At 48.2% G+C, this 140,711-nt stretch overlaps 4 protein-coding genes, 1 long non-coding RNA gene and 1 other non-coding gene across 40 annotated transcripts; 3 read left to right on the plus strand and 3 right to left on the minus strand.

The window, feature by feature from the left end:
• Positions 1-6,591: 6,591 nt before the first annotated feature.
• MVP (major vault protein) lies at positions 6,592-23,572 on the plus strand. Of its 4 annotated transcripts, XM_035570826.2 has the most exons (18): positions 6,898-7,029; positions 7,296-7,346; positions 7,511-7,686; positions 8,231-8,426; positions 9,492-9,615; positions 9,694-9,825; positions 10,848-10,942; positions 12,061-12,297; positions 13,025-13,150; positions 13,624-13,782; positions 14,764-14,984; positions 19,841-20,038; positions 20,584-20,722; positions 21,185-21,396; positions 21,864-21,980; positions 22,276-22,402; positions 22,722-22,910; positions 23,320-23,572. In XM_035570826.2, the coding sequence occupies exons 3-18, from the start codon at positions 7,568-7,570 to the stop codon at positions 23,461-23,463; spliced, it is 2,535 nt and encodes an 844-aa protein (XP_035426719.1). In that variant the 5' UTR covers positions 6,898-7,029; positions 7,296-7,346; positions 7,511-7,567; the 3' UTR covers positions 23,464-23,572. The 4 variants fall into 4 exon arrangements, with proteins under 4 accessions (XP_050572718.1, XP_035426718.1, XP_035426719.1 ...); XM_050716761.1 differs by lacking the exons at positions 6,898-7,029; positions 7,296-7,346 and adding an exon at positions 6,592-6,757; XM_035570825.2 differs by lacking the exon at positions 7,296-7,346 and having other exon boundaries at positions 6,876-7,029.
• Positions 23,573-40,509: 16,937 nt separating this feature from the next.
• LOC118260529 (small nucleolar RNA SNORD45) lies at positions 40,510-40,594 on the minus strand. The gene has a single exon (XR_004782237.1). It is a non-coding gene; the product is annotated as a small nucleolar RNA SNORD45 (small nucleolar RNA).
• A 1,736-nt stretch (positions 40,595-42,330) lies between these two features.
• ACADM (acyl-CoA dehydrogenase medium chain) lies at positions 42,331-59,728 on the minus strand. The gene is made up of 12 exons (XM_035570827.1): positions 59,597-59,728; positions 56,063-56,162; positions 55,711-55,808; positions 55,533-55,602; positions 53,969-54,069; positions 53,802-53,882; positions 51,982-52,112; positions 50,577-50,685; positions 49,607-49,747; positions 49,435-49,530; positions 48,481-48,729; positions 42,331-43,683 (listed from the first exon to the last, which is right to left on the minus strand). Exons 1-12 carry the CDS (start codon positions 59,618-59,620, stop codon positions 43,612-43,614), a joined length of 1,272 nt encoding a protein of 423 aa, XP_035426720.1. The 5' UTR covers positions 59,621-59,728; the 3' UTR covers positions 42,331-43,611.
• Positions 59,729-59,798: 70 nt separating this feature from the next.
• LOC118260512 (uncharacterized) lies at positions 59,799-99,903 on the plus strand. Of its 6 annotated transcripts, XR_007709363.1 has the most exons (7): positions 59,799-60,017; positions 60,623-60,681; positions 65,655-65,844; positions 68,129-68,289; positions 68,551-68,736; positions 86,550-86,607; positions 99,517-99,903. It is a non-coding gene; the product is annotated as an uncharacterized LOC118260512 (long non-coding RNA). The 6 variants fall into 6 exon arrangements; XR_007709362.1 differs by lacking the exon at positions 86,550-86,607; XR_007709364.1 differs by lacking the exons at positions 86,550-86,607; positions 99,517-99,903 and adding an exon at positions 97,783-98,131.
• Positions 73,100-88,452, minus strand: LOC118260515 (NACHT, LRR and PYD domains-containing protein 1-like). 27 transcript variants are annotated; one of them, XM_035570842.2, is made up of 26 exons: positions 88,422-88,447; positions 87,530-87,841; positions 86,707-86,958; positions 86,382-86,414; positions 86,007-86,036; positions 85,633-85,662; positions 85,263-85,292; positions 84,893-84,928; positions 84,503-84,538; positions 83,636-83,671; positions 82,300-82,329; positions 81,928-81,957; positions 81,548-81,583; positions 81,163-81,192; positions 80,793-80,822; positions 80,423-80,458; positions 80,033-80,068; positions 78,614-78,798; positions 76,855-76,919; positions 76,308-76,528; positions 75,924-76,180; positions 75,174-75,305; positions 74,936-75,092; positions 74,694-74,738; positions 74,281-74,334; positions 73,100-73,618 (listed from the first exon to the last, which is right to left on the minus strand). In XM_035570842.2, exons 2-26 carry the CDS (start codon positions 87,804-87,806, stop codon positions 73,362-73,364), a joined length of 2,361 nt encoding a protein of 786 aa, XP_035426735.1. In that variant the 5' UTR covers positions 87,807-87,841; positions 88,422-88,447; the 3' UTR covers positions 73,100-73,361. The 27 variants fall into 27 exon arrangements, with proteins under 27 accessions (XP_035426735.1, XP_050572721.1, XP_050572732.1 ...); XM_050716764.1 differs by lacking the exon at positions 80,793-80,822 and having other exon boundaries at positions 88,422-88,451; XM_050716775.1 differs by lacking the exon at positions 86,707-86,958.
• Positions 99,904-132,826: 32,923 nt separating the features above from the next.
• On the plus strand, positions 132,827-133,691 carry LOC118260510 (olfactory receptor 49-like). Its single transcript, XM_050716754.1, has 2 exons — positions 132,827-133,207; positions 133,254-133,691. Exons 1-2 carry the CDS (start codon positions 132,827-132,829, stop codon positions 133,689-133,691), a joined length of 819 nt encoding a protein of 272 aa, XP_050572711.1.
• The last annotated feature ends 7,020 nt before the right edge of the window (positions 133,692-140,711 follow it).

Raw genomic sequence — 140,711 nt, forward strand, 5'->3', positions numbered from 1 at the left:
AAGGTCAGATCCAAAGCTACAAGGGTTAAACAGGGAGGTTTGCTTGGCTGCACCTAAGGGTGAGTCTTGCCAGAGCCGTCAGCAATAAAGAATAAATGGGCTTGATCAGCAGTCAATCTCAGTCATTTCTGTCTCAGCTGGGCATTCTGCTGTGCTGGCTCAGGGACTGGAATTACAATAATGGGTGTGGGATGGGAATGTGTGATTGTGTAATTCTCCTTCAAATGTGGTAACACAACTATCTACAGAGAGATAGGAAGAGCTATTTGTTCTTGATGCTGTTGCACCAGGTAGGATTTCAAAGGATATGGCTCTTTGGAACTTTTTTTTTTTTTTTTTTCCTCTAGGAGAAGCCATACTTGCCCACAACTCAACAACCCACTGTTAACAGCATTTTTTTTTTTATTATTTTTGATCTCTGGCAGTACTGCTCCAAACTGTCTGTTGGGAGCTGCTTTTTTGTTAACATGTATAAATCTAAAAAGGCTTTGTAAGAATCAGTGTATGTTTTTATATAATTATGGGGTCTGCACATAGCAGGTGTTGAGAGTCAGAGAAGCAGAGGAAGAGAAGAAAGGAAGGGAAGCCAACAGACCGACACTGGAGACCAGACTCCACTCACCACAAAACTTAGGGCATAGTTCTCCCCACTTTAGTCATATTAGAAAGCTTGCTGTCTCTCTTTCTTTCTTTTTTCCTAATACTCTCAGAGACTTCTGTCTTCAGTCAGTCATCTGTGCCATAAGTTCCTCTGTAACTGGACCATAACTGGAAAAATCTTCCAGGTGCTGGCGGACCCCAGAGGAATTCCTGAAGATATAGTCTCTGACGAATTTCTGAATATTATGATTTGTGTGTGTTTCATTGCACACTTGGACCTTTGTCTGTGCAGTTTCTATCCTTGACATTATAGAACCCATATTTGAAGGCACCATTTGACATTATAGAACCCAAATGTGTAGGCACCATTTGAACTAGTTTCTCCAAATCAGTTTCATTTTTGCACTTTCTCTGTGCAGTGGCTCTTTGTCATGCATGACAGGCCTACGTGTAATCATCTGATACAGGCAAGGTACACGTGATACATTTGTAATTTTTTTCTGTACATCTCTCACCTGCATTCAGCGTAGGAGTCCTGGAGTCAAAATTCTCTCTTCTGTGAATTTTCCTATTACTGCTTGCTTGACAGAATAGGTTGTTGGTTTTTTTGGGGGGGGTTGAGCTTATCCAGGTTTGGCAAGATTGCTGAACACATCTAAATAAATATTTATGTGCCAGGAAAAGTGACAATCAGTGTGCCTGTTCTGTGTTTTTGAGTATTTGCCTTAACCCTTCATCATCTGGTGAGACTCATCCCAAACTGCACTGGGTGGCATCTGGAAATAGACTATTCCAGAGCAGAGGTCTGAGTCATTCATAGCTCCTGGATTAATGGCAGTAAATCAGTAGTGTGGAATACTCATGCCCCTATATAGTAAAGGAACTGCACTGTAGGTAGAATGTTGGACTGAAGGCAAGCCCTTGCTGCTGCACACAGACACTCCTCAATTAATGAAATTTTGTTGATTTAATATTTGGTCGGCTGACTTCAGGAATAGCTCCTGACACACGCTTGGTTGGACTCAAACAGTATTTTGTCTGGGAATATGCCCTAAGGAACAGCCACACCCCAAGTTTATCCTGTTGCCCCAAAACTGAGAGACAAAACCTGCAATAAAAGTGAACGGCTTGTAAAGATGGAAAATTAGATGACCAGAAGTGCACCTTGCTGTCTGGCTCTCTGGATGCTCAGAAGCAACTGAACTCTGAAGGAAAGCAAATCTGGAATTAGTTCTTACAAAAAGTACACTTAAAACTCCTTATAAGTTAGCCCACAACAAAACTCTTGATAAGAGTTTGTTTGTGCAAAGGCAGTATGGGAAGTGCAAAAGATAAAACAGACCTTGCAGCTCACACTAAAGAAATATATCAATGAGGAAAAGGATGTTACCAAATTTCACAAGTGGGTGATTTAACAGGGGAAAAAGACCTTGGAGGATCTGCTGTTTCAAAGTAGCAGATGCCACCCCTGCAGACTGTGAAGCTTAGGTTAGGCATTGCAAATGGGTAAAATTCAAATCCAGTAAAAAAGAAGCCATGTGCCATGTGGACACCCTAATATACCTTACGTGACTCACACAGAATCTCCTAACCAAAAAAAAAAAAAAAATGGAGATGAAGTTACAAAAATAAATCAAGAAACTAAAGGAGTAGGAAACTCCTAAATTAGCAGGACAAGAGACCATCGTAATCAGAAGAGAGGAAGATCTTAGAAGCCCACAAAGCCTGTTTACAAGCTACACAACTAGAGATGGAAGTTGGAAAAGTACAAGATTTAGAAACAGAAGTAAGGACTTTAGAAAATGAGCTAGAGAAGCTAGAACAGCAGCTCAGAGCAATGTGAAATAAGTCATGATCAATGGAATGCAATCATTGTAGGTCAAAGAGAAAAACTTTATTTGCATGAAAGGTTAATAGCTGATGTGAAGGCATCACAACAAACAGCATAAACAGCAAAAGAAGGCATTGAGTACTTCAGCCTTTTTCTTGTTGTTTGTCACTCATTCCCCAATCCCATTCAGTCCCAGGCCAATGTTTTCCCAAGTCTTTCTTTTGCTGTTTATGTGCTTGCAGAAGCCTTGCTTTTTGTCCTTCCCTGCTCAACGCCCTCTTTGCCTCAGTCTTTACTGAAGAGACCAGCTTATAGCAACTGGGACAGGTTTCTGAAGATTGGAAGTGAGCAAATGTCAGTCCTATCTTCAAGATAGGAAAGAGGAAAGATCCAGGCAAATAACAGGCCTGCCAGCCCCATCTCTATCCACAGAAAGGTGATGGCGAAAACTCCTGGAAACCATTTCCAAACACATGAAGAAGAAGCTGGTTGGGAGTACTCAGCATGCATTTACCGAGGGGAAATCAGGCTAAACCAAACTGATAGCCCATTACAATGAGGAGACTAGCTTGGTGCTCAAGGGGAGTGTATTACATGTGTACCTCAACATGTAACGCTTTTCATACTGTCTCCCATAACATCCTCATAGAGATGCTGACAATGCATGGCTTAGACAAGGAGAGACTGATGTTGGTAGAAAAATGGATGAACAGAAGGATCATGAGGGTTGTGATCTGCAACTGAAAGTCTAATTGGAAGCTGGTAGCTAGCAGTGTAGCTCAGGGATCAACACTGTCTCCAGTCTTTTTAACATCTTCATTAATGATCTGGATGATTCTGGACAAATTCTGAATGAATTCTTTACTCTGAGGGTGGTGAGGCACTGGCACAGGTTGCCCAGAGAAGTTGTGGATGCCTCATCCCTGGAAGTGTTCAAGGCCAGGTTGGATGGGGCTTTGAGCAACCTGGTCTAGTGGGAAGGGGGTTAGAATTAGATGATCTTTAAGGTCGCCTCCAACCCAAACCATTCTGTGATACTATGATGGGGCATGTCACCTTTGCAACTTTGCAGGTGACACAGAAGTGGGAGGAGTGGCGGATGCACCTGAGTGGGACCACAAAGATGATGAAGAGATTGTAGCATCTCTCCTAAGAGGAAAGGTTGAGATACCTGGGACTGTGATAGCCTAGGGGGGATCTTATCAGTGTATATAAATACTTGAGTGGAGGGTGCAAAGAAGATGGAGCCAGGCTCTTTTCAGTGGTGCCCAGTGCTAGGACAAGAGGCAATGGGATCAAACTGAATCATAAGAGGTTCCCTCTGAGCCTCAGGAAACGCTTTTTCACTATGAGGGTGACAGCACTGGCACAGGCGGCCCAGAGTGGTTGTGGAGTCTCCCACCTTGGAGATATTCAAAAGCTATCTAGACATGGTCCTGGGCAACTGGCTCTAGGTGGCCCTGTTTGAGCAGGAGGCTTGGACCAGGTGAACTTCAGAAGTGCCTTCCAACCTAAACCATTTTCTAAATCTGTGTCTCGTGTCCAATTTACCCTATTTTCTGTTTCTGAGGCACCCAGGTGACCAGGGTGCTAACATGCATGCCTCCACTTATGTCCAAGGAACCTAGGTGTCCAGGTTTGCCCTCTCCTCCAAATCACCACAGCTTCTGTCCAGGGGACCTAAGGCATCTGAGGGATCCAGACATCCAGCTGCCTCCTGCCCTCTAAACAGCCTTGACATGGGTCTGGGGACCTCAGAGTCCAGGGAATCCCTCTCCCTAAAACTCCTCAGTTCATATCTGGAGGATCCAGGCATCCTAGAGATGCAGGCAGGGCATACCCTTTCCCCCATTACCCCTGGACCCAGGGTGTCCAGATGCCCTGCAGCCCCTGCACCCAGGGACACAGGAGCAGGCTGATACCACTAGAGACAGGCTGGAGGGACCTGAGGGTGATAAGGGTGTCCCCCAGGTGCTGGGCAGGTTGGCATGCAGAGAGGAGAGCGGCAGTAGGTGGCATCTGTGTCACCCACTTGTCACCTGCTGACACCCCTTTCACCACTGTGACGCGTATGTCACCCATGCCAGCAATGTATCACCTACACTACCTGTGTATCACCCACTCACATCTAGCACTGCAGCCACCTGCATCACCATGAAGCCCAGCACCCTTGCCAGGTCCTCCACCTGCAGAGACAGTGGGTCACCAGAGCATCCAGGAGTGTCCTGGGGACACCTGCAGGCAGCACTGTGACCCTGGGGGACACTCTGGTACTGCAAAAGGGGTTACAGGCACAGCAAGGAGGGGGACAGTGTCACAGGGATGACTCATGGCGAGGACGTGAGTAAGGCAAGGAACCCTAGGGGCTTGCACTGGGTGACATGGGGAATCTGGAGGGACACCAGCTGACCCACAGGGTGACAGACAACCACTGGAGACGGCATGGGGCACACCAGAGGACCCTAAGCAGGTCAGCATAGGCTGACATGGGACGTGCCAGGGACTCTGGGGGTTGGCATGGGGTGAACCAAGGTTCCCCATGCAGCGCTACAGAATATCATGGAACGCATCAGGGGATCCTGGGGTGACACAGGGGGCACCATGGGGTGGCATGGGGTTACCCAGGAGCTTCTGCAGTGGCACATGGTGGCCTAGGTCACGCCAGGGGACTCAGACCTCAGGGCATAACAGAAGGTGATCCTGAGTGAGACAGAGTGTAAGCTTGGTGTCCCAAAGGGTGACACATGGTAACATGAGTGATGTGACAAGTAACCAAAGAGTGACAAAGGGCACACTGGAAGGTGGCATAGAAGTTTGGAAGGGGGATGGGACACCAGGTGAGAGGGAGCGAAAGAGGACCACAGGGATGATGTGGGGCAAGTCAGTGTAACATGGGATCCCAGAGGGTAACACAAAGTGAACTGGGGGACCCCGGGGCAACCAACAGGCCAGCTGTGGCACCCCAGGGTGATCCTGAAGGTAGCAGGGTGACACAGGGCACCACAGTTGGTGACACAGGCCGAGCAGGGATGCCCTGCACACACTCAGCACTGCACCCAGGGGTCCCTGCTCCTAAGTGTTTGCAGCACTTGACCCTGGGCCCCTGCCAGCAGATTGGGGTGTAGGGCCACATCCCAGGGGGTAAGCCCTGGGGACACGGCAAGGGGCATTGGGGAGGCACCCAAAGGCCCACACTCCCCTCACCCCAACGCTCCACAGCACCCTACCTTCCTTCTCCTCAGCACCTCTGTGGTCTCTGAGGGTCCTTGCCTGCAGGGAGGCAGATGAGGTGGGTGCCCAGATGCCATCGTGGGTGAGGGTGCCACCTCCCACCCTGGGCTCCAGGGTGTCCTTATGCCACCAGGAAAGGGACATGTGCTCCTTGGGGCAGAGGGCCAGAACCTGAAGCAGCTTCCTGTGGACACGAGTTGTGGGGTATCTGTCCCTTGGGCACACCCCAACCCTGGGGACACAGCAGGGGCCCCACCATTTATGGTCCCTGTCCCCAGCTGCCCTCCTGGGTGCCCCCACACTGTGTCCCTACGTTTTTCCCTGTCCCTGAATAACAGCCTGTGCCCCTCCATCACCACATTCTCGGCCCGTGTCACCCTCCTCTGCCCCCCACTGAAGCCAGGATTAGAAGAATGGGGGCTTGTTTAATCACATTAATGATTTCTAAATAAAACAATCGTTATTATTAAAGCCAGGAATGGAAGAATGGGGGCTTGCTTAATCACATTAAAATAGATGTTGCTGAGTGTCTTTGCTTACTGCTGTGCAAATTAACTGAAACAAAGAGTCTCAGGGCCCCTCACAGAAGATGTTTCCTGACAAAAATGGGGAACCTGTCTCAAAAACCAGCTGACACCGACCTTGTGGTTTGGACAAGAGCCAAGGAGCAGCAGAGTCTGTACAAAGGCAGGGGGTCAACTAGTGGTGATGAAGAGGAGTTATCAGCCTTCATCCCCACGACCCCCCGACGACCACCACCAGAAGGCACAGCGCAGGCGCAGATGGGAGGAGTTTAAGGAAGTGACTTCTTGGAGCTAATTTTAACAGAAAGTGGGGATAGGTTATGCATATGTATAGGCGTATTGGGAAACTTCATGCATATGTAACTCTTTACTGCATATAACCAAAGCAAGTTGCCGTGTTAAGGTGCGCATGCCTTTGGGAGCTATCCCCGCATGCGCCCGGCGCCGAAATAAACCACATACCTACTTTATAACTCATTTGCTTTGAGTTATAGAGTTCTTCCACGGATCAGGGACCCGCCCGGGGCAGATCCGCCTCGGGGCGCGGGGGCTGGGACGAGCCCTGCCCTGCGTAAATCCTCCCCCTTACCTAGGGGTAAATCCGGGGGGGGGGGGGCACGCCCTGCCTGGGGTCAGTCCTGCCGCGGGGGGGGGCAGATCCGGGCCCGTGGGGCGGCCCCGGTGGGCTGGGCCCTGCCTGCCTGCAGGGCTGGGCCAGGGCAAAGGCAAAGAGCTGTTCCGGGATCTGCCGCTGCGCCGCCGGGTGTTGTTCCCCGGGGGAGATCTCCTGACCGGCCCCCCCCCCCCCCCCCCCCGGCGAGGTCATCTCCAGCGCCACCCCAGGTGAGGTCTCCTTCTGCCCCGTGGCAAGGTCATCTGCCCGGCAGAAAGCTCTCCTGCCCCGCGGCGAGGCCTCCCATCCATTTTGAGGTGTCGCAGCCCGTGGTGAGCTTACCCGTGGCACGGTGAGGTCGTCTTCCCCGTGGCGAGATTGCCCAGCCCACAGTGAGCTCGTCTTCTCCCTGAAGAAGTCTTTTGCCCTGCAGCGAGCTCATCTGCCTTCTGGCAAGCCCTTCTGTCCCGTGACATAGTCTCTTACCCCACTGCAGAGCCCATGGCGAGGTCTCTTAGTGAGCTGTGACGTGGTCTCCTACCCTACTGTGAGTCCATGGCAAAGCCTTCTGCTCCCCTGGCAATCTCATCCACCCCGTGGCAACTTCATCTGCCCTCCAGGGACTTCACCTGCCCTATGGAGAGCTTTTCTAGCCTGTGACAAGGCCTACCGCTCCCACAGTGAGCCACAACAGGCTGTTCTGTCCCACAGCAAGCTCACCTGTCCCCGTGGCAAAGTCTCCCGTTGCACAGTGAAGTCTCCTACCCGATGGAAGACCCTGTGATCCGCATACCCCCCTACCACTATGTCCATGTGCTGGACCTCAACAGTAATGTCACTCGTGTGGAGGTTGGGCCCCACACCTACATCCGGCAGGACCACGAGAGGTGGGCGCTTTGGGGCAGGGAGACGTGTATGCGTTGGGGAGTCTCCTTCCTACATCTGGCAGGACCGAAAGACGTGGATGCTATGGCAGGGGAGGGCAGCTGTGGGATGGGAGTACCACGCTGTGGTTGGCAGGACTACAAAACATTAGTGCTATGGGATGGGGGGGATTTATGTAGCTACAGAGTGATCTGGATTTACAGGGCTGTGACTGATGTTTGAGGGAGCTCTGTAGGGGCTCTTTACAACTGTGGGAGATGTTGGGGGTCTCTATAGGACTATGTGGACTCCATGGGCCCTGGGGGGGGGATAGGTGTTGTTGGAGTTGTACAGGGCTGCAGGGGCTCTGTGGGGCTGTTGTTTGTTTTTTTTTTTTGAGGGTTCTGTAGGATCGTAGGAGCTCTATGGGATTGAGTTGGTTCCATAAGGCTGTAGAGGGTCATAGGAGGGCTGTGGAGCTCGACTGGGCTGTGGAGGACTTGAGGGGTTCCACAGGGCCTTGCGGGCTCTTTAGAGCTGAGGGGAGCAGTGTGGGGGTACCCACAGGGTGGTGTTTGCGCCCAAACGCATGGTGATGGTGCCCCCCCGCCACTACTGCGTGGTGCTCAACCCTGTGGCCCGGAGCCCTACGGGGGCTGTGCTGGTCGATGGCGCGGGACAGGTCCGTCTACGGCATGCTGACCTCGATGTTCGCCTGGCCCAGGAGCCCTTCCCCCTGTACCCTGGCGAGGAGCTCCAGCAGGTACCTGTAACAACCCCCACCCTGCAGTGCCCCCACAGTCCCCTGTAGCCTTCCTGGTAGTTATAGACAACCACCCAGCTCTTGTAGCATATGACAGTCTTCTATAACTCTTAGCCCCACTGTGGCCTCTTATAGCTTCCATAGTTGCAGTTTGCGGTGGTCCCCTATAGCTTCTTCAGCTATTTTAGCCCTTCATGACCCCTGGAACACCTCTAGCTCACCAATGGCTCTCTTATAGTTCCTGTAGCCCACTGGGTTTTTCTGTAATCTTTCCAGCTACTTCCTCATGTTTTCCTGCAGCTCTTTACATGCTCTACAGCACCCCTGTAGCTCCTACAGTTCATTTGGCACCCCTATACTTCCTCTACTCCCTCCCACTCTCCCACCCCCCAGTCTCCTGTAACTTCTATAGACTCCACAATCCCTCTCTGTAACACATCTCTGTAACCTTCCATGGCTACCCATAGCCCCTGTAGCTCCTCTAATCCCCCTCTTGTTTCTCACAGTTCCTGTAGCCCATATAGCTCCCCGTTCTCTTCCATACCTCCTCTAGCCATCTCATGGCCCAGAGTTTATCCTAGAGACCCCCATCAGTGTGTCATCCTTGTCCTTGTGCTGAGCCTGTGTACCTCTCCCCAAGGTGTCCCTGCAGTGTTTCCAATCCCTTCTGTGTCTTCTGTCTCCATAGTGTCACTCGTGCCCCTGTAGTGTCCCTATCCCCAGCCTCTCGCCCACATCCCCCATGGTGAAAACCTGTGTCCCAGTCCCCAGGGTTCCACTCAGGTCCATCACAATGACCCCCAAGTCCACCATTTCCCTGCAAGGACCCTTGTACCCCCCTTACCCTCACAGCCCTGTCGTGACCCCGTGTCCCCACCTAGTCCACAGTGACACTTCTCATCTACATCTCCTGCAGTGACCACTCTGTGTCCCCATGTCTTCTACTGTGTCCCCAGGACAACCGCTGAAACGATCCCTCTGACCCTCCACATCTGCCACGCCTCCACTATGATGCCCATGTCCCCACACTGTCTCACTCAACTTTTCCAACACCTGTGTCCCCAGGGTGTCACCCCACTGCAGGTGGTGCTGGCTGACACCGCCCTGCGCCTTCGGGCCCTGCTTGACTTTGAGGATGAGGATTCTAACAAGTTCGTAGCAGGCGACGAGTGGCTCTTCGAGGGTCCTGGTGAGCAGGGACACCCTCCTGTGGACCCCCTGGTGAGACCTCAGGGAGCTGGGGGCTGATGGTGCTGCCTACATGCAGGTACCTACATCCCCCGCAAGGAGGTGGAGGTGGCCGAGACACTGCAGGCCACTGTCATTGGGCACAACCAGGCCATCCGCCTGCGAGCACGCAAGGAGTGCCTCGACCGTCAGGGCATCCGCCGTGTCACAGGTAGCACTCTTGGACACCCAGTTGCACCCGGTGACACTCCAGGGCTCCCTGGTAGCCGCGGTGGCTTCCTGGGTTCAGCCCTAGCTCAGTGGCCTCGGTGTTAGCTGGCTCAATGTCACCCTGTGCCTCTGGTGTCCCCCCTCTCAGCACCCATGGGACCTCAGTGTTGCCTGAAGGCAGCCCTGGGACACCCTGGGACGCCATGCCCCATACCCCAGGATCCTCTTCTCACCCTCCAGCCCCTCTGTTACCCCCGTGTTGCCCTTTAGCACCCATGGGAGCTCCGTGTCATCTGAGAGTGCCCATGGAGCCTGCAGCACCCCAACCCATCTCCCAGGACTCCTGGGACCCCAAGCACCCCCACAATCCTTGTGTCTCCTCCCAGCATGCACGCACCTTCTATGTTGTCTGACAGCCCTCCTGGGACTCCTAGCATCCTGAGCACCCATGGGACCCCTCCAGCACCACTGGGAGCCCTGTGTCACCCCCTAACACCCATGGGATTTCTGTGTTATTCAGAAGCACCCCTGGGCACCCCTCCCCACACTGCAGCATGTATGGGACATTTGCCTCATCCCTCAGCTTCCCTGGGGTCTCCAGCATTCCCATTCCACTGTCCAGCACCCCGTCTCACCCCACAGCACCTCCAGCATCCCTGTCTGACCCCACAGTGCCCCTGTCATCCCCAAAACACCCATCCTGCCCCCCCCATAACCTCCCTCCTCTCCCATAGCACCTGTGGGACCCTGTCTTATCCCCTAGCCCCTCAAGATCCCCAGCACCCACAGGGCTCCCATAACTACCAGTACCTCCAGCACCCTTAGGATTCTCCCATCTGCCCCCTAGGACCCTTTGCTCCCAGCACCCCTAGGACACTTAAGATCCATAGGATGCTTAGCACCCTTAGGACCTGCATATTCCCCAGTCCCCTCAAAACCCATCCCATCCCAGTACCCCTGGGACTCCCAGTCCCCACGCTGCCCAGCACTGCAGCATCCTTAGCCCCATCCCTCTGCTCCCAGGGGAGGAGTGGCTGGTGAAGCGGGTGGGTGCCTACCTGCCCGGTGTCTACGAGGAGGTGGTCGACGTTGTGGACGCCTACGTCCTCACTGACAAGGTACCTGGCATCGTGACCCTTGCCCATGGTTTCCCCTGCACCTGCAGATGACAGGGACTCTCCAGGACCTGAGCCCATAGTGTCATCATGCCCGTGGTGCCTATGGTGATGAGGTCCCTGTGGACTGGGTTTGGGGGGTCCATGTACCTATTCTCCTGCAACCATGGGTGTGACAGGGACCCTCCAGGATGGGTGAAGGGTCTTATCACCCTGATCCATCATGGCACTGTCCCCATTGCACCCATGGGTGATGAGAACCCTCTGGGGGACCTATGGATCCTGTCCCCTTCCAACCCACCCTGTTGCCATGCCCCCTGCACCCATGGGTGATGAGGACTGTGTGAGGGGTACTGTCCCCTTCAACTATGATGTGTTTGTTCCCCCTGCCTCAGGGGATGATGTGGACCCTCTGGGTATCCTGTCCCCACCAGCCCACCATGACCCCATTCCTGCTGCACTCATAGGTAACAAAGACCTTCTGGTCTGGGGGCCCTGTTATGTGCTCTGGGCACAGACAGGTGATAAGGACCTTTCAGGATGGGTATGGGGGTTCTGTGTCCCTATTCTCCTGCACCCATGGTGACAAGTGACCTTCCAGGATAGGTGTGGGGTACCATCACCCCCTGTGCCCCCTGCACCCGCAGCTGATGAGGACCCTTCAGAGTCCTGTCTCCCCCTGACCTGCCGTGTCTCTGTCCCCACTGTGCTCATGGGTGACAAGGACTCTCCAGAGAGTCGTGTCCCCTCCACCCACCCCATCCCTGTCCCCCTGCTTGCATAAGTAATGAGGCCACTCTGGGACAGGTCTTGATGTCTTTGCCCCCTGCACCTGCAGGTGATGAGGCTCCTTGGGGATATGTTTGAGGGCCCCATTCTCCCTGCCCCAAGCCCACTGTGTCCCCTTTTTCCGTGCATGTGTGGGTGACAAGGACTCTCTAGAGTGTCCAGCCCTGCTGCAATCCACTGTGTTCCTGTCTTCCCTTCACCCACACATAACAAGGACCCTCTGGGACAAGTTTGAAGTCCCATAACCCTGTCTCCTTGCCCACACAGGTGACAAGGCCTGGTGGGGCCAGCTTTTGGTGTCCCATCACCCACTGTGTCCCTCCCTCCTGTAGAAAGCCCTGCACCTGCGAGCCGTACGGACCTTTGAGGATGCACAGGGCCGGGTGCGCCGCACGGGTGAGGAGTGGCTGGTGACGCAGGAGCAGAGCGAGGCCTATGTCCCAGAGGTGTTCGAGGAGGTGGTGGCTGAGGTGCAGGTGACGACGCTGGGTCCCCGGCAGTACTGCGTGGTGCTTGACCCCGTGGGGCCCAACGGGCAGCCCCAGTTGGGCCAGCAGCGTGTTATCAAGGTGGGCACCCCAGGGAACCAAGGGTGGTCCCCAGGGACTTGCAGGTGACCTATTGTGGCCTTAGCTTCCCCACAGGTATCAAAGGTGGTCCTGAGCAGCTCTAAGACATAATGTGCCCCTAATGTATCAGCGGGGGACAGTAAGGTGCCCCAAGGGTCCCAAGTGTGGACCCCAGGACCTGAGGGTGGCCCCAAGGGCCACACAGATGGCTCTGAGGGAATCTGGTATATGCATAGGTGTCCCCAGAGGTCTCAAAGGTGGCCCCAAGGGACCCTAATGCATCTCTGAGGCATCCCTTAAAGTCCCAAAGTTATCCCTGAGGGATCCTGACATGACCCCTGAGGTGTCTCCAAGGTGCCCTGAGTGCCCCCAAGGAGCCCACAGGTGGCCCTGATGTACACAGAGGCATCCCCAAATGTCTCAAAGGTGGTCTCAAGGGACCCTACAACACCTAAATTAGCCTTAATGTGTTGATGAGGGATGCTAAGCTTCTACAGCAGCCCATGGTTGGTCCCAAGGGACTTGAAGTTGGCCCTGACGTACCTGTAGACATCCCTGAAGGTCTTGAAAGTGGTCCACAGGGACCCAAAGGAATCCTTGAGGGGCCCTAATGCCCCCATCCACATATCCCTGTACTGTGTCTCACCGTATCCTCATGCCCCTGCCCCATGTCCTCACCACGTTGCCACATCCTTGCCCTGCTGGTGACACATTCCCATGTCCCCAGGGGGAGAAGTCCTTCTTTCTGCAACCAGGCGAGCGGCTCCAGGCTGGCATCCAGGATGTCTTTGTGCTGTCTGAGGATGAGGGGCTACTGCTTCAGGCACTCCAGACCATCAAGGACACCAGTGAGGTGACCCAGAGGACACCCAGGCTTGCAGGATCACCTGGAGGCACCTGGGAGAAACTGGGGGTCCAGGGAGCCTGGGATGACTGCAGCAACCAGGAGTGATTGGGGGACAAAGGGGACAACTGGGGGACCCACTGGTGGTTAGATGTCATGGGGGACGGTCGGGTACCTGGGGACAGTTGGGTATGTGAGGGATGTCTGGGGGGTAATGGAGGCCTCAGGGGACACTTGAGGGGACATCTGTCTTTATCATTGGGTCTCCAAGCCAGGTGGGTAGCAGAGGACAATGGGAGGGGATGCTGTCCCCAAGCTAGCAGGCCGTGGGAGTGGTCCCTATCTCCTTGTATTCAGACTGGCTGGTAGCAGAGGGCCATGAGATGTGCGTGTGTCCCCATGTCCCCAGCCAGGGGTTGGGTAGGGGTCCGTGTGTCCCTGCATCCCCAGGCCGGTTGCTGATGCTATCCCCACATCCCCAGGAAGGGACAGAGGTGACACGGCGTGCAGGTGACCGCTGGCTGGCCCGGGGCCCCCTCGAGTATGTGCCGCCTGCCGAGGTGGCTGTGCTGGAACGTCGCCGGGCTGTGGCCCTAGCTGACAACGAGGGCATTTATGTGCGCGACATCCGCACTGGCAAGGTGCCTGCCCTGCTGCTGTAGCTCCCCTGGAGCTCATAGCTCCCTGTAGCTGAGTTTCCTGTGGCCTCCTATAGCCCATAATGTCTCCTATAGCTGCCTTATAGCCTCCTTTAGCTCTCTGTGGCTCCCCATAACCCCATTACTGCCCTCTGTAGCTCCCTGTAGACTTCTAGAGCTCCCCTACAGCACTCTGTAGTTCTCCATAGACCCCTGCAGCTCCTTATAGCCCCCAATAATCCTCTGTAGACCCACATAAACATTTCCCACTCACCCACAGCCCTCTATAGCGTCCTGTGGCCCCCACAGGTGCCTGTAGGTCCCCCCCATTGCCCTCAGTAGCTTCCTATGATGCACATAGCTCCCTGTAGTTCCCCAAAACAGCTAGGACTCCCTATAGCCCAAGTAATCTTGCAAGCTCACTATAGCCCTCCACTCCCACGCCCGGTGCCCCCAGTTCTCCTGCCAGTGTTCCACGTTCCTCCAGTGCCTCCATATCCCATTCCAGTATCCCCAGACCCTCTCCCAGTGCTCCCAAAATCCATCTTAGTGCCTCCAACTCCCTTCCCAGTGCTCCCAATACCCCTATAACCTATCCCAGTGTTCCACACAATGCTTTCCAGTGTTCCCAGTATCCCATGTGGCCCCAGACATGCTTCCAGTGCTCCCTGGCCCCCTTCTCAGTACCCCCCATCACCTCCCACAGTCCATCCCAGGGCTCCCAGTATCCAGTATATCTGCTTCCAGTGCATCCAAACCCCAATCCAGTTCTCCCAAACCTTCCCAATGTCCCCAGACACACGACCCTAGTGCTCCCAGTATCCCTTATACCCATTCTAGTACCCCCAAACTCCCAATGCTCCCAGTCCCCCTTCTAATGCCTTCATACACCCTCCAAGTGCTTCCAGTGCCCTCCAAATCCCTTCCCAGTGTCCCCAGCGGCTGTCCCAACCCAGCAGCACCATGAGGTGGGTGTGAATGCAGGTGCGAGTGGTGACGGGCCAGACCTACATGTTGACGGAGGCCGAGGAGCTGTGGGAGAAGGAGCTGCCCCCTGGGGTGGAGGCACTGCTGGCCGAAGCCCGTGGAGACAGCACTGGCCTGGATGCTGGGGTCCAACACCGTGACCGCACCCGTGCCGTCACCTACCAGGTGCCCCACAATGCTGCTGTGCAGGTCTACGACTACCGGGAGCGGCGGGCACGGTGAGCACCTGTGGTTCTGGACATGGCGGGGAAGGGTCGTCGTGGATATGGTGGGGGGGGATGCAGGAGGAGGATTTGGGCATGGAGGTGACACAGAGGGTGGTGCTGGGTTTAAATGATGTTAGTGGGACCTGCACATCTTTGGTGTGTCCTGGGCATGTGACTAATGTCCTTGGCACATCTGTGGTAGGTGGCCCCACTGATCCATGTGGGGCCCAGTGTTGGTGGTGCCAAGTCCCAGGGAGCAGGTGATGGTGTGGGGACTTGTGTGTCCTTGGCATGTCCTTGTGTTGTGGGTTTAACCCTGTTAGGCTGCTTGGCACTTGGCACCATGCAGCTGCTTGCTCACTCCCCCCAGTGGGATGGGGGAGAGAATTGGAAAGGTAAAGGTGAGAAAAGTCTCATGTTGAGATAAAGTTTAGTTGGTAAAGTAAAAGCTCTGTGTGCAAGCAAGAGAAATCTAATAACGAGTTCATTCACTACTTGCCATCAGCAGGTGATGTTCAGCCATTCCCAGGGCTTACGATGAGCAGGGCTCATCATGTGCAATGGTTACTTGGGAAGACAGATGCCAGCATTCCAAGTGTCCCTCTTCTTCCTCCTTTCTCCCAGCTTTTATAAAATACCAACTTTTATGATGTCATACAGTTTGGAATAGCCTTTTGGCCTGTTGGGGTCAGCTGTCCTGGCTGTGTCCCCTCCCAGCTTATTGCCCACCCCGAGCCTCCTTGCTTGCAGGGCAGTCGGAGAAGCAGAGAAGGCCCTGGTGCTGTGCAGTTAGGCAGTAGCTGAAACCTTGGTGTGTTATAAGCACTGTTTTGGTCCCAAATCCAAACCACAGCACCATACAAGCTGCTATGAAGAAAATTAACTCCATCCCAGCCAGACCCAATATACTTTGGCATTTGACCCTTTGCATGTCCTTGACAGGTTGTGAAGTCGTGCTGTGTTTTGAGCTGGCCATGCAGGGCCCTGGGGACCATGTGACAGTGTAGGGACTCATAACACGTCCTTGGCATGTCTCTGTCACGTAACTCATGTCCTTGGTGTGTGATCCCACAGGCTGGTGATGGGCCGTAAGGAGCAGGTGACAATGCAGGGACCTGCATTTCATTGCGTGTCCTTGGCATGTAACTCATGTCCTTGGTGTGTCATCAGCATGTACTGGCCCAGGATAGTGTTAGGCCCCATTCTGGTGGTCCTGAGCCCTGAGGAGCAGGTGGTGGTGCAGGAACCTACCTGTCGTTGCATGTCCTTGGCATGTGGCCAGTGTCCATAGCCTAAAGTTGGTGTATGTAGGTACAGGGTGGTACTAGGCTCCAAGCTGGTGGTACTGGGGACTAGGGAGCAGGTGATAATGCTGGGACACGTGGCATGGCATGTCCTTCATGTACCTAGACCACTCACCTGTGTCTCTGGCATGTTGCTGGGTGGTTCTAGGCCCTGAGATGGTGGTCTGGGCCCTGAGGACTGGGTGACAGAGTGGGGACCCATGTATCCTAGCATGTGTTTGGTGTGTCTGCAGCATGTCCTTGGGTATGATCCATATCCTTGGCATATCTGTGGCATGTGACCCTGCAGGCTGGTGCTGGGCTCTGAGTTGGTGGTACTGGGCCCTGGGGAGCAGGAGCAGGGACCTCCATGTCGTGGCATGTCCTTGGCATGTGAGCTAGACAGAGCCTGTTCCTAGCAGAGTGGTATGTGCAAACTCTGAGGAAGGCAAAGGCTGGAAGCTGGAGATTTCCGATGCCAAGAGGAGTGGTCCTGCTCCCCATGAAGGCTTGCAGCTGCGTAATAAGTTTGCTGCCCTCAAAGCTGAGGAGACAGAAGCTGGGTGTGTTTTAAATGAAGCATCTGGGCAGACTGACCCTGAGCCACGTAGGAGCAACGGGAGGAATTGGTGAGTGATACTGGTGGGCGTCTGTCTGCTTCAGGGGATGGAGGCACCCATTGGTCAACCTGGCCTCTTTTGCTGCCTGCTGGGGGCCTGGATCCAGGATGTTCTGGAAGGACTGCCAAAGCTAGTCCAACCCTCTGGCTATTACTCCCTTGCTGAGCTTTTATGTGGGCACCAATGATACTGCAAGGAGCTACCTGGAAAGTATCAAATATGACTAGAGAACTCGGGGGGGTGATAATCAGGGGTGTGAGGCCCAGGTGGTGGTCTCCTTGATCCTTCTGGTGAGGAGGAGGTGTGAAGCAGGATCACCATGAGTGTTTGTCCGTAAGCATGTATGTGCCTACAAGACGTGATTATGGGGAAAGAAAACATACACTTTCTGGGAAATGAGCACATTGGGGAGCCTCTTCTGAAGGGTCTGTATCCTAGTGCATGCAGCATGGGGTATCAACAAAAGGAATTAGAGATCTGTGTTCAGTTGCAGGATATGTAGATATGAACGTCAAAGGCAGCCATGGTTGCAGTAACCATGAGATGGTGGAGTTCAGGCTCCTGAGGGGAGGAAGCAAGGCAAAAAGCAAGATCACAAGCCTGGACTTTAGGAGGGCAGAATATGGCTTCTCCAAAGACCAGCTTGGAAGAGTCCTATGGGGTTCTGAAAGCTTACCACCTTCAAGCTCAGGAGCAGTCCATCCCAAGAGCAGGAAGTAAGTCAACAATGTCAGGAGATCTGCATGGATAAACAAGCCTGGCCAAACTCAAACACAAAAAGGAAACATGCAGAAAATGGAAGCAGGGACAGGTAACCTAAGAGGAAAATGGAGACACTGTCCAAGCATGCAGGGTTGCAGATAGGAAAGCCAGTACCCACCTAGAGCTGAATCTGGCAATGGATGTCAAAGGTAACAAGAAGGGCTTCTGCAAGTACAGAAAGGGCAAAAGGAAGACTAAAGAAAATATGGGCCTAGTGCTGCATGAGGCAGGGGACCTAGTGACACAGGATGTAGAAAAGGCTGTGGCAATGAATGCCACCTTCGCCTCGGTCTATATTAGACACACCAGTCTTCAGGTATCCTAGGCTCTGGAGACCAGGGAGAAAGCCTGGAGTAAGGCATGCCCTTGGTGGCAGAGGATCAGATTTGAGGATACTTAAGCAAACTGGGTATATATAGTTTTGTAATTCCTGATGGGATGCAACTACAAGTGGTGAAGTAGCTGGCTGATGTCATTGCAACGCCATTCTTGGTGATCTTTGAACGATCATGACAACTGGGAGAGATGCCCGAGGAATGGAGGAAAGCAAGTGCTACACTTCTCTTCAAGGGCAAAAAGGAGGAGCCAGGGAACTACACGCCCATCAGCCTCACCTCGATCCCTTGGAAGGTGATGGAGCAGCTAATCCTGGCAACCATCTCCAGGCACAGGAAAGACAAGAAAATCATCAGGAGCAGTAGTCAGCGTGGATTTACCAAGGGGAAGTCATGCTTGATGAACATGGTTGATAGCATTCTGTGATGAAATGACTGGCCAGGTAGACAAGGGGAGACTGGTGGATATGGTCTACCTGGGCTTCAGGAAGGCCTTTGACACAGTCCCCCATAAGATCCTCACTGGCAAGCTGCTGCGGCCTGGGCTGGATGAGCACAGAACAGTGTGGACTGAAGAGTGGCTCAGCAGCTGAGCCCAGAGGGTGGTGACCAGTGGCATGGAGTCTAGTTGGAGGCCAGTAACCGGTGGTGTACCCCAGGGATCAGTACTCACTCCAGTCATATTTGACATCTCCAGTAATTATCTGGACAGTGGGGGCAGAGTGGATCCTCAGCCAGTCTGTGATTGATACAAAGCTGGGGGGAGTAGCTGAGATGCCAGAGGGTCCTGCTGCTGTAACACAGGAGGGCCTGGACCTGGATAGGCTGGAGAACTGGACAGGCAGAAACCTCATGGAGTTCAACACAGACAAGTACAAAGTCCTGAACCTGGGGAGGGACAGCCCCACACACCATTTATGCTGGGGCTGCCCAGCTGCAGAGCAACTTTGCAGAAAATGTTCTGCAAAATGTGGTCCTGGTGGTCACTAAGTCCAACATAAGCCAGAAATGTGCCCTTGCCACAGTGACAGCTAGTGGTTGCATTAGGCAAAGTGTTGCCAGCAGGTTGAGGTAATGCACCTCTCTGCTCAGCACTGGTGAAGCCACACCTGGAGCAATGCATCCAGTTCTGGGCTCTCCATTACAAGAGCGACCTGCCCATCCTGCAGGGAGAGTCCAATGAAGGGCCACAGAAATGATAAAGGGCCTGGAGCACATGTCCTGGAGGAAAGGCTGCGGGAGCTGGACTTTTGAGCTTTGAGAAGAGAAGGCTTGGTGGAGGATCTTACCAATGTAGATAAACACCTGAGTGCAGGGGTGGTCAAAGAAGATGGAGCCAAGCTCTTTTCAGTGGTGCCCAGTGCCAGAACAAGAGGCAATGGGATCAAACTGAATCATAAGAGGTTCCCTCTGAGCCTCAGAAAATGCTTTTTCACTATGAGGGTGACTGAGCACTGGCACAGGCTGCCCAGAGAGGTTGTGGAGTCTCCCAACTTGGAGATATTCAAAAGCTATCTGGACATGGTCCTGGGCAACTGGCTCTAGGTGGCCCCGTTTGAGCAGGAGTCTTGAACCAGGTGACCTCCAGAGTTGCCTTCCAACATCAACCAGTCTGGAATTCTGTGGTTCTGTGATAAGTCCTTGGTGTGTTCCCATCTTGTGACCTGTATCCTCAGCATGTGACCCATATCCTTTCCATGTCCTTGTTATAACACAGGGTAGTGTTGGGCTCCAGTGTGACTATGCCTCCACTCATGTGTCACAGCACGTCCTTGATGTGGCAGGGTGGTATCAGTCTCCGTGGTGCATGTGACGGTGCTGGGACCTGTGTCATGGCTTATCTTTGGCGTGTTCTTGCTGTGTTGCAGGGTGGTGCTGGGCCCTGAACTGGTGGTGCTGGGTCCTGGGGAGCAGCTGACGGTCCTGTCCCTCTCAGCAGGCCGCCCCAAGAGGCCCCATGCCCGCCGCAGCCTCTGCCTCCGCCTTGGCCCCGACTTCTGTGCTGACATCGTGACCATCGAGACTGCTGACCATGCCCGCCTCCAGCTCCAGCTGGCCTACAACTGGTGGGTGAGGCTTATGTCGGTGGGCCATGGGGACGGGTGATGAGGGTGGGGGCCTGGAACCGTCTCAGGTAAATGGTGTGGGATGGGATTGGGCGTGAGCCTTGGGGACATGGCTAGGGCTGGGGGCGGGGTTAGATTTGGGATAGTCTTGGATGCTGGGGATAGGGCCTTGAGCCCTGTGGGGTCAGGACTTGGGCTTGTTAGGCCGTGGGTGGCGTCGGGGTTATCGGGCAGTGATGCTGCTTGGGCAGGACTGGGCTAGCAGGACAAGGAGGAGGTGCGGCAGGATCTGGTGGAGGCACTGACAACAATATGGGGACAGACCAGATCCTGGGTCATCACTGGGGACAGGGCCTTTAGTTAAGGAGCACGTGCTAGAGCCAAGAGGTGCAGCTTGGCAGCTGGGTGGAGCCTGATGCTTTGCCTTTGTTTGGTGGTTCTGGGACAGAGGTGGGTTATGGCAGTGGGGGTGTGATCAGGCCAGGGTCAGGACCAGGGTGGGAGCACTCTGGGGTGGGAGAGACCTGAGGACACTTTCCTTGCAGGCACTTTGAGGTACCAGAAGAACCAAAAGATCTGGGGCGCCTCTTCAGTGTCCCCGACTTCGTGGGTGATGCCTGCAAGGCCCTGGCCTCCCGTGTGCGTGGCGCTGTTGCTGCCGTCACCTTTGATGACTTCCACAAGGTCTTGTTGGTCACACGTGTTTCCCCTTGGTCAAGCCCAAGTACCCCCACTTTTACCTGCATCACGAGTGCCTCCGCCCCCTCCTTCTACCATGTTACTCTGGGTCATTGATGCACCATCCTGTGTCACCTGTGCCCCCACGTCTTCATATGTTGCGTGTGTGACCGTGATCCACTCAGATTCAACATCCCCCCCCCAACATTGCATGTGTCCCTTCTGTGTCACTCGGCATAACCTTGTGGCTCCTACATATTACCCTGGGTCTCCGTTGTCCCCCTGAGCCTCTGATGTGCCCAAGAGTCTTTGGGGACATCAGGAATTTCCCAATGCCCCAAGAACTCAAACAGGCTGTTCTGCTTGGCTCTGTTTGGCATTGATGAAGCCCTGTATGTTCCCCAGTGTCCCCACTGCCCCAACAGCCTCAACATCCCCAAGTGACGCTGATGTCCCCGATGTCCCCAGAACTCAAATCGTCTCATCTGCTCAGCTGTGTTTGGCTTCGATGAGAATGGGCGTTTGCGGGAGCAGCTCCGCTTTGCCCCCAATGGGCTGGTGGTGACAAGCGTCGACATCCAGAGTGTGGAGCCTGTGGACCAGCGCACCCGCGATGCCCTGCAGCGTAGTGTCCAGCTGGCTATTGAGATTGCCACCAACTCCCAGGAGGCTGCTGCTAGGTCCCCATGTTTCCCCATGTCACCTCATGTCCCACCAAGTCCTCCTTATGTCCCCTGTGTTTCTCCAGTGCACCTCCCAATTTGCTGTTAGGATCACCACTAACTCCCAGGAGGCCAATGACAGGTCTCCCTTGATTCTCCAAAAGCTCCTCCATGTCCCCAAATGTTTACTTTTGGCTCTCCATATGCCCTGTGTTGCCATGTCCTGTGTCTGTCTCCCCCCACATCCCTCATGTCCTCAAATGTCCTCCATATTCCCCATGTCCCAAAACTTCCTTCCGTGTCTTTCCACATCCCCTACATGCCACATACCCTCAGCATGCCCTGTTTCCCCATGTTCCCAACATCCCCCATAGCCTCATTGTCTCCCCACACCCCCAGTTTCCCCCAATATCTCCAGCATAGCCTGTGTCCCACCCTGTCCCCAGTGTCCCATGCATCTCGCATCCCTTGGTCTCTGTCAACAGGCATGAGGCAGAGCGCCTAGCGCAGGAGGCCAGAGGACGCCTGGAACGACAGCGCCTCCTTGACCAGGCTGAGGCTGAGCGGGCACGCAGAGAACTGCTGGAGCTCGAGGCTCTCAGGTCAACCATCTCCTCATTATGCACTGCCCTGGGGGCTCTGAGGGCTTCTGCTTGCTCACAGGCACTGGGGTCTTCCATCTTCCCAACATGCATTGAGGTCTTCCTCAGTGGGTTTGGGTGTACCGGGGCCCTCCATCTCCCCAAGGTGCACTGGGGCTCTGCCGCTTCCCCAGTGTGAATTGTGGTCCTCCATCTTCCCCGAGGGCACTGGGGTGGAGGTGCGGGGCTGGGGGTGGAAGGCGTGGTGGGAGGGGGTGCTGCCTGTGGCGGTGTGGTGTGTGACACAGCCCCACAGCGCAGCAGTGGAGAGCGCGGGTGTGGCCCGGGCGGAGGCTCAGGCCCGGGCGGAGGCTGCCCGCATCGAGGGCGAAGCTGCCATCCTCCAGGCCAAGCTCAAGGCTGAGGCTGTCGCCATAGAGACGGTGCGTTGGGGCGGGGCCTGGTGGAGGGGGCGGGGCCTGATGGAGGGGGCGGGGCCTGAAGCGAGGGGCGGGGACGAGTGAGGGGCAGGGACTGATGGGAGGGGTGGGGCTAATGGTGCCTCAGGTTGCCTGGGGTTGGGGAGGAGCTGGGATGAGGGGGTGGGGCTGTCCTAGGGGGCATGTCCCGTTCTAGCCCCGCCCCTATGAGGGGGCATATAACCTATGAGCAGCACGCCTGTGGGCTCAGTGGGAGGGGCCTGTGGTGGGTGGGTGTGTCTGCCAGCAAAAGGGGCGGGCCCGATGCATTCTCCACCCCCAGGAGGCAGAGCTGAAGCGGCTGGAGCGGGTGCAGGCGCAGGAGGTGCAGGCGCAGCGGGCCCGGGCGGAGGTAGAGGCGACACGGGCCCAGGCGCTGGCAGATGTGGAGGCCTCGCGGGTACGGGAGGTGGCCAGGGCCCTGGGCCCTGACACCATTCGGGACATCGCCCGGGCTGGGCCTGAGCTGCAGGTGGGTGGGGTGTGGCCTAGGAGGGGGGCGGGGCCCAAGAGGGGCGTGGCTTAATATGGGGAGTGGCTTAAGAGGGGGCGGGGCCTGCCGTGGTGGCCATTTTGTGGGAGGTGTGGCATCAGGTGTGGCCTCTTGGAGGGGTGGAGGCTGCAGAGGCTGGGCTCTGGCTTGGGGGGGTTGGATCTCTGGGGAGCGGGTGGGGCTTTGTGGGTGTTGAGCCTGTGGGGGCAGGCTGTTGGTAGGGGTCTCCATGGGGAGGGGTCTCCACGGGGCAGGTCTGAGTGGGGAAGCGGCTCAAGGAGGACAGGGCTTCTAGGAGGCAGTGCCCGCTTGGACTCGCTGGAGGGGGTGTGGTCTGCCAGGGTTGTGGTGTGCTGGGAGGGATGACCAGCACTGTACCCACCTCCAGGTGAAGCTGCTGCAGGGCCTGGGACTCCAGTCGACCCTCATCACCGATGGTGCTGCACCCCTCAACCTCTTTGCCACCGCCCGGGGGCTGCTGGGCCTGGCAGCTCCTCCAGAAAACTCCACTTCCCCAGCCTCTGCCCTCTGAGGACCCAGGCATCTGGGCCTCCCCCAGAAACCTGGGTGTCCTGACCAGCTGGAACCTCCCCTCCCTCTTCATGTGTTTCCTTTTCCCAGAATAAAGCAAACAGATTGCAGCTGTAAAGTCAAAGTGATGGTGGGGCTGGGGACAGTGACATCAGAGTGTGTTTTGCGGGGGACGACCACCTGTCATCATGCTTCTGTGTTCCTTTGTGGCTGGGCAGATGAGCTTTTATCACATAACCTGACATTCTCCCGCTTAAAGAACCAAAAAGAATTACATCACCTTCTCTTTTGCACAACACTTTTCAGCCATTTGTTTCATCTCTTGGGAGGGATGCGCTGATGGAGCAGACTTAGTACTGCTGCTAAGTACCTTTTAAGGGTCTTATAGGTCTATATTGCCCTGGTATGCTAAGTCTTACAGTCCCACTTCTCTGGAAGGGAGTTGCAGGATCAGAGTTGCTGCAGTTGCCAGTGTAACCCTGTGTAGTCTTGGCTGGACCTGCAAGGATTACCCTTCTGTTGCCTTGCTTTGGTATCTCTGGTGCTACTGAACTGTTCTGCAGGCTCGGGTAGAGCCCTTCGTTGCTCTAGTCTGTGGGTAGATGAGTTTCCATCACAGTTACTGAGGGCCAGGACAGCCAGCCCAAACTGCACCTTAAAGTTTTGGAGAGTGTCCAGAGAAGGACTACAAGGATGGTGAAGGGCCTAGAGGGGAAGACGTATGAGGAGTGGCTGAGGTCACTAGGCCTGTTCAGCCTGGAAAAGAGGAGGCTGAGAGGAGACCTCATCACAGTCTACAGCTTCCTCATGAGGGGGAGTGGAGAGGCAGGCGCCGATCTATTCTCTTCAGTCACCAGTGATAGGACCCGCAGGAATGGTGTCAAGCTGAGGCAGGGGAGATTCAGGGTGGATATCAGGAAGAGGTTCTTCAGTGAGAGGGTTGTCGTGCACTGCAACAGGCTCCTCAGAGACGTAGTTATGGCACCAAGCCTGTCGGAGTTTAAGCAGCATTTGGATTGTGCTCTTAGTCATATGGTCTGAATTTTTGGGTAGACCTGTGTGGAACCAGGGGTTGGACTTGATGATCCTTATAGGTCCCTTCCAACTCAGGATATTCTATGATTCTATTAAGGTACTAAACGTGAATAGCAAGTGGACCACTGTTCCTGCTCTTGCTGAATTATCATTATCTCGTAAGACTCCACCTAGAGTACTGCATTCAGCTCTGGGTCCCCAGTACAAGAAGGCCATGGAGCTATTAGAATGAGTCCAGAGGAGGGCCACAAAGATGATCAAGGGGATGGAGCACCTCTACTATGAAGACAGGCTGAAGGAGTTGGGGTTGTGCAGCGTGGAGAAGAGAAGGCTCTGGGGCGACCTTATAGTGACTTTCTAATACATAAAAGGGGACCACAGGAAAGCTGGGGAGGGATGCTTTGTCAGGGAGTGTAGTGAGAGGCTAAGGGGGAATGGTTTTAAACTAAAAAATGCTAGGTTTAGATTAGATATTCAGAAGAAGTTCTTTACACTGAGGGTGGTGAGGCACTGGCACGGGTTGCCCAGAGAAGTTGTGGATGCCCCATCTCTGGAAGTGTTCAAGGCCAGGTTGGATGAGCCTTTGGGCAACCTGGTCTAGTGGGAGGTGTCCCTGCCCATTGGCGGGGGGGGGTGGAAATAGATGATCTTCCAATCCAAACCATTCTATGTTTCTATGATTTGATGATGATATTTGGTAACAAAATGCATTTACAAGACAGCCCCCTGCCCCATATTATGAACATTACTGTCACAACGAACTCAGTGTCCCCATGTGAGGTGGTTTAAAACACAGTGCCCTGTCCTGTCATCCTGTCACTGGGCACCACTGAAAACAATCTGGCCCCATCCTCTTGATACCCTCCCTTCAGATATTTGTACACATTGATAAGATCCTTCTCAGCCTTCTCTTCTCCAGGCTAAACAGGCCCAGCTCTCTGAGCCTCTCCTTGTATGAGTGCTGCTCCAGTCTCCTCATCATCTTTGTAGCCCTCTGCTAGACTTGCTCCAGTAGTTCCATTTCCCTCCTGTACCGGGGAGCCCAGAACTGGACACAATACTCCCGGTGAGGCCTCATCAGGGCTGGGTAGAGTGGGAGGATCACCTCCCTTGATCTGCTGGCAACACTCTTCCAGATGCAGCCCAGGATACCATCGTCCCTCTTGGCCACAAGGGTACATTGCTGACACATGGTCAGCCTGCTGTCCACCAGAACAGCCAAGTCCTTCTCCACAGGGCTGCTTTCCAGAAGGTCAGCCCCCAGCCTGTACTGGTGCATGGGGTTACTCCATCCTGGGTGCAGGACCCTGCATTTGTCTTTCTTTGAACTCATGAGGTTCGTCACCACACAACCCTCCAGCCTGTCGAGGTCCCTCTGAATGGCAGCACAGCCCTCTGGGGTATCAGCCGCTCCTCACAGCTTTGTGTCATCAGCAAACTTGCTGAGGGTGCACTCCATTCCATCGTCCAGGTTGCTGATGAATAAGTTGAACAGGACTGGACCCAGTACTGACCCCTGGGGGACACCGCCAGCTACAGGCCTCCAACTAGGCTGCGCTGCTGATCACAGCCCTCTGAGCTCTGCCATCCAGCCAGTTCTCAATCCACCTCACTGTCCACTCATCCACCCCACACTTCCTGAGCTTGTTTACGAGGATGTTATGGGAGACAGTGTCAAAAGCCTTGCTGAAGTCAAGGTAGTAAACATCCACTGCTTTCCCCTCATCCACCCAGCTAGTCATTCATTCTGAAATCTTTAATCCTTCTAATTCATCATCTAATTCTAATTCTTTTAGAATTCGTTTAGAATAAAAATTCTTCACACCACAGACAGTGCTGTGTCTCTTGCACCCAGGATTCCGGAAGGCCAGTCTTGATGGTAAGGACTGAGGCAAAAAGGCATTCAGTACCTAGGCCTTTTCCCTTTCCTCTGTAATCAGGACCCAGTGTTGTTCAGCAATGGGCCCACATTTTTCCTGGATGCTCAGATAGTGTCTCTGTATTTCTCTTCTGCATGCTTCCATTTTCTGTTTGAGTTTGGACAGGAGCTCCTTGTTCATCCATGAATGCCTCCCGGCATTTTTCCTGTCTTCTCTGTTGGGAGGGCAGCTCTTGAGCTCAGAGGAGGTGACCTGTTAATATTAACCAGCTTTCTTGGACCCCCCCCCTCTTCCATCATTTAAAAAATGACTACTCCATTAAAGGATTTTTGCCTCTGTTCTGTGGTTCATGCAACCATAAGGTAACCCATATCTTAAGTTTTCCAAGTTATTTCAAAGCATCATGTGGGACATGTGATGCAATCCCTTAACTAGCAAGGTTGGTGCAATGTCTAGAGGAAAAAAAATGCCTACATTCTGTGGATCCTGCAACCGTAATGTAACCCTATGAATATTGGATTATCTTGCTAAAAGTCATATTTGCCACCAGACCTTTGTAATAGATTGTATTCTAAATGGCAAATGGTGTTTTGCTTGCTGAGCACTGCTCCAAGACAATGGGCATTTAAAAATGTGTTTGCTTCTCTTCAACAGCTGTTTCTGAACCTAAGCAAGAAGAAGCAGCCTCTGAGGGAGAAGGACATTAAGATCAAGAGGGAGATGGTGTCCTGTTATCTGCACATATTTAATGCTGTATTTCTGACCCTCAGTGCTGCCTTCTGTTTTGGGGTCATCAGGACCTATATTGGGGAGATGTATGTATGAGAGTGCCTTCTCCTTTAAGGGCACCTACCTGGTCAAGAACCTTTGCCAAGGCAACAAGTGATAAAAAGAAAGGGAGGCAGTGATGGGAACCAAGTCTGGTCAGTCACACTAATTGGTAAGGGCATGTGAGAATGTGGGAGGTTTATTCCAGCAGGGTTATCTTGACCAAGGACTTCTAAGTTAGGAGACAATGACCAGAAAAAAACCTGGACAGTTGTAATAAATAAGAAAAGAGACAGGATGTGGGAATATTGATTCAAGCAACATTTTCTGAGTGAGGATTTCTGGATCCGGCTGATAAGAAGAAAAGAAAGGGGAACAATATGCAAAATGCTAAGGCACAGACCTGACAAAACAAACATGGAGACAATGACAAGAAAAAAAACCTCCCAGTCACACTAGTTGATGAGCTATCAAAATACTTCTAGGAGGATCAACATGGACTTTGCAACAGATAAGACTGTAAACCACGGGGACCCTGGACTGTGAGGGATACAGGAAACTGCAGAGCTCTGCAAACCCATGTGGGAAGTGCAAGGTGAAAAGGGTGCAGGAGGAACAAATGGGGGGGGGGGGTAGGCAGAAAAAGTGTAAAATGGTGGTTCACAGGCAAAATGGGACGTACACTTGTCTGGTTTGCATCTGATCACCGCAGTCTGTCCTATCTACTTTTTTTTTTTTTTTTTTTTTTTTTAACTCAGGGGTGTTTGTGTGTGTGTGTGAGTGGACTGGGTGCCAGTTAGACTGGAGGAGTGGGCACCTGGCCTGTGGTGCCACCTACTGCGTCCAGTGGGGTCCTGGCATCAGCTACTGGAGTGAGTGGGGGCTCTTCTACTCTCAGCCATGGGGTGTTGTGTGCTCCCAAAGAGCTACTGGGGGCAACTGGTGTGACTGAGGTGAGTGCAGGCTCGGCACCAGCAGCTGGATAAGGGCCACGGGTCACAGCCTGGTGCTGGCTGCTGGGGGTCCAGTGTCTGCATCTTCACCAAGCTGGCGGGCATGGGGTGTACATGTGCATTCACCTGCAAACTTTGAGCTGGACAAGCCAGTGAGTAATGGGGGCCTTGGGTCTGGGCTGGGGTGTCAGGCCAGGGTATCAGGTGGGTCCATGCTGCTATGCCCAGGGACACTTGTGACTGTGGTATGCATGAGGGATGAGTGTGTTAAGTGTGTGCATTTGCAGTGAGCTTCAAGCTGGATCAGCTAGTCAATGGGCGACCCTTGAAGTGGGTAAGGGGTCTGGAGTCTGGGGAGGGGTTCCGGGTGGACAGAGGAGCCATGCCAGGTACTTGAGGGAACAAAGAATGCCTTGGGTTGGAAGGAACCTTAAAGATCATCTAGTTCCAATCCACCTGCCATGGGCAGGGATGCCACCCACTAGATCAGGTTGCCCAGGGCCTTGCCCAACCTGGTCTTGAATACCTCCAGGGATGGGGCATCCACTTCTCTGCAACCTGTCCCAGTACCTCACCACCCTCTGAATGAAGAATTTCCTCCTAGTATTTAATCTAAATCTCCCCTCTTTTATTTTAAAACCATCCCCCCGTGTACTATCATTATCTGTCCATGTACAAAGTCGCTCTCCATTAATTCATAAGTCCCCTTTCAGTATTGAAAGGCTGCAATGAGGTCTCCCTAGAGCCTTCTCTTCTCCAGGCTGAACAACCCCTGTTCTCTCAGCCTGTCTTCATAGGAGAAGAAGCCCCATACTCCAGCCCCTCGATCATCTTCGTGGCCCTCTTCTGGACCCGCTCTAACAGATCAACATCCTTCTTGTGCTGGTGTTGCTGATATGGATGCAGTACTTCAAGTGTGTACTTTTCCAACCTTAATGATTCCTTAATGATAATGAATCTCCCAAGGGTGGAGCAGAGGGGGACAATCCCCTCCATCCACATACAGCCCATTCTTCTGTTGATGCACCCCAGGATGCAGTTGGCCTTCTGGGCTGCAAGCGCGCACTGCTGTCTCATGTCGAGCGTTTTGTCCACCAGAACCCCCAAGTCCTTCTCTGCAGGGCTGCTCTCAATGAGTTCTTCACCCAGTCTGTCCTCATGTATGGGATTGCCTCGACCCAGGTGTAGCACCCTGCCCTTAAGACTTGTTGAACCTCATTATGTTTATGAGGTGCCACTTCTCAAGCTTTTTCCCAGGTCCCTTTGGATGGTTTCCCTTACTTCTGTTGTACCAGCTCTGAGGTTCGGAAATCAAACTTTACAACTCGAGGAGAGTTATAAAGCAGGTATGTTTATTGCAGCGCTGGGTGCAAGGGGGATCACTCCTCCTAGCTTGCACACCAAGGGCTACTGTTAGGGTACTTACATTAATGGATATATACATATTAATCTCACTTCCCCCCCTCTGGGACAGTGTCTCTGGGATACGTGCTCAGATTTGCTACTGGCTGAATCTGTGAAGGGGAAAGCAGCAGCAGCGTCCCCCAGTCTGGGCAGACCCCAGGACCCCGGGCACTGGGTAGGGCCCCAGCAGCTGGGCGTGGGCTGCGGTGGCTGCAGGAGGGGGCCGCGCTCTGCACCTCGCTTAACACCCTGCAGGCTCTGCAGTGGCTGCGACACAAAAACTCCAGGCTGGCTTCTAAATGAAAATTTCAGAATTGAAATGTGTCCTAAAAATGGAGTCCCTGTGTGGTGGGAAAACAAAACAAAACAAAACAAAAACCACCACCACCAACAACAAAAAACAATATTTAAGATCTAAGAGGTCTGACGAAGAAGTTTACCTAGCAAAAAGAACATTGCTTTCAACCAAAACCTAGCAGTTTGATTATTTCTGTTTTCTGAGCTAATAATACTGGGTGTGACACTCCTACATGTCTAACCAGGGTGTCAGTTGTGGCAGTTAACAAGATGCTTAAGGAGTCCACCCCTTCCAGGAATGGGTACTTCCTTCTTGTTAACATCTAAATGATATTCTGGAGTCCATCCTTCCCAAGAAAGCACACTTGACTCTGTTAATATTATAATGTTTCTTCCTTACCTCTTTCCTTTCTTTGAAACAGTGTGTAAATCGGGTCTCTGCAACAACTGGGTAGAGAACACGAGGACAGAGGGAGAGATGCTGCCATTCTTTCCCTCTGATTACAGTTAATAAAGCTTCTTATTAAATTAATAAAGCTGTCTGAAATCATATGTTCGTTATTATGCACTTGGAGTCCTGATATTCTCCAACACTTTATATGTTTAAAAATGACTCTTTGCAGGAACGAAAACCAGTGAAGAATCAGTACATTATGCCTAAGGAGGTGTGAAAATCTGAAAAATAAAATACTATTTTGCAGGATGATAGCCAAATATTGGGCTGGGGAGCACTGCTTTGCTAAAAGGTTCTTTCGAAAATGGAATCATTGCTTTCTGTTCTGTTGGCTATTTCTTTTTACTGCATGAAATAACTCCTTTCTTGACCCTCTCCACTTCCTTGACTGTTTTCAACTCATCCACTCCCTTATTACGTCATCTGTCCGCTATGACCCTGTCTTTACAGGTTCCAGCTCTGCCCTTTCTTCCTGCACTTGAGTTTGACAGACAGTCCTGCCTGCTTGTGCGTCCTCTCCTCTTTCTGCTGCTGCCACCACATCACTTGGGGTGTTTGCTTTTTAATGACAGGTGGTAACATTCACATCCTCTCCTGTAGTTCTTGGGGTTGACTTACTGTCTCAGGATCCTATCATTTCTCAAGACTTCAGATCAAATCCTTACCACCAGATTTCTGGAAAGCATTAAGATTCCCAATTTCAACATGGTATTCTGTTCATGAAGAAAATGTATGTTTTTTTTTCTTCTCAGACCTGTCTTTTTTTGGAGTAAGTACCCTCAGCTACTTAAAACCTCATCATCCAACTTCTGGATCTCCAGTTTCTTAAAAGGTAATTGAAGTTCCAGCATATGAATTCTGACTCTGCGTTTTGGGATACATGCAAAAAGGCATACCCACAAAGTTTTGTGCATTTTTTTTTTTTTCCTCTCCCCTTCCTTCACCTATGAAAGTACTCCTAATTTTTCTTAGTGGCAAAAGGCAACTTGAGCAAAATCAGTGGCTGTTTCTTATAATGCAGATTATATACAATTAGAGCTTTGGCAGCTATGAGGCTAGTTGCTGCCAAGGGTAAGAGCTCTTTGCAATATCACTGGAGCAAAGTATTATAAGTAGCAGAAAAGAGTATTTTGGAAGTATGATGGTCTCATATTATGAAAGAAGCAGCAAGAGAGCTGTCTGAGAATACCAGACTGAAGTCTATGACTTGTAGAATAGTGACCATCTCTTGTGTATTTTTTCTGTGAAAACCTGTCTCTTAGCTTTCCAAATTTGAAAATGACTGCACATAGCTTTTTTGAGTGTCAATGCCATACTGCCTCCTCCCTGAGTCATCTTGCTGGCTGTACTGGGCTAAACTTGAGCAAACACACTTATTAGTTAACTCTCTGGAATGAGGAAGAGCCCATGAGCAAACAGAGGTGTGAATGGTAAAACTGTTTCTGGACTTCTTGTTTGTGGAGCAAGGGACTATGAATACCCTGGGGGCTGCTTTTGTTGTCTGATAAAAAGTTTGGATTCATTACCCAATGTGCAATAAGCCAATCCACACACTAGGTTTAGATATTATTTCAGAATTGCACAAGTCTGAGTACCACGTGGTTTTCCACAGGGCTGGCACACCTACGCATTTTCTGTGCCACTCTTTATACAATCTCTTATCAATACATTTATGTTTTTACAATCCCGTAGCCTCTGACTGCTTACATAATTATAAAGCTAACATGACAGAATCATTCTGCACATCTTCAGAGTGGAAGGGTTCCTGGATGGACTGGGGTCTCACATCCTAGGGTGTGATTTTTACTATTATAATGAGGATAGTTCATGGATAGCTCACATTAGAATAGTCCTAATCTTTGTTTTTCAGCCAACTGTTCTCATTACATTGATCAGTGATGTAGCGAAGTGCATACATCAGGATGTTTCCCTCAAGAATGTCAATATAATGGTCTTCCTGATTAGCACTTCCTCAGTTAATCATCCTTTAGACATCCCCAAGGTTGAGTCGTCTTGCTCTTTCCTCAAAGTATATATTTTACCTCTTTCACAGAAGAGTTAACTATCTACTGGTATCACTTCTGGCTAGTAAAATGTACAGCATGAGAAAAATCCATGCATGCAGTTCCCTGGCTAAGGTCCTTATTCTAGGATCCCATTCACATCAATCTATTTGAGAGCTGACACATCCCCATATACCTTTTTCACAGGGCTCACTACTTTCCAGCAAAGGCTGCTTATGCTACCTGTCTATGGGGGAGAATGCCTGTCTGTTAGGGACTCGAATGACAGTGTTTGGAACCGGACAGAGATTTCAGTTACCGTCTAGAGGTGGGAGTTTTTCTTTAAATGAGACTCTCATGTTATGGGTCACAGCTTTTGGGTCCTGTTCAGTAGCTGCTCATGCTGGATACCACCTCAGGTAGGCAGAATTCTACAGGTTTCGTTTCTGTGATGTGGAGCCAATGTTGAGATATACAGGCATAGTGCAGCAACTTCTTCTATAAAGCAGACAGAAGTCATTCACAGAAGTTTATGACTACTTTTCTAATTCAAGATACTCATCGTGCTCAAGGAAGACCTTCTTGTTAAACAGAAATTCATTGCAAGAATATCAGGAGATGGACAAGTTTCTTCTCAACATAAATTTTTACATCTCCTTCATTATTATCATAGGGAAGACTGTGAAGAAAAAAATAAAAGAGTTGGGGGTAGAGGCAGGGAGGCTTCAATGATTTGAGCATCTGTGACATTTCAGACCTTGTAGCTGTGCTCATTGAAGGTAAGAATTTTAGGGAAATTTTTTAGCTTTGATCTTTTTACCAGAAGCCATAGACGGGCCAAAATCACAGCTTCTTATAAGCAGAATGTAAGATTTTTTTCTCTGAAGAAACCATGAAGTGCTAGCCCTTTTCTAGCTGCAAAAGCACCGAAATCCTTTCCATATGTGATTTAAATACCTCATATGATTAAATTCTATTCAATACTAGGAAGAGAAGATCTTTATGTGATAATATAAGAAGGATATTAAAAATACTAGAATGTGTCCAAAGAAGGGAATAAAGATGGTGAAAGGACTGGAGGCCATGACTTATGAGGCATGGCTAAAGATACTTGGTTTATTCAGCTTAAAGAAGAGGATTGAGGGGGTGACCTCATGACTATCTACAACTTCATGAGGGGGCACAGAGAGAGAGGTAGGCTCTCAGCCTTCTCTCTGTTCACAGAAAGTAGAATGAGAACAAATGGCTTAAAGCTGTTTCAGGGGACGATCTGATAGGATATTAGGAAAAGGTGCTTCACCGAGAGGTTTGTCAGGCACTGGAACAGGGTCCCCACTGTCCTGGTTCTGGCTGGGATAGAGCTAATTTTCTTCCCAGTAGCTGGTATGGTGCTGTGTTTTGGATTTATGATGCAAATAGTGTTAGTAACACAGTGATGTTTCATTGGTTGCTGAGCAGTGCTTACACAGAGGCAAGGACTCTTCTGCTTCTCATGCTGCCCTGATGGCAAGGAGACTGGGGTGTGCAAGGAACCGGGACACAGCTGGGACAGCTGACCCAAACTGACCAAAGGGATATTCCATACCTTTACAGAGTTGTGCTCAGCAATAAAAAAAAAAAAAAAAGTTGTAATCAGCAATAAAAGCTGAGGTAAAGAATGAGGCAGGGAGGGAACAACGCACAACATGGGAACGGATGGACACACAACCCACATGGCAAACATTCAGAGTGATAGCATTTGTCTTCCCAATTAACTGTTACTTGTGATGAAACCTGGCTTTCCCAAAAGTGGGTGAACATCCACCTGTTGATGCGAAGCAGTGAGTGAACTTCTTGTTTTCCTCTGCTTGCCTGTGCAGCTTTTTGCTTTACCTATAAACTATCTTTATCTCAACCTATAAGTTCCTGCACTGTTACCGTTCTTATTCTCTGCCCTCATCTCACTGTGGGGTGATTCAGTGAGCAGCTGTGTGGTGCTGAGCTGCTACTGGGCTTAACCCACAACACTCAAGGAAGTGGTCACTGCCCTCAGCCTGTCGGTGTACCTGAAGCATTTGAACAGTGCTCTGTGATATATGTTCAAATCTTAGGTTGCCCTGGGTGGAGTCAAGAGCTGGAATTGATGATCCTCATTGGTTCCTTCCAACTCAGGATACTGTGTGATTCTATGATTTTGTACACACTTGTACTTTGCTTCTAATAAGGATGCACCAGTTTGAAAGTGCCGTGTTGAACAGCATGACACCGGTACAGCCACACTGAAGGCAAAAGAGGGCATCCTATAAAATGATAGATGTGGATTTGCTCTATTTTTGAGGTACTCATGGTACAAAACCACAGACAGTTCCGATAAAGAGACTCTTCCGAGCAATGCCTGCCTCACAAACCTCAGAACAACTACTGGTTGAAACAGATGCAAGGTGTTGCATCTAAAATGTTCATTAACATTCCTTCTTGAAACTCTGTTATGTGCATTGGTGCTGCTCTTAAGACAACTTAGGGAGCTTGCTTCCTTTCTCGTGCAGGGTACCAGCAAGGAGTGCTTAAAGGTAGCTGTGATATATATCATATATATCCAGGAACTGAAATCAAACATCAAGGATGTACAGCTGCTCAGCTGTTTGGAGTCTTTGTGGGTGTGATTGAACAGATAACAGATGTGGGGTAGTGTGAAAATGCCTGGATTTTTTTTTTTTTTTGGCTGTGTGTGCACGCTCATTATTTTGTATGTTCCTGACGGCTGGGTGTAAAAAGTCAGTCCTGAATGCCTTAATACTCTGCTGTATATCTTATAAATACTTCATAATACGTCCTGTGTGTATGTGTGCTGCGAGGACCATGTGCCAGGTACTGGAGAGACCTGTGTGTGTGCATGAGTGGACTGTGTGCCAGCTCCTGGCATTGAGCTGGGGGCCCCTGACGTGGTGTCAGCTCCTGGAGCCAGTGGGGACCTGGCATCAGCCAGTGGGGGTCTTCTACTCCCAGCCATGGGGCAGGGGTGGTGTGTGCTCCCAGAGAGCTGCTGGGGGGAAGTGGTGCGAGTGAGGTGAGTGCTCTCTTAAGTCCCTATGAGAGATTGCTGAGAATCCTGAGCAAAGGAGAGGTGGGGAGAAACTGCTGTTGCTTGAAGTCTTTTTTGTCATATCAATTTCAAGCTATGGTTCACTTGATACCATTGCACTAATCATACTACAACCATGCAGGAGGCAGGAAGCGCCCTGCAGGGAAACTGGTCAGAGCAGTTTACTCCTCTCCCTACCAATTGCAGGCAGAATAGCATTCAGAGTAAAAGAAAAAGGACAGCAGCTATACCCGCCCACCCTAATTTTCACCAGGTAAGACATGGATCCTGATACTGAGGGCCATGTAATATCTAACTAAGGATAAAAAAACAGCAAAAAGAAATACTGTAACTAATCGTCTTGCTAGGTTGCTTCAATTTTATTTATTTTTTAACCAGGTAATTCTTTGATGAACAAGAACCTGATAAGGTTCACTACTCTATTGAATGGTAAATTGTCATTAGCTTGCTTTCTACTTTTTTTCCCAAGCATGTAACCTGCTCCCTAGGAGGGGGTTCAACCACTGTATGACTCCTACCTGCCACTAAAGTGGGGATGGCGTGTATATGAGGGTAGGGAATACCTTGGGAAATCAGAAGGTACATGCTCATATTGAATTTAATCTGCCAGTTTCAACTAGGAATGTTGTGTGTGTGTGTTGCATTACTGTATGGATCCTACATGCTGGAGGGTGGGGGGAAAGAAGACAGGTTCGGGTATATATTGGGTAACAGGGAGGTACATTTTCATCTTCAGTTCCAGTTTCTGATCCTACAATTCTTTACATGATAAGAAGGGACATTTGGTTTAGATTAGGAAATCTTATGTATGATAAAACTGAAAGGAAAAAAAATACAAGATGACACCTTCCTTTCTTCAGGAAACAGGAATATAAGAATGTGATTTTGAAATAAACATCACCTTCTGCAGGAGGCTAAAGATCTACAGCATTTTTTTCATGAGTAAGAACAAAGAGTTTCACATCAATTAGTTTCCGTTTTTCGAAAAAACACACCTGTTAATTGTTTATCTATTTGTTACTGGAAATTATTCCAGGTTACGCATTTCCTATAGTGCCACTAAACACTATTATACCACGATTAACATCTAGTAAAACATTTTTTCTACAGATCTTACAGATCTTCCCAATGTCAGAAACAGGGTACTGGTTCAAGTGATCAGTACACATACTTTCCTAACCTGAGACATAAAACCAAGAATAGCCCAGGCTGGCATGAGAAGTGTTAATGACAACATGAAGAATCAAAATGAAGAGCATAATAATTCAAAAAGGTTTACAAAGTATTCCATGAAAGTAATCATACTTTGCAGAAATGCTTCAGCTTTAGAACAAGTAACATCTATTGAGCTCTGAACAAACAAAAGCCACCAAATACCTTCTCCTCTTGTCCACTGACACCTCCAACAGGTAACTGACCTTCAGAAAGCCACCAACCCAGCAAGTCAACATTTATTTGATGCAACTCACCTGTTACAGCCAGTAATCCTATGTAACAACAGATCCAAAATTACAGACATCAGTTTTGAAATACCCAAAACTTAAGTGTACTTTAGCAGACTAAATACAGGAAGAACTCAAAGCAGAAATCCAGTCGTGGACACATGATAGAAAATAAGCACACATTTCACCTTTTAGTTTCAAATGAGTTTTACCTTTTCATTAGAAGAGTATATTAATGGTACAGTTGCTTTTATATAGAAGTTCCAATTAGACAGTGTAATCAAAGAACAGTAATATCCTACTAATGTATTACACTAGTGCAAAGTCTGGAGAAAGATCATAGAAGCATAGAATATCCTGAGTTGGAAAGGACCCACAAAGATCACTGAGTTCAGCTCCTGGCTCCACACAAGACCACCTTCATGTCAGTTGTCATGTCAGCTCAGGAGCAGTAAATGTCTTTATTCACAGAGAAAAATGGAACCAACACATTCTCATTTGTGGGCTCTTTCCTCTTCATTGTTTTCTTTTAAGAACACACAGCCAAACCAAGCCAGAGCACTCAAATTGCTTTCTGACGGCTGAAGATTGTCTTTATGACAATTTTGCATTCTGCAAAGGTTTGTTCTTGTATACTCTTCTTACCCTAAGGCTTATGGAATGCAAACTAAACACCACATGAATTCTCTGGCAGAAACAGTTTAACCTCAATCATTGTTTCTGGCAATCCCACATACATCTGCTGTCATGTCAGGCTTACTTTCAACATCATGTAATATACCTGCACTGATTAATCCCTGTCTATTTTTCCTGGGAAATAATATTTGCAATGCTAAAGCACACACTGGTCATGTTTCAGGCAGTCACTAAGAAAGCAGGCAGGCACAAAGGGCAAGGAACCACAATAACAACTCAAGGCTGCTCATAAACTTCACTTCGTAATAAACATCCCCCACCAAATCCTCCCCCCAGAATAGCAAAAACAAAAGCATGCATCAAATTGGAGAGAGATGGATTTGATGGGTGGGACATTCTGTGGATAAGGACTTGGATTAAGGGTCGCACCTAGAGCATGGTGGTCAATGGCTCTATGTCCAGGTGGAGGCCGGTGATGAGCGGTGTCCCTCAGGGGTCTGTCCTGGGACCAGTACCATTTAATATCTGTATGAACGACATAGACAATGGGATCGAGTGCTCCCTCAGCAAGTTTGCAGATGACACCAAGCTGAGTGGTGCAGTTGATACAACAGAAAGAAGGGAAACCATCCAAAGGACCTGAACAAGCTTGAGAGGTAGGCCCATGTGAACCTAATGAGGTTCAACAAGTCCAAGTGCAAGGTGCTGCATCTGGGTCGGGGCAATCCCAGACAGGAGTACAGACTGGGTGAAGAACTCATCGAGAGCAGCCCTGCAGAGAAGGACTTGGGGGTTCTGGTGGACAAAAAGCTCGACATGAGACAGCAGTGCGCGCTTGCAGCCCAGAAGGCCAACTGCACCCCGGGCTGCATCAACAGAGCAGTGGCCAGCAGGTGGAAGGAGTTGATTGCACACCTCTGCTCTGCCCTTGGGAGGCCTCACTTGGAGTCCTGCATCCAGGTCTGGGGACCCCAGCACAAGAAGGTGCTAGAACGGGTCCAGAGAAGGGCCAGGACATTGAACAGAGGGCTGGAGCACCTCTCCTATGAAGACAGGCTGAGAGCTGTTGCTCTTCCGCCTGAAGAAAAGGCTCAGGGGTGACCTTATTTCCAACTTTTCAGTACTGAAAAGAGGCATATAAAAAAAGACGGAGAGCAACGGGGAATGGTTTTAAACTAACAGAGGGGAGATTTAGATTAGAGGTTAGGCGGAAATTCTTCACTCAGAGGGTGGTGAAACACTGGAACAGGTTGCCAAGAGAAGTTGTCCCTGGAAGTGCCCAAGGCCAGGTTGGATGGGGCTTTGGGCAACCTGGCCTAGTGGGAGGTGTCCCTGCCCATGGCAGGGGTGTTGAAACTAGATGATCTTTAAGGTCCCTTGCAACCCAATCCATTCTATGATTTTATGATCAACAGCTATGTTGCACATCCAGGAATACTGTAAAGTATGTATGGTATACCAAGAAAACTTCTTAACTGCTGTACAGGCACACTAGTTGCCCCTCACAGCATTTTAAGCAGTATGTGAACATGCATAACAGATTGAACCCTCCCAGGAAATGGATCAATCCCAGGACTGAAAACAGCCCTGAGGAGAAGGACCTGGGGGTGTTGGTGGATGAGAAGCTCAACGTGAGCCTGCAATGTGCACCTGCAGCCCAGAAAGCCAACTGAAAGTACGGCCATAGCAGGGGAGTTGGAATTAGATGATCTTTAAGGTCCCTTTCAACCCAAACCATTCTATGATTAAATGGTATTACTTGTAGAAGTTGGAATGAAACATTTAGAGGTAGTATGCAATAACCGCTAATTTAAAGCATCTCCATATAAAGAAAAACTCACCTGTCTTGCACACAATTCGGAGTTCTGCCTACAATAAAATCCTTCATACAGGACAAAATTAGTTATACGGCCTTCCCCACATCAATAGCATTTAGTTTTCCCTGCAAGTCAGAAATGCAAGTAAGGTACATCAAGTCCTTTTGTATTCTACCATCCTCATTAAATACACAAGCTTCAGCAATACGAATGCGAAGACTGCTTGTGCAAGTGATTTAGGGCTTGCCAGAAGTACAGCACATGAGGAGAATCTTGTATGTATTTCTCCTAGAATGTAAATGGCAGGGAATGAAGTAAAGATTAGTTTTATCAGTATCAACAAAAATGCCTTTAAATCTCTATTGAAAATATAGAACAAAATGCTAAAATACTAGGTTTTACACAATGATAAAAATTAACCAAAAAGATGCCTCTGTACTGTTTTCTTTTCCAGCCCACGAATTATCTCCTCATTCACAAAGTGCACACTACAACTCAAGTGATCTGTATCTTTACTACACAGAACAGTGCACAACTCATTTTCAGCTTATGTACAGCCATATATATGCAAATCAGTTCAACTAGTGGTAATTTGCAAATAGCTATACAATTTTAATATTTATCTGTAGTGCCCCACTTGATAATGGCAGGGCAGTAGATTCTCAAAATACTGGAACAAAACTCTTGATCAGCCTTAAATGTTTGGGTGCTCTCTGGTATCTGGGCAGAAGTACAAACAATTGTTGTTTTTAAAGCAAGACTGACTAGAGCTGCAAATTTTCTTTGGCACGCTTAAACCTGGAAGCTAAACCATAAAAGCTACACACAGCCCCAAACCCTGAGCTAATGCAATTTTTAGTCAAACTGATGCAAGAACATGATCTTGATTGCTGGATTTCGCAATTCTGCAATTATAATGGTACACTTACCTGGAAGATGTGACAGGGCCCTTTATACATACAGGAGACTAAATGGTGTTTTTGGACTAAGAACATGCACAAGACACGCTGCTTGAATTTACCACAAGACTTTATGAGCATTAGCATTTGCTAACACTTTTCAACTTTGCATCTCTGAAGCTGTATTCAGTTATCATAAAAGTATTTCCTAGTACCATCAATCATTAATCCAAGAACTACACATCTCTAATACATCAATGTAAACAACCTTACAGTGTACCCCTGCCTCCTAGTGCTGGATTAGAATTTGGGAAAGGAATTCAACTGGACAGCTCTGAGAAGCTCAAAGGTCAGAACCTAAAGAAACTTTAGCTTCCTGGGTCTCGGAGTAATTCTAGAGCTTAATTGGTGATAAACATCTACTTTAGATAAGGTAATACATGTCAACACTCACCAGTGATCCAAGAAAGCAACATTCTTCTGCCCTAAGGGTTTCAAATCCAACACCTTAATTCCTATATACTTTCTTCCAAAACCAGGATGCTATCTTATTTTTTTGTAACACCATTTAAACATTTCTTCCATGAGATGGGAGTAATCAAGCAATTTTTTAGAAGCATTTGAGCCTTTTGAGTATTGTTTTCCACCATGGTTTGCATGAGAAGGAACAGGAAAAAAAAGGCATAATAGATGGTGATAAGTTAAATTTATAATGTTAGTCACTAAGGTGAAAAAATAAGACTGAGAATAAATCCTTTTTCTCAGGGGGAAGAGTACAAGCCAGATAAATAAAATGCTCAACAGACTGGTATCATTTTTACGTTACAAAGGAAAAAAGAAAAAGCAGATTTGAGAACAAGAACTGGCTCCTACCATATTTCCTTTGTATAGTACTAAAGTGTAGATGTACTACACTTGAATAATACATATTACATAAATGCATAGCTTATATAAATACCAAGTGATTAAATATTATAAAATACAGTAATTATAATATACAGTAATATGTGCATCTATATAGACACACACATACATATGCATAGATGTATAAAAACTAAAACAGTACTCATATCCTGGTCTTTCACCTCAATGTGCACAGAGAATTTTAAAAATCCAAAGGAAATCATTTAAAGTTCCAGGAGAACCTGTAGCTAGAGTATTACAAAATTTATCAGGAGTGCAAAGTCACCATTGTGAACTTTAAAAGCACATCATTCTGTAATTTGATTTATTTATTTTAGGAAGTGATAGGACTAAATCCTGAAGGTCTGTCCATTAGTGTTTGTTTTTAAATAACATACTGAAATAGTTTTTGTTATTGCTATCCAAGAGTACTTGGTTTCTAAGTTTGCAATCATCAAAACCATTGATTAGAAATTGCTTTTCTGCAATTTACCTGGACAGCACTGACAGTATATAGAAAACAAAGGTCTGACCTGTGTTGTCATTTATCCCACCACTCTCACTGTGACGTGATGTGACGAATACCAGAATCTGTCATCTGCTCATTCAATGCAGCTGTCCCATCTGTCTGTCGTCTTTGTGGCCCTTTGACTGTCTCCTGTAGCTCCATCTCTCTCTTGTGCTGGGGAGCCCAGAGCTGGACACGGCACTCCAGATGTGGCTGAATAATTTTTCCAAGAAGTCCAGGGAATGTGCGTTCTGCCAGCACTGCCCAGCAGAGCCTAGCCAAATTTCAAACAAAACAAAACACAAAACTCTCAAGAATTCCTCTTCCTCGGCTGTTCCTGCTGCAAACAGTTAAGTGTATACACTGATGGAAAGGAATATACCCTTAAATACATTGAATCTGAAACAAATAAATAAATCTGAATTGAATCTGAAATAAATAAAAATGATCACATAAGTCATTCTTAAGGAAAATTTGCACTTTGACTTGAAGTGAATCATCCTGACCGAACATTTACTTACTTAAGCAAGTGCAGCAGAGAGGCTGCATTCCTTCAAGCTGATACTGTCACTACTGGGTTCGATCTCAGTCCTCAGAACAGACTTCATGCAGGCAAAGCAGTACAGGCCTTCACACTGCTGAACTGCAATGGCCACGCAGCTGTTGTGGGCAGTAGCACAGGAGGAACCGAGGTGCAGCTATTTGCCTGTTTCAGACGCTGGACAACTTATGCAAAATACAATTTAAACAATGTGGCAAGCAAAATGAATAAAAACCACCACACCTCTCTGTTTAAAATGAGATTTTATTCGAATGCATCAATGGCTGTCAGAAATAACAATTTGATCATCTAACTTTACAGTGAAAAAACATTGTGTTGCGAGGTTCTCGTTTCTTGCCCTTTTTGTACTTAGATTTTTGGAGTAATATGCAAATTTAGAATAGACATGTTATAAATGAAAATATGGCAATGTTTCCTAGAGGTTATTTTATGTGGCATTGGTTAAAATGAAAAAGTTTGAAGTTGGACAATCATACTTAATTATGCTATAACAAAACCACATAATTATTTTTACCAAAAGCTGTCCATAACATCCAACCATAAAGCAGACATCTTGAACAGGAAAAGGCACAAGTATTTTCTTCATGAACACAGCAGGTTTCTTTGAAGAACAGAGATAAACGCTTTGAATGACAATTTTTTTCAGTGCTGGATTCAGGTGAGTAACGTGGTTAAGAAACTGAAAAGAAGCCCTATTATGCTGTGTCCTTTGAAAACAAGAAGTAGTTTTTGTTCATGCTGCTTCAGGGACACACGTAAAATATAGACAAACCAGAAACAGTAATCCTGTCCCTGTTTGAGAAAAATAATAGTTCTGTGTGCTCTAATTTATGATAATATATGCTTTTGAACGGTCCAGAAATTAAGATTCATTCATCTTTTTTTTTTAAATACAAGTTTCTTAAGGCCAACAAAACCAACATGTTAGCGTATATATTTTCAGCTAGCTCTGGGTGACCTAGAGACAATCTGCTGCAACATGGTATTCCTGAGGAATTAGAATAGCATTTGTAAGTAACTATTTCCCTGAGATTTATTAATTTGATATCCATCCAAATGCCAATGATAAAAGAGATGGAACAAATCTGTATCATTATAAACAATACAGAAACTCCCCAAATTTAATTCCTCATGCTGAATTTCCACATGCTGAATGCCTTCACTGACCAAAAAAAAAAAAAAATTAAATTAAAAAAAATCTGAATTTTGGTATCTTTTTTAATCAAATAAATTCATAAATTTTATAGGGAAAGTTTTTTCTCTTCCCCCACCAAAGGCTAAATATTTGCGTGAAAATGATTAAGTGGGGAAAGACAATCAATCACTTTGGAATTCAGAGGGAGTGGATGGGAAGAAGTAGTGCTTAATAATGTATTCAATAAAAAGACTTTTAAGGAAAAGGGCTTTTTTCCACAAATTTTCCGTTGTATTGAGAAATGCACTAAAATCCTCTTTCACGAGAAAACAGAACACTACCGTAGTGCCACACACACTTTATACATTTCTTTAAGCCTTAAATTTGCCAACATGTTCACGAGCTATGATCATCCTTTGAATCTGAGCAGTTCCCTCATAAATCTGAAAAGAAGAATTACAACAATGTTAGATGATCATTTTTTAAAAGGTTTTAGATTGATCTTTCTACACTTTTAAACCTCCTTAGCATACTAGATTACAGGGTGGATTGGAATGTTAAATCCAAGAAAAATAAAACTGAAAAATTCCAATGTGACTATGTAACTACATTGGGCTAAATAGAATAAATCATACACAAGGTACTGAGAGACAGTCTCATATCCTCTCATCTAAACTCAGTAATTTTCTCAGACAAACAGACATAGCGGGCCAAAAAAGATCAAGAAAATGTGTTATCTGAGGAAGAAAATACATAGTATAGGTTTTACGAACTAGGTTTTAAAACAATGGGTGAAGAGAAGATGACTTGTGCTGAGTGTTTTATTTTTGTTGACTAGCCTTTCAAGGTCACACCAAGCATTCCCTTTGATTCATTTACTTCCATTTCTTCTTGCTAACTAGTACTCTCTTCAATACAGTATCCCTTTTTTTTCCTTTCTTTAATCTTACATTCTTGCATCGTCTTCTAGAAACGTTCTGCACCATCCCCCTGTTTTACATTGATTGATGGCAGGAAGGACAGAGATGCACAACACTGTATATATGAAGCTCTAAGGCAGTAAGAAGGCTCTATGCTCCACAGGTATACTGCAACAGGATTTGAGGGTGGAAGCAACATAGCTTAGGGATTCAAGTGTTTCTGTTCCCAGTTCTGTCAAAACTTGGTATGACAAGTTGCTCAAATTCAGGTACAGACACAGACACAGATTTCTAGGTTGGAAGAGACCTCAAGATCATCGAGTCCAACCTCCGACCTAACACTAAGTACTCCACTAAACCATATCGCTAAGCTCTACATCTAAACGTCTTTTAAAGACCTCCAGGGATGGTGACTCCACCACCTCCCTGGGCAGCCCGTTCCAATGCTTAATAACCCTTTCGGTAAAGAAGTACTTCCTAACATCCAACCTAAAACTCCCCTGTCGCAACTTTCGCCCATTCCCCCTCGTCCTGTCACCAGGCACGTGGGAGAACAGACCAACCCCCACCTCGCTACAGCCTCCTTTAAGGTAACTGTAGAGAGCGATAAGGTCGCCCTTGAGCCTCCTCTTCTCCAGGCTGAACAAGCCCAGCTCCCTCAGCCGCTCCTCGTAAGACTTGTTCTTCAGACCCCTCACCAGCCTGGTCGCCCTTCTCTGGACTCGCTCAAGCACGTCCATGTCCCTCCTGTAGCGAGGGGCCCAAAACTGAACACAGTACTCGAGGTGCGGCCTCACCAGAGCCGAGTACAGGGGCACAATCACTTCCCTAGACCTGCTGGCCACACTGCTTCTTATACAGGCCAGGATGCTGTTGGCCTTCTTGGCCACCTGAGCACACTGCTGGCTCATATTCAGCCGACTATCAACCAATACTCCCAGGTCCTTCTCTGCCAGGCAGCTTTCCAACCACTCATCTCCCAGCCTGTAGCGCTGCTTGGGGTTGTTGCGCCCCAGGTGCAGGACCCGGCACTTGGCCTTGTTGAACTTCATACAGTTGACCTCAGCCAATTGCTCCAGCCTATCCAGATCCTCCTGCAGAGCCTTCCTGCCCTCGAGCAGATCGACACACGCACTTAGCTTGGTGTTATCTGCAAACTTACTGAGGGTGCACTGGACGCCCTCATCCAGATCATCGATAAAGATATTAAAGAGGACCGGCCCCAGTACCGAGCCCTGGGGGACACCACTTGTGACCAGCCTCCAACCAGATTTGACTCCATTCACCACAACTCTCTGGGCCCGGCTATCCAGCCAGTTTCTAACCCAGCGAAGCATACGCCAGTCCAAGCCCCGAGCAGCCAGTTTCTTGAGGAGAATGTTGTGGGGAACGGTGTCAAAAGCCTTACTGAGGTCAAGGTAAACCACATCCACAGCCCTTCCCTCATCCACCAAGCGCGTCACTTTGTCATAGAAGGAGATCAGGTTCGTCAAGCAGGACCTGCCTTTCATAAACCCATGCTGACTGGGCCTGATCACCTGCTTGCCCTGCAAGTGCCGCGTGATGACCCTCAGGATAATCTGCTCCATGAGCTTTCCTGGCACTGAGGTCAAACTGACAGGCCTATAGTTCCCCGGGTCTGCCCTCCGGCCCTTCTTATAGATGGGCGTCACATTGGCTAGCCGCCAGTCAACTGGGACCTCCCCCGATAGCCAGGACTGCCGATAAATGATGGAAAGCGGCTCGGCCAGCTCCTCCGCCAGTTCTTTCAGTACCCTCGGGTGCATCCCATGGGCCCCATCGACTTGCGCACATCCAAGCTCCTTAGCAGGTCGCCAACCATTTCCTCATGAATAGCGAAGGCCACATCCTGCTCCCCATCCCCTTCCACCAGCAGGTAAATTCACTTTCTGCAGTTATAAAATAGGGACAGGATTCCCCAGAACCTTACAAAGCTTTTTGAAAATAGAGCCACTATAACCTGCAGTCACATTAGTTTTTTCTTCAGAGGAAATTTTTCATTCTCAGAGTGAATCATCTGACTGCTGCTGCTTACCCTACAACGATCCAGGTTATAGAGCAGATTTAGTCTGGTGAAAGTAGGTGCCTTTTGGAGCAAACTTAACTGGAAACTCTACTCTCTCTATATGCCAAATACCATTCAAATCCTAATGAAACCAAAATTGTCCAGGCCTATAACGATTTACAGTTTTGTTTACAATTTACAAGCCTTAACAATTACACGCATAGTGGGGACATTCAGTCCAACGAACCAAACAGGCCTGCTGTGAACTTAGTCTTTTCAAACTGGATATAGTGTAGTTGGAGGGCATTAAGCAGCTATTCCTGCAATCTGCTAATCTCTTCCTATTGCACTAAATTACTTGCTGATGAAGACAGCCATGGAACTCAAGTGTAAAGACATCAAAACTCACAGTCTGCTTAAATAAATGCAAAAGAGGTTTTGGTTTATAAGCAATGGAAGCAGTTTCAAGCACCACCTTCAACTGAAGGGAAGTAGTAGAACTGTGTAATACTGAGAAATATCAAATATATGGAAGAAAAGAACAGTGGAAAACGAAGTTTTTATACATGAAACACATGGCCAGAAGCATGTACCATGTGGAATTGGGCCGTAATATAGTAAAGCATAATCAAGAGACATGGGCAAAATATTGGAAAGACAAAATCCTTCCTTGTATTCTTTTAAGGGATGAAGAGAAGCAGAAAAAACAACAAAAATTAATACTAAATCTGATTAGACTGAACAATTAGGAAAAAAAAATCTACTGTGCCATGAACCTGTGATGGATCAGTGTAATAGAAAATCTAAATGACTGTAATCCTGTAAAATTAATCTTAACTTTCAAATAACTTCCAACCCTCACAATATCTTTCTCTAGAAAAACACAGAACCCGACAGAAAAAATGCCCAATCATAGCAAAATTATATTACTCATTCATCTCCTCGCTTGCAGGACTGTAATTAGTACTAAGCACCTTTAGATTCCAAAGTACTAGCTGTCTTTCCTTAAACAGAGAAAAACAAAATCTTTGCTAGGGAGAATCATAGTTTTCATTTTAAAGTCAGCTATAAGAGAAATGTAAACTACATAGAATCTTAAGAATGACAGCTGTTATAACTAACTAACCTTTCAGATTATGGTCCACATGCATTTCTCGATACCTATTCTGATAAGTTTTATCTAGCCACTATTACTATCAGAAAGAGGTGAAAAGATTACTGGTTTTGCTGAGCATAATTAAAACATTCTTGCTGAATAAAGAACTGTAGCATAATATATCCCAAGACAAGAATTATGACATAACATGGAATAATTTCTCAGCAATAATAATGCAGAAAAAGACCTGGGGATTATGGGTGACTACAGGCTAAACATGAGTACGTATAACTTTGGTTTGTTGTTAAAAAGAAAAACAGCCCAAGCGTTCCAGGTTGTGTCATACTTCTGTTAATACAACATATGCAAGACCACAATATATTCCGTGACACTCAATGCTGGTGATATATCAGCTGAAGTATTCTGCCTGGGTTATGCTACCAAAGTTTCAAACGTAAGGTTTAGAGCATAATCAGAAGTGATGAAGAGACTGGAAACAGAAAAGGAAAAAATAAAAATAAAAAAAATCATTCAGTATGACTCATGAGGAAAAAGGTGAAGAAGCCGCTGTAGTGTTCTCTTCTAGACTAAAATAAGAGGAATGTGAGAAGCTCCTAAAATGTCATTACCAATCAGTTGTTCTGCATACTGTCTTTGGATCTGAGGAGTAAAAGGAGATAATGTGCAACAACCGTTATTTGAACTAGGTATCAGCCTGAAGGAAAAGCTAAACTATAGGCAGGCACCAGTCTATGATACATATGGGAAGTCAGAGAATTTCCAGCACTGAAGGTTTTCAAGAACAGCATCATACATAAACTATACCTACTTATAGAATACCAAAGGAAGTATTGGTATTTTGAGCAGTGTTTTCTACAGTGTTTTTTTGTTTGTTTGTTTGTTTTTAAGTTTAAAAGCTTCCAAAGGAAGAAGAGCCCAAGAATTTCAGAGTTACCATATACGGAAAAAAACACACCATTAAATTTATTTCTTGCATGTAGGTTAAGGTGTTGATCTAGTGCAAAGTATGCAAGAATTTTCCCAATTTGAATTTCCCTTTTTTAAAATTGAAGGATACTCACTGTCATTCTAAAAGCTTATGTCATATGTGTACATCAAGATTTGAAATAAGTAGCCATTAGGTAGTTCTATATAAAATTTTGGCATTATTGTAGAGATCACATTCTCTTTTACTTACCTGGTAGATTTTAGCATCTCTCATTAGTTTTTCTACAGGATATTCAGTATTAAATCCATTTCCTCCAAAAATCTGCACTGCATCTGTAGCTACTTGGTTTGCAATGTCACCAGCAAATGCCTTTGCAATGGAAGCATAGTAGGTATTTCTGCGGCCAGCATCAACTTCCCATGCAGCTCTTTGGTAAGCCATCCTAGCAAGTTCCACTTTCATAGCCATTTCAGCAAGCATGAATGACACTGCCTGGTGCTATGAATGATGAAATACATTAAATTAACATTGCTTGCTTAAGATTCTATGACTTCCAAAAAGAATATAATCTTTTTTATACACTAATACCTTCAACAAAGTAAATTGTACAAGATGAGTTCTACAGAATATGGATCAAGCTGTCATAAAAGTCTAATTCAACACAGAATTAAGGTTTACATTCTAAAATTCATTTAGTCACAGGGACTAAGTACTGAATTATGAAGTTGTGTTTCAGTATTTATGACATCTTACTTAGATAGCTGTTTATTTAAATTTCTTTAAAACTGGTAAGCAGTGTGATTGGTAACATACTCTAATTTTTTATTAATACCGTGTATTGTTTTGCGTAGCTCAGAGAAGCTAATACCTTGCCTGAAAATCCCTATTTATTGGTATTGAAGAACTTAAGTATGTCTTGAGAGTACATGAATTTCAGGTTTTGGGGCAGAATTTTCTTTCTGATTTTACTATTACCATCAGTAAGTTTAGAAGACTTCCTGGACTAACTGCATGGCTAGATTTACTTAGATGGCGCTGACTAATATGTACTTGAGAACCCAAGCAATGGCAGAGATACAGTAACTTATGCCCTAAAAATCAAGGAACAACCCTGAAAATTCACTAGTAGTACATCTACTGCATTGATGCGAAAACATAGCTTATATAAGTGAATATGTATGAATAAATATACATTTAACTTACTTCAACAATCGCTTTCCCAAAGGTTTTTCTCTCCAAGGCGTATTTAGTAGCTTCATCGAGTGCTCTTTTTGCTAATCCAACAGCACCAGCTGCTACCTGAATTAAATATAGCACAGAATAGAAACAAAAAATTTCTATTACATTTTATAAATAAATTATTTTTGATACTTACAGGTGGCCTGGTCTTATCAAAAGCTCCCATTGCGATTTTAAAGCCAGCTCCCTCAGCTATTAATACATTTTCTTTCGGGACTCTCACATCTTCAAAGACAATACCTCTTGTATCTGAGCAGCGTTGACCCATATTCATTTCCTGAAAAGAGAAGTTTACAGAGGTGCAACTAAGTTGAATTTTTCCAAGGTACAACACATCATCTTTCTTTAGCTTACTCAAAGCATAAGGTAAGCTTCTGCCCCCCAGCTCCACCCAGACACTTCAGTTTCATCTAAAAATTACCATATATGTGAAAAATAGTAGTTCTGCATTTACGGACCAGCATGCCCCTTATTTGTCTAAGCTGGGCAGTTTATCTTGTGCCTATATAAAATTGATTCTGTAGCTGCAATCACTCACATGGTCTTTCTCAAGTTTAACTGTATTATTTGAGGTGGGAGAGGAAAAAGTAAAGAAACTAGTATGCAGGCAGTAGGAAAGAATAACTGTAAGAGAAACACATGCACAAAAAAATAAAATGGAGTTTTCAAGTTTTCAGATTCCTTCCCTGATACACAATGTCCATTTTTCTCCTATTTATTTAAGAATTTGCACCAAAACCTGAAAAGCCTTCCTTGAGCAGTAGCTAAAATTAAAGCTCACTGTGTAATTATGGTTAAAACTGTCCACCTTGTTTTTTATCCTTTGAAGCCATATTTCTCATCTATTGGCATTGATCAGTAAAACGGTTCTCAAAAGATTTTTTTGCAGTTATTCAAAGTCATCTTTCTTTGATACACTCTGAATAATTCCTTATCAGAATGAATAAAATTATGTCTTATGAATAGTTTATGTTGTGAAAAAGAAAAGATGACAATGTGAAAACGTTCAGTTGTGTAACCTGTTTTCTTTAATTGCAATTTGTTATGATTTGATTTAAAAGCAAATAATAACGCCTGGTTTGTCAAGTAAGAGATACTCTCTTCACCTTTCTTCCAATTTGGATTCCAGGGCTATCTGCCTCCACAATGAATCCAGTAAAAGCTTTGCTTGCAGGAACTTTTGGATCTGGATTGGAACGAGCAAGCAAGAAATACCTAGTGTAAAACAAAGAAGTGGAAACTCAGTTTATCCTCACAATTAACAATGTGTAAATATATAAATATATAAATATATATATATATATATATATATATATTTAGTGTTTCTAGCATGTAATAAATCTATCAGAAAGTTAACAATCCATTCTTCTTGCCCCTTACAAAAATAAGCTGACAGTGCACAATGGAGAGGAAGTGTCACTGCATCTCTTACTGCAACATTCAAGATTTAATAAAATTACTTAATACGGACATGTAAAGATTCTCCACCTTTTCCATGTACTTTAAGTCTTCACAGTATTATCAGTTTCACAGACAGTAAAAAAAAAAAAAAAAACCTGTCACAGCACATATTTAAAAATGAATTCTTAGGAGATACACTGTTGCACAGAAAACATTATCACCTGATTTCAAAGATCTTAATGTTATTCTTCTAAGTTGTAAATAAGTATTTCTATTAGAAATTAACAGCTGTAAATGATATTCATGGTGTTTGGTAATGTCAAAAGATAGCTGGTACATTCTCTTTGATAGTTCTGCCTTGAACAAGGAAATAAATAATTAGAAAATTCATAGCTTTATGGGTAAATGCATACAGCTTTTTCACTTAAAACAATTTACGTGTTGGGGATGAGTGTGATATTATGCGAGACATGATGAAAGAGGTCTATATTGTAAAGCATGCTCCATAGACACACCACCACAGCAATATCTGGAGTCTTTGACTGTTAGAAAATGTCTTCCCTTCAGAAAATAAAATGTAACACCACAATCCAAGAGTTCTTCTAGCTTCACTAAAAGTGAGAGGTGTTTTGAATAGAATCAGTAGCAAGTGATCTTGATCACTACACCTTCAAAGTAAAGTAGCTCGTAATATGGGCCTCCTGAGTATTTTGCAAGTTAAATCACACTCCTGCTGTCCTCCCCTGAAGAAAAAGCAGAATTATTTTGTGTGGTAGCATCAAGGTTTAAGAGGCATTCCTGAATGAAGAGTTGCCACGTCATCACTTAATTTCCTTTTTAAGCTTTGCTTAAATTCCTTTTTGCTTAAATTTGCTTAAATTCCTTTTTAAAATAAGCTTAAATTTGCTTAATTTCCTTTTTAAGCTGAGAGTCTTATACCTTGTGCTGATACACTGATCCCAGATTAAAGTGTATCGGGGTGAAACATAATGAAGACTTGGATTTACAACAGAACTTTAAAGAAACACTAGTATCTAACTTTGGAAAAAAAAAAAAGCCAGTATAGAACAGAATAATAGAAAATGTAGGATGAGTCAACTGTTAACACACCAGTTTGCTTTCCCACCATTTGTGATCCACATCTTCTGACCATTAATAACATATTCATCTCCTTTCTTCTCAGCCTTTGTTTTTATACCAGCCACATCGGAGCCTGCTCCAGGCTCTGTTACGCAGTAAGCCTAGAAGAAAATAAAATACAAAATCTTGAGGAAAAAAGTTCCTTCTTTAGGAACCATATTATTGCAGACTCTGTTCACCAAAACTGCATAGTAAACCCCAAAATATTATATAAAAAACCCTACCGCCACCAAAAAGCAACAACTGTCAAAGCACATATGGGTTAATTTTCCTAATAAATCTATAATGCATATTTTAAATAATTTTTAATGATCATAGAATGATTCGGGTTGGAAGGGATCTTAAGGACATCTAACTCCAACCCCCCTGCCACAGGCAGGGATGCCACTCACTAGATCAAGTTTTCTTCACCCTCTGAGTGAAGAATTTTCTCCTAACCTCTAATCTAAACGTCCTCCCTTTTAGTTTAAAACCATCACCCCTCATCCTGTATTATCTGATTGAGCAAAGAGTCCCTCTCCAGCCTTTTTATAAGAACCCTTTCAGTATTGAAAGGCCACAATGAGGGAGCCTTCTCTTCTCCAGGCTGAACATCCCCAGCTCTCTCAGCCTGTCTTCACGGCAGAGGTGCTTCATCCCTCTGATCATCTTTGTAGGCGTCCTCTGGACTCAGTCTAACAGGTCCTCATCTTTCTTGTTCTGGGGGCCCCAAACCTGGATGCAGTACTCCAGGTGGGGCCTGACAAGGGCAGTGTAGAGGCGGACAATCACCTCACTCGACCTGCTGCTCACACCTCTTTTGATGCAGCCTAGGATGCAGTTGGCCTTCTGGGCTGCAAGCGCGCACTGCTGGCTCATGTTGAGCCTTTCGTCCACCAGATAAACATGATAAACAGAAACATTTTGTAACTCTTAAGTCATCACTTCCTCACACTTCACAAACTGATGTAAAAGCTGAGGATCTTTAAAATCTGCAAATAAGAGTACAGCGTAACATTTTATATCTACTGTGTTCTTCATTTTATGGGGCTTAGTTGTTCGGATTCTAACGCATTGCACATGACTCTTTATTTCTTTCTCTGTAACAAGTACTGCTCATGTCATATGAGTATGTGCTTATATAAACCTCTTTTAAACTCCCACTCCTCTTCTTAGAATCACAGAATCTTGGGATCGTTCAGGTAGAAAAAGACCTCTCAGGTCATCTGGTCCAACCTTTAACCTAGTACTGAAGTCCACCACTAAACCATGCTAAGTTCTACATCTACACGTTTCTTGAAGACCTCCTGGGATGGTGACTCAACCACTTCCCTGGGCAGCCTATTCCTATGCCACACAACCTTCTCAGTAAAGAAATTTCTCCAAATATCCAACCTAAACCTCCCCTGCTGCAACTTGATTTTCCCTGTCTTACACTTGGTGCTTGGGAGAAGAGCCCAATCCCCACCTCACTACAACCTCCTTTAAGGTAACTGTAAAGTACAATAAGGTCTCCCCTGAGCCTTCTCTTCTCCAAGCTAATCAACCCCAGATAAACAACCTCCTTAAAGGGAAATAAAAAAATATTATTTTTTTGATAAGTGATTAGGATGGTTTTCCAGGTAATATCTTCTATTTCCTCGCTGTTTGTATCAAATTTACTATTCCTTGACTTTAAATAAATGGCACACTTTATTTACAAACAAAAATGGGCTAAGTTTTAAGTAGATACCACTGCTTTCTTCCAAAAAAATGACTAATACTGATGAATGTGGGTTAGGAACATTCTACAGTGTAGCAGTTATACTTACACACATCATTGGTTCTTCTGTCATTCTTCCCAAGTATTTTTTCTGTTGCTGCTCATTTCCTGCAATGATTACTGGCATTTGCTGAAAGAAAACATTTATACTATCAATCTGCCTTTTTAAAATGCACAGACTCCACTTTAAAGGAGGAAAGAAATTACAGAACTTACCCCTAGGGAATTTGCTTCAATGGCAGTTTGAACCCCTGTGCATCCATAAGCTAACTCTTCCGTAATAAGGCATGCTTCAAAACTGCCAAGGCCAAGACCACCTACAGTTGAATGAGTTTAAAGTGGGACATACTAGCAATTTACAGAAATTAACTATCAAAAACATATTGCCCCGTATACACTTGATTGTGCACTGTGTTTGATTAGACATCCCCCACAAACTTTTTAAATAAAGTTTTGTCAGAATGGTAAGAGATGATTGGAAAACTACATTTGACTGCTCCAAGGTTGCATGATCGATATGGGGCACGTTACACAGAATGGCAACAACTTTTTGACTACTATAACTTTTTGACTACTTTACATTCGAGAATGTCCTTTAGAGTTCTTAGGAAGCAGAGAAATGACCACAAAGGCTCCTGAGCTACCATAGCTCGTATGAATACTGAGTTATTCATGTTAGTCAGCCAACCAATCTAGTAACCTGTTTCTGACAGAAACTGACTTTGGGAAGTGCTTCGAAATACACTAACAATACAGTGACATTTGCTCAAAATACATTCTCCATCCTCTAGGCGTCTCCCTCAGCCTGAAGTACTCTTGGTATCCTTGTTAACGCTAACCCTTGACAGACTTCCCCTCCAGTGAATTTGCACTCATCTCTTTTTAACATAGGTAAACATTTTAGCATCAATATCACGCAGCAGCAATGAGTTTCACAAATTAACTACAAACTGCATAAAATGAAGGGGAAATACAGATTGTAACTGTTCAGCAGATGTGACCAAGGAATGACCTGGCTGGAGAACAAGATGACCTGGCTGCACAACAGGGTAGGCTGGCTGGCAGCAGGAATGCCAGGGACAGAGCAACTCTGCTACAAGTTTCCCTTGGCGACATGATGAGACATGCCACAGCTTTGTCTTGTAAAAGTGCTCAGGGGCCACCTTTGGGCTGCGGACCTGGTCTGGGGGATGAATATAATGCAGGGCTAGGGTGTCCCATGCTGATGTTCACAGGATCAGTGCTGGTGCAGGGGCCTATAACAAATGGGCTCATGATGCATCTTGGCAGACTCCTTGTAGCAGTAGGACTTCATCCAATGCATTGTTTATTAAATCTTTTTATATTTAAGGAAAACCATGTGTTTAATTCGCATGAAGTGGTCCAATAACCATTCCCCAATAAGAACTATCTCCTTTAATTTACTCTGAACCTGCCATCTGCTGACTTCACTGATGCCTTCTAGTTGTATTGAAAGGGATGATGAGCCATCAATCCCTTTTCACACTCTTCATGACACTGACGTTTTAGTCATTTCTCATACAGAAGCTGTTCTGTATCTTTTGTCATCTTTATCCTTTTTAGGAACCCCTTCCAATTCCATGGTAGCCTTTGAAGATGGAAGGATCAGACTGCACAATGAATTAAACAGGAAATTAAAAGGTTAAACTTAATTATTCAAGTATTCAACTGTTAATTTTATACAGAATCCATAATTACACATATAAATCTCCAAGGCCTTTTCTTAGTTTTATTTTACAGATTAAAAATATTTACTTACCACAGCTTTCTGGTATGTGTGAATTTATAAGACCAAGTTCCCAAGCCCGTTTTATGAGTGGAAGAGGATACTGAAATAAATGAGGAAAATCACCTTCTGATTAATCACAGCCAGCATTTTAAATTTCATGCAGGTTAAGATAAAAATCTAATTTTCCCCTACTGTATGACAGATTTACCTCTCCAGTTTTATCATATTGTGCAGCAACAGGAATAATTTCCTCCAGAGCAAATTTACGAGCAGTAGCTTGAAACTCTTTCTGTTCATCAGTAAGTTCTATTATAAAAAAGAAAAAAAAAGTCACAAATTCTACACCGGCTTTAATTTTTCCAGTTGTCAGAGTATGGGAAAAGAAGAGTAGTGTCATTCCTCCCAAGACAATCTAAACCACCACTTCCTGGGCCTCTCCAGGAACCAAGAAAGCTCAACTTCCTCTTCATACTGGCCTGCAATACAGTGTTTTTTATTTTAAACTAACTGTGCAATTTGTCCTTAGTTGATGTACTCCTTTCAAACAATGTGATACCTACCGAAGCTAAAGCCAGCTCCAGGTTTGCCTGCATGCACGTTTTGAACAGGTTTACTAGAATGTGATCTCCATCCAAGCCCTGTAATGGTTTGGAGCATCCGCTGAAGAGAAACAGAACAGGAGATGTAAGACATTGATAGCTCAAGTCTCCTAAAGCTACTAGCCTGATGGCAGCACAACTTGAAATATAGATTCCCTCTTTAGAAAACAGTATCGCATCAGGTACAATACAGTGACTAACATGATCTAGAAGAACTCCTGGCTACCTTAAACTTTGTTCCTGTGGCAAGCTGATGCAAACTGACAGCTTACTGCAACATGGAATCCAAGACAGCACTGAGCTTGTGTGAACTGGTGTATCCATTTCTAAGATTGCAAAATCAATTATTTAAAAATAACTAAGCATAATTATAGCACATCTTCTTTAAAGTACATATATCCACACATGAACATGCTCACAGAGACATAGTAATATATATATTTTGAAATGTACACTAATCGAACCAGAAGTTATTGCCCGCAACTCCACCTATCCAGTTTACCTATGGTCAGGATTAGCATGATTCTGAAAACAACAATCTACGTATTAAACAATAGGTATCAGAATATTTTGACCTAATAATGCACAAGATTCCCTTCTAGCAAGTTGCAGTAATGTGTATATACTTAGTGATTACTGTTGTAGTGGTGTCATCGTGGCCTGCATCAGAACTAGCCTGGCCAACAGGACCAGGGAAGTGATCATCCCCTTGTACGTGGCACTGGTGAGCCTGCACCTTGAGTACTGTGTTCAGTGGTGGGACCCTCACTCCAAGAAGGACATCGGGGTACTGGGGCATGTTCACAGAAGAGCAAGGAAGCTATAAAACACATCTTATGAGGAGTGGCTGTGGGAAATGGGGTTGCCTAGAGTGGAGAAGAAGAGGCTGAGGGGAGACCTCATCGCTCTCTACAACTACCTGAAAGGACATTGCAGCAAGAAGGGTGTCAGTCTCTTTCATTGTGTGACAAGTGATAGGATGTGAGGAAAGGGCCTCAGGTTGTGCCAGGGGAAGATATAAGGAAGAATTTCTATGCAGACATGGTTTAGTGGTGGACTTGGTGGTGTTAGGTGGATGGTTGGGCTTGATGATCTTAAAGGTCTTTTTCAACCTAAATGATTCTATGATATTCCAAACAAGATAGACCCAAGCAGAGTATCTGTAGTTTTCTTCCTAACATTTATCACAAGTTTGTTCTGTTTTTCATTGTACATACTTTCTTTGCCTTTTTTAGTGCCTACTAACATCATTACAACTATTTGCGTGATGCCTTAATCCCGCGCGTAAACTAAAACCAGATTTCTGCTCTAAAATTCATGCCCAACTTTGACTTTAAAAGGTTGTTTTACCTTTTTACCCTTCAATAGATTGAATTTCTGCATTATTTGGGAAGTAAAAAAATATTTCATTGGATATATTTATAGAATGACCCAAATCAATACTGACTGAAAACAATTTAGTCAAAAGCCTAAGAAAAGGCTTGATTTTGATTTGCTTTTAATGTAAAAATTTAGGTTACAAAAAGGTTTGATGAGACCAGTCTCTTATTTTGTAACATTAGAAAACTGAATTAATCATAATAGTACAGAAATATGTCAGAATTTGTATTGGAAACTCTAGAGACAGGAGTGGTATATGGCTAGGTAGGCTACAAGTAGTTAAAAAACAAAGTAGCAGTAGATGACTGTGCTCTTAAAAATAAGAATGCTATGCAGAGATGGTTAAAAAAGCAAACACAGGTATCAATAGAGTGAAAAAATGTATTTTCAAAGTATACTGAAAACATCTATAAAGTTGAAAGGTGAAGAAATGCTGGAAGACCACTACTAGGCATAGGACAGGGGGAAGCTATCACATAATTGAATACTTAACTGTTAAGTTTATTAATAGTTCGGGATTGTATTTCCTATTAGTCAATATATTACTCATTTGGAGTTTTCACAAGCCATAGCTATTGCAGAATAGTATCATGATATTTTACCTAAGTTTTATGCAACTGCTACCGCTGTTGTAATATAGGAAAACAAACAAAATCAACAAGCACCTAGACGAACCTCAATCATTCAGAATTTTTTATATCTTCCTTTATCTAGAAGAAGCCAAGATGATGATGAGGTTGAGCAAAAGCCAGATATTTGAAATCACTTTTTTTTTTTTTTAAAGGAGCAGCCCTTCATAGAGTCATACACAGCTTTTTCACCAAAACGTTTTGTCTCAACTAGAAAAAGTACTGAATTCAAAATAATGCTAAGGGTGACATCCTACATAAAGGAAACAGTGAAATTCATCCTAGAAAACGTATGTCTGTTGGGGTTTTCATACAGAGCGGTACGCCAGGTCAGCGTGGAAGGTTTTGCAGAAACACCACAAACAGACACATGGAAAGGACAGGCGTGATCCATACCTGTATGTGGCGCAAGTGATCAAGTGCCAAAGGACCACAGTTTGTAACCAGTAAGAATTTGGGTCACCATCTATTTCACCCGCTTCCCTGTTTGACTCAGTAGGACAGCTGGATTCAGTGCCAAGGTGCTAGCGATGCTCACACAACTCCTATGGCTCTCCACGGCCAAAACCACGACTGTGAAGGTGACGTGTCCGGAGGCTGAACTCGGAACGCTGATGTACGTGGCGCATGTTCACTGTCCGTCATATTCCCTTGCCTGGAAGCTGTCTGCCTGGCGCCCTGAACACCCGCTGGCTTGGCACGCTGTCCTCCCTGGCTGCAGGCCCAGCCCAGCGGTCACGCCGCTGACCCAGGGCCCTTCAACCTTTACCTACTTCTGGAAGCGGGGAAGCCAGGAAAAGGCCCCTGCAAAGGCTTAGCGAGGTGCTACCCGAGCTCTGAACCACCTCCACCTTGGAAATTAGGAGGTACTGGTGGATCAGTAACTTTTGATGTATGCAGAATTCAAGTTTTATAAAACCTCAGCACTTCAGAGAAACAACCTTTATGCACTGTTCAGTAACTTCTTTCCATGTAAGCAGTATTTTAAGTTTATAGAACTGCAGCACTTCAGAAAACCAGTATTTATGTACTGCACATATAAAAAAAACAGCATAAGCAAAAAAAGACAAAAACAAAACAAAACAAAAAACAACAGTGTAGGCAGCACAGCTAGGTATGCTTCAGGAAAGGCACCATACGAAATACTCTGAACCGTAAGCACTGACGTTTAGAAATGAGAAACAAAACCCATTTTTTTTTTTTTTTCTAACGGCCCTGCATGCGTAGCACAACAGCTGAAAGACACGAGCAGCGCTCCGGACCCCGGAGACGAACGCTACCAACTCATGGCCGAGACGGGGGAAAAAACAAAAACAAAACCAAAAAAACAGAGCAGGGCGCGGACTTTAGCCCCGCACGGCTTTGTCCTCCGGGGCTCCCGAGCAGCCCCGCGGCCTTCAGACCTCCACGGCCCCGAGGCCCCCGCAGCCCCCGGCCCTTCCCCGCCGCTCCCCCCCGAGCCTCGCCCCCCCCCCCCGCCGCTCACCCGGGTGGCTCCGAAGGCAGACATCTTAGCGAGGGCCGCGGAGGCTCCCGCCGGGGCGGGCTGCTCGGGCGGGGGGGGGGCGGCGCCGCGCTCCGGGGGCAGCGGGGCCGCGGGTTCGGGGCCGGGCTGAGGCGGGGTGACGGGGAGAGGGGCGTGGAGGGGGCGGCCGGCCCGGAATGGGGCTGGCCGCAGGCGCAGGGCGCTCTCCTCCCTCCCCTCCGTTAAGGGGGACTTTATTTCCTTCGCTGCATGTTTCACGCAGCGTGGGAGGCACGTTTCAGCTACCAAATGGCTCTCTGGATGCGGAGTCTCCTGGGCTGGTTCCAGCCGCCTACGTCTTCTTCCTGCTAGCAGAGCAGTCGCGACGCCTGTTTTGCCGTGTTTTTGTCCCTCAGGGAGCGACGAAATGAACTTTGCGAAGGTGTGCCAGGAGCTGGGGCGGCACCGGCTTTGGGCCTGGGCCTGTCTCGGCTCCTTCCAGCACCTCACAGCCGCGCTGCTGCGAGAGAGCGAAATCTGTGGGCCGAGCTGGGCTCTTTGAGCTTGGTTTTAGTACAAATGTGGGCTCTGATGTGACTCCTAATTTCAGCTGCCGTAGCGATGCATACCGCGTGGGTAGTTACGTAAAAGCGCAGTCACAAATGCTCTCAATTCTGGCTGCACGTTAAAGCAGAAGCATCGGTCTTGTAAATTATCTGCAGGGGTGTTCTTGCAATCATCTGCAGTAAGTTAACTGCAGAGTGCAAAATACGTGCTTTTGAATATTGTTGCTTCAGCGTGGTAAAGCTGAATAAACGCTGAAGTAACACTTCCAAGAGAAATAGCTACTTTGACTTCTCTATTAACATTTTTTTCCTGTTTGAAATTTTAACAGAATTACCAAAATATAAGCAAGTTTTCTGAAAGCTGGATTTTTGCTAACGTTTTATTTTGTGTAACAGTTTAAAGTAAAACGTTGAAAATATTTTTAGCATCGTTATTGCATTGGTTTGCTCAGTTCTTGATTGCTTGTTTTGTGACTGACAGGTATGGCTACTAATTTTGTACTTAATACAGCAGAAGCACTTCAATAGGAAACTGGCCAGGTAAGTTATTTTTTGTCATATATATGAACTGCTTAAAAAGAAGCTGATTGTAATCTTGCATAGGCTTCATACTCCATGCCTCCAGGCCTTTACTGAATGAAGGCATGTAAGTAGCATTGACTTAGTGCACAGACTACTGATTTTTCACTCCAGTATCACTTGATTTTTTTCTGCTGTACTTTAAGGGTAGTTGAGTAAAAGGTATAGGCAAAATTTGTAACTGTATGTTATTTAAATATTTCTTGAATATTTTTATATCTTTTTCCTGTTTTATATCTCGTTTCAAGTACTCTGTACCTCTGAATTGTATGTCAGTGGGACTTTTAAATATAAACACCCAAGTTTGTGTTGTGTGTTTGTGTAGGGTTCTGTTCCATAGCTCACGTATCCAAAATACGATGTGGGAGATTAATTACTGAGCAGTCGACTTGCTAGAATTTTGACGGCAAAGCGGCAGTAGGGGTGATGTAGGCTGGGTTTTAAGAGACATTTGTATCTATCCTATCCTGAGTTGTAAGACCATAACATTGCATTTAGTAACATCTGCTATACGTAACATTCAAGAACTTAACCATCTAAACGGGTGTTGATGTAAGATGCAACGTTAACAGTAACTTTGCAGTCAAACCTCTATAATTATCTTTGGCAACTGCAGCAAAACATGAAAGAAATCCTACCTTAAGGCACAGGAGTTCAGTTTCCAGAACAGCTGACGGAACTTGTGCCCACACACTGAAGACAGGAATCAACAATGATTGCAGCTATCCTGTCTTCATAGGAGAGGTGCTCCAGCCCTATAATCGTTTTTGTGAGCCTCCTCTGAACTCGTTCTAATAATTTCCATGCCCTTGTGCTGGGGGCCCCAGAGCTTGTGGTGGTTTTACCTTGCTAGGCAGCTGAACTCCACCGCAACCGCTCTCTCACTCCCACACCTCAGAAGCGGAGGGGAAGAAGAAAGGAAAAAAAAACAACTCATGGGTTAAGATAAGGATAACTTAATTAAAGGGAAAATAATTATTAAGGTAAAATTATTTTTAAGGGGAAATCAATTTAACTAAAGGGAAAAGGAAGAGGGGACAAAAGAAAAAACAGGCCACTTCTTTCCTCTCTCTCACAGAGAGAGAGGAAAGAAATTACTCTCTACTTCCCATCCGTGATAGATTCTTGATCATGTCCCTGAAGCAGGGCCTCAATAAACGTAGCTCTTGTTCTGAGGACATACGTTTTCATAACAAGAGCCCGCTCCTCCCCTCTCCTTCCCTTTTCCCACCTTTTATTGCTGAATGTGACATCATATGGTATGGAATATCCCTTAGGTGGGTTTAGGTGCCCTGGTGATGTCCCCTCCCCACCTCTTGCCCACCCCCAGCCTGCTGGCTTTTGGGTGGGTTTGAGGGAGTCCTGATGCTGTGCCGGTATTGAACAGCAATAGACACAACACTGGTGTGATGCCAGTGCTGTTGTAGCTACAGGTGCAGAGCACAGCCCTGTATGGGCTGCTGCAGGGAACATTAACTCCATCCCAGCCAGACCCAGCACAGAGCTGAACGCAGGGCTCCAGGTGTGGTCTCACGAGAGCAGAGCACAGGGGGAGAATCACCTCCCTTGACCTGCTGGCCACGCTGCTTTTGATGCAGCCCAAGGTACCGTTTGCTTTTCCCAACTCTTGTTGAGCTTCTCATCCACCAACGGCCCCCAGGTCCTTCTCCTCAGGGCTGCTTTCTGTCCTTTCTCTGCCCAACTTGTGTTTGTGCTTGGGATTGCCCTGGCCCAGGGTTCAAGAACAGAGTATTTATTGACCATAGAGTGATTTTTTTTCCATTTTTTCCCCCACCCTCCAAATTTACTCCAGTTTAGAAGTTTGCATGTGTATTTGCTAGCAAGCTTTAAGCCGGGACAGCCAGCAAGTAGCAGGGCCCTTGGGTCTGAGCTGGGGTATCAGGCAGGCGATGGGGTCTCTGCTGGTACTCCCAGGGGGACCCCTGAAAGTAGTGTGCATTGGGGGTGAGTGTGAATGCTGCATGTGTGCAGCAAGCACCATGCTGGACCAGCCAGTGAGCCGGGGACCCATGGGGCAGGTCAGGGGTTGCGGACTGTGCAGGAGTTCTGGGTGGACAGATGGGCCGTGCCGATGCTTGGGGACCTGCAGATGTATGCATGCTTTCAAACCCTGAGTGTGTTTGTGGGCCTGCACTAACAACTGGCTGTCCCTGCCAGCCAAAGAGAGGGTGACTTGGCTGGCTATGTGTCTGTTTTACGTGAGTCCTGTGCGTAGGTGCTGTTGAAGGCAGTCCTTGTGTGACCGGCCGTGTCACTGTCCTATGTGTCTCTGGGACACATGCTTGGCATTGCTGCTAGATGAACCCCACAAAGGGGAAAGCAGCAGCTGCGTCCCTTACCTTGGGCAGAGACTCCAATTTTTCAACAGTTGGGATGGAAAAAATAGGTGTTTACAGAACACTGGGAGGACAAGAAGCGGTGCAAATGGCTCAAACTGCAGGCCTAGTGATGGGATTTGTAACTGGGGGGTGGGTGCAGGGAGAGGGAATGAAAAGAGCCACTCACTGCAGTAGGCTGCAACACCTCCTGTAAGGAACAGACCATTCACAGCTATCAAATCGATAAATTATATTGGCAGGGGGAAACCTGAGAGAACCAGGCTAAGGCTGAGCTCTCTAGGATTTGTGAAGAATCAGGTAGAAAAGGGAAATGCACCATTGCAAAGGAGTAGCCTCACCTTACAGAGATTTAACTCTGATGGAGCTGAGCAGTAGGGCTGAGTGGTGCACAGGAAATTGCTGAGTGCTGGGGAACAAACGTCACTTAACTCTGCAAATAAGGTGCTCACTGGGACTGTACATCCCCCTTTACACAAATGCAGATCATCCCTCTTGCAAATGGAAGGTGACTGGACAGGACAGCCCAGTGTGATCGCCAGTGGCGCAAGAGGTCCTTGTCTCTAAGGATGATAAAATAAACTCCTAATCCAAGGAGATACATTTTTTTTTCCTCCCCTAAGATTCCCCTTTTAGGAATCCTTAAAGATTCTGCCCATGAGAATGACAACCTTTTGAGCAGAGGGATGGGCCAGGTGACAGTTTCAGTGCTGTCCTACAGAACTCTCACCCACGCCCCAATATCAGCCCTGAAAGCATCCACAGCAGCAACACTTAGGGTGTGTGTGTGTGGGGGGGGGGGTGTCAGTGCAGGGGAAGGGGCTGAGATAACATCCCGACCCCTCTGCCAGAGAGCCAGAGGCATCAGGCTCATTCACCAAAGCAGCATGAACACTGCTTAAAATGTTCATCCTGAACACCCTCTGAATTAGCTACTCAGCCCACGCTGGCTGGGGTTAGTTGCAGTACAACTCCCTGGGAGGCAGGAAGCCCCTGCAGGGAGCCCTGCTGCTGCTTCACATACATATGAAACAAAACGCTCAATTTAACTCCAAGGCAAAGAAATTTTATTAACAGGTGTACTGGGTCGAGCTGGGATGTTAACTTTCCCTGCAGCAGCCCATACAGTGCTGTGCTCTGCACTCGTAGCTAAAACAGCAGTGGTATCACACCAGTGTTGTGTCTGCTGCTGAGCAGTGCTGGCACAGCATCAGGACTCTCTCTAACCCTCCTAGGGGGTGGGCAAAAACGTGGGAAAAGAAACATCACCAGGGCAGCTGACCTAAACCAACCAAAGGGATATTCCATACCATATGATGTCACACTCAGCAATAAAAGGTGGAAAAAGGAGGAAGAGGGGAGGGGTGGGCTCTCGTGAAAACATCTGTGCTCCTCCCGAACACCGGCTACGTGCGTTGAGGCCCTGCTTCAAGGACGTGGTCAAGCATTGCTCATTTGTGGGAAGTAGAGAGTAATTTCTTTCCTCTGCACTTCCACATAGCCTTTACTTGTTTTGTTTAGTTTTCCCTTTCCCCCTCCCTTTTCCCTTTTTTTTTTCCCCTTTAGTTAAATTGTTAATTGTTCAGTTAAATTGTTCAGTTACTAATAATCTTTCCTTAGTAATTATTTCTTTTTTCCTTTAATTAAATCATCCTTAGTTCAACCGGTGAGTTGTTCTTTCCTTTACTTCTTCCCCTCCTCATCTAAGGAGGGGGAGTGAGAGAGCGGTTGTGGCGTTCAGCTGCCTAGCACGGTAAAACCACCACAACAGGGTATGAGGGGAATTGCTTGTTTATCTTCCCTGGGCTTTTTTCCTTTTTTTCCCTGAATGCTGCTGTCACTTGTACAGCCCTTCTCATTCCTCTGGCTGCTGGCCTGCACAGGAATGCAGCAAGTCCCTGCATACTCCTGACGTCTCCACTCACCGAGTCTGCCAAACATTTTGTAATGTTCAATCTGCTCATTGACCTGAGGGCAAAGGAAAACGTATAGCACTAGCCTGCACCCCACGGTGGTCTTAGAAGTAACTGTAAATCCCCCATATAACCATCGGCAAAGAAACCTCCCCACCAACACATGCCCTGTGACACTGACCTCAAAATCCAGTTTGTGATGCACAGGCCAGTTATTCTGGTTCGTGGGGTCTTTTCTCGGAGAGACTAGCCAGCCTGAGGAGGAGCCAACAGGACAGGGGGGTGTGATAGCCACCTTGGAGGGAGTATTTGGGGGCATCACCAGTTTGGGGCGATTTGGAGGGAGTATTCAGCTGGAGGTGATTTGGGGGGAAACAGCCAGCTTGCATGGTACAATTAGGAGTGATAGGTTGCAGGGGGATGGGGGAAATAGTTGGTGGGGGGACAGCCAACTTCAGGGATTTGAATTTGGGTGGAAATAGACATTTTGGGAGGGTACCCACCCACTTGGGGGATGGGATTTGGGGGAAATAGCAAAGAAGGGGAAACGGGGGGGGAATGGTTAGACTGGGGTGTGTGTAGAAAGGGTTACCCGCTATGCCCTGCCCTAATGAGTTACCTGTTCTCCTACAAGCTTGATACTGATCACTTTGTGTCTGCCTAGAGCTGCAAACACAGGCCTGAGCGCTCTCCTGGAATGCACTAGGAGCAACAATCACCAAAAATCCTGATTTGAGGAAACTTCAACGTGGGAGATGAGAAAGGCCTCAGGAGACAAAGCCAAAGGACTGGAGCCAATCTAAGGCCCGCACCTCTCCTGCCAGAAGCCCTGCTGTGCATGGCAATGAGGGAAGGTCAGGACGGTTGTAATGATGTGATTGGATGTGTTTTGTTGCAGGTTGTGTAACAGCTGCTGCAAATTGTAATGGGGGGGCTTTCATTTCTCTAGTGGAGGACGGGGGTCTCACAATCTTGACAAAGCTTTAGTAAAACTGTGTAAATCTGTCCATGGGTCCTGTTTCCTTCTTGGTCGTGGAACATCCCAAGCCACTTCTGTGACAGAATTTGGCTCCCCAGGTGGGACCGCAGTGACCAGTTGACTTCAGAGCCTCCCGGGATGGTTTGGGTTGTGAACTGGGTAAAATGACCTGTTTTATGTCTCTCACAGATGTGGTGGTGAGGTAAAACTAAATTCACAGAAATCTTGCAGAGTGGTTGTGTGTTAAAATTGTAATTCCACATAAACCCTGCAACTTAGAAATTGGACAAGATATAGTGAGTGATTGATGCTCCACTAGCAGAAGTTTTGGAAAATTGGAATAAAATTGGTGGTATCTTAAGGTTATGTAAGAAAAAGGCAGTGGAATTTTGTCAGAAACCTTGGCCTGCTATGACTGCGTTAGCGACTGCAGGTTAGGGGTGGCCAGGAGTTGGTGGTTTTAACATAGATTGCCTAAGGTTGTTGTGATTATTATTGCAGGACCGATCCCCTGCCCTGGTATGTTTGGGCAATTTGGAGAAGTGAATTGCCCAAACAAAGTGGACAATTTAAATAAAATGAGTCAAAGGGTGATAGAAAAAAGGCGTCAACTTAGACTGTTTTGTCTATGCAAGTTCAAGCAATTGCTGCTAGTGCTGACGGTGTTTCTGCTGTGCTCCTGTTGCTTCTGGATTCCTCCTCTCTTGCTGTCCTGTTTTGCACCCCTGGCTGTTCATCCTGCCCTGTCAGCTCTGCTAAAGGAGGTTGTTCTCCCTTTGCCTGCCATCCTCCTTTCACCCTCCCTGGAGGCTGTGGTGGCAGTGTCTTTGGTGCAGGTGCCTTTTAGTGCTGCACTGGGTTAGTAACTGCAACAGAGGCAGCAGGAGAAAGAATGGTAAATTGGACAAAGGTAAGAGATGGTCAACAAAGACCAGGGTACACCCCTCTGCTTCCAAATGAGGTTGGAGAAACACCTGCGAATATTTGGGAAAATAGATCCTGAAACAGGCCCTTGGTTGTCTCATTGTTTGTAGATCAAGCAGCCCCAGATACCAAGAAATATTTTACTAAATATACCCCAGGATGGCAAGGTAAAACAAAAGAAGTAATGAGCATAACCACATTTGTGTATAACGGGAGAGATGGGGACACAAAAAAGCTAGACAAAAGAGGAAGTAGCAGGAGCAAATGGCAAGCCTTCTGGTAGCAGCCTTAATTGGGAGGGATTTTAAGGGGAGGCAAAGAAATAGTAGAAATCAGAGAAGCATAAATCTGAGTAGAGGTTGAGCAACACTAGAGGATTGCTGCAGTTATTCCAAGAAGTCAGAGCACTGGAGAAGAGAATGCCCACGAATCTCAAGAAAGGGTACCCAGAACGCAGGTTAGGGAGCCTGGTAGAGCAGGGGACAAGGGGAGGAAGATACGCAAAGATATTTTCAGATCACAAACCCCAGCAGTGGGAAATGAAACAGAAATATACTTCCTGGGTGGATCCCAGGAAACGATAATAGATACAAAAATTGGAAATAAGGTTATTCATATTTAGTTGATACCAGGACAACTTATTCCACACTAACTGATGTCCCAGTGGGCTCAGACATAACAGGAAATGTAAATGTCATAGGTGTAGAAGGAAAGCAGGGAACTGTTTCAAAGATAGAAGATGTGATGGCCCTGCTATTTGTAGACCAATTCTTTTTGGTATTAGAATCAGCACCTACAAATTTATTAGGGTGGTACTTATTCTGTAAATTGTGAGCAGAATTGGTATGTGATCACTCAAGGTGTAACTGTAAAACTTCCAATAGAAGATGTTCCAACAATAATGTTAAATGCTGGCAGAAAAAAAAACAAAATCCCTAAGGAGCTGAAAGACATACCAACATCTTTGTGGGCATGGAGTTCAACAGATATGGGGCTACTAGAGTCAGCAGCCCCAGTTACACTGAAAACTAAAGGAGGGAACTTCCCTCCTTAAAGCAATACCCACTGCCACAAGAGGCTAAAGATGGAATAAGGCTGACGTGTGAAGAGTTGTTGAAGAAGGGAATTTTAACCCCTTGTAAATTTCCTTGTAAAACACCATTATTACCAATAAAGAAGCCCAAACATGGCCCAGAAGGAAAGCTGGTTTTTAGATATGTACAATGTTTTTGCAGACCACGGATAAGAGCCTGTGGGAAAATAGCTGAACCATTTGTGGCCTGCACAAAAGCAGATGCTGAAGAACCACTGACATGGACTTCAGATTTGGAGAAAGCTTTCATAATCCTGTAGAAAGTTTTGATGTCAGCACCCACACTCAAGATGCCAAATTACAGTAAGCCATTCCATTTACTTGTGCATGAAAGGAAAGGAGTGGCTTCTGGGTCTTGGCTCACACTTTGGGAGGGCGGATGTACCCAGTGGCTTACTGTCAGCCCAGTTGGACCCAGTTTTTAAAGGCATGGCAGGAAGCATTAGAACAATAGCCTCAGCAGCACTGGTAGTAGAAAAATGTCAGAAGATTGTGTTAGGACTCTAAGCACCCTATGTGGTGTTGAATTGATGTTAACTAAATGTGCTTTTTTATCTATATGAGTTTTCAGAGACTCCACAAGTACGAACTGCTGTTGATGACAGCAGATAACATCCTCTTGAGAAGATGCAAATCCTTGAACCTAGCAACCTTGTTACCATTGGTGGATGAAGGGGAACCACATCATGGCTGCATAGAGGTAACCCAGAATCAAGAAAAGATGACCTTTTCTTCATCTGTAGGACCAAGGTGAGCTCTTTCTTGATCCTTACAGACCTTACAGATCCTTACAGACCTTACCGTGCCAGCTCCAGGCTGGGCTCTATCTGTAGGTGGGTCATCTTATTACCTGGAAAGAAGGTGAGGAACGGGGTATGGCACCATGACCCAGAACAGATTGCTAACAGCAGAGCCTATTTCTCCTAAACACAGTGCTCAAGCAGCTAAGTTAATAACCCTGACAGAAATCTGCAGGGAAGCAGAATGGTAAAAAGTGACCATCCATATGTAATAGAAATATGCTTTTGATATCTTCCACGCTGCAGGACAGCTGTGGAAACAGAGGTTTCATGACCTCTAGTGGCAGCTGGACAGTAAATGCTCAACAGATTGAGAATTTGTTAGCAGCTGTTAACCTTCCAGAAGAGATCAGTGTGATGCATCAGACAACCCACACTAAAGAAAAGACTGATTTATAAAAAGTAGGCACCTATGCAAACACTAGAGCCAAAGCAACAGCAAGACAGCCTTTGGGAAAAAAAAATCACATATTATCACTAACAACTCAGGAGACTCTTCCTAATTTGCTAATTTTATATGAACAAATAGAAAAAGAAGAAATAGAAGAATGGAAAAGACTGGGTGCACAGATAGATAAAAGAAAGAGAAGTGAATCAAGCTTACCAATTTTGCCCAAAAGGAACTTGATTACAATGGCAAAAATCTATCACCAACTAAATCATTTTGGACATACAGCATTGGCAAAGACAATTCTGAAAGGATTGGTGTGCCTCAAGAATTTATGTTGCAGCAAAACAAGTGACTAAAATTTGCCCGGTTTCTCAGGTCTACAGTTTAAAGGTGGACAAGGAGGAAAAGACTCTTGGAGACAAACCATGGGCTACTTTCCTGTTCCAAAACCTGCAAGTAGATTATACAATGTTGAAGACACATTATGCACGTGTCAAAGGGATACAAATATATGTTAGTAATTATTGACTAGTTGTCAGGTGTTGCAAATAGATTTTTACACAACTTTGATATAGCAACAATCTAAGATTTATTAATACTTTTATGGTAAGTCACAAGATTAGATTGTATGATTCTTAATAGCACTTAATGTGCGTTTAATCATCAGCCAATTTAACACAATAATTCAAAGGAATTTGCTACAATTGAAACAGTGACTTGGTTAACGGTTTGAGAATGGCAAGGTTCATACGAGACTTACTGCAGGGTATTGGGAGGGGGAGGTCTAAAGTCAGTTAGGTGCTTACAGTCTTCCTCGCTTTTTGGTAAATTACTCACTCTTCTCCCTCATTGGCATTTGTCAGCAGGCAAGCCTTGACCCTCAAGGAGTCAGCCCTGAGAGACATCACACCTCAGAAGTGTCCCAGCTTAGGGAAACTGAGGGTCACATCCTGCTGTGATTCCTGGAGAGCTCCGTCATTTCTCCACGGGGGATTTCTATGGGTACCTGCTTTAAGGCAGTACCCTCTTTGTTCATGGTCATGGTGTTGAGCATGCACTTGGTGCTCTGTTATTGATGTGCTGTCTGGTTCAAGGAATGGGCACATCAAGGCCTTCTGTGGCTCATAAACCCAAGGAAGACTTATGTCAAGTGCAGGAGAAGAGCATACCTGCCACAACAGGATGGCCCAAAGCACTCACCTTTATGGAATGCAGAGGCAGGCAGTATAATGAGGTTCTTATTAAAAGACATGGTGACCAGGCTTGGAATTCCAGAAAAGGTTGATTCAAACCAGGGGAGCCATTTCACAGCTCAGGTTTTAAAAAGGTGATATGAAACATTAGGCGTCACCTAATACCTGTATACCCCATATCAACCACCATCATCAAGGAAAGTTGAATGAATGAATCAGAGCTTGAAAAATACTGTATTTAATACTTGTGCAGAAACCGATCTGAAGAAGACAGATGCCTTAACAATCACTTTAATGCATACAAAGCAGAGGCCAAAAGAGATAGGATTAATGCCAGCTGGGGTATTATTTGGGAGATATTTTCAGATTCCAAATACTTATGTAGCTGCAAAGACTGTCTTACTGGGAGGGGATGAAAGGTTGAGTCAGTATGTGTTAGAGATCCACAAATACATAAAATCTTCACAATACTAAGCTCAACTATAGCAACCACTGTCTTTAGAAGGGAAAATGCAGCCCTATGAACAAGAAGATTACATAAAAAGAAAAATCAGTTAAGCCCAAGGTGGGAATGGCTTTCTTTCGGGGGGTATTGTTGACTTCTTTTTCATCAGTACTTGTAAGAGGGAAAAACCCTGGGATGCACTGTTCTCATGTGAAATTTTCCAGGGCTGAAGAAGTCAAAATTCCCTTGAAAATTATATAGAAAAAAAAAAAACAACAAGCAAACAGAAATAGAGTCATAGAATCATAGAATATCCTGAGTTGGAAGGGACCCGCAAAGATCATCTAGTCCAGCTCCTGGCACCACACAGGTCCACCCAAAAATTCAGACCAAGTGACTAAGTGCACAGTCCAAATGCTTATTAAACTCTGACGGGCTTGGTGACCACGTCCCTGGGGAGCCTGTTCCAGTGCGCGACAACCCTCTTGGTGAAGAACCTCTTCCTGATATCCAGCCTGAATCTCCTCTGTTGCAGCTTGACACCATTGCCACAGGTCCTATCACTGGTCACTAAAGAGAATAGATCAGTGCTGCTCTGCAGCGTCTCATCCTCCAGTTTCTATGTAGAACCAGGGTTGCCCCATCCCAGGTGCGGGACCCAGCACTTGCTGTTGTTAAACTTCATGCAGTTGGTTGTTGCCCAGCTCTCCAATCTGTCCAGATCCCTCTGCAAGGCCTTTCCACCCTCAACAGAGTCAAAAACACCTTCCAGTTTAGTATAATCAGAAAATTTACTCAAAACACCGTCTAGTCCTGTATCCAAATTGTTTATAAAAAACATTGAAAAGAACTGGCCATAAAATGTAGCCCTGGGGGATCCCACTGGTGACCGGCCACCAGCCTGATGTGGACCCATTTACCACAACCCTTTGAGCCCTACCTGTCAGCCAATTGCTCACCCATCGTATGATTTTTTTTTTTTTTAGCTGTACGTTGGACATTTTGTCCAGTAGGATCCTATGGAAAACTGTGTTGAAAGCTTTACTGAAATCCAAAAAGATGACACCAACTGGGTTCCCTTGATTGACTAGATGGGTGATTTTATCATAAAAAGAAATCAGATTTGTTAAACAGGATCTACCCCTCATGAACCCATGCTGACTGGGACCAATGACTGCATTGTCCCCTAGGTGCGCTTCAGTAACTCCCGGGATAATCTTCTCCATAATTTTACCAGGCACTGACATGAGACTGACAGGCCTGTAGTTACCAAATAGGTGGTTCAAGATAAGTAAAATAGATCTGTCGTTAATTGTAATATTGTTGTGTGTGGCTAACAGACAGAAATGTCAGCCCTGCTTACGGCTCTATGCCATTGATTTAATTATGGCAATACAGGCATAATGCACTTGGATTGCTAAATTCCTGATCATAAGCCAAAGTCTTGCTCTCCAAAGGACTGGAATTTAAGCCTGCACAGTGTGCCTGGGCTTCACAATGCCATTCGCTGCAGCAGATATGGGATCTGGAACAGAGGATTGGAAGAGAAAATAGTAAGGTTGTAGTGCTTAAAACTGAGAAAATTTCCAGTATGTACTTGGAACAAAGCAAATGTCCATAGTTGCCCATGCTGGAAGAAAAACATCACTCTGCATGTTTGTTCCCCAGCTTCTGGGGTTGGGATGGCAGCAGCCAGCCTTGTGTGTAGTTCCGAGTTCTGGTATGGGCCTGCAGGAACTGCACAGAAATCGAACCTTCCCGGGCTGGGGGAGCGATGGGTTGTCCCAGGATAGGACAGAAACCCGGGTGCTGCTGTGCTGGTGTGCCATGGACCCCCCCGCCCCTCACAATGCTCGCCCCCTCCCTATTCTTTTGCATCCCCTGCTCCCCTTTTTGGCTTCCCTCCCTCCCTTTTCCTCAGGCACCCCCTGAGGGGGCTGAGGGAGTGGCAGTAGGGGCACTGGATTCAGGGGCGCCAGAGATCCCGGGGTTACTCAGGCTGTGGGAGATGATTGTGGGGGCAGCCTTAAGGCAACAGGGGCCAGTGGGGGTGATTGTTGTCCCAAGGGGGGTCTCCTGACAGGAGCTGTCAGTTGTGGGGACACCCAGGAGCCATCCCTATGCCTGAGCCCCCTGGATCCTCGGGGGCAGCTGAGGCGGCTGTGTGGGGCTGGTAGACCTGGGCTGTGCTGGAACAGCGCTCAGAGGGCAGGCAGAACACGGGAAGTGACAAACACGGGTGCAAATAGTCTTGTGCTCTGAGGACAATTCCTGGCTCAGAAGCACCATTTCAAGTTTTTATTTTTATTTTCACACCTGCTGGCTCTGGGGCCAGCTTTTTCCCCATGTGGTGCAGTGCACGGGAAGGTTCACCACACTACCTCATCGGGCCCCCTCAGCAGCACTGGCCTCTGGCTCCTCCTGAGACTGTAGTGCAGGTTCCCCTGAGCCCTTAGATCCGATCCTGGGGCTCCCCATCTCTCACCCTCCCCCAGTCCTCAAAGTCCTGTGTTCGCCTGGAACCACCATCACTCCCAAGTCAGCCCTCACAATCCCTGGAGCTCTTGGATGAGGTAGTGATTGGTTTCCTTCAGCACATTAAGGAACAGGTTCTTGCATTTGGTGTCCCAGCTGGGCATGAAGCTGTAGAGGAGGCGCATTTTCTCCTGCCTGATGCTGTTTGATCGGATTCTCTCGTACTGCTCGTCAGTCAGAACAGAATATTTGAGGAGCCGGTCCAGAATGCTGTTGACTGATGTCACACGCTGGATCAGCTGCTCTCGGTGTTTCTCCACAAAATGTCCTGGTGCACAGGGTGGAGATGTACAGAAGGGTGAATGGTTGGGTGCTGCTGCCAGCTTGGCAGGAGACAACCCACCAGTCTGAAGGTCCCATTACTGCTGTCCCTTGACCCTTAGGGCATAGGTGGCATGGAAAATTAATCCATCTTGTATCTCCCACTTCCACTAAGATTTTGTGCAGGAGAGAGAGATATCCATAACCTCAAAGCAGATCTCATCCTGGTCCTCCTCACCCTAGACAGAATCTGTTTCTAGAGATGTGCTTTATAGGCCACAACCCTGAAGCGGTTTTGGGCTTTGATATAGTTCTCTGGGGCTGTCGGGGACACCTTGGGTTGGCAGATAGGACAGAGTTGTTTCCAGGGACACTTCCCTCTTGGAGCTCAAGTGGGACCTCCTGGGAGTCTCCTAGGGGACCATATGGATGAGCAGAGGGACATGATGGAACCCCAGTTCTGCACTGACAGGAGCTGAGATGCACCAGCTCAGAAGACATCTGCATGTAGAACCCTGAGCTGTGGTTCTTTGGTGTTGCAGTGAATCCTGAAGCACTGATGAAGGGGACACAGGAGTCCACAGATCCTTCTGCATTATGGCCTCAGGGCCCTTCCCCTTCTGGCAGCCTGGGCCATATTAGGGAGAATGAAAGCAGTCATGAACTCACCTTTATGTCTGACCTGGAGAGCAGAGGATGGCTCATGCTCCAAGAATGAGTGACCTGCATGGGTGAGCAGCACAAAGGAAGATGTCAGGTTAGGTGGAAAGCCATGGCTGGCATTCTGTGGAAATAGCTCGTGTCCTCATACTGTCCCATTGTCCCTGGCCTGGATGTCATACTAGAATCATAGGGTCATAGAATCATAGAATATCCCGAGTTGGAAGGGACCCATAGGGATCATCGAGTCCAACTCCTGGCACCACACAGGTCTACCCCCATTCTCCCCTGAGATGAGTATGTCTGCTGAAGGGAAATCTGCCACCATGACTGAGGAAACACTCCTTCCACATTTGATGCCTGAAGACGCCTTCTCCCTGGACCTCCCTGCCAAACCCACACACCCCAGAATATGAACAAACCTGAGCATGTTGGAGTGGAAGAGGTGGCCGGCTGCTTGATGTCACCTGGAGGAGAGACAGAAGTAGAATGGAGAGTATGAATTGAAGACAGGAGGATGGGACACACAGTATTTGATGTCTGAATATCTGCACCTGAGCATGTCTGCACCATGCTCCCTTCCCAGGCCAGGGGACCCCAACATTTGGACATCCTCCAAGCCTTTCAGAACCTGTGACATAGACCTGCATCCTGCTCTCCCTACCTGCCCTCAGAAGGGTGCCCCAGAGTAGCCTGCAGTCCCTTTTGCCCTCCTGGACCACCTTGGTCAAGGTGAGCTGCATTCCTTCCTCCATGTCCTTGGTGTAGATCTCGGTGAAGAGCTGACGTCTGTCCAATGCCAGGTAGACGAATTTCAGCTCCTAGCAGAGGCAGGGTGGTGTCAGGATGATACACGAGAACACTATTGTTCAGCCTGGTCGTGAGGTACGAGGCCCACTTACTTTGGGGTTTATCTCTGCCCTTGAAGGACCGGATACGCGATACCACCTGTTAAATTTCAGTGGTCGGATGGTGTTGGGAGGTTTGTTCACCAAGAGCGAGTGTCCACTTCTCTTCTCATCCTCATCCACTGCCTGCAAAATTGTAGCACAGTGACATGAGAAGTGGTGATGGGAGTGCCAAGAGGGCAGGGAGACAAAGTGCTAGTCTGATTGCTCTGGTAGGTCTCAGCTGAGGAGGAAAAGCTACAAGCAGATTGAAAGAGCAGGATCCCTCTGATGCCTTGTGGGACCTTCTTCAACAGAGGCCTTTCCTCCAGGTGATTTCACCGCATGAGCCTGGTTTTTCCCTGATGCTCTTGCTGGGCCAGAGGCACAGAGAAGGTGTTGTTTAGTGTCCCCTGAGATTAACTGTCTCTCCAGGCCACCCTCTGATGGCATGTTGTTGCTGCTGCCCCTCACCTCTCCTTAGATGACAGGCACACTGCCTGGCCTCTCTGGGGATTTGTGCCCCAGTGCAAGCACCTAAAGGTTGGGCCTTGCTTCTGACCACATGGCCAAGGCTGTTTTGTGGTCAAGGGAGAGACATGTCCTCCCAGAAGCTGTCTGGTAATGTGTGCCATGGCCAAGGGGAAGAATTGCAGTCTGGAGGCACCTGTCTCTCTTGACTGCATAGAGGACGTGCACAGGTGACCTGGGTGTGCACCCTGGGAACCACCAAACTTGAGTGAACAGAATCAGAGGCACACTCACCTTTTCCAGGCCACGATGGTTGGGGATCAGGTAGAGGTGAAAGGTGATGTCTGCAGCACTGAAGACCCGATAGAGGAGCACAAGGGAATGGACGGGGATGAATGGCAATTTGTCAGAAAGGAATATGACACCCATGGGGGAAAAGCTGGGGTCCTCCAGCACAGCATGGAATGACTTCACCCTTGTAGGCTTCTCCAGGAGTAGGTTCCCATCAACAATGTGGGCAATTTGCATCCAGGAAGTGTTTTGCTTCCCCTCTGTCAATGGACAAAATATGTTAGAGATTGACTTGCCCCACCAGGGCAGCCAGCAAGCAAGTGGGTGTGCATTCCTGTAGGGCCCCTTGCTGTCTCACCCACCAAGCCATCATCTTTGCCACAGTACCTCCAAGACACAGGAAGTGTGGGATATGAATGGCCTCTACAGTGCCTGGCGGGGCATGGATGTCGAACACGGGGCCAACCTCCATCCATACAGGGGGGATCCCTGAAGCCAGGTGACGTTCCCAGAAGGAGTACTTGTACTCAATGCTGGTGGCTGTCCTCACCAGGAACTCAAGGTCCGTCTCGACACAGCGGAACAGACCAGCCCGAGGAAAGTGAGCTCTGCAGAGTGGTGGAATGAGAGGAGAAAGGAACTGTCAAGTTAAACATCAGGCTGTGGGATCACCCTGCCCTTTTCCTTGGAGTGTCCTGCTATGAGGCTTTCCTCAGCACAACTGCCCAATGTGTGAAGACATGTCAGGGATCTGCACTGTAAAAGCACCTGTGTCTCCCAGTTGCATGGATGTCTTCCTCTGTTGGAGGCTTTCTTGGCGTAGAGATCTTTAATGGGCATGAATTAATCCCTTCCACCTCCAGTAAGAACTGGTCCATGCTTGTAACTGTTTGTACAGGGCAGAATGGGACACACCCAGCCACCAGGTGCTTACCTGTATATCTCTTTCTTCCCTCGTTTGTCCCCAATAATCTCTGGCTTCACTTCTTCTGCCCAGTCCTGAACAAGAATCACAGAATCACAGAGTGTTCAAGGTTGGAAGGGACCTCAGGAGGTCATCTAATACCGTTTCCCACAGCATTCTCCTGGAGAAACTGGCTGCCCATGGCTTAAATGGGTGTACACTTCTCTGGGTAAAAAAATGGCTGGGTGGTTGGGCCGAAGGGTTGTTATGAGTGGAGTTAAACCTGGTGGGCACAGAGCCACAGGTGTTCCCCAGGGCTCAGTATCGGGGCCACTTTTGTTTAAGACTTTTGTCAATGATCTTGATGAGGGGATGGTGTGCACCGTCAGTGAGTTTGCTGATGACACCAAGTTGGGTGGGAGTGTTGAATCTGCTTGAGGGTAGGAAAGGTTTGCAGAGGGATCTGGATAAGTTAGATCAATTGGCTGAGTCCAATCACATGCCATTCAACAATGGTAAGTGCTGGGTCCTGCACTTGGGCCATAGCAAGCCCATGCAGTGGTACAGGCTTGGGGAAGAGTGTCTGGAAAGCTGCCCAGCAGAAAAGCTGAAGGAAGCAGCAAGAAGGGTGGTTAGGCATTGGAACAGGCTGCCCAGGGAGGTGGTGGAGTTGCTGTCCCTGGAGCTATTTAAGACGTGTGTGGATGTGCTGCTTAGGGACATGGTTTAGTGGTGGACTTCGTGGTGTTAGGTGGATGGTTGGACTTGATGATCTTAAAGGTCTTTTACAACCTAAATGATTCTACAGTCTGGTCCAAAACCCCTGTTCAAGCAGGCCCACCTAGAGCAGGTTGCCCAGGATCATGTCCAGAGAGTTTTTTGAAGACCTCCAGGGAAGAAGACCCACAACCACTCTTGGCAACATGTGTCAGTGCTCTCAGGCTTTCCTCATAGAGGTGCCCCAGGCCTTTTGTCATCTCCATGTCCCTGTGTGGGACTCCCTCCCATAGCTCCATGGTGCTCTTTCTTGTACTGGGGAAGCCCCGTGCAATAGTACAGCCAGTTGTGTGTCATCTACAAACTTGGTGATGGTATGCTCTGTCCCATTATCCAGATCATTAATAAAGATATTAAACAGGATTGCACCCAGCACAGATCCCTGATGTACACCACTAGTTACCAGACTTCAACTAGACCTTGTGCTACTGACCACTACCCTCTGGGCCAAGGTGTTCAGACAATTTTCAATCCACCTCACTGTTTGCCCACCCTGCCATCCATCAACAGCTTCTCTATGAGGATCTCAATGGGGGACAATGTCAGAGCTGTGGATATTGTCTTACAATATCCATGACAATATCCATGGTTCTCCCCTCATCCATCAGGCTGGTGGATCAAAGAGCATGTTCTGGTCTTGGCCCTGTGGACTTCCTCCTGGGCACTTCTCTGGCTCTGACTCAGGGCTTAAGGCTCAGAAAATGCATCGGGCTTTTGACTGTCCCACATGAAATGAGTCAAAGAGCTCATTAGGATTGTATACAAATGCACTGAAGTGACTGGAAATGAATCCCTCCTTTCACTTCCCTTTGCTGGCCAACACCAGAGATGGATGTGTACAAGGGTGGCCTGTGAAACCACTGTGGCATGAGCAGGCAGAGATGTTGTGCAGACCCTGAGCCCAGCTGCTGGATGTCTTCATGCACTCACACACTGTCCTTGGAGAGGAGCTCCGAGAAGCTCTTGTTGCTGAGGTGAGGACAGGAGCAAGGAGAACCCAGTACTGCCTTACCTCTTCAGTGGGACATGACGTGCAGATGGCACCTGAGCGTGTGTTCCTGCCCGAACTGGGACTGGTGCTCTTATCAATGTCTCCAAAGAGTGTATATTGTGGTAACATGGATGCTGCTGCCCCATGGACGCTGCTGCCCTCGTCCGACCAGTCTGTCTTTTTGGAGGGCATGTCCCCAGCTGTAGCTGTCAAGTAACAAGCAAGTGAGCATCCTTTCTCCCTAAGGCCTCAGGAGCTGTGATGACCTCCCCAACTCCTGAGGTCTTGTAGGAATTTCTTGAGCCTGAATGCTCCAGAGGAGCTGTCCCAGTCCAGAACCCACCTTTACATTTTCCCCTAAACCTCTTGAGATCCTTCCTATGCCTGCCCTGCTGGCCTATTCATGAAGGTTGAAGCCAAGAGATCCCAGCTGACACTTGAGCCCCACATTTCTTGCTCAGCAGCAGGAGGCCTGAGGAATGGCCTCTTCCCATCCTCCCTGTACTTCCATTTCCCAATAGATCCCTTGAAAAGACAGCTTGGGGAACAGCAAACAGAAATGCAGCTGAGCTGTAGAAGACACTCGCCACTGCCTGGAATAGTGACATGCTGCATCATTGCTAAGCACATAGTGCAAAGGAGGAAACAAAAAGCCAAGAACTGTCTGGATCCTTAGACGTTGTAAGTAGCATGACTACATAGAATTTGAGTTGATATAGCTGCTGCTCTGGGTAACTCTCCACTCTGAACACAGCTCTTAGGTATTTGGCTGCAGTGTGGATTTAATTTTGTTTTATCAGATGTGATAATACACTTGTCAGGAATGTTTCTGACTTTCTTATCCTGAATGGTACTGGGAAGAGAACTGGAGTAAAGTCAGTGGAACCCTCCCTGCTGTGAGGCACAGCCACATGGGAGCCCCCTTTGTGCTATTCCCTGATTATGGTTGCTAGATACTTTGCTGCCTTTGCTTCTAAATTTTGAGTCTTGAGTGGCTACCCAAAGTGGAGCTGAGATCGTGGCCCACCTTGCTCCAGCTGAGGCAAGTTTGCCTCTCTCTCCAGCACTGAGAAGAAAGGCAGACTTGCATCTCTCTCCTCCGCTGCCCGGGACAGGTCTGAGGTTGGCTGAAGGGAGACATTCCCTGTATTGCATTTCCTCACGGGGATCATGATTTACATTACCTAAGTTCAGCCATAAGCTCTTTGGGTGTTTTGTAGCCTCTCATCTCAGAAGTGGAGAGATTGTTCCCTCCAAAGCTCAGTCTGTACTAGACCAGATCCCTGCCCAGAATGCACAGGGGAAGGGTGGAAACTCAAAGCCAGCTCTGCTTTTGGAAGGGTGTGTCTTGAGGGACAGGAGGGGACTTTGGGAGGCTGATGCATTCAGAAAATAAGGAGATAACAATGCTGATCAGTAAAGAGTACACCCAGCACTTACCGCCCTGAGGTTTAGGGCCAGACTGATCCTGGAGACCTGCAGGAGAGAGGAGGCAGTGGTGAGGTACAGAAAGCAGGATGACCTGATTGCTTCGAGGGCTTGGGAAAGGCTGCTTGGAGCAGAGCAAAGGAGAGACAGCTTCTAAGGAAAGAAATGCAGATGAGCAACAAGAGGAGGTACTTGCTCTGGAGTGGGAGAGCAGCACCTTCCAGCACTGCCCAGCGCATAGCTCAAGGACGGGGACTAAAAGCCAAGGACTTTCTGGATCCTCACCCATCTAGAACATCATTATTGCACCAAATGGGGCAGGAGGGGTCTTTGGAAGGGTGATGCATTCAGAAAACAAGGGAATGATGATGCTGAGCAGTTCAGAGTTCACTCAGCACTTACCACCCGCACGTCGACTGGCGGACTGTGCCTGGAGACCTGCAGGAGAGAGGAGGCAGTGGTGAGGTACAGAAAGCAGAGTGACTTGATTGCCTCGAGTGCTTGGGAAAGGCTGCTTGGAGCAGAGCAAAGGAGAGGCAGTAAAAGAAATGCAGCCAAGCAGCAGGAGGAGGTATTTGCTCTGGTGTGGGAGAGCAGCACCTTCCAGCACTGTCCAACATAGCTCCAGGATGGGGACCACAGGCCAAGGACTGCCTGGATCCTCAGCCATCTTGAACTTCATTATTACATGAAATAGGACAGAAGGGGACTTTGGGAGGGTAATGCATTCAGAAAACAAGGGCATGAAGTTGCAGGGAAGTTCAGAGCTCACCTTGAAATTCTATAGTGTGTTTCTGGGGACCTGCAGGAGAGGGGTCAGTGGTGAGGTACAGAAAGCAGGGTGACTTGATTGCCTCAAGGTCTTGGGAAGGGCTGCTTGGAGCACAGCAAAGGTGAGACAGCTTCTAAATAAAGAAATGCAGCTGAGCAACAGGAGGAGGTATTGCTATGGCGTGGGAGAGCAGCACCTTCCAGCACCGTCCAGCAGATAGCTCAAGGATGGGGACCAAAAGCGAAGGACTATCTGGATCCTCAGCCATCTTAAAATGCATTATTGCACCAAATGGGGCAGGAGGGGACTTTGGGCGGATGATGTATTCAGTAAATAAAGGGATGGCAATGCTGAGCAGTTCAGAGCTCACCTTGGAGATAGAAAATGTCTTCCCAGGGATCTGCAAGAGAGAGGAGTCGGTGGTGAGGTACAGAAAGCAGGGGGACCTGATTGCTGTGAGGGCTTGGGAAAGGCTTCTTGGAGCACAGCAGAGGTGAGACAGCTTCTAAGTAAAGAAATGCAGCTGAGCAACATGCGGAGGTACATGCTATGGTGTGGGAGAGCAGCACCTTCCAGTACCGTCCAGTGCATAGCTCAAGGATGGGGACCAAAGGCCAAGGATTATCTGGATCCTCAGCCATCTTAAACTTCATTATTACATGAAATAGGACAGAAGGGGACTTTGGGAGGGTTGACACATTCAGAAAATAAGGGCGTGATGATGATGAGCAGTTCAGATTTCACCCAGCACTTACCACCCTGAAATTTAATGCCAGACTGTTCCCGGGGACCTGCAGGAGAGAGGAGGCAGTGCTGAGCTACAGAAAACAGGGTGACATGGTTGCCTCGAGGGCTTGGGAAAGGCTGCTTGGAGCAGAGCAAAGGAGAGGCAGCTTCTAAGTAAAAGAAATGCAGCTGAGCAACACAAACAAGTACTTGCTCTGGTGTGGGAGAGCAGCACCTTCCAGCACTGTTCAGTGCATAGCTCAAGGATGGGGACCACATGCCAAGGACTGCCTGGATCCTCAACCATCTTAAAATGCATTAGAGCACCGAATGGGACAGGAGGTGGTTTTGGGAGGGTGATGCATTAGGAAAACAAGGGCATGAAGCTGCAGAGAAGTTCAGAGCTCACCTTGTAATTCTGCCATGTGTTTCTGGGGACCTGCAGGAGAGAGGAGTCAGTGGTGAGGTACAGAAAGCAGGGTGACTTGATTGCCTCATGGGCTTTGGAAGGGCTGCTTGGAGCACAGCAAAGGTGAGACAGCTTCTAAATAAAGAAATGCAGCTGAGCAACAGGAGGAGGTATTGCTATGGCGTGGGAGAGCAGCACCTTCCAGCACCGTCCAGCAGATAGCTCAAGGATGGGGACCAAAAGCGAAGGACTATCTGGATCCTCAGCCATCTTAAAATGCATTATTGCACCAAATGGGGCAGGAGGGGACTTTGGGCGGATGATGTATTCAGTAAATAAAGGGATGGCAATGCTGAGCAGTTCAGAGCTCACCTTGGAGATAGAAAATGTCTTCCCAGGGATCTGCAAGAGAGAGGAGTCGGTGGTGAGGTACAGAAAGCAGGGGGACCTGATTGCTGTGAGGGCTTGGGAAAGGCTTCTTGGAGCACAGCAGAGGTGAGACAGCTTCTAAGTAAAGAAATGCAGCTGAGCAACATGCGGAGGTACATGCTATGGTGTGGGAGAGCAGCACCTTCCAGTACCGTCCAGTGCATAGCTCAAGGATGGGGACCAAAGGCCAAGGACTATCTGGATCCTCAGCCATCTTAAACTGCATTAGAATCATAGAATCATTAAGGTTGGAAAAGACCTTCAAGGTCATCTGGTCCAACCATCACCCTACTACCAATGTCACCCACCCAACTAAACCATGTCTCTAAGTGTCAGATCCAACCTTTCCTTGAACATCTCCAGAGACAGTGACACCACCACCTCCCTGGGCAACCCGTCTCAATGCCTGACTGCTCTTCCTGAGAAGAAATGTCTCCTAATTTCCAACTGAAACCTCCCCTGGTGCAACTTGAGGCCATTCCCTCTAGTCCTATCACTAGTTATCTGCAAGAAGAGGCTGGACCCTCAGCTCCCCACAGCCTCCTTTCAGGTAGTTTGTAGAGAGCAATAAGGTCTCCCGTTAGCCTCCTCTGCTCCAGGCTAAGCAACCCCAGTTCCCTCAGCTGCTTCTCATAGGACTTGTGTTCCAGACCCTTCACCAGCTTCGTAGCCCTTCTCTGGACATGTTGCAGGGCCTCGATGTCCTTCTGGTACTGAGGGACCCAAAGCTGAACACAGCACTTGAGGCACGGCCTCGCCAGAGTAGAGTACAGGGGGATGATCATCTCCCTGGTCCTGCTGGCTGCACTATTCCTGGTACAAGACAGGATGCTGTTAGCCTTCTTGGCCACCTGGGCACACTACTGGCTCATGTTCAGGCGAGCATCAGCCAGCACCCCCAGATCTTTTTCCTCTGCACAGCTTTCCAGCCACTCCACCCCAAGCCTGTAGTGTTACATGGGGTTGTTGTGGCCAAAGTGCAGGACCCGGCACTTAGCCATGTTGAACCTCATCCCATTGGCCTCTGCCCATCAACCCATCCTGTCGAGATCCCTCTGCAGGGCCTTCCTACCCTCTGGCAGATCAACACTTCGCCCCATCTTGGTGTTGTCTGCAAACTTACTGAGGGTGCACTCAATTCCCTCATCCAAATGATCAATGAAGATATTAAAGAAGATGGACCCCAACACAGACCCCTGGGGAGCACCTCTGGGAGAGTGACGCATTCAGAAAATCGGGATGACAATGCTGAGCAGTTTAGAGTTCACCCAGCACTTACCATCCGGAACTATATAGACAGAATGTGCCGGGGGACCTGCAGGAGAGAGGAGTCAGTGGTGAGGTACAGAAAGCAGGATGACCTGATTGCTGTGAGGGCTTGGGAAAGGCTTCTTGGAGCACAGCAAAGGTAAGAGAGCTTCTAAATAAAATAAGTGCAGCCAAGAAAAGGGAGGAGGTATTGCTATGGTGTGGGAGAGCAGCATGTTCCAGCACTGTCCAGTGCATAGGTCAAGGGGGGACCAAAAGCCAAGGACTGCCTGGATCCTCAGCCATCTTGAACTTCATTATTACATAAAATAGGAGAGTGGAACCCTCCCTGCTGTGAGGCACAGCCACATGGGAGCCCCCTTTGTGCTATTCCCTGATTATGGTTGCTAGATACTTTGCTGCCTTTGCTTGTAAATTTTGAGTCTTGAGTGGCTACCCAAAGTGGAGCTGAGATCGTGGCCCACCTTGCTCCAGCTGAGGCAAGTTTGCCTCTCTCTCCAGCACTGAGAAGAAAGGCAGACTTGCATCTCTCTCCTCCGCTGCCCGGGACAGGTCTGAGGTTGGCTGAAGGGAGACATTCCCTGTATTGCATTTCCTCACGGGGATCATGATTTACATTACCTAAGTTCAGCCATAAGCTCTTTGGGTGTTTTGTAGCCTCTCATCTCAGAAGTGGAGAGATTGTTCCCTCCAAAGCTCAGTCTGTACTAGACCAGATCCCTGCCCAGGATGCACAGGGGAAGGGTGGAAACTCAAAGCCAGCTCTGCTTTTGGAAGGGTGTGTCTTGAGGGACAGGAGGGGACTTTGGGAGGCTGATGCATTCAGAAAATAAGGAGATAACAATGCTGATCAGTAAAGAGTACACCCAGCACTTACCGCCCTGAGGTTTAGGGCCAGACTGATCCTGGAGACCTGCAGGAGAGAGGAGGCAGTGGTGAGGTACAGAAAGCAGGATGACCTGATTGCTTCGAGGGCTTGGGAAAGGCTGCTTGGAGCAGAGCAAAGGAGAGACAGCTTCTAAGGAAAGAAATGCAGATGAGCAACAAGAGGAGGTACTTGCTCTGGAGTGGGAGAGCAGCACCTTCCAGCACTGCCCAGCGCATAGCTCAAGGACGGGGACTAAAAGCCAAGGACTTTCTGGATCCTCACCCATCTAGAACATCATTATTGCACCAAATGGGGCAGGAGGGGTCTTTGGAAGGGTGATGCATTCAGAAAACAAGGGAATGATGATGCTGAGCAGTTCAGAGTTCACTCAGCACTTACCACCCGCACGTCGACTGGCGGACTGTGCCTGGAGACCTGCAGGAGAGAGGAGGCAGTGGTGAGGTACAGAAAGCAGAGTGACTTGATTGCCTCGAGTGCTTGGGAAAGGCTGCTTGGAGCAGAGCAAAGGAGAGGCAGTAAAAGAAATGCAGCCAAGCAGCAGGAGGAGGTATTTGCTCTGGTGTGGGAGAGCAGCACCTTCCAGCACTGTCCAACATAGCTCGAGGATGGGGACCACAGGCCAAGGACTGCCTGGATCCTCAGCCATCTTGAACTTCATTATTACATGAAATAGGACAGAAGGGGACTTTGAGAGGGTAATGCATTCAGAAAACAAGGGCACGAAGTTGCAGGGAAGTTCAGAGCTCACCTTGAAATTCTATAGTGTGTTTCTGGGGACCTGCAGGAGAGGAGTCAGTGGTGAGGTACAGAAAGCAGGGTGACTTGATTGCCTCAAGGTCTTGGGAAGGGCTGCTTGGAGCACAGCAAAGGTGAGACAGCTTCTAAATAAAGAAATGCAGCTGAGCAACAGGAGGAGGTATTGCTATGGCGTGGGAGAGCAGCACCTTCCAGCACCGTCCAGCAGATAGCTCAAGGATGGGGACCAAAAGCGAAGGACTATCTGGATCCTCAGCCATCTTAAAATGCATTATTGCACCAAATGGGGCAGGAGGGGACTTTGGGCGGATGATGTATTCAGTAAATAAAGGGATGGCAATGCTGAGCAGTTCAGAGCTCACCTTGGAGATAGAAAATGTCTTCCCAGGGATCTGCAAGAGAGAGGAGTCGGTGGTGAGGTACAGAAAGCAGGGGGACCTGATTGCTGTGAGGGCTTGGGAAAGGCTGCTTGGAGCAGAGCAAAGGAGAGGCAGCTTCTAAGTAAAAGAAATGCAGCTGAGCAACACAAACAAGTACTTGCTCTGGTGTGGGAGAGCAGCACCTTCCAGCACTGTTCAGTGCATAGCTCAAGGATGGGGACCACATGCCAAGGACTGCCTGGATCCTCAACCATCTTAAAATGCATTAGAGCACCGAATGGGACAGGAGGTGGTTTTGGGAGGGTGATGCATTAGGAAAACAAGGGCATGAAGCTGCAGAGAAGTTCAGAGCTCACCTTGAAATTCTGCCATGTGTTTCTGGGGACCTGCAGGAGAGGGGAGTCAGTGGTGAGGTACAGAAAGCAGGGTGACTTGATTGCCTCATGGGCTTTGGAAGGGCTGCTTGGAGCACAGCAAAGGTGAGACAGCTTCTAAATAAAGAAATGCAGCTGAGCAACAGGAGGAGGTACATGCTATGGTGTGGGAGAGCAGCACCTTCCAGCACTGTCCAGTGCATAGGTCAAGGATGGGGACCAAAAGCCAAGGACTGCCTGGATCTTCAGCCATCTTAAAATGCATTACAGCACTGAATGGGACAGGAGGGGACTTTGGAAGGGTCGATGCATTCAGAAAACAAGGGAATGATGGTATAGAGTACACCCAGCACTTACCCTCTGATATGATGCTACCCTGTGCCTGGACAGCTGCAGGACAGAGGAGACAGTGAAGAGGAAAAAATTAGGGTTAAAGCACTACATTTGCAGTCCTGGGATTCTGGTGAAAGCGTGAGTTTTCCTAATGTGTTCTTAATAGCCTCCTCTACTTTTTTCATTTGACAGTAACTGATGTGCTGCCACCTCCTATAAGAAACGGCTCCTGACCATCCCAAGGACAAAGGTGTTTATATGCATCTGTAGTTGGCCCATTATCCTGAAAGGCCAAGCCTCTGTCTTGACTTTTTCACAACTGGGAAGATAGTAAGGGTACATTTCTTACCTGTATATACTAAAGTGAGAATTGGATTTGTTGCACATAGAACCTTATACAGGCAATATTTGTTTGTGACATCCCACGTTGGCACCAGTTCATAGAGCTTCTTCATTCTCTTCTGGTTGGTTCCTTCTGACATGATGCTGTCAGACTGCTCAGAGGTCAGTACACGTTCACGGAGGAGAGCCATGATGATATTAGCCACATTAGAGGCTTTCTGGATCACAATTTCTCTGTAGCGCTCAACAAAACTTGCCCCTTGCAGAGAAGTGGAGAATACATTTGGTGCAATTCATCCCTCACCTTATCAGGGAAGTTCTAGCAATGAAAGAACCTGAATGGTTGATGTATCAGGCTTCCCACTTCTTCAGCAAGGTCTGATGAAGGTGGGATTCTGGGATTGGGCAGGAACCCCCTGCCCTCCACCCAGCAGGGTGCCCCAGCTCTGTGTAGCCCAGAGCCCCATCCAGTGCATTCTGCCTTTCTGCAGTGGGGCCCATGGGGAGAGGTGGGGTTGTGCAGGGACCCTCCAGCTGCTTCTCTGGGGTGAGGCTGGAGCAGAGAGCATGTTGCTTCATCTGCAAGTTATTTACACCGACTGGAGACTTGTGAGTGCACCCCGGATCTCCCAGGGAGACCTGGGTAGAAGGAAGCATTTGCTCTCTATGGGGCCAGGTTCTGAGATGTATGTCTTAGCACAGCATTTTGGGCTGAAGGCAGTGCAGTGCCAAGGGGAACAGGCTTCTGCAGCACTTGCAGTAACAGGTATGGGACACTTGGACTCAGGGCTACCCCAGTTCCTGCCTGCACCTCATTTCCCCTAACTTACCATACGTCAGCCTGTGCAGGAGTGTATATGCCAGGGTGCTCCTGCCCATGGCCCTCAGCACTCTGACTGTCACCTCCACGCAGTAGGGCTGCCCGTAGTGGCTGCACAGCAGCTCGGCGAGGGCTGCTCGTGACAGCCCCATCAGGCTCTCCAGTTCGATGCGCTCATACTGCTCCTTGGGCTGGATTTTACTGAGTTCCCTCTTGAATCTCGGGAAGGCATATCTCCCTAGATCATCAAGGGTTTTCCGCAAGAGATCTGCCATGATTTTCTCCATACTGCCTCTTGATGCTGCAGTTCACCACAGTGCTGCTGCAAAGAGAGGCAGATGCTTGCGCGGCTGAGTGGCTGTTGCAGGACGCAATTCCCCCCCCCCCCATAGAGCAGAAGTTTTTTGCTGCAGGGAGGCAGCAGAAACGTTCAGGACATCTTTCAGCTGGTGCCATGGGAACTGGCAGGTTATTTAAGGATTCTTTGCAGGGTGAGGAAAGACCGTAGGGCTGTGGTTATAATTAGAGTTGTTTCAATTCATAACCATTTAAGCAAGCAGCATAGTTTATTCTCACCTACAATAGCATATTGTTGCACAGAATTTGTGTGCAACAAAGTACACTATACTTATTAGCATAGCTTTCTTACTGTCTAGAATTCTTGCTTTCCGTGACTTTTCAGTCACTTCCTCTCTCGTAGCTGTAGAAAGCGAAATCAAACCCTTTTCCCCTGTGGGAGCGCTGGGATGTCCCGGGATAGGGCGGAAACCCGTCTCCCCCCGTCCCTCACACTGCTCATCCCCTCCCTATCATCTCGCATCCCTGCTCCCCTTCCCGGCCTTCCTCCCTTTGCCTCAGCCCCCCCGCCGCCTCAGGGACCCCACGTACGAACCACCCACAACCTCGGTGCCTTCCAAGTTCCGCCTGTGCATGCGCAGAAGTGGTGGCGCCTTTGGGTGCTTCTCGGGCTGGGTGGGGAGCAGTGTGCGGGGGGGGGGGGGGGGGTGCGGCCATTACCAAGCCCTGAGGGAACGGCGCTGGGGGCACGGCGCTGGGTGGGGGGGACCACGTGTGGGCATTCACCCACAGACTTTAATCTGGGCCGGACAGCAAGGGGTGGGGGTCTCGGGTGGTGGGTCCATGCTGCTATGCCCCGGGACGCTTGTGCCTGTGGTGTGCGTGAGGGACCAGTGTGTGACTGTGTGCATTTGCAGTGTGCTTCAAGCTGGAGCAGCTAGTCAGTAGGTGACCTCTGAAGTAGGTAAAGGGTCTGGGGTCTGGGCAGGGGTTCCAGGTGGACAGAAGAGCCATGACAGGTACTTGAGGGATCCACAAATGTGTGTGTGCTCGAAAACCTGGAGAGTGCAGAGTGCACCTGCAGTACTGACCTTCTGCCTCTACCAGCTGGAGAGGAGGCAGGGGGCTCAGCTGTCTCTGTTTCACAGAATCACAGAATGGTAGGGATTGGAAGGGACCTTGAAAGATCACCTAGTCCAATCCCCCTGCCGGAGCAGGAACACCTAAATCATGTCACACAGGAATGCATCCAGGTGGGTTTTGAAAGTCTCCAGAGAAGGAGACTCCACACCCCCCCGGGCAGCCTTTTCCAGTGCTCTGTAACCCTCACTGTGAAGAAGTTTCGTCTCATATTTAGGCAGAACGTCCTGTGTTCCAGCTTGCAGCCATTGCTCCTTGTCCTATCATTGGATGTCACTGAGAAGAGCCTGGCTCCATCCTCCTGACACTCGCCCTTTACATATTTATAAACATTAATGAGGTCACCCCTCAGTCTCCTCTTCTCCAAGCTAAAGAGGCCCAGGTCCCTCAGAATGCTCCACTCCCTTAATCATCCTCGTGGCTCTGCACTGGACCCTCTCAAGCATTTCCCTGTCCTTCTCCCTTTCATGTGAGTCCTGTGTGTAAGAGCTGTTGAAGGCAGCCCTTTGCTGAGGCAGCCTGTGTGACCAGTTGTGCCAGTGTTCTGTATCTGTCTTTGTGTCTCTGGCATATGCTCGGCTTTGCTACCAGCTGAAACTGCAAAGGGGAAAGCACCATCCATGTCCCTCGCCCTGGGCGTTGACCCTGGGTCTACAGGCACCGGGCTGGGCCCCAGTGGCTGGACAGGAGCGGACCTGGGTTGGAGCGGCTAGAAGAGGAGGCTGCACTCCTGACATCCCTGCATATCATAGAATCATAGAATCATAGAATATCCCGAGTTGGAAGGGACCCATAAGGATCATCTAGTCCAACTCCTGGCACCGCACAGGTCTGCCCAAAAGTTTAGACCATGTGACTAAGTGCACAGTCCAATCTCTTCTTAAATTCAGACAGGCTTGGTGCAGTGACTACTTCACTGGGGAGCCTGTTCCAGTGTGCAACCACCCTCTCGGTGAAGAACCTCTTCCTGATGTCCAGCCTAAACTTCCCCTGCCTCAGCTTCACACCATTCCCACGGGTCCTGTCACTGGTGATAACAGAGAATAGGTCACCTGCCTCTCCACTCCCCCTCATGAGGAAGTTGTAGACTGCGATGAGGTCCCCCCTCAGCCTCCTCTTCTCCAGGCTGAACAGGCCCAGTGACCTCAGCCGCTCCTCATATGTCTTCCCCCCTAGGCCCTTCACCATCTTCGTCGCCCTCTGGACACTCTCCAACAGTTTAATGTCCTTTTTGTACTGTGGTGCCCAGAACTGCACACAGTACTCTAGGGGAGGCTGCACCAGCGCAGAGTAGAGCGGGACAGTCACTTCCCTTGACCGACTAGCAATGCCGTGCTTGATGCACCCCAGGATATGGTTGGCCCTCCTGGCTGTCAGGGCACACTGCTGGCTCATATTCAACTTGCTGTCAACCACAACCCCAGATCCCTCTCTGCAGGGCTGCTCTTCAGCGTCTCATCGCCCAGTCTGTACGTATAGCCAGGGTTGCCCCATCCCAGGTGCAGGACCTGGCACTTGCTTTTGTTAAACTTCATGTGGTTGGTGATCGCCCAGCTCTCCAATCTGTCCAGGTCTCTCTGCAAGGCCTTTCCACCCTCATCCGAGTCCACAACTCCTCCAAGTTTGGTGTCGTCGGCAAATTTGCTCAGAACACCTTCTAGTCCTACATCCAAATAGTTTATAAAAACATTGAAGAGGACTGGCCCTAAAATGGAGCCTTGAGGGACCCCAACAGGGACCATCCGCCAGCCAGATGTGGCCCCATTTACCACAACCCTTTGAGCCCTGCCTGTCAGCCAATTGCTCACCCATCGTATGATGTTTTTGTTTAGCTGTATGCTGGACATTTTGTCCAGTAGGGTCCTGTGGGAAACCGTGTCAAAAGCTTTGCTGAAGTCCAAAAAGATTACATCAGCTGGTTTCCCTTGATCGACTAGATGGGTGATCTTACCATAAAAGGAAATCAAATGTGTTAGGCAGGACCTACCCCTCATGAACCCATGTTGGCTGGGACCAATGACTGCATTGTCCCCCAGGTGCGCTTCAATAACTTCAAGAATCATCCTCTCCATAATTTTACCAGGCACTGACGTGAGACTGACAGGCCTGAAATTGCTAGGGTCTTCTTTCTTACCCTTCTTGAAAATTGGCACAACATTTGCCAGCTTCCAGTCCAATGGGACCTCTCCAGATTCCCAAGATCGTTGAAAAATAATTGAGAGAGGTCCCGCGATGACGTCAGCCAGCTCTTTAAGCACCCTGGGATGAATCCCATCCGGACCCATGGACTTGTATGGATCCAGATGGAGCAGCAAATCCCGCACACGTTCAGGGTTGGTTGGGAGTTTGTCATTCCCACCGTCATGGTCCTCCAGCTCAGGGTACCCTGGGTCCCAAAGCCCATCATCAGCATTGAAGACAGAGGCAAAGAAGGTGTTAAACGTCTCTGCTTTGCCTATGTCATTGTCTGTGAGGAGACCCTCCCCATCTAGTAGCAGACCTATGTTTTCTTTGGTTCTCCTTCTGTGTAGTTGTCTGGTGTAGTTGTCAGGATCTGGTCAAGACTGTGTGTATGTGATGGGGGCCTGATCATTTGCTAAGATGCCCACAGTGATAAATTTCCAAGAAACCTTTAGAACACTATATGGGCACCTAAATGGGACCTGTGTTAGTGAATTCCTGCTTTAACTGAAATGGCTTGAAATGATTGGTTCAGGCCTAAAAACTGGAATTTGTACTTTGGGTGATGAAAAGAAATGCTTACCAAAGTATTTCCAAAATGTCCTGTTGGTAATAGATCACTTCCAACTATGAAATCGATAAATTATATTGGCCATAGAGCTTGAAGTAACCTGAGAGAATCAGGCTAAGGATGGATTCTCTACAAATTGGACTTGTCAAATTTGTGAAGAATTTGGTAGAAAAGGCTAATGCATAGTTACAGAGGATCAGTGTTATCTTACATGGCTTTCAAACTCGATGGAGCTGAGCAGTAGAACTGAGTAGTAAAGTGTAAATCTGTGATCTATGGGAGGGGAAAAAAGCATCACATCACTTAACTCTGCAAATAATGTACCTTGTGGAAATCTCTTGTGCCCCTTTCATAGGACAAATCCATACCATTCTCCTTGTAGATAAGAAGAGGCTGGACAAAGTAACTCATGGTCAGCCAGTATAATGGTCTGTGGCAGAAAAGGTCCATGTGTCCAGGTAGCTCGTATGTGACTGTGAGCCAAGGGAACATAAGAATGTCTTTTTAAGGATCTGGGACCCTTCTAGGGCTCCTGAGAGAAGCTGCCTTTCATAACAGCAAAAACTCAGGGACGGAGGATGAGCCAGGTAGCAATTTCAGAGCAGTCCTGCATAATTTCACCCTCCAACATCCTGGGTAATTTAAGAGTTAAAGGCAACTGGAGTGACTGCATTAAGTGGTGAAGGGGGGTAACCACAGGGCAAGGGACTGAGATAACATTCAGAGCCCTCACCTCCACCACCACAGAGACAGAGATATCAGGTTCATACATCTAAGCGGCAGGAATTTTGCTCTAAAGGTTTCAATCATATCGACCCCACTCTAAATTAACTACTCCACGACCACCAGATTGCAATTTGATATTTTTAAGGATGAAGAAGGTGGGGTCAATCAACTGAAACTGAGGCAACCCCCACTGCTACACAGCTGCTTGGAGGTGGCGTGCTTGGGTTCCTATGATGCATCCAGGAATCCTTCCCTGTGAGAGATTCTTGAGAATATAATGAAGGAAGAGGTGGGCAGACTCTCATAGAATGGTTTGGGTTGGAAGGGATTTGAAAGATCATCTAATTCCAGCCCCTTGCCACACTGTACCCAACTTGGCCTTAAACACTTCCAGGGATGGGGCATCCACCACTTCTCCGGGCAACCTGTTCCAGTGCCTCACCACCCTCAGAGTAAAGAATTTCTTCTGAATATCTAATCTAAATCTACCCTTTTTAAGTTTAAAACCATTCCCTCTTGTCCTATCATGACATTATCAGATACAGAGCCCACGCTGAGCTTTATTGTAGGCCCTTTTTATGTACAGAAAAACAGCTATGAGGTCTCCCCAAAGCCTTCTCTTCTACAGGCTGAACAACCCCAATTCTCCCAGCCTCCTTTCATAGGAGAGGTGCTCCAGCCCCTTGATCATCTTTGTGGCCCTCTTCTGCATTCGTTCTAATAGGTCCATGTCCTTCTTGTGCTGGGGACCACAGAGCTGATCAGAGTACTACAGGTGTGGTCTCATGAGAGCAGAGCAGAGGGGGAGAATCACCTTCCTCAACCTGCTGGCCATGCTGCTTTATATGCAGCCCAGGGTACGGTTGGCTTTCTGGGCTGCAGGCGCATGTTGCCAGCTCATGTTGATCTTCTCATCCACCAACATCCCCAGGTCCTTCTCCTCAGGCCTGTTGGCAATCCAGTCTCCACTCAGCCTGTATTTGTACTTAGGATTGCCCCAGCCCAGATGTAGGACTTTGCACCTGGCCTTGTTGAACTCCATGAGGTTTGCACAGGCCCACCTCTAAAGCCTGTCAAGGTCCTTTTGGATGGCATCCCTACCCTCCCGAGTGTCAGCCACAGCACACAGCTTGGTGCCATCGGCAAACGTGCTGAGGGTGCACTTGATCCCACTGTCTGTGTCACCAACAAAGATGTTAAGGAGTGCTGGTCCCAATACTGACCCCTGAGGAGCAGCAATTGTTACTTATATCCACTTGGACATTGAGCCATTGACCGTGACTCTTTGAGTGCGATCATCCAGCCAATTCCTTACCCTCTGAGTAGTCCATCCACCATATCCATGTCTCTCCAGTTTAGAGACTAAGATATCAAGGGGGACAGTGTCAAATGCTTTGCACAAGTCCAGATAGAGGATATCAGTTGCTCTTCCCCTATCCATCAGTGTTGTAAACCTGTCATAGAAGGCCACCAGATTTGTCAGGCACGATCTGCCTTTAGTGAAGCCATGTTGGCCGTCACCAGTCACCTCCATATTTTCCATGTTCCCTAGCATAGTTTCCAGGAGGATCTGCTCCATGATCTTGCCAGGCACAGAGGTGAGACTGACTGGGCTGTCCAGTCAGTTCCCCAGGTTTCCTTTTTTCCCTTTTTATGAATGGGGGTTATTTTTTTTCTCTTCCGGTCAGTGGGAACTTCACCAAACTGCCACAACTTCTCAGATATGATGGATAGTAGCTTACCAACTTTGTTTGCCAATTTCCTCAGGACCAATAGATGCACCTAATCAGGACCCATGGACTTGTGCACTTTTAGGTTCGTTAGCTGGTCTTGAACCTGATATTCTCCTACAGTGGGCAGTCCATCATTCTTCCAGTCCCTGCCTTTGCCTTCCTGGGCACAGACCATGTGGCTGGAGCTCTTGTTGGTTACAACTGAGGCAAAATAGTCATTAAGTGCCTCAGCCTTCTCCATATCCCAAATGACCAGGCCTCCTGTTTCCTTCCAGAGATGCCCCACAATTTCCCTAGTCTTTCTTTTATCACTGATGTACTTATAGAACTCTTTCTTATTGCCCTTGATGTCCCTGGCCAAATTTAATTCTAAAAGGGCTTTGGCTTCCCTAACTTGATCCCTGGCTGCTCAGATGATTTCTATGTATTCTTCCTAGGCTATCTCTCCTTGCTTCCTCTGTAGGCCTCCTTTTTCTGCATGAGTTTGGCCAGGAGCTCCTTGTTCATCCATGCAGGTGGACTGACTTCCTCTTTATTGGGATGCATTACTCATGAGCTTGGAGGAGGTGATCCTTGAAGATTAATCAGATTTCCTGGGCCTTTCTTCCCTGCAGGGCTTTGTCCCATGGTATTCTACCAAGCAGGTCCCTGCAGAGGCCCAATTCTGCTCTCCTGAAGCCCAGGCTAGCAAGCTTGCTGTGCTCCCTCCTTGCTGCCCTAAGGATCTTGAACTCCACCAATTTATGGTCACTTCAGCCAAGGCTGCCCTTGAGCTTCACATTCCCCACCAGCCCTTCCTTTTTGGTGAGAAGAGGCCCAGCACAGCACCTATCCTACCTCTCAAAAACTTTTCTCCCGCTTCAGTTTCAGGATACAGTTCAATCTGCCAATTTCAATTAGGAAAGGACAACTGCCAATGAAGACTGAGACAAAGAAGTTGTTGAGTACCTCAGTCTTCTCTCAGCCTCAGTCTGCTCTCTCTGTTGTTTAATGATGCTCTTGATGGGATCACCTGGGTGGATCCTGGACCTGGTTCGTCCTCTCCCTGCCCCTTAGAGTCTCAATGGACCCTGTTAACAGCACCCTTGGCTGCTCACTCAGCTAGGTTACAGTGGGATTTTGCCTTGTCACTGAGGGCAGGCAGGTAACTGTTCCTCTGCAGCCCATGGTGTATCATAGTGGAGCAGATCTCCACACTGCAACCCATGGAGGAGCCCATGGTGGAACAGGTGGATCTGGCCTGAAGGAGGCTGTGGCCTATGGAGAGTCCCCTCAGGAGTAGATTCCAGGTCACAGCTGCAGCCCTTGGAGAGGATTAGGTGATCACGCAGGAGTAGGTGATCTGGCAGGAGCTGCCAGCTGTTGGGAACCTATGCTGCAGCAGTCCTCTCCTGATGGATGGACCCCATGGTATGGACCCATGTTGGAGCAGTTCTGGAACACCTGTGGAAGCTCACATCAGATCAGCTCAGGAAGGATGGCAGCGTGTGGGAGGGACCCCACACTGGTCCTGAGGCAGTGAGTGACCATGAAGGAGAGCCAGATGATGAAGTGTTCTGGATTGACTGCAACCCCCATTCCCTGATCCCCTGCATCATGCAGGGAGAGGAGGCTGAAGAGGGTGGATTGGGGTGTGTGGGGGGTGGGGAGTTAGGTGGTTTTAGTTCACTTTTAGTTTCTCAGTGTTCTAGTCTGTTAGACTCACAGTTCTAGTCTGTTAGGCAATAAATCATATTAATCTCCCTATGCTGAGTCTGTTTTGCCTATGATGTTAATTGGTGATCACTTTTCTTGTCCTTATCTCAACACTTTTATTGAGATAACACCTAGCCCTTTTTAATTGTATTTTCTCCCCCTATTCCTCTGAGGGGAGGGGGAGTGAGAAAGTGGTGCGGTGGAATTTAGCTAGCTGTCTTTGTGAGACCACACTTCTTCAAGTAGGCTCTGCAGCATCTAGACCTACTCATTTTTCATTCCCTGCATGGAAAATTGCAAGTGACTCCACTTCAGCTGAAGGCAGGGATGAGAGCTTTCCTCTAACACTGGAAATACTTGGTGGAATTGTCCAGAATTCCCTTTTGAGTCAATAGACAGATATCAGGTGTCTCAACTGAGATGCCTTGGCCTGCCATGACTGTGCACCAACTCTTGCTCCAGAACGGCTCCCACAGGTCCTAGGTCACATTTCCACATTCCAGATGGGGAATCCAGCTGCCCAAGGAGGGCAGTGGTTGTCTCTGGGTGGGCAACTGAATCAAGCCCTGAATGAAGATGTTAGGCAAAGGAGGAAACATGCCAAAAAATTGGTGTTAAGTAACTTTATAAGTCTCCATTTTCAGATTTTTGAGGGTTGTCTAGTAATTCTCATAAAATGTTTCATAGTCCAGGGACATGGACACTTTCTCTCCTTCTATGTAAATATAGATTTATTCAGTCATTTCCAAAAATACATTTCATCCCAACACTTCCAATGGTCAAACAGTGTCTCAAGGACATGTTTATATTGGCACATTAATATTTCATAGCTAAATAGATCTGGGAGTAATGAAGATTGGACAGATGTGACATAGTCCAATCAGGAGCTAAGCAAGCTAACCTTTGGTACAGAGAAAACACTGATATGTTCTCCAGGAAGTTTTAGAACTAGTGCAAACACCAATAATAAAAGCAATAGTACAATGCCCATTTTCTTCATGATGATGTCCTAAGGTTCATTACTTTCATTCCTGCTAGTCACTCTTTGTTGGGAAAAACAAACAAACAAACATAAATGAGCTAATGAGCTGCCGTGTTTCAATAGAAGCCTCTTTTTTTTTTTTTTTTCCATTTCTCACACTATCTTTTTTGCTGTTAAGCACTGACTTTACCTGCTAACACTTTCCTCCTATCATCCTTGTTTATGAGCTAGCCAAATCTTTTTATTATATACAGTGTGACAACGCCAAGGCCCTCTAAGAGACAGACCTCAGCTGATACACAGAGGCCCAGGGCATAGCTGTATCATTAGAGTCCTTCCACACTCAGCACCCAGAGGGTGCTGACCATGCCTAGGCCAAAGGTGGGCACCTGGAGGGGAGGCCCTTTGGTTTATGCATGATCTTTGCCAGGAATGCAATTCATCTTGCCAAATTTAAGGGGTTGGACTAAATCACCCAAACTGAATGATTCACATAAATTTGGTTATTTATCCAAGCCTCCATATGTGGGCCTGGAGACATCACAGTTGTGAACTGCAGCTCCCTCAAGCAGAAACTGTCCTGTGCAGAGGTGGATGAACACTTCCACTGGCTGTGCTCCTGCTTGTTCAGCCCAGGACATCATTGGTTTTGTCTTTTTTGTCCAATGAAAGCTAAGAACCACCTGAGATTTTTTTCTGCAGAGCTGCAGCCCAGCCAGGCAGTCTCCCACCTGTCGCTGTAAGGCTCTCATCCATCTTTGGAGCAGAACTGTGGGTGAATCTAACTCAAAGTTCTAAGAACTAAAGAATCTAAATCTACCCTCTTTTAGTTTAAAGCCATTACCCTGTCAGTTTGTGGGAATCCTATGTAGAATGGGGTAGGGAAAGATGATTCTCATGTCCACATCTTTTTTTTTATTTTTTATTTTTTGAATTAGGGGAAAAGACACAACTGCAAATAGGCGTCCATCCCCAGCTGAGAGAAGGAAGAACAGTGACTGCTTCAGTCAGTTTCAAAGTCCATTCCCCTGGAGGCCCAGGGACTTGTCAAGAACTCCCCCTGCTGCTGAGCTGGGCCGGGCTTCTGGGCCCGAGGGGAGCTCCTAGCAAGCGGGCAGCGCTGCAGAGAGACAGCTCTGCCCACGAGCAGCTCCTCTGCACAGCGCAGCAGGGCTGGGGGCACTGCCTGCAGGGGACAAGGGCGGCTGAGAGAAGGGAGGGAGATGTTAAAGGCAGTGTGGAGGGGGACTGCTGAGAGCTCTCTGCGGGAGAAATCTTCCCAGCCCTGAACACGGTAAGTCTCTGGCAGAAGGGTACAGTAGATGAGTGTCCCCCAGGAGTGTTCTAAATCTGCCATATCTCATGGCTGATCGGACATGTCACAGTGTCTGTCCTGGCTTCTCTAGTGTGGAGTGTGGTGGTATTACCTGGATAAATGATTACCTGCCAAAGCTGTCAAAAGGACAGGACTTGAGGGTTCCTTCCCGTGGGGCCAGCTGCAGGCTGTGCAGCCGGGGTGCAGGCAGGGGTGCCCAGGGCTGTGGTGCAGAGCAGGGTCCCTGCTGTGCCCTAGGGGCTGTGTGCCGGGGCAGGGCCTCTGCCACCTGCCAGGCTCAGCACTCAGCCTGCCCGGGGAGCTGCCCAGGGCACGGCGGGGAGAAGCTGTGGGTGGAAGGACCCTCCCCAGCAGGGCAGGGCAGGGTCCTGCTGGTGCCTAGATGCTGTTGCCTGGGGTAGGCTGGTCACAGCTCCACAGCACCCCCAGGACATCTCTGGGGTAGGTTCTTGAAAGGGAAGACCAAGGCATGGGCTACCTGAAGGGAAGGCACTCTCTGTAGTCTCTGATTTCACTTTCCTGCTACGAAGAGAGTCGGGGATAGTAGTGGAGCTCTCCTCTCTTGTCACTTTCTTTTTCTCCTAGACCAGGTCCACGTGCCCACGGAGGAAAAGACAGTCACAAGATAGGCAGACCTCTCTGAGCAAACCCATTGACAGGCAACCATGCCCTGAGGCAGCAAATGTCCAACAGCAGCTTCCCCAATGAGTTCCTCCTCCTGCCATTCGCAGACACGCGCGAGCTGCAGCTCCTGCACTTCGGGCTCTTCCTGGGCATCTACCTGGCTGCCCTCCTGGGCAACGGCCTCATCCTCACAGCCGTAGCCTGCAACTACCACCTCCACACCCCCATGTACTTCTTCCTCCTCAACCTCGCCCTCCTCGACGTGGGCACTATTACCACCACTGTCCCCAAAGCCATGGCCAATTCCCTCTGGGACGCCAGGGCCATCTCCTGCCATGGACGTGCTACGCAAGCCTTTCTGTTAGTCTTTTAACTTTCAGCAGAATTTTATTGTCTCACCATCATGACCTATGACCTCTATGTTGCCATCTGCAAACCCCTACATTACAGTACCCTCATAGGTGGCAGGACTTGTGTCAAAATGGCAGCAGCTGCCTGGGGCAGTGGCTCTCTCAATGCCATGGTGCACACTGCCAATACATTTTCCCTTCCCCTCTGCCACGACAATGCCCTGAACCAGTTCTTCTGTGAAATTCCCCAGATCCTCAAGCTCTCCTGCTCAGATGGCTACTTCAGAGAGGTTGGGATTCTTGCGGTTACAGCATATTTAATTTTTGCTTGTTTTGTTTTCCTTGTGGTGTCCTATGTGCAGATCTTCAGGGCTGTGCTGAGGATCCCCTCAGAGCAGGGCCGGAACAAAGCCTTTTCCACGTGCCTCCCTCACCTGGCCGTGGTCTCCCAGTTCATCAGCACTGCCACATTTGCCTACCTGAAGAACCCTCCATGTTCTCCTCACCTCTGAATCTTTTTCTGACAGTTCAGTACTTGGTGGTGCCTTCAGAAGTGAATGCTCTCATCTATAGCATGAGGAACCAGGAGCTCAAGGATGCAGTGTGGAAAGTGATGACTGAATGTTTTTCAGAAGCAAAAAACTGAATTTCTTCTCCTGCATATCATTTATAATGTAACTAGTTACAGATGATGGTCTGTGTTTGTGTGTGTGTTTTTCTTAGATTTGCTTGTGAAAGTGTTGTCCACAAAGAAATGTTTTTTATCCCCTTCCATTTCAGTACCTACCAGTCTCGTGTAAACAAGTAGCCATGCTCTGTTCATCTTTAAATAAACAAAATGATCCTGCAGGGACTTGCTTGCCCGAGATCCTTCCTCGGAGACCTGTGGTGGAGCTGCAGAGGCACTCGGCTGTGTGCAGAGGTGGAGGGGAGACGTGTCCTGGCACAGCAGCACTACCAGGGTGCACCTGTGATTGTTCCCTGTTCATGGCCAACACCCTCAGAGATGGTGAATTCACCTGCCTCTGTCCACAACATGCGAGAGGGCTGATGGCAGGCAGGCATCTGTCTGGAGGGAAGCGGGAGCAGCCAGGAGAGCCCAAGCGATCAGCAGGGACAGTGCGTGCCAGGGAGTCAGTAGCAAGTGGAGCCCATAGAGCACGAGCATGTCCCACGTGGAGCCACACAGAAACAAAGTGCAAGATCTGGGATGGAACAGGCAAAGGAGAGCTCTGCAACTCCAGGGAACACAGCAGGCATAGGGAAGGCTGTCTGCGGAATTGCTTGTTATACCTCTGGTGAAATTTCATAGACTGAATACAGTGAATCACCCCAAAACATATCCTGACATTGGAAATGAGTTGGACTAGATGATCCTTGTGGGTCCCTTCCAGCTCGGGCTATTCCATGAGTCTCTGACTCTGAAGAAGGCCGGCTATCTGTGCGCAACCTCCATGGCCAAAGAACCACTTGTGTGGGAGGCAGTCAGTGGCAGTGCCCCCCACCAGCTGGCTCTGCCTTCCCAGCCTGACCAGGACGGCCCTGCAGAGTGCCCCCACGGCCCCGCGCACCACAGCCCCCTCGCTCTGCAGAGCAGCACCGCCAGCTTGGGGGCTGTGGGCAGCATGGGCAGGGGCTGCAGGAATGGCTGCTCAGGCCAGCCCAGACGTGCTGGCCTGGGCCAAGGCTGTGTGGGACATGGGGTGTCCTGGGAGCAGAGCAGGGTGTTTTGTGTGTGCAGTGGTGCTGCCTGAGGAGCCCCAGGGCCAGCAGTGTGGTGCTGTGCTGTGCTGGGGAGCGCGGCTGGCCTGAGGGGCTGCAGGCTGTCTGGGGGAGAGGAATCTCCTGCAGATGGCAGCAGCAGCAGGGACACTGCCACTGCCCTCCACTTCTCCATTTGCTGCTTTGGGGCCAGACCAGCCTGCTGGGCTGGGGAGGGGACAGGGAGATGCGGAGAGCTGGGGAGGGGCTAGTCTGGGCTGGCCTCCTGGGAGAGGCAGGGAGGACCAGCAGAGCAGCGGCTGGGCTGGGTCCTTGTTCTCTGGATGCCCTGGAAGATGCTGCCCCAAGGCAATGGTCCCAGAGCAGCCCCTCCCAACCCATTCCCAGCACTGGGCTCTTGGCCCAACTCACACAGATGGTTTGTTCCTCCACCGAGGGACACAGAACGACTGTCAAAAGTACATGTTTGCCTTGTCCATATAAGACTGCACTCAGTATGGGAGTGGTGAGATGAACCCAAGTGAGCACAAGTGCGCTAGGCTGTTCCCTAGGGGTGCCATGAAGTGAGACAGACAGTGTCTCAAAGTCACTTCCCTTTGAGGGTAATATCCCCTGGGAAACCACATGACTGAAACAATGCCAGTAATGATGAAATATTCAGCTCTTACAATAATTACAATAATAATCTGCCTCATTCTCAACTTTTCCCTAAAATGCTCATTCAGGGATTGATTCAGTTTTCCACACAGATGTGTCTAATTCTTCCAGGATGCCCTGGAGGAGCTGAAGGTCTCACAGAGGAAATGTGAGTCAGGATGTGTGGTAGGCCTTCTGCAGCATGAGCTGGTTGGCAGGCAGAGTACCTGAGGGATTGTGCAGGGCATCCCCTGCACTCACTGCTCCTGGGTGGGCTGGGAAGAGGCCTCCTGAGCACAACAGCTCCTTGTGGCCCTGTGGATGCTGGCTGTGAGGTCACTTCTGTCCCAGCCCCTGGCTGGCCAACAGCAGGGAGGCAGAGCCTCTGAGGTCATAAAGGCCATCATAAATCTGCCCCCAACAGGGTGACACATTTGGGGAGGTCAGGGGAAATCTGGGAGAATAAAGCTAGGAGATCTGGGGGAGAGAAGAGGGTCTTGTCTAACAAAAAGGAAAGCTTTTGAAGAAGTGACAATGGTTCAGGTAAGGCTGATGGTTCTGCAGTATTCACTGGGAAAATAAAAAGTACCTGAAGCAGAACACCAAAGCTTCCCCCTAAGCCTCTGCACAATCCCTAACTCTGGAAAGCAAGATCTAATCCCTATGACCTAAACTGAACACATAATACTCAAATCTCTCATTCCTGCACTCTAGTCACCTAACTGAGGCAGTTTGGCTCCATGAGGCTGGGCAGGGTTTGGGAGAGCCTTGAGCAGTCGCTTGGTCTTGGAAGAGGCACGCGATGTGACACGGACCTGGTCAGGCCACAGGACTCAAGGATGAGATGGGTGGGGATGCTCTGCTGAGGTCAGCTGTGCCTCGGGATCTCAGGAGGCAGCAGGAGGCCCATGGCTATGCAGGTGGGTGTCAAGGCCTGATAGGCCACCTTCAGGCACATGGCTGGTACATGTGTGTGTATTTCAGCTGTGAAGAAGAAATGAATAAGCTACTGACATGCAGGTGGCTTGAATATTAATTACGAGATGACTCCTGCCCTAGTACCTAACAGAGCTGTACATACCTATCTCCTGCCCATTGACAAGCTGAAAGGCCATCAGCAGATGCATGGCCTTGGATGATGACAATGACCTTGCTTTTATGTGTTTTTTTGCTAGGCCACAAAGAGGGTGTCAGGTGGGCATATTCTTATAAGATGTCAATGGTGCCTTGGAAACTCCAAATCCAGTAGTAAGCAAATGGCTTTGGCGGGGACTGTGAGGTCACTTCTGCCTCTGGAGCTGAGAGGCCAGCAGCAGGAGCATGGCTAGGCAAGGGACTGGGAGGTCCCATCTTTGTGAAGCAGCTGCCAGGTCAACCCTTGCCTCCAGGCTGGCAGATGGGCTTTTAGGCTCACATCTCCCAGCATCTCTCACAGGCCAGCAGAAGGCACCTGGCTGGCAAGGTGCTTGTGTGATGCCCTCTGCCCAAGTACCTGATAGGCCCATGCAAAAGTGCTCTTGGCTGTGGATTGTCAAGTCTCTTTCGCCTCAGTACAAGAGTGGAGAGCAGCAGGAATGTGGCTTGGTCATGTCTATCTGAGGAGCTGAAAGCCCAGCAGGAAGGCCACATGGCTTGGAAGATGATGGTGAGGTTCCTTCTGTCTAGTCAGATGACAGGCAACAAAAGGCTAATGGGTTAAGATGCCTGTGTGAAGGGTAGTTTCCAAGATGATGGAGCTTTTCTTGGTAGTTGGAAACAGCATGTGGGAGAAAAACTATGGAGTGTAGAGACATCAGTGAAGGCACAGAAATACCAAAGACAGAGCAAGGTGGAAAAGCAAGATGGGTGTTTGCAGCCAAGAGGGAAATGGGGCCAGGTGTGGGACAGCACAGGACAGCTGGTGGTGGAGATAAACAAGGGCACTGGCAAGGCCAGACTTAGCCAAGAAAACCAAGGTCTTGTCCCCTTGGCTGTGTCAGTTCTCTCTGCCACCAAGGCCTAGGAGGAGACATATTGCCCTCTTAGCATTGGGACCTCATCTCCTCTTTGCAACCCCTGAGTGAGGCCAAGAAGTGTCACACCACTGTCTTTCACTTGGTACTGCATATCCCACTGCCTAAAGAAGGGCCTGGAGCCCCACGTGAGGACAGGAGCCCTCTGCTCAGGGCTGGCAGCAGGGCTTGGCCTTTCTGCTTGATGAAACAAAGCCAGGATTTTCTCAGCCTCAGAGCCACCTGCCCAGTGCCTTGCCCTACCTGTAATCACGGCCTCAAATTACCTGCGCTAAGGAGTCCATGGGTCCTTGTCAATGTTCTGGGTCTGGCTGGGATGGAGTTAACTTTCCCTGCAGCAGCCCATACTATGTTGTGCTCTACACTTGTAGCTAAAACAGCATTGATATGACACCAGTGTTTTGTCTACATCTGTTCAATACCGGCACAGCACCAGGACTCCCTTCAACCCCCCAGGAGCCAGCTGGCTGGGAGTGGGTAAGAGGTGGGGAGGGGACGTCACCAAGACAGTGATTTTTTTATTATTTTATTTTATTTTATTTTATTTTATTTATTTTATTTATTTTATTTTATTTTTTTCCCAGCATACTTTCTTCTTCCCCTTTCCCTTTGAGGAGAAGAGAGAGAGTGGTTGTGATAGAGCTTGGCTGCCCACCTGAGTAAAGCCAACACATCAAATCATAGGGAACTTCGCCCTGACTGCCATGAGTTTTCAAATATTATGGCGAGTGGCTTGGCAACTACATCAGCAATCAGATGAGCAATCAGATTGAGGCCCTGCTTCATGAACGTGGTCAAGCATCATTCCTTGGTGGGAAATTTAATTCCTTTTTCTCTGTGCTTCCAAACGGCCTTTGCTTGTGTTCTTCCCCCCTCCCCCCCCCCCCCCACCTTTCCTTTTCCCTTTAGTTAAATTATTTTATTTTCCCTTAATAATAATTTTCCCTTAACAATTATTTTTCCTTTAATTAAATTATCATTGCATATATCCTTGTGGATGTGATGGAGTTCAGCTGCCTAGCAAGGTAAAACCATTACAGTCAGTAATGGCTCTCAACGAGACCAATCATTGCTTTGAAAAACTTTGGGGTTTGACTTCTGACTTTGGTTTTCAGAGGGATCTCATCAGTCTCCTCTCAGGAGTTGAAGTTCGTTGGACTTTGCAGAAACTACACCTTGGGGCTTATTAAGACACAGAAAGCCTTGAGTGTCTTTTAAGGAGGTCTGGACAGGTAGGAGAAGTCTGATCCTGTGTGGACAACCTTGCTCCACCTTGCTCCACCTTCCACTTGCTTCACCTCCCAGCCACACCATTTCTCTCATTGGCCCCTTAGGACTTGCATCCCTTCTCCTGACATCAGACCTTCTCCACTGATGTCTGCAGTTGCACCTTGTAGCTCCTTTGCCCCAACTCCCTCCTGCTTTCCTTAGAGAACAGGCTGCACACAGGTAGAGAAAAATGATTCCTAATTGCAAGCAAAGTGAGGTATGATAAAGCTTAATAATCAATCAAACACACTGCTCAAGTGTATGCTAGGTCCAGGCTGTGTCCGATGAAGTTCACCTCCCACAAGGGATAGTCTTATGAGCATTTGATTTCAGCCAGTAGACATAAAAGTTTACATAAATGCACAGTTTGGGAGTTGACTAAAGGCACCGTTAGAATACATAAGCAAGGAGAAGCTTTGAACTCTGTGAAGTTTAAAGCAGCAAAAAGATCATAGAATCATAGAGTCATAGACTTATTGAATCAAAGACTCTAAGATCATCTAGTCCAATGCCCCTGCCATGGGCAGGAGCATCTCTCAGTACATCAGGTTGCTGAAAGCCCTTTCCAGCCTGACTTCGATCACTTCCAATGACAGGGCATCCATAACTTCTCTGGGAAACCTGTTCCAGTGGTGCACTACTCTCATCCTGTAAACTTTGTTCCTTATATCCAGTCTAAATCTAGGCACTTTCATTTCAAAAGCATGACCCCTTGTCCTGTCACTACAGACCCTGATAAAAAAAACTTTGTCTTATAAGCCCCCTTGAAGTACTGAAAGTCAGCAATAAGGTCTCTCTGGAGCCTTCCCTACTCCAGGTTAAACAAGCCCAACTCTCTCAGCCTATTTTAGCCCTATGATCATTGCTTTCCACTGTAGCCACTCTAACAGGTCCTATGTCTTTCTTGTACTGGGGGCCCCAGAACTGGATGCAGTGCTGCAGGTGGGGTCTCAAGAGAGCAGATTCAAAGAGGGGAATAACCTTCTTCGACCTGCTGGGTTCTTGTCTTTTCATGGAGCCCAGGATATGGTTGGCTTTCTGGCTGCAAGCTGATATTCAATCTTCAAACACCAATATCCCCATGTCCTTCTCAGCAGGGATGCTCTCAATCCATTCATTCCCGATCTATATTAATATTTGGGAATTTCCCTGACCCAGGTTCAGCACCTTGCACTTCTTGTCGAACTTGAGGAGGTTGACATGGGACCACCTCTCAAATCTCTCCAGGTCTCTCTGGATGGTATTCCCTCCCACTGGCATACCAACTGCACCACTCAGCTTGGTGTCATCAACAAAGTAGCTTAGGGTGTACTCAATCTCACCCTCCAGGTCTTTAATAAAGATATTATTAGTATAGGTCCCAGCACAGACCTTTGAGGGATACCACTCCTTATGGGTTTCCACTTGGACCTTAAGCCATTGACTAAAACTCTTTGGATGTTTCCATCTAGGCAATTCTTTTGTCCAGCTAACAGTCAATCCATCAAACCCATATTCTTCCAGTTTAGTAGCAAGTATGTTCAGGGGACCATATCAAAGCCCTTACAGAAGTCCAGGTACATGACATCAGCAACTTTTCCTTTGTCTGATGAGGAATATCAAAGAATAGAATATAATGAAGGAAATCCTTTACGCGTATAAATACATACATGCTTGGAGTCATATATATATATATTGCTTGCTATAATGTCAGGGCCTATAAAGAATACATATGACATATTTCTATATATTTCTAATATATTGAAGGCTATCATATACCTTTGTGTTACATATCAAACAATATTCTCACATTCAAAGAATAAATTGGCACCTTGAATGAGTAACCTAACCAAAGCTAGTACCTTCAATCAAAATTCCAGGGGTGATTAAATAAAGCTTTTTCCCCGTCTCTGTACCCCATGTCTCAGGGGCTTCCTTATACTGGTTTGCTCAGTGCCAGCTGGCAGCATCCTTCCTCAACACAGAGGAGAGGAGAATTGAAACACAGGGCTGCTTTAGCCCAATGGCATTCACAGTTTTATGACTGTATGCTTCTCAATTTCAGTGAACACAGACTATGCAGAACTTTGACTAATGAAGATATTTCCCTGGAGGTTTCTGGAGATATAAAAGTTTTCTGAGGCCTCTTTCTCAGCTCGTCAGCTGAGATTTCCTCCAGAGGAGACAGCCAGGTGGGAGGCAGGAAGAGGAAAGGCTTTTCCAAAGTACTGAGCTGATGCTGCCCACTAGGGGGTCCTTGGCAACAGAATTAGGAGGGAAGGGTGGGGTCCAGCTGGAGGAGAGATAACATGCAGGTGGGAGTCTGTGAATAAAAACAGATGAGATATCCTGGACATTGGACATGCTGTACATTTCTGGGTCCATTTCTGAAACTTTTGGTTGTCTGAAACCTCTGCATGGATCAGAAAAGCCTGACATAGGCCTTCAAAGTGACTGTCCCCCATTGGCGGTAGCCGCAGGAGTTAGAAAAGACATGGACTGTGAGTTCTGCCATGTGCTGCCTTGCAGGGTGCTGACAAAAGTGTTCTTTTCATTGAATTATAACCACCAGGATGAAGAGTTCAAATATCAGGCTTGGGCATGGGCCCCCTGCACTTACATTTCAGTGTGAGGCTCCCAAGATAGATTGGGATGCATATCTCTTGTCCTTAGCAGCAGCAGCAGCAGCACAAACAACCGTGTCCACCAGGCCGCCTCTCCTGCCTTTCCAGTTAGGGCAGAGGCAGAGAAATGCTTCTCCTGCAGTGGAAGTTCAACAATGCTGGGAAGAGTCATGGACACTTGCTGCCCTTGGCTACCGGAGGAGGTTCCTGTGCACCTCCCATGCTGAAGAGAGAAAGCTTATCTGGAAGGACACATGGATTTCTCTGCTCCCTTCAGCTTCCAACAGGACAAACCCCTCTGCCTCAAATCTGAGGCTTTCTACATCCCATCTCCAGCTGTGCTCCTCTGGCTGCATCTCAAGTCTTCTTCTCTCCTTGACATACATCTTCTTGGGCTGAGACAGGGACACCCACTGCCTTGCTCCAGACCCATCATCCCTGGAGGATCAGGCTTTCCAGCTCAGCCCTCCTCTCCCACTACAAAGCTTTTACCCAGTATACTGTGTCTGGCTGGACCCAGTTCATTTGGAGTTCATTTGGATGGAGTTCTTTTACTATGAACTGCTCAGTGCTATGCTGGGCCTCATTCTCAGCAACAAAGAGAGGCTGGTGGGGAAGGCTCAAGGGCAGCCTGGACTGCAGTGACCATGAACTGGTGGTGTTCAAGATTCTTCAGGCAAGGAGGAGGGCACACAGTAAGCTCAAAACCCTGGACATCAGGAGAGCAGACTCTGGCCTTTTTACAGATCAGCTTGGTAGAGTACCATGGGACAAAGCCCTGGAGAGGAAAGGAGAGGGGCCCAGGAAAGCTGTTTAATCTTCAAGGATCACTTTCTCCAAGCCTAGGAGTGATGCATCCAAGCAAAGAGGAAGACAGACAAAAAGGCCAGGAGGCCTACGTGGATGATCAAGGAGATGCTGGCCAAACTCAAACACAGAAAGGAAGCCTACAGAGGGTGGAAGCAAGGACAGCTTACCTGGGAGGAATACAGAGATATTGTCATAGAATCACAGAATCATAGAATATCCAGAGTTGGAAGGGACCAAGGGTCATCAAGTACAACTTCTGTGTCTCCAAAGGACCAACCTAAAAAATTAGACCGTGTATCTGAGAGCATTGTCCGAACGCTTCTTGGCCCTGTCATGCTTGGTGCCTTGACCACTTCCCTGGGGAGCCTGTTCCAGTGCCCAACCACCCTCTCAGTGAAGAAGCAATTGTCCAAGCAGCCAGGGATCTAGTTAAGAATGTTAAGGCCTTGATAGAATGGAATCTGGACAGGAAGGTCAAGGGCAACAAGAAGGGCTTCTATAAGTATGTCAGTGATAAAGGGAAGACTAGGGAAAACATGGACCCTCTCTGGAAGGAAATGGGAGAGCGGGTTACGCAGCGTATAGAGAAGGCTGAGCTACTCAATGACTTCTTTGCCTCAGTCTTCACTGGTAAGAGCTCTAGCCACACTGCCCAAGTCCCAGAATGCAAAGGCAGGGACTGGGAGAATGAAGAACCGCCTATTGTGGTAGAAGACCATCTAAGGAATCTGAAGGTGCACACATCCATGGGATTGGGTAAGATGCATCCCAGAGTCCTGTGGGAGCTGGCAGATGAAGTTACAAAGCCACTATTCATCACATTTAGGCAAGGTTTTTGTAGCAGGGGGCTGCAGGGAGGGCCTCTGTGAGAAAAATCCAGAGGCTGCCCCATGTTAGATAAGGGCCAGTTTCAGCTGGCTGCAAAGAGGCCCACAGCTGCTCAGAGCAAAGCCAATAAGCAAAGTTGTGTGCACCTCTGTGAGAGCAGATTTAAGAAAGGGACAAAAACTGCCTATAGGAAGCCCAGGCAGGATCAGTTTGGGAAGGATGGCATCCAGTGGGAGGAACCCCACGTTGGAGCAGGGGAAGAGAGTGACCATGAAGGAGTGGCAGAGATGAAGTGTTATGGACTGACCGCAGCCCCCATTCCCAGTTCCTCCGTGCTTCTCAGGGGGAGGACGTAGAAGAGGGTGGCTGGGGGGAAGATTTTTTTTTTTTTACTGAGTCTGTTTTGCCCGTGACAATAATTATTGAGTGATGTCCCTGTCCTTATCTCAACCCAGAAATCTTTTTTCATCATATTTTCTCCCCATATTCTTTTGAGAAGAGGAGTGAGAAAGCAGTTGTGGTGGAGCTCAGCTGCCCAGCTGATTGTGGTGGTGACTTTACCTCAAAACCTGGTAATGTTTGAAAGACATCATGCCTTATTTTTATACATTTTTTTTAACCACAAGTTGGCACCTAGAAAGTGGCAGTGATGCATTGGCCTCTCACCTGCGGCTGCATCCCTGGGCCCGTCTCCCTCCTCTGGTGCCCCAGGAACTTTCCAGTCCCCCTGTCCAGAGACAGGATCCTCCCCAGGGTCAGAAAACCTCCCTGGCATTGTCATAGCCATCTGCTGGGTCACCTCCAGGCAGGACAGGGACATCTGAAAGTAGAAGGGAGCTGGTGGCAGTGAGACAGGACATCCTACAGAGCAGAGGATGGGAGGGTGTGCGGGGACACGGGGCTGACACGCTGCTGGTGTCACTCTTCATGGGAGGGTTAGAGTTTCTTTGCTCTCTTATGTATCTGTGGAAACCCTTCTTATTATTCTTTGCATCCCTAGCCAAGTTTCTCTCTAGCTGTGCCTTGGTTTTCCTGATCCTATCCCTAAACTTCCAGGCCGTATCCTTGTAATTTTCCCACTTTGTATGTCCTTGCCTCTGCTGTCTTTGATTTTCATTTCTGTGCTTTAGTTTGATTAAGAGATCCCGACTCAGCGATGCTGGTCTCCTGTCTCCCTTGCCTGATTTCTCCAATGCCTCAGGAAACATAGGCAATGCACTCAGGATACCCCTTTTGTTCCAGAGATGCTAGCAGGGAGGCCAGATCTTGTACAACATTCAAAGCATTTGTGAAAGGTTCACACATGTTTAGTTGAAGCCTCAAGAAAAGTGGTGTAAACCTAAGGAATAACCTGTTGGTACCATTATCTACAGGAAAAGAGAAACTCTGGGAACTGTGCAGAGAAGGGGGAGCAGGTTCTTGTTGACGTTACAAGATTCCTTGTGGTCAGTTTCTCAGTGCCTCCTGGAACTCATGGCTTACCGACTACAGAAGTGCCAGCACCTGATCTGATGATGGGAAGCAGATGGAGAGGGCCTTCAGAGAGGCAAAAATGAGGTGCTGACAAACAGGCAGTCTATGGACAAGTGAGGGGGGCGTAGGGAAAACACTTTGTGTTGACCACAGGCCTCTGCACTGAAGAAATCCTTTCTTAATGAAGAGAAGAAACATAGGAGGCTACCTGTCATGTGATGATAGGCACGTTTACAGAGGGCCTCTGAGTCAGTCTGACTGCAGGGACAAGTCTATTACCTGCAGAAATAGAATGAATGCAAGCACTTGTGTACAACCATGATTATCAATGACAGAATGCCCCAAAGCACAACATTTGTCTGAGATCAATCAGAGATCATTTGTGGAGAGAGACAGGCACTTTATTTCTTCTTAATTACCACCAGTAGGATCAGTTTCTTCAGCGCCCTTTGAGCTCCTGGTTCCTCATGCTGTAGATGAGGGGGTTCACTGCTGGAGACACCACTGAGTACAGAACTGTTATCACCAGATCCAAGGATGGGAAGGAGATGGAGGGGGGCTTAAGATAAGAAAACATGACAGTGCTGAGAAACAGGGATACCACAGCCAGGTGAGGGAGGCATGTGGAAAAGGCTTTGTGCCGTCCATGCTCCAAGGGGATCCTCAGCACAGCCCTGAAGATCTGCACATAGGACACCACAAGGAAAACAAAACATGCAAAGAGTAAACATGCAGAAACCACAATAAGCACTACTTCACTGAGGTAGGCATCTGAGCAGGAGAGCTTGAGGATCTGGGGAATTTCACAGAAGAACTGGTTCAGGGTATTGCCGTGGCAGAGGGGAAGGGAAAATGTATTGGCAGTGTGCACCATGGCATTGAGAAAGCCACTGCCCCAGGCAGCTGCTGCCATTTTGACACAAGTCCTGCCACCTATGAGGGTACCGTAATATAGGGGTTTGCAGATGGCAACATAGCGGTCATAGGCCATGACAGTGAGAAGAAAATACTCCCCTGAAATCAAAAAAACAAGCAGAAAGACCTGGGCAGCACAACCTGAGTAGGAGATAGTCCTGGTGTCCCACAAAGTATTGGCCATGGCTTTGGGGAGAGTGGTGGAGATGGAGCCCAAGTCAAAGAGGGAGAGGTTGAGGAGGAAGAAGTACATGGGGGTGTGGAGGCGGTGGTCGCAGGCTATAGCTGTAATGATGAGACCATTGCCCAGGAGGGCAGTCAGGTAGATGACCAGGAAGAGCCCGAAGTGCAAGAGCTGCAGATCCTGCATGTCTGCAAATGCCAGGAGGAGGAACTCAGTGATGGAGCTGCTGTTGGACATTTTCTCCATGTGGACCCAGACAACTGTCCAAAAAGGAAAAGAAAGGGTAGAGTTAGGACAGACTTCTCTGCAAAAAACAAAGCCATTTCTCATAGACTGTCTTCCCCGAGACACTCATCCTTTGTCCTTTTTTGCAAGACCGCTGTGCAGTTCCCTGCTGGAACTCTACTTTTGGCTGACTGAGAGTGTCATGAAGAGCTGGGCCACTGCCTGTAGACTCCCAAGGTGTTGGTTGTGTAATTCTGTGGTATCTGGAAGCAGGAGGATGCACGGGCCAGGTCTGATATTCAGAATCTCCCAAGTGGAATCCCTCTGAACACAGAAGGGCTTGTCAGTATCTGCACCCCAAATTCTAAGATGGTTGCAGAAATAAGTTTCAGACATTTGTTTGTTTGTATTTTGGACAGCCCTTCGAGCCCCACCTTCCCCCACCACCATCACCTCCTCTGGGGAGTTTTCTTTGAAGGCAGAGATCATGAGCATCTGTGGGGCACTGAGGCACAACATCTGTGAGTCCTGACAGGTAAAAGATTTGCAGTGGTTTTGTGCAGGGTGAGGCAAGCTGGTTTGTCCACTGGCGTTTGTCCCAGCTGCCCCGTGCTTGCTCCTTCTTGCTGTGGAGGGGTATTACAGTCCTGTGTATCCCTGAGAAGAAACCAAACACCTCTGAGAGCACAGGCATCCACTGCAGATCACTGAGTGCCTCACCCTGCCTCCAGGTACCTGAGAAAGTTGTCAGCACCCCACTGCTAGCCAAGGAGTTCCTTTTACCACCCCAACAGCCTTTTCCTGCCCATAGCATTTCGGCACTTCTCCATCAGGTAAAACAGAGCTGCTATGGGAGGGATTGCAGTCTGGAGGGCAGCTCACAGCTTGGAAGGACATCTCAAGGACTTAGTCAGGTGTCCTAATGAGGATATATCTGATGAAGGGAGAGTAAGGTCTTTTCCAACCCCCACCAATGCATTGCTAGAGTCCCACAGTGTAAAGGAAGCCTGGACACCACAGGGGCGTTGCTCAGGGGAAGGGATCTGCACTGCACGCCATATCAAGAGGTGCCTGTATTGCCCTGACACAGGATTTTGGTCAAATATTTCATCTTAGTGCCCGCCCTTCTCTGCTGCCTGGAGCTCTCCCTGCTGGGAGCTGCTTCTCTGTGCCCATGTCTGTGCCCTGCCATGGCTCACAGACCCCGTGCCCTGTGCTGTGTGCTCACCTCTGCCTTGCAGACACCTCCAGGGGCAGGGAACAGCCCAGGGGCATCGCCACCTGTTGTGGTTTAGCCCTGCAGGCAGCTCAGCACCATGCAGCCATTCGCTCACTTCCCCACAGTGGGATGGGGGACAGAATCAAAAAAAAAAAATCCTAAAACTTGTGGGTCAAGATCAGGGCAGTGTAAGACGGGAATAAAAACCAAAAAAAAAAAAAAAAAAAGAAAAAAAAAGGGAAAAGAACATGCAGAACAAGTGATACACAATGGAATTGCACACCACCAACTGATGCCCAGCCAGCTTTGTGTAAGCACTGCTCAGCACAGTGTGTTATCAACATTCTTCTCATCCTAAATACAAAGCATAGCACCATAACAGCTACTAGGAAGGAAACTAACACTACCCTAGCCAAGAACAGGACACTACGTTTGTATGCAGCTCACACAGTCCCTGATGAAACTGGGAAGGTGATGTTTGTCTTATCTGCAGGCTGTTGGTTGCTGAGGTTCCTCGCAAACCTCAGGGTGATGCTTTAGGAATCTGAGCCCTTCCTCTAAACCTGACATCTCTATTTGCGTTCCTATCAGCATGAACAAGCAAAACGCTGAAAAGAGCTCAAGAAAGGCACAGACTTGAGCAGGACATATCTGCCTTGATCATATTCATGAACAGTCCCCTCCAGAGATGTTTGGGCTGTGCCATGGAGCTGTGAGCAGCCTACCCCAGGCAACAGCCTCTGGGCAGCAGCAGGATCCTGCCCTGCCCTGCTGGGGGGGCTCCTTCCACCCGCAGCTTCTCCCCACAGCTCCCTGGGAAGCTCCCCAGGCAGGCTGAGTGCTGAGCCTGGCAGGCAGCAGAGGCCCTGCCCTGGCACACAGCCCCTAGGGCACAGCAGGGACCCTGCTCTGCACCACAGCCCTGGGCACCCCTGCCTGCACCCCGGCTGCACAGCCTGCAGCCGACCCTGTGAGAAGGAACCCTCAAGTCCTGTCCTTCTGACAGCTTTGGCAGGTAATCATTGATCCAGGGAACCATCCCTGTCCTCTGCACTAGAGAAGTCAGGACAGACACTGTGACATGTCCTATCAGCCATGGGATATGGCAGCTGTAGAAGAACCCTCTAGGATACTGCATCTGCCTTTCCCTCACACAGACACTTACCATGTTAGAGCTGGGAAGATTTCTCCTGCAGTGTACTCTCAACATCCCCCCACTCCACACTGCCTTTAACATCTCCCTCCCTTCTTTCAGCCTCCCTTGTCCCCTGCAGGCAGTGCCCCCAGCCCTGCTGTGCTGTGCAGAGGAGCTGCTCCTGGGCAGAGCTGTCTCTCTGCAGCACTTGCCAGAAGCTCCCATTGGGCCCAGGAGCCCGGCCCAGCTCAGCAGCACAGCTCCAGCCCAAGTCCTTGCTGCCTCTGCTCCCTCAGTCTCCCTTGAGACGTCACTGGGCCTCCAGGGGAACTGACTTTGAAACTAAAGCATTCGCTGATGTTCCTTCCCTCCACCAGGGAAGGAAACTCTTTTCCAGCACTGTTATTCCTCATATCAGAAAAAGTATGAGGTCCAAGAATCAGCTTTGTGTGTCACGGTTTTAGGCAGGGACACCCATGCAAAGACAGGAAGGGATCTTGCCTTGCCCTGCTGACGGAAGGGTTTCAGCTGAATCAACCAAGGCATCTCCTTCTTTGTTTGCAGTCCAGAGTCCGGAAGGGGGCTCAGCTCTCTTCCATGCCTCACACAAGCCCACAGGAGTTGGGATTCCTCTTGTCTTGGTTCAGGTGGGCATAAACCAGACATCTGCATGTAAGCTGCTTGTCTCAGCCCCAGGCACATTGAATGGAGATGGAGGCCGGGAGGGAGATGTTCACTTGCAGACATGGCCTTGAACACCTCTGGGGATGGCACTCCAAGAACCTCCTAGACTGCTTCCTCAGGGCTGTATTGTATTTCCAGCATATGTGCGGGAAGTTAAAGTCCCCCAGTGACAACAAGCGCTGGTGATTGCGTGACTTCAGCCAGCTGCTATGGCACAAAGCTGCACCAGAGGAGTTTCAGACTGGAAATTAGGAAAAATTCAAACACTGGAACAGGCTTCCTACTGACCTGGTTGATGCCCAGGCCTGTCAGTGTCCAAGAAGCGTTTGGACAACGCCCTCATACATAGTCTCTAACTTTTGGTTAGCCCAAAAGAGGTCAGGCAGTTGAACTGGATGACCTTCGAAGGTCCCTTCCAACTGAACTATTCTATTCTATTCTATTCTATTCTATTCTATTCTATTCTATTCTATTCATCCTAGTCATTTCATTTCATTTCATTTCATTTCATTTCATTTCATTTCATTCTTCACAGGAGAGGTGATCTAGCCTTCTGATCATCTTTGTAGCCCTCCTCTGGACTCATTCTAACAGGTCCACATCTTTCTTTTTCTGGGGGCCCCAAACCTGGATGCAGTACTCCAGGTGGGGCCTCACAAGGTCAGAGTAGAGGGGAACAATCACCTCCCTTGATCTGCTGGTCACACCTCTTTTGATGCAGCCCAGGATTCACTTGGCCTTCTGGGCTGGTGACTCATGTCGAGCCTTTCGTCCACCAGAACCCCCAAGTCCTTCTTTGCAGGGCTGCTCTCAATGAGATCTCCCAGTCTGTACTCCTGTCTGGGATTGCCCTGACCCAGGTGTAGTATCTTGCACCTGGGCTTGTTGAACCTCTTGCGGTTTACATGGGCCCACTTCTCAAGACTGTCCAGGTCCCTTTGAATGACATCTCTTCCTTCTGCTTTATCAACTGCGCCACTCAGCTTGGTGTCATCTGCAAACTTGCTGAGGGTGCACTCAATCCCATCATCTATGTCATTGAAGAAGACACTGAAAAGCACTGGCCCCAAGACAGACCCCTGAGGGACACTGCTCATCACTGGTCTCTACCTCGACATAGAACTATTGACCACCACTCTCTGGGTGTGGCCATCGAGCCAATTCCTTATCCACCAGATGGTCCACCCTTCAAATCCATATCTTTCCAATTACGAGATTAGGATGTTATGTGGGGCTGTGTCAAAGGCCATACAGAAGTCCAAGTGGATAACATTGGTCGGTCTTCCTTTGTCAACTGATGCAGTTACTCCATCGCAGAAGGCCACCAGACTGGTCAGGCACGATTTGCCCTTGGTGAAGCCATGCTGGCTGTCCTGGACCACCTCCTTGTCCTGCATATGCCTTAACATTGCCTCCAGGAGGATTTGTTTCATGATCTTGCCAGACACAGAGGTGAAGCTCACTGGTCTGTAGTTCCCCGGGTCTTCCTTTCTACCCTTTTTAAAAATAGGAGTGATGTTTCCCTTTTTCCAGTGTACTGGGTCTAGCTGGGATGGAGTTAACATTCCCTGCAGGAGCCCATACTATGCTGTGCTCTGCACTTGTAGCTAGAACAGCACTGGTATCGCACCAGTGTTGTGTCTACTGCTGAGCAGTGCTGGCACAGCACCAGGATTCCCCCCAACCCCCGCAAAAGCCAGCTGGCTGGGAGTGGGTAAGAGGTGGGGAGGGGACATCACCAGGGCAGCTGACCTAAACCAACCAAAGGGATATTCCATACCATACGATGTCACACTCAGAAATAAAAGGTGGAAAAGAGGATGGAGAGGGGAGGGGTGGGCTCTTATTATGAAAATGTCTTTCCTCCCATGGGGAGGTTATGCATATTGAGGTGCATCACTTGTTGATGGGCAGTAGAAAGTGATTTATTTTCTCTCTCTGTGTGGTTCCACGTGGCATTTTTTTTTCAGCCTACGTTCTTCATTCCCTTTCCCTTTGAGGAGGAGGAGTGAGAGAGTGGTTGTGGTAGAACTTGGCTGCCCACCTGAGTAAAACCAACACATCAAGTCACTGGGGACTATGCTTGACTGCCATGAGTTTTCAAATATGATGGAGAGTGGCTTGGCAACTACATCAGCCAATTCCCTCAGGACATCGGGATGCATAATGTCTGTAAAAAATTATTTTTGCACAGAAGGAAAGTGTTGGTACATCTTGCTGGCACGTGTCCATGACCTATGAAAAAAAAATCAGGAAAATTTGTAGACCTTAAAAATTCTGAAAATGAAGACTTTTTACACATCTATCACAACACTTTTTTTTTTTTTCTTTTTTCTTTTTTTCCCATTCATTTCAACTTTTGCCTAGCGTCTTCATATATGGCTTGATTCAGTTGCCCACACAGAGGTAGCCACTGCTTCCAAGATATGTTGCTATTAAACAGTCATCTTTTTGGCATATATTTCAACCTTTGCTCAACATCTTCAGTCAGGGCTTTATTCAGTTATCCTTCCAGAGAGACACTGCTCTCCTGGGCAGCTGAAGCCCTCCAGTGGGGCTGGGGAATGTGACCTGGCATGTACAGGCACCTTTCTGCTGGAGCAGGAGATGGTGCAGAAGCAGGGTATGCCAAGACATCTCAGTTGAGACAACTGATTTTTCTCCTTTGACTAGAAAGAGAAGTCTGGACAACTGAATGAAAGGTGTGGTCTGTTAGAGGAGATCACACTCATCCTTGCTGGCATTGGAGTCACATATTATGTACCATGCAGAAAATGAAAAATGAGTGGATCTAGGTGCTTCAATCTTCCTGAACACTTTCCTGTAACCCATGTATGCTGGGATTAGTGCAGACTTGGCTATTCAAAATCAGGCATCTGATTCAGTTTCTCTCTTTCCTTCCCTGAATCAAGGTAGCTCATGCCTTCAGCACGTGACTTACTGCATGCCAAGAGTGAATATCCACATAGAGAGTCCAGGGCAGGGGGTGTTTTAGGGGTCTTGGGATCTGTGCTTGAAATAAAAAGATCTTTTCCATTCATCAAATGTTTTCTAATTTGGAAAGTGGACTTGAGAGGAGGTAGTGTGACCTTCATCTTCTGCAGAGGAATGTCTTGTGTTCTTTTATTGAACTAGGCCTGCCTTTGTTTTTGATTGTTGTTGTCTGGGTTTTGGTTGGGATAGAGTTAATTTACTTCACAGAGGTTACTGAGGGGAGACCTCATCGCAGTATACAGCTTCCTCATGAGGAGGAGTGGAGAGGCAGGCACAGATCTTTATTCTCTGGTGACCAGTGATAGGACCTGAGGGAATGGCTAGAGGCTGTGACAGGGGTGGTTCAGGCTGGATATCAGGAAAAGGTTCTTCACTGAGAGGGTGGTCAGCACTGGAAAAGGCTTCCCAGGGAAGTGGTCATGGAGCCTTCCAGAGTTCAAGAAGTGTTTGGACAATGCTCTTAGACACATGGTCTGTTCTTTTTTTTTGGGTGGTTCTTTGGGGACTAAGGACTTGGACTCGATAATCCTTGGGGGTCCCTTCCAACTTGGATATTCTATGATTCTATGTTAAAGGAAAATCATGCATGGAGACTTGGCACGTTTTAGGGAGTTTTGCACGTTGAAGAAGCCCTCTGGTGCCAAGTTCCTGAACTGCAGCTACGGAAAAACCAAACAAGCCTCTGAAGAAGTAAAAGGCAGGAGCAAACCTCCAAGTTTCTGAGGCCGGTGGTGGACCAGACTGAGAACCATGACTGAAGAATGAGAAGAATGACCAGACAAGGTGCCTGTCTTTGGGGTCACTGCACATCTCAGCACTGAAATGCACATCCTCCTTCTGCTGCTGCCTCAACATCACACCTCCACCTATTTCACTTCAACATGAACCCCTGCTCTCCCTGGTATCTCAGCTCTTCTTCCTGCTTTTAACACACTCACTGCTACACAATCACTCTGCTCTCCCTGCAGTCCCCTGAGGCTCACAAACCCTGCCCTCTTCCCCTGCAGTAACAGGCCAGGACTGCAGGAAGTTCATGCATCTTTCAGGCTCATGGACATTTCCTGGGGTCCATCCAAGTGCGGGGTGCTAATGGAGGGGAAGAGAGCAAGGTCGGCTCATGGGGAATGGCTGAGCACAGCCAGCCACAGCAGTGGGCATTCCTCATCTCCTAGGCTGAGGCACACACACAAGATGGAAACATCTCTGTCATTGCTGACTTGCGCTGCAGGGGCCTTCCTTCCTGCTACATTCCCAGGACAAACATTACCCTCCACCCACAGACGCCAACTGCTTTTCCATGCCAGAGCTCACACATGCTTGTAAGGACTTCCCAGACCGTCACTCATCACCTCGTTTCTCACTGCTGTCCCCTGACCCTCTCTCCCAGCCCTACACACTGCAATCACAGTCTCAGGGCCACTCTGCACAAGAGGCTTTTAGCTTCCCATCTCTTCCTGGTGCTCATTACAATCTTCCTGGTTCCTCCCAGAGCTCCTGGTGAGATTTCTTTTCTACACCATGGCATTTCTGACAAGTTTTTGTGACATTTTGGTGGGTTTATCTGATCACAGAGAAGGTAGTGACAGGAAAGCAGACAATAAATCACAACAGATGCTGAGACAAGTGCCAGTAAGAACCTGATGACCTTACCCCAGGCCTGTGGCTTTAGAACTAGGAGTCTCTCCTGAGAAGGGGATCCATCCCCTGCCAGTCGCTGCAGAGGGAAATCAGCAGAGTCCGGTGCCACCTGAAGAGATGAAGGGCGACCTCTGCAAGAGCACCCTTCATCTGAACCTGGTAGATATGTACTTGGAGATGGGGCTTCATGTCTCACATTGCAACCGCTCCTTTAATTGACATTGCTCAGAGTGGATACCACAGGGATAGTCTGCTTCATTGCAGATGTTTAAATGTAGGCAGATTCATGCTTTTATTCTGTAGGTACTGAAACTCCTAGGGAAATCAGAAGGACACCTGGAGGAGGATTGAAGGATTCTTGACAGAAGCCTCACCAGGTTTACATCTCAAGAAATGGGATGCCCGAGGGCAAGAGAAGGAAGCTTTGGGCACTGTCCTGGGATTTGGGAAGCTGAAGCGTGCTACCCTCTCCCCAGCACCCTGCCCTCCTCAGTGAGCTGTGTGAGAAACTCTGCCAACCAGTTCTGGACTCACAGGCATGTCAGGGAGCTTGTGTCACACTGCAGCCAGTGCTGTCCTGCCAGCTCAGGGTTGGAGCCTCCACTCAAGTCCAAACCATTTCAATTCACTCTACCTCCAGCTTCCCTCAGACACTGGCTATGGTGTGACTCGACTGTCCTGGCTCTCCAGGCAGCATGGGCAACAGTTTGATGCTTGAACTGGAACTTTTTGCCTTGCTGGGAATGTGAATGCAGCAAGCTCAAGCCAGGAGGTCCAAAAAACCCAGCTTCCCATGCGGCCACTTAACAAATACATCCCATAGGCTGTGGGACTTTCTCTTTACTAACAGAGAAGTTGTGAATCCAGATAACACAGCTATACTTATTTCTCCCCCTCTCTTTGTACCTAGGCTCTCAGCATTTATGTACTTCCTCTGCTTTGACACTTTGAAACTGTCTTTCAAAAACTGTCCCAGTATGTTTCTTTCTTTCTTTATTTTTTTAACCAAATGAATATTCAGAATCAAAGTGGGTTGTGAATCTTTGGTGAACCTTGCCATTCTCAAACCTTTGACTAAGTCACTATTTCTATTGTAGCAAATTCTATTGAAATCATTCTGTTACATTGGCTGATGATTAAATGCTGATTCAGTGCAGTTAAAAATCCTACAGTCTAACCTTGTTATTTACTCTAAAGGTATAAAATAAGTCCTAAATGTCTGCTGCATTCAAGTTCTGTAAAATTGAATTCCGTGACACCCGCCTAGGAGCTAGACACCCTGTTGGGCACAAGCCTGGGGCGCTCCTTTTCCAGTCTTTCTCCATCCTCTGGGGGTTTGTCTGAGCAGAGGATGTCACCCAAAGACTTGCCTTCAGAAGGTTTTGTGATCCTCTCCTGCTCAGCGTGTCCACTTCCAATGGGTTAGCAGCTGGACCCGAGACATCAGGAAACAGCCTTTCCTGCCTCGGTCCTTTGCAGAGCCAGCTTCCCCAGCAATGGTGATGGCCTGTGCTCCCACAGGAGGGGGCAGCTTGTGACTTTTGCGCATGGAAGGCTGCTCCATTTTAGTGCGGCTCTCCACTCCGGGGACCTCAGAGCATCAGACTTTCTTGAAGCCTCATGCTGTGGACCCAGTTGAGCCATAGGTGCTTGAAAAAGACAGCGTGAGAAAAACCAGGCCAGCCCCTTTGCAGACTGCCCCCTGGAACCCAGTGACCAAGATGGCATCAGACTCATCTTCTTGGCAGCTCTCCACTGTTCCCATTGCACCAATACCCTCTGGATCACTCCAGAACCTGTGGCAAATGCATACTCTTTCCTGGTGGTGGCTGTGGCTCTTAGCTCACCAAGAGCTTGTGTTCATTCCCCAGAGACTGAAGTAGGCTTCCAGTCCTGGTGGGATCCCTGCTGGAGCTGCAGCTGTAGCAGAGAACCTCCAGCAGGCTGCTCCAGGCTCCAGTCCTCCTCCCTTGGCCCCCTCCTGCCCCTTCCCTGGGATCCTCAAAAACTTGATCTCTGATGTCCTTGCGGCTGGCCCCAAGCCAGCCCTTTCCCCAGGGCCGTGTCTGGCAGGCTGGCAGGGGGCACATCAGCCTGCCCCCTTCACCCTGCCCAGGGCCATTGGGACTGGGCCTTGCTGGCTGGTGCCAACACAGGGGTGCCATGGCCCTGCTGCAGCCCCACCTACCTCTTTTGGGCCCAGCGTGGTCCTGAGGAGGAGGAAGGCGCTGGGGGCTGCTGGCCATGGAGAGCAGCTCCATGCAAAAGCATGCTGATCTTTTGATCTGGTGCAAGGTGAAACTGAGTCAACCGTGTGCCCTGTGAGTCAAAGCAGCCGCATGTATCCTGGCTATGTTAAGCACAGTAGAGCTAGCTGTTCAAGGAGAGGGCTTGTCCCACTGTCCTGTGTGCTGGTGTGGCCCTCACCTTGAGTCCTGTGTGCAGCTTGGGGCACCACTGGAGAAGAAGGACATCAACCTTGTCTTGTGGCTTTTTTTTTTTTTTTCTTTTAATTGGTTGAAACAGAAGTGCTGAGATACTAACAGACCAACTCCTGTTCTGAACGCTGCCATCAGAGTGGTTCCAAAGAATGGAACGGGTCCAGAGGAAGGCCATGAAGATAATCAGAGGGCTGGAACACCTCTCCTATGAAGAAAGGTTGAGGGAACTGGGCTTGTTTACCTTGGAGAAGAGAAGGCTTTGGGGAGACCTCATTGCAGCCTTCCAGTACTTGAAGGGAGCGTATAAACAGGAGGGGGAATGCCTGTTTATATGTGTTGGTAGTGACAGGACAAGGAGTAATGGTTTTAAAATAAGACAGGGGAGATTTAGGTTAGATATTAGGAAAAAGTTTTTCATTCAGAGGGTGGTGAGGCACTGGAACAGGTTGCCCAGAGAGGTTGTAGATGCCTCATCCCTGAAAGCACTCAAGGCCAGGCTGGATGTGGCTCTGGGCAGCCTGCTCTAGTGGTTGGCAACCCTGCCCAGAGGAGGGGTGTTGAAACTAGATGATCTTTAAGGTCCTTTTCAACCCAGCCCATTCTACGATTCTATGATTCTATGATTCTATCAGTATGGTGACAGGCACTTTATATATATATATAAATTTAAACATATATTTATATACATATACATATACAAATTTATATATGTATATTAGTGATATTGAGAGGGTCTGTTCTCTGCCTTTGTTCTCTGGACACCCTTGGAGATGCTGCCACAGAGCAATAGTCACAGAGCAGCCCCTTGCAACCACTGTTCCCAGCACTGGGCTCTCGCCCAGCTGAAACAAGTAGCTTCTTCTTCTGCAGAGGAACGCCAAATGACTACATCCAAAGACCCTGTTTGCTGTGTTCACATGAGACTACACATAGTATTGGTGTGGTGAAATGAGCCCAAGTGCCATAAGCTATTCCCTAGGGGTGTCATCAAGTCCTGTGGGACAGAGAGTGTCTCAAGGTCACTTCACTTTGAGGGTACTATCCACTGAGAAACAGCCTGAATGAAACAATGCTAGAGATGATTTCAGCTACTACATAGGACTTGTGCAAAACATTTGACATTGTCTCACATGACATCTTTGTCTTTAAATTGGAGAGACAGGGATTTGATGGATAGACTGTTTGGTGGATAAGAATTGAAGGGATGGTCACACTCAAAGTGTTGTGGTCAGTGGCTCAATTTCCAAGTGGAGAGTACTGATAAAAGGTGTTCCTCAGGGTATTGGGACTGGTATTATTTAATATCTTTGTTGGTTAAATGGACAATGGAATTGAGTATATCCTCAGCAAGTCTGTTGACACCAAACTGTGTGGTGCTGTCGACTCACTGGAGGGAAGTGATGCCATCTAGAGGGACCTTGACAGGCTTGAGAGGTAGGCCCATGCAAACCTCATGAAGTTCAACAAGGCAAAGTGCAAGGTCCTGCATCTGGCTCAGGGCAATCCCAAATATTAGTACTGAGTGGGCAATGAGCGGATTGAGAGCAGCCCTGTGGAGGAGTTGAGGGTACTGGTGGATGAAAAGCTTGACATGAGCCATCAGTGTGCACTTATATCCTAGAAAGCCAACCATATCCTGGGCTGCATCAAAAGCAGCATAACCAGCAGGTTGAGAGAGCGATTCTCCCTCCTCTATTCTGTTCTCAAGAGACCCCATCCACCTGGAGTAGATCATCCAGCTTTGTGGCTGCAACGCAGTAGACACATTAGACTTAGGACATTGTACTTATAGAGTGGGTCAGGAGGAGAGCCACAGAAATGATCAGAGGGCTGGAACACCTCTCCCATGAAGACAGGCTGAGACAGCTGGGCTTGTTTAGAAGAAGAGAAGACTCTGAGGGAAACTTTCGTCAGGCTTTCCAATACTTAAAGGGGGCTTAAAAGAAAGATGGGGAGAGACTCTTTCCAACTCCAACTAATTTGTAATTTGTTCACTCTAGAATGCCTGGAAATGTTTCTGAGAACTTTTCTGTAGTATCCCTGCACCAGTTGTGCTCCAGGTTCCCATAGGGCAGAGCCTCATTTTGAGAATTACCCCACTCACAGGGTAACCTCGAGGAGCAGGGAGGAGCTCGAGGAGCACCTCGAGCTAAGGAGAAAAAAGAGGGTTTATAATCTTTGGAAAAGAGGGCGGACCACTCAGGAGGACTATAAGGATGTTGCGAGGCTGTGCAGGGACAAAATTAGAAAGGCCAAAGCTCATCTGGAGCTCGATCTGGCTACTGCCATTAAAGATAACAAAAAATGTTTTTACAAACATATCAACACAAAAAGGAGGACTAAGGAGAATCTCCATCCTTTACTGGATGCGGGGGGAAACTTTGTTACAAAAGATGAGGAAAAGGCTGAGGTGCTTAATGCCTTCTTTGTCTCAGTCTTTAGCGGCAAAACCAGTTGTTCTCTGGATACCCAGTACCCTGAGCTGGTGGAAGGGGATGGGGAGCAGGATGTGGCCCTCACTATCCACGAGGAAGTGGTTGGCGACCTGCTACAGCACTTGGATGTATGCAAGTCGATGGGCCTGGATGGGATCCACCTGAGGGTACTGAGAGAACTGGCGGAGGAGCTGGCCAAGCCGCTTTCCATCATTTATTGGCAGTCCTGGCTATCAGGGAGGTCCCAGTTGACTGGCGGCTAGCAAACGTGATGCCCATCTACAAGAAGGGCTGGAGGGTAGACGCGGAGAACTATAGGCCTGTTAGTTTGACCTCAGTGCCAGGGAAGCTCATGGAGCAGATTATCCTGAGTGTCATCATGCGGCACTTGCAGGGCAAGCAGGTGATCAGGCCCAGTCAGCATGGGTTTATGAAAGGCAGGTCCTGCTTGACGAACCTGATCTCCTTCTATGACAAAGTGACACGCTTAGTGGATGAGGGAAAGGCCGTGGATGTGGTCTACCTTGACTTCAGTAAGGCTTTTGACACCGTTTCCCACAACATTCTCCTTGAGAAACTGGCTGCTCGTGGCTTGGACTGGCGTACGCTTCATTGGGTTAAAAACTGGCTGGATAGCCAGGCCCAAAGAGTTGTGGTGAATGGAGTCAAATCCAGTTGGAGGTCGGTCACTAGTTGAGTCCCCCAGGGCTCAGTACTAGGCCAGTCCTCTTTAATATCTTTATCGATGATCTGGATGAGGGGATTGAGTGCACCCTCAGTAAGTTTGCAGATGACACCAAGTTAGGTGCATGTGTCGATCTGCTCGAGGGTAGGAAGGCTCTGCAGGAGGATCTGCATAGGCTGGAGCGATGGGCTGAGGTCAACTGTATGAAGTTCAACAAGGCCAAGTGCCGGGTCCTGCACCTGGGGCGCAACAACCCCAAGCAGAGCTACAGGCTGGGAGATGAGTGGTTGGAAAGCTGCCTGGCCGAGAAGGACCTGGGAGTACTGGTTGATAGTCAGCTGAATATGAGCCAGCAGTGTGCTCAGGTGGCCAAGAAGGCCAACAGCATCCTGGCTTGTATCAGAAACAGCGTGGCCAGCAGGTCTAGGGAAGTGATTGTCCCCCTGTACTCGGCTCTGGTGAGGCCGCACCTCAAGTACTGTGTTCAGTTTTGGGCCCCTCGCTACAAGAAGGGCATGGAGGTGCTCGAGAGAGTCCAGAGAAGGGCGACGAGGCTAGTGAGGGGTCTGGAGAACAAGTCTTACGAGGAGCGGCTGAGGGAGCTGGGCTTGTTCAGCCTGGAGAAGAGGAGGCTCAGGGGCGACCTTATCGCTCTCTACAGTTACCTTAAAGGAGGCTGTAGTGAGGTGGGGGTTGGTCTATTCTCCCACGTGCCTGGTGACAGGACGAGGGGGAATGGGCTAAAGTTGCGCCAGGGGAGGTTTAGGTTGGATGTTAGGAAGAACTTCTTTACTGAAAGGGTTGTTAGGCATTGGAATGGGCTGCCCAGGGAAGTGGTTGAGTCACCATCCCTGGAGGTCTTTAAGAGATGTTTAGATGTAGAGCTTAGTGATATGGTTTAGTGGAGGACTTGTTAGTGTTAGGTCAGAGGTTGGCCTAGGTGATCTTGGAGGTCTCTTCCAACCTAGACGATTCTGTGATTCTGTGATTCTGTAGAAACACCAGCAAGGCCTCAAAACATATGATTGTCATGCACTCTGACTGTGCAGTCCATCCCCTTCTTCCCTGAGCCAGAAGGGACCTCTGGAAATGTCCACTACCATCATCTTCTCTGAGCAATGATAGCTTTACAGGTAGATAAGTTAGTCAGTCTCCAGCCCATGACCCAGGCTGATCCACTGTCTTGGTGTCTGTTCCTCCAGTATAGACAGTGACGCCAGCAGGAGGATGGAGCTGGTCAAATTTCAAAGATCAGCTCCCCTTGGGCAGTGGGGAATGGCCATTCCCATGCTTCTCAGAAGTGGCCCCCAAGCTGGTGGTGCTGCTGTGCAGAGCAAATGGGCTGTGGTGCTCTGGGGTGAATATGCATGGCCATGCTGGTCGGGGTGGGAAACAGACTCAGCCAGGTCCGGATCACTGGGTTGGACCAGGCAGAGGTACTTCACGAAGGGGGAAATAAATCACTCCCCAGCTTCCCTTCCCTCTGCCTCCTAGGTGCTTCTCTGAGACTGCAGAGTTGCAGGTTCCCTGTGAATACCTGGCTTTAGTTCTTTCCCTGTGGCTGAGAACACAGTGGAAGATCTCTCACTTTCGGAGGGGCTGCAGTCACTGCTCATGCCAGACTCAGCTGTCCCTGGAGGTACCCTGGGCTCTGCAGGCAGCTCCAGATTCGCCTCCTGAAGGACATCATCTATGGGTCACATGTGGGAACAGCCCTGGCTGTGTAATCCAGTGACCATTCTCTGCCTCCACTGTCAGCAGACACCCGTGGATGAGTCTTAAATCTAGCCCTTGGTCTCTGACAGGTCACAATGCAACAATGAGCCATTCCTTCCTGAACCAAAGCAGGAACAGACCCTTTTGGGGAGCAATTCTTTGGGCCTATTCTTGGTACTGGTTTGGGAAGGAAATTGCAGGCTTCAGGAATTGCACTGGGGCCATTCCATTTCATTAGAGATCTGCATTCTCTCACTGTTAGGAACACATTCATACAGCCTAAATATGAGACAGAGCAGGTTCGTTCATGTGTAGCAGAGGGTGGAGTCCAAATATTTATGTGTAGATGCAAGAAACACAAGCAGTCAAAATGACACTAAGAAAATATAAATATTAATAGCAAAAACAAAGAAAACCCAAGGCTGGAATGGGATGCACTGGGGTTCATTTGTAGACAGGGCAGGGAACTTTATGAATACTGGAAAACATTGATACCATCAGTTTCCTAAGTGCATCCTTGAGTTCCTTGTTCCTCATGCTGTAGATGAGGGGGTTCAGTATAGGAGGTACCACTGAGTACAGAACTTCCAGCAAAAGGTTCAGAAATGACGAAGAGATAGAGGAGGGCATCAGGTAGGCAAACATGATGGTGCTGCTGAACAGGAAGACCACGGCCAGGTGAGGGAGGCATGTGGAAAAGGCTTTGTGCCGGCCCTGCTCCGAGGGAATCCTCAGCACAGCCCTGAAGATCTGCACATAGGACAGCACAATGAAAACAATACATGCTGTACCAGAACAAAAGCAAAAGATGATGAACTGGACTTCTCTGAGGTAGGCATCTGAGCAGGAGAGCTTGAGGATCTGGGGAATTTCGCAGAAGAACTGGTCCAGGACATTGCCTTGGCAGAGGGGGAGGGAAAAGGTATTGGCAGTGTGCAGAACAGTACTGAGAACACCAGCGCCCCAGGCAACTGCTGCCATGGTGACACAAGTTCTGCTGGCCATTATTGTCCCGTAGTGCAGGGGTTTGCAGATGGCAATGTAGCGGTCATAGGCCATGAAGGTGAGAAGATAAAACTCTGCTGTGATAAAGGCAACAAACATAAAAACCTGAGTAGCACAACCTGCATAGGAAATGGTCCTGGTGCCCCACAGGGAATTGGCCATGGCTTTGGGGACAGTGGTGGAGATGGAGCCCAGGTCGAGGAGGGCAAGGTTGAGGAGGAAGAAGTACATGGGGGTGTGGAGGTGGTGGCTGCAGGCTACGGCTGTGAGGATGAGGCCGTTGCCCAGGAGGGCAGCCAGGTAGATGCCCAGGAAGAGCCCAAAGTGCAGGAGCTGCAGCTCGCGTGTGTCTGCGAATGGCAGGAGGAGGAACTCTGTGGGGAAGCTCCTGTTGGACATTTGCTGCCTCTGGGCATGCTTGGCCGTCCATGGAGGAAAAGACAGTGACAAGTTAGGCAGATTTCTCTGAGCAAAATGCACTCCTCTCACAGAATTCACTGTTCCCTGAGCTGAATGAGGAATGAGTCAGCTCATTCTCTAACCCTCCCAACTGGATAACAGTGTGCCTGGCAGTTTAAAATGGAGCTAGGGCACCTTGTTCCCATGAAGACACCCTAGGGCAGGGCCCAGAAGTCAATGTCAGAACAGAAGCTTACACCCACCTGCACCCCAGACAAAGAGAGTAGGAGAACCGCAGACAGGTGGAAAGAAAGAATACCACTGTGCTCCAGCCAGCTGACAGAGAGAAAGGCAGATGGGCATGCAGTGAAGCCCTCACCTTACCAAGCTTGCATGCCACCTATGGAAGTGACACTGCAGGGCAGGTACTCTTAGCCTCATCATTTTGTCACCTTCAGGACACAGCTTCCTCCCCTCTTCTGGAGGTCCAGCTGAGGAGGAGGTGGCTCATGCCCTAAAGCCCCTGAGGGCAGAGGCTGTGCTGGGTGGCAGAGGAGAGCAGGGGGTTGCTGCAGAGAAGGTGCCTGCACTGCAGGCCTGGCAGGGAGTGCCTGTATCCCCCCTCCCTTGGTGTTTCAGGCAGCAGCTCCCTCTCCCTCCCTGCCCAGGTCTCTGCTGCCTGGAGCTGTCCCTGCTGGCAGCTGCTTCCCTGTCCCCACATCTCCTCCCTGCCATTGCTCACAGACCCTGTCCCACCTGCTGTGTGCTCAGCTCTGCCCTGCAGACACCTCCTGTCCCAGGGCACTTTTCAGGGGCATCTCCGTATGTTCAGTAGCTAAGGAGCAGCTATGACCAAACAGGAGCTAACAGGATCTGTGGTCTCAGTGCCTTCATCAGAATGGAGAAAGAAATTCCCCTCTCCTACTGCCACCCATCAAAGCAAGAGGATAAAACTCAAAACACAGATACCTTCCCTTGAAGAATCCCTTCCTCTGACCTTTGTCTTAAAGATTCCCCTCTGAAATGCCCTGGGTGTGCTGTGAGCAGCCTGAAACAACCAACAGCCTCTGGTCAGCAGGAGGACACTGCAGAGTTATGAGGTGACTCACAGACCTACAGATCTTTTTCAATGTAATGGTCTAGGAACTTCAGTTCCTTCTACAAACCTGACAACTCTGTTAATCTCCATGCTTGCCTGTCAGGGCAAGGAAAGCGAAAGCAGAGACTCCAGAGAGTGCCTTCCCTACAGGTAGCCTCTGCCCTGGTCTTCCCTGTCAAGAACCTACCCCAGAGATGTCCTGGGGGTGCTGTGGAGCTGTGACCAGCCTACCACAGGCAATAGCATCTGGGCACCAGCAGGACCCTGCCCTGCCCTGCCAGGGGGGCTCCTTCCTCCCACAGCTTCTCCCCACAGCTCCCTGTGCAGTTCCCCAGGCAGGCTGAGTGCTGAGCCTGGCAGGTGGCAGAGGCCCTGCCCCGGCACACAGCCCCTAGGGCACAGCAGGGACCCTGCTCTGCACCACAGCCCTGGGCACCCCTGCCTGCACCCCGGCTGCACAGCCTGCAGCTGGCCCCACGGGAAGGAACCCTCAAGTCCTGTCCTTTTGACAGCTTTGGCAGGTAATCATTTATCCAGGTAATACCACCGTACTCCACACTAGAGAAGTCAGGACAGACACTGTGACATGTCCGATCAGCCATGGGATATGGCAGATTTAGAAGACTCCTGGGGGACACTCATCTACTGTACCCTTCTGCCAGAGACTTACCGTGTTCAGGGCTGGGAAGATTTCTCCCGCAGTGAGCTCTCAGCAGTCCCCCTCCACACTGCCTTTAACATCTCCCTCCCTTCTCTCAGCCGCCCTTGTCCCCTGCAGGCAGTGCCCCCAGCCCTGCTGCGCTTTGCAGAGGAGCTACTACTGGGCTGAGCTGTCTCTCTGGAGCGCTGCCCGCTTGCCAGGCACTCCCCTTGGGCCCAGGAGCCCGGCCCAGCTCAGCAGCAGGGAGAGCTCTTGACAAGTCCCTGGGCCTCCAGGGGAATCAACTTTGAAATAGGCTGAAGTAATCACTAGTGTTCCTTCCCTCCACTGGGGAAGGAAACTTTTCCAGCACCGTTGTCCTGTTTTTAGGCAGGACACCCATGCAAGACAGGGAGGGATCTTGCTTTTCCCTGCTGAGGGAAGGGTTTCAGCTGAGTCAACCAAGGCATCTCTTTCTTTCTTTGCAGTCCAGAAGCTAGAAAGGGGCTCAGCTCCCTCCATGCCCCACACAAATCCTCAGGAGTTGGGATTACAGAATCACAGAATCACAGAATTGTAGGGGTTGGATGGGACCTCAAGAGATCATCAGGTCCAACCCCCGTGCTAAAGCAGGTTCCCTAGAGCAGGTTGTCCAGGTAGGTGTGCAGACACGCCTTGAATATCTCCAAAGAAGGAGACTCAACAACCTCCCTGGGCATTCTGTTCCAGTGCTCCACCACCCTCACCATGAAGTTCTTTCGCATGTTGGTGCGGAACTTCCTGTGATCAGTTTTTTGACCATTGCCCCTTGTCCTATCCCCACAAACCACTGAAAAGAGGTTGGCCAAATCCCTCTGTCTCCCACACTTGAGATATTTGTAAATATTGATAAGACCCCCTCTCAGTCTTCTCCTCCCAAGGCTGAACAGACCCAGCTCTCTCAGTCTTTCCTCATTGGGAAGATGCTCCAGGCCCTGTATCATCTTTGTTGCCCTCCGCTGGACTCCTTCCAGAAGTTCCCGTCTTGTACTGGGGAGCCCAGAACTGACACAGTTGACACTACTCTGACCAGGGCAGAGTAGAGGGGGAGGATTACCTCCCTTGACCTGCTGGCCACGCTCCTTTTCATGCACGCCAGGATCCCATTGGCCTTCTTGGCCACCAGGGCACACTGCTGGCTCATGGCCAACCTGTTGTCCACCAGGACCCGCAGGTCCTTCTCCACAGAGCTCCTCTCCAGCAGGTCGTCCCCCAGCCTCTACTGATATGTGCAGTTGTTCCTTCCCAGGTGCAGGACTCTACACTTGCTCTTGTTAAACCTCATTTGGTTACTTCCTGCCCATCTCTCCAGCCTGTCCAGGTCTCACTGAACGGCAGCACAGCCTTCTGGCATGTCAGCCACTCCTCCCAGCTTTGTATCATCAGCATACTTGCTGAGGGTGGACACTATTCCCTCATCGTGGTCATCGATGGATTCCTCTTGCCTTGGTTCAGGTAGGCACAAACCAGGCAGCAGGAAGTCAGCTGCTTATGTCATCTTCCAGCACATTGAATGGAGACGAAGGCCAGGAGGGAGCTGTTCAGATGCAGACTCCTGGTGACATTGGAGATGCCAGATTGACATTTGATTGACAATCGAGGTGCCAAATTTTTCTGGGTCATAAACAGGTATGATCTCAGGAAAATGCTAAGCAACTGTAGTCATTGCTTAATAGCAAAGAAAAAAAAAAGCTGGATGTATCTAACCTCTCAAGACTTTATTTCTCCCAGATCCATTTAGATATGGGATGCTATGTGAAAGGAAGGTGAGGAATCACTTCCAGATGCTCTTTTCTCTCTCTGCATTGACAGTACGTAAGTTAAATTGCTCAACCTGAAGGACATGACTTTTAGACAGCTGAAATATCAACCTACACGGTAGTACTTAGCAGTTTGGTTTTTCTAGGCGCTTCCTATTTGTACAACGAGGACTGTCCTTAAGCTTTTGAAGATGACAAGACTTTTCCACCTCTCAGAAAAGTAATACATTTATGTGAGGACGTTTGATAGTAAGAGGAAAGAGCAACTGTTTGGAAACAACTTCATTTCAGTGTAGAATGAGGTCAGATGTGACTGTGTGACAGATCTGTTTCCAAAGACCTGGTGGGACCATAATGAATTTTGGCCTTAATTTAGAGTACTAAAGAAGGCAAGCTACACTTGGGCCCCATTTACCCTCTTTCCTAAAGATACAAGGGAAGGTGATATGGAAGAAAGAAGGGCATTACAAAAGCAATACTTGATATTTTCCTATTTTGAAATCAACTTTGGATTCCCAGCTGTTGCTAATCCAAAAAAGGGAAGTACTGAAGAGGAGAGAGAATAACTTTCAACATACATATTTGAATCAATGGTTTAGCATCTATGTAATAGAAAGTATTTGTGCAGGAGATGAGATTTCCTTTTGAAACATCGGTTTGATGGATGCTTGCAATTATTCTGAGTGAATGTGGACTTTCCCAGGGATGGGGTGCAATTGCTAACAGCCCCTTGTTAGCCCTGTGTTCTTGAGAAAGAATCGTTTGTGGCTGATGGACAAAGTTGGAAAGAAGACAAGAAATTCTCTGAGGACCCTTCCTGATATGTAAAACAGAAAAGTCAGGGTGTGAGGAAGGTCCAAAGGAATCTTTCTCTCTCTCTGTTTTATAGGAAGCTTGCAAGCAAGGAAAGAGAGAAGGAAGGAGATAGCTGTCTGTCGAGACCATGAAATTATTCTACTTGTTTTGTCATGTTCATGCCTCAGCAGGATGAATGGAAATTGTGCATGGGAGCAGGCAATGGAACTGTCATTTCTGAATTCATTCTTGTGGGCTTTTCAGGGCTCGATCAAAGGCTACAGCTATATCCCTTCTTGGTCCTTCTACTCATGTACCTGACAACAGTGATGGGGAACGCAGCCATCATTTTCCTGGTGTATGTGGATAACCGCCTGCAAACCCCCATGTACTTTTTCATTGGCAATCTGGCATTTCTGGAAATCTGGTTTACGTCCTCCACAAGCACCAAATTGTTGGTGATTCTGAGCTCCGGCAGGAGAACAATCTCAGTAGGTGGCTACTTTGCCCAGTCCTCTTTCTATTTTGCCCTGGGTGCTGCAGAGTTTGCTCTCCTTGTTGTCATGTCCTTTGACTGTTACATTGCCATCTGCCAGCCTTTGCGCTATGCTGCCATCATGAAGCATCGGCTCTGCATCCACCTGGTTGCTGCTGTTTGGGTCACGGGCTTCACATTCCTGAGTTACCACCTGGTGCTGCTCTCAAAGCTCACTTTCTTACTTTCTGTGGTTCAAAAAGATCCAGATTTTTTTTTGTTGTTGTTTTTGTTTTTGTGACAACTCTCCCTTATTCCAACTGTCCTGCTCTGATGCCAGCCTTTGGAAAATAGACTTGGTTTTCTTATTGTTTATCATGCTGTCTTCCTTGTGTTTAACTCTGGCATCTTACACGTGTATCTTCTGTATTCTACGCATGCCAGCAGCCTCTGAGAGGAAAAAAGCTTTTGCTACATGCTCTTCCCATCTCACCACCTTGGCCATTGCCTATGGAAGCTGCATTGCTCTTTACGCACGCTCCTCAGGACATCGTCCTTTGGAGACCAACAGCATTGTAGCTTTGCTGAACACTGTGCTGTACCCATTCTTAAACCCATTCATCTACAGTCTTAGAAACAAGTCTGTGATGCTGGGCCTGAAAGAAGCCATGGCCCGTGCAACAGCACAGCTTTTCCCCTAATCTTGATGCATTTCTGAAGAGCAATTTGAGTTCTCTGCTGTTGTATTTTATATAATACCACCTCCATATTATATGACCTCCACATGCAGATGCCTCCAGAGATTTATGTTCTTGATGGATTGTGTTAGGCTGTTTGATAAGAAGGACATCTGCACACAAAATGAAGGCCCAGGCAAGCGATGGCAGGGCCCATCTCCATGAGCCCAGAAGAGCACAAAGCACAATGGCAGGTGGGAACCCAATTCACAGGCTCCTGCAGAGCCAAGATCTTGTCCCAACTCCTTCCAGGACTGCTTTGCCCTGGACCATCACCCCAGGATCCAGGCAGGAAACCCATCAAGGTGAGTCAATGGGAGCAGCTCTCTGCATCATCATTTGGACTAAGGGGATTGCTGCCAAAGGCTGTAGGACACATGGTGGTTTTACATGGGGGTGAGTGCAGCAACTGGACTAGAACCAGGGGGTCAGAGGGCCTATGTGTCATTCGTGTCAGCAACAGGAGAGAGACAGGAGTTTGTGGACTTAGTAGACTTAAGTGTGTGTGTGTGTCTGTGTGTGTGTGTCTGTGTGTGTAAAAGTGCAGTGGTCTGTGCCAGCAGCTGGTGTGGTGCTGAAGCCATGGCGGCTCACGTCTAGGTGCCCTCAAGTGGGGAGAATGGGAGCCAGGGATTTGTCCTGGGCAGGCTGAGTGTATGAGCCCAGCTGCTGTAGGGATCCACCTTGCATACACACACACTCATGCAAACACACACAAAACCACTCCAAAGGTATAATAAGCTAGATCTCCTGTACAGTCCCTTTGACCTTATTTTATTTTATTATTTATTTTATTTTATTTTATTTTATTTTATTTTATTTTATTTATTTATTTATTTTTAATAGAAAAACTGGTTTTCAGAAGGATTTGGATCATTTTCTGAAAAGCCTCTGCTGTGACACCCCACACAATAATGTCACCAACGTATTACAGGTGTTCAGGAACTTCCCCCTTTTCAGTGCAGTCAGGATCAGTCTGTAACAAATGGTAGGACTTTGTTTCCACACCTGTGCAGCTTTAATACTGACCAGCTGTCTTGGAACCCCCTTCCTTCCAGGGCCCTAACCCATGGAATTCTTCCAAGTAAATCCCTGAAGAGGCCAAAGTTTGCTCTCCTGAAGTCCAGGCTCACAAGCCTACTTTTTGCCCTGCTTCCTCCTCACAAGATCCTGAGCTCCACCATATTATGGTCACCGCAGCCAGGGCTGCCCCCACCCTCACATCTCCAACTAGTCCTTCCTCATTCGTTATTACAAGGTCCAGCAGCACACCTCTCCTTGTTGGCTTCTCCACCACCTGTGTCAAAAAGTTGTCATCAATGCACTGCAGGAACCTCCTGGACTGTTTGTGCCTCGCTGTGTGGTCTTCCCAGCAGATATCAGGGTGGTTGAAGTCCCCCATGAGAACCAGGGCTTGTGACTGAGAGGCCACTTCCAGCTGTCTGAAGAGGCTTCATCTACCTCCTCTTCCTGAACAGGAGGCCTGTAGCAAACACCCACACCACTGTCAGCCATGGCAGCCTGCCCTTTAGTCCTTACCCAAAAGCTCTCAACTCACTCTTCATCCACCCCTGGGCAGAGCTCCATGCATTCCAGTTGCTCTCTCACATAAAGAGCAACTCCACCACCTTCCTGGCCGGTCTTTTCTAACAAGCATGTAGCCTTCCATGACAGCATTCCAGTCATGTGAGCTATCCCACCACGTCTCTGTGATTGCAATGAGATCATAGACTTGCGACCACATGCAGATCTCCAATTCTTCCTGTTTGTTTCCCATATTATGCTCATTAGTATACAAGCATTTCAGGGAGCTGAAATGCTTCTCTCTCATGCTGTGTGTGTATGTATGGAAACACTTGAGATGTCTTTCATTCAGCTCTGCCCCTCATGGTGCAGACTGAAGGGCCTCCCCAGCATGCAGTTTCTCAAAATTGGCGCGCAGTCCTATAGCTTATCTCTGGTGTGCCTGGTTTTGTCCCTTTCCCCTTTCAAATCTAGTTTAAAGACCCATCAATCAGCCCTGCTAACTCCTGGGCAAAAATCCTTTCCCTGCTCATGGAAAGGTGCTCCCCATCAGGAGTCAGTAGGCTCGGTGTCAGGTAGACCTTCCCATGATCAAGAAACCTGAAACTGTGTCAGTGGCGCCAGGCTCGGAGCCACATATTGATCATCTGGGTTCGCCTGTTTCTTTCAATAGTGATCCCTGCTGCTGGAAGGATGGATTAAAACAGTACCTGTGCACCTGATCACCCCAAAGCCCTAAAATCACCTTTTGATCACTCTTGGGCTTCTCTTTGCCATCTCATCACTGCTAACTTGAAAAACCACTAAAGGGTAATAAACAGAGAGGTGTACCAGGCAAGTGACTTTCTGAGCGACATCTCTTACCCGTGCCCCAGGGAGACAGCAGACTTCATTACTGGTCATGTCTGGATGACAAATTGGGCCCTCCGTTCCCTTTAGACTTCTTTTTTTCTTGGTGGGGATTGTTGTGATGCAGGGCATAGGTCAACTTGCCTAGGGAAACTCCCCCAGTGTGGTTGGACCATGATCTACATTGTCATATTCTTGTCCATCCAGTTCCATAGCATCATACCTTTTGCATAGGGTCACCTGGGAAGGTGAGGTATGCAGCAAAGTGTTTCTTCACTCACAGGTGCATCCCCTTCCCGCACTGCATCTAGTTTAAAGCCCTCCTGATAAGCCCAGCCAGCTTACTGCCCAGAACACTCTTGCTGCAACTGGTAAGCTGCACCCCATCCGGTGTGAGCATGCCCGGACGCTCAAAAGTGCGTTCAAGATCACAGAACACAAAACCTTGGGTATGGCATCAACTCTGCAGCCAATCATTCATTTTGTCCATTCATCTTCTTCTTCCTGGGTCCCAGTCACCAACTGGGAGGACAGAGGAGGACACTACTTGCGCTCCCGATCCTTTCAGCATCTTTCCAAAGGACATAAAGTTCTTTTTGATATTTGGAGTCTCCTTGTTGCAGCATTCTTTGATCCTATGTGAAAAAGTACAAAGGGGTGATAGTCTTTAGTACTCATCAGACTTGGTAGCCTCTTCATAATGTCATGAGTATGAGCTGCAGACAGGCAGCAAACCTCTCTGGAGAGATTGTCTGGATGGCAAATGGGAGCCTCAGTGCCTCTCAGAGAGGAGTCTCTAATGACTAACACCCTTTGTGCCTTCTTTGTGGCACTGGTTCTGATGCTGAGAAGAACTTGTACTAGTGTATCCCAAAGGATGAAGATTTGGCTATCAGCTGGCAGTGTGCACTTGCAGCCCAGAAAGCCAACTGTATCCTGGGCTTCATGAAAAAAGGAGAGCCTAGCAAGCTGAGTGAGGTGATTCCTTTCCTTGTCTCTGTCTTAGTGAGGCCCCACCAACAGAGCTGCATCCAGTTCTGGGATCCCCAGTGCAAGAAAGACACTTGTTAGAGTTGCTCCAGAGGAAAGCCATGAAAATGATCAGAGGGCTGAAATAGTTCCCATGCAAAGAAAAGCTGAGAGAGTTGGAGTTTTTTAACCTGGAAAGAGAAAGGACGAGGGAGGCCTTATTGCTGCCTTTTAGTACTTAAATGGGAAGGAAAGGCTGATTGGATGTAACGAAGAAACTTTTTACGATGAGAGTTAGAGAGACATTAGAGAGACAGGTGAGACATTAGAACAGGTTTCCCAGAGAAGTTGTGGGTGCCCCAACATTGGAAGTGTTCAAAATCGGGTTGGAAGGGGCTTTGAGCAACCTGATGTAGTGAGAGATGCCCCTGCCCATGGCAGGGGGATGAAACTAGATGATCTTAGAGTCTTGTTCCAGCCCAAATTATTCCAAGTTTCTTTCATTCTTTGATTCTATGATTCTACGATCTAGTTGCTGCTTTAAGCTTCAGGGAGTTCAAAGATTTCCCTTGGTTTATGTAGGCTAACAATATTTTTAAGCAACTCCTAAAAATTAATTTTATATAACCTTTCATATCTATTGACTGAAAAAAAATAATATGATTATACTTTGTGGGAGGTGAGCTTCATTGGATACAACCTGGACCTAGTACGCACTTAAGGAATGTGCTTTATTGATTATTGAGCTTTATCATACTTTACTTTAGTTTGCTTGCAATTAAGAATCATCCTTCTCCACCTGTGTGCAGCCTATTCTCTAAGGAAGGCAGGAGGGAGTTGGTGCAAAGGAACTACAAGGTGCAAGTGCAGACTTCAGTGGAGAAGTCTGATGTCAGGAGAAGTGATGCAAGTCCTAGGGGATCAATGAGAGAAATGGTATGTTTGGGAGGTGAGAAGCAAGGATGACCATACAGGGTCAGGCTTCTCCTATCTGTCCAGACCTCCTTAAGAGAAACTCAGGGCTTTCTGTATTCTAATAAGCCCCAAGGAGGAGTTTGTACCAGGTCTGTGAACTTCATCTCCTGAGAGGAGACTGATGAAATCTCTCAGAAAGCTAAAGTCAGAAGCAAAACCACAAAGTTCTTTAAGACACTGATTGGTCCCTCTGAGGGACATTACTGACAAAGCCCGATGGACTCCTTAGAGCCGTGACTGGAGGCCATGATTACAGGTAGGCCAAGGCACTGTGCAGGTGGCTCTGAGAAAATCCTGGCTTTGTTTCATCAAGCAGAAAGGCCAAGCCCTGCTGCCAGCTCTGGGCAGAGAGCTCCTGTCCTTATGTTGTGGTTTAGCCCGGCTGGCAGCCAAACACCACACAGCCGTTCGCTCACCCTCCCCCCTCCCTCTCCGGGATGGGGGAGAGAAACGGGAAAGTGAAGCCTGTGAGTTGAGATAAGGACAGTTTATTAAGACAGGGAAAATAATAACAATAATAATAATAATAATAATAATAATAGTAATAATGTGTACAAAGTGATGCACAATGCAATTGCTCACCACCCGTTGACCGATGCCCAGCCTATCCCTGAGCAGCCGGCCCCCCCACCCCGGCTAGCCACCCCTATATATTGTTCAGCATGACGTCAGATGGTATGGAATACCCCTTTGGTCAGTTTGGGTCAGCTGTCCTGGGTCTGTCCCCTCCCAGCTCCTGCTGCACCCCCAGCCTGCTTGCTAGCAGGACAGAGCGAGAAGCTGAAAAGTCCTTGGCTTGGTGTAAGCATTGCTCTACAACAATTAAAACATCAGCATGTTATCAGCGCTCTTCTCATCCTAATCCAAAACATAGCACCCTGCCAGCTACTAGGAGGAAAATTAACTCTGTCCTACCTGAAACCAGGACACCCTAACAGGCAGTTCTGGGCTCTTTCTCGGGCAGTGGGATGCGTGGTATGCAGTGCCAAGTGAAAGACAGTGGTGTTACATCTCCTGGCCTTCCTCAGGAAGTGTAAAGAGGGTATAAAGCCCCATTGCTAAGAGGACAACGTGTCTCCTCCTAGGCCTTGGTGGCAGAGACCTGTCTTAGGCAAGTGGACAAGACCTTGGTTTTCTTGGCGAAGTCTAGCCTTGCCGGTGCCCTTGTCCATCTCTACCACCAGCTGTCCTATGCTGTCCACAGCCTGCTGTTTCGCTGCAGGCTGCAAAAACCCATCTTGTTTTCCCACCCTACTCTCACCTTGGCATTTCCGTACTTTCACTGATACCTGTACCCTCTCCAGCTGTGCCCTGAAACTCAAACTTACAGACTGATAATAGATTCTTTCCAGGTGACATCTGACACTACAGAACTACACTATGGTTTAGTGGAGGACTTGTTAGTGTTAGGTCAGAGGTTGGACTGGGTGATCTTGGAGGTCTCTTCCAACCTAGATGATTCTGTGATTCTGTGATACACTTTCAGTGACATATTCTACCTCTTATGCCCTGTTTCCAGCACCCAAGCCCCAATTTGAAGCAGGTTTTCACTTGCATTTACTTTTCCACGTCAAAGAAAAGTCCCATTATCTCTGAAACCACCTCTGACAAAAGCATCCACACACATCAGCCTTCCTGTGGCCTTCAGTTGACCAGACAGAAGGAATCTCACCACAATCTTCCAAGCCATGTGGCCTTCCTGCTGACCTTTCAGCTCCTCAGATAGACACAACCAAGTCACATTCCTGCTGCTGTCCACTCATGTACTCAGGCACATCATTTCTTTGAAGTGGACTGGCCTAGAAGGGAATTATTCCCTTAACCGTGTGGTTGAGAAGGGAACAATAAACCCTAGTAAATGTAATGTTACCAAACCTCTCACCCCATAGTGCTACCAAATTCCATTTCAATGGGAAGAGCCCCAGTATGGAAAATGGGAATATATAGGTGAAGTAAATGGTGTAAAGAACTGACTGGGCAAGAGGGAGAATCCAATGACAACTAGTGGACCGATAATATTACGAAAACTTGGATTCTCTCTCCACATGGTTCACCTCGCTTTCGCAAGGCATGGTTATAATCTTGTTTGTAATTATTGTATTTTGTTGCTTTTTAGGATGCCTTAAAAGTACAATTGTTAGTCTAGTAATGCAAATATGGGTGAGCCTGCCTGACAACTAACAAATATCAAGGTTATGAAATGTTGCAAAGAAATTCACCAAGGAAGAAGGTATGTGTACAGTGATTAATAGTAGTTGATGTTCTTATGTAGATCAGGATTAATGGATTAAAGAAGACTTATACACAATGATGAACCAAATTATAACATTGCATTTAGTAACCCAGTATGATACCTCTTGGGGTTTCAAAGAAGTGTGGAAAAAGTTAACTCCCCAGCTCCCAAACTTTGCTTGGCTAAGACAACTGTTTGCAGCATTTCTAATACTGGGATTGTTGATATTGCTTACTTGTTCATTGTTACAATGTAGTTTGTGGTGTAGTTTAGTGGACAACCCTGAACTATGAGGAATAGAAAAGAAATAAGATTAGACACTGAGTAGAAACTGGCAGACATTTTACTAAATCTCTTGATAGAAATGGTATAATTTAAATGAGGATAGAGAACTTGTAGAAAAGAAAAGTTCTGAACTAAGAGCAAAAGAACTT

This window comes from Cygnus atratus, unplaced genomic scaffold, assembly GCF_013377495.2.
Source record: "Cygnus atratus isolate AKBS03 ecotype Queensland, Australia unplaced genomic scaffold, CAtr_DNAZoo_HiC_assembly HiC_scaffold_34, whole genome shotgun sequence".
NCBI classification, from domain to species: Eukaryota; Metazoa; Chordata; class Aves; order Anseriformes; family Anatidae; genus Cygnus; species Cygnus atratus.

What these genes read in the sequence shown, in the direction of transcription:
- LOC118260515 (XM_035570842.2), bottom strand. Translation starts at nt 87,806, where the DNA reads ATGGAGAAAATCATGGCAGATCTCTTGCGGAAAACCCTTGATGATCTA. An exon ending in AGACATTTTCTATCTCCAAG is followed by an intron (nt 80,823 to 81,162) that starts GTGAGCTCTGAA and finishes CCTCTCCTGCAG; the next exon opens with GTCCCCAGAAACACACTATA. An exon ending in TGGCCCTAAACCTCAGGGCG is followed by an intron (nt 78,799 to 80,032) that starts GTAAGTGCTGGG and finishes GTTACTTGACAG; the next exon opens with CTACAGCTGGGGACATGCCC.
- MVP (XM_050716761.1), top strand. Translation starts at nt 7,568, where the DNA reads ATGGAAGACCCTGTGATCCGCATACCCCCCTACCACTATGTCCATGTG. An exon ending in ATCCGGCAGGACCACGAGAG is followed by an intron (nt 7,687 to 8,230) that starts GTGGGCGCTTTG and finishes GGGTACCCACAG; the next exon opens with GGTGGTGTTTGCGCCCAAAC. An exon ending in GTGGCTCTTCGAGGGTCCTG is followed by an intron (nt 9,616 to 9,693) that starts GTGAGCAGGGAC and finishes GCCTACATGCAG; the next exon opens with GTACCTACATCCCCCGCAAG.
- ACADM (XM_035570827.1), bottom strand. Translation starts at nt 59,620, where the DNA reads ATGTCTGCCTTCGGAGCCACCCGG. An exon ending in AATGGTGGGAAAGCAAACTG is followed by an intron (nt 50,686 to 51,981) that starts GTGTGTTAACAG and finishes GTTTTACACTAG; the next exon opens with GTATTTCTTGCTTGCTCGTT. An exon ending in GAGATGCTAAAATCTACCAG is followed by an intron (nt 43,684 to 48,480) that starts GTAAGTAAAAGA and finishes TCTTCTTTTCAG; the next exon opens with ATTTATGAGGGAACTGCTCA.
- LOC118260510 (XM_050716754.1), top strand. Translation starts at nt 132,827, where the DNA reads ATGTACCTGACAACAGTGATGGGGAACGCAGCCATCATTTTCCTGGTG. An exon ending in CATTCCTGAGTTACCACCTG is followed by an intron (nt 133,208 to 133,253) that starts GTGCTGCTCTCA and finishes TGGTTCAAAAAG; the next exon opens with ATCCAGATTTTTTTTTGTTG.